The sequence below is a fragment of the Lycorma delicatula genome, chromosome 3, assembly GCF_047948215.1.
Source record: "Lycorma delicatula isolate Av1 chromosome 3, ASM4794821v1, whole genome shotgun sequence".
NCBI classification, from domain to species: domain Eukaryota; kingdom Metazoa; phylum Arthropoda; class Insecta; order Hemiptera; family Fulgoridae; genus Lycorma; species Lycorma delicatula.
Genome location: NC_134457.1, coordinates 213,613,801 through 213,757,979, shown reverse-complemented (window position 1 = coordinate 213,757,979; position 144,179 = coordinate 213,613,801). Strand labels below are relative to the sequence as shown.

Below are 144,179 nucleotides of genomic sequence, written 5' to 3'. Positions count from 1 at the left end.
TAAATAAGAAAAAAGTAGCAAGATGTTCTGTAAACAAAAGCATCATCAATGTTAATATTGAATATGTCACATTTATGAGTCATATTCAACTGGATCATGTGATTCGATAAGTCATGTCACTCGCTATTTATTTTCATGTTAAGTTTCAGTATATATAATTTTTTCAAAAGCAATTATCTTGGGGAAAAATTGAGTTTATTTAGCCTGTTGTTTTATCTATGCATGGTCTTTTAAAATTAATAAATTAATGTAATAAAAAAATACATCATTTCACAAGTAATTCCTGTTAACTTTTACATACTTATTTTTTTATTCATTTTAATTATTTAATATTACAATAGTTGATGTTAAAATTTTCAAAAATTAAAGATAATTGTTTTCCCTTAGAAGAGAATTTAAATTAGATTTTTATATTTTATTTTAGTATTTTCACATCAAATTATAAAAAAAATATTTTTATATAAAATTTAATTAATTGTGCAACAAAGAAATTCCTTCAGGTCATGGGACATAGCAATGGGGTAATATAATCTTAAAAAGGGCTCTTTTTAAGACTTCAAAAAGTTGAAATTTAATCAAAATAATTTTTTTTAAAAACAAAATAGGAAAAAAAGATTTTTTTCAGTGTTAACATTTAGTATGATGGACAAAACTCATCATCAAAATTGTACTCGTCAGACTGGATATTCATAAACTTTGAAAAAATCTCATTCTTTTTTTAAAATAAGCATTAATCACACTTCCAACACAAAGGTATACATTTTATAACCAGTTAATATTTATCCCTAGTTTTCAAAGCTCTAAATCGTGTAGAAATGTTTTTTAATACATTATCCATTGAATAACGAAAAAAATCCTTGGATTTTAATATCATATAATTGTAATAGTATATTTTTTCAACATTTTCCCAGAACCAATAATTAATTAGTGATTAATTTATATATTTATAAGTGCTTTTTTATTAAAATGAATTATTACAGTTCATACACTTTATACAATACACACAATGTATATATGATAATAATAATAAATATTATATCTTATAACAGTATTTATTAATATTCTAAGACGATTATACTTATTATTGTAAGTTGCATTTTTTTTTATTAACAATTGACACAACATGAAGTATTATTTTATAATTTATAACATTATTCGTCTTCATCAACATAATCAATTTATTTATTAGGCAATTAGCATAAATATTAATTTTAAACACAATATATTATGCATATTATAATTATATAAAGAGTACAAGGAAATAACAAAGGGAGGTACAGGGCATACAGGTAAGTAGAATATGGGATATGAAATGCAAACAGTAAACACTATTAAGTTTATCTTCTACTAAAATTATATTATACACACATAGATATATATTATCTGTGAATTTAAAAAAAAAATTATTTGAACATTTACACAATTGTTTTTAGAACGCTATATAACAATGGATATTGATATATATTTTATTATAAATATTGATATATATTAACAGCAAATCCTGGTAATATTGTCATCCTATGATTAATAAAGTGATCAACAAAACGGTGAGATTTTATTTTATTTTTAAAAAAAGTCAAAGTTTTGTGATTTGAAGATGTGCACAACACTTGAAGATCAGTTTATACTTTTTATCAAGTATTTTTTAAGATTTTCTTTCATTATGTGTAAGCAGTGCGACTATGAAGTGACTGAGCTAAATAAAACCACATATCAACAGTTAGCAAGACCGATTAATATACAGGTAAAAAATATGTCCCAGGACAGTGAATTTACTTCAATAGAATAATTTAAAAATAATTAAGAGTAAATCTACAGTTTACTCTAAGAGGCAGTAAGGGCAAATTGATGAATAGAAAAAGTAAAAAATTACAGATATGGTGATAGAAGACTGAAGAGTACAACTCAGATAAAAGGATAGCGATGGCAAAGGAAGCCTCCAGTAATCCAGAGGAAATTACTACGTAGTAAAAGTATGAACTTAAGAGTTCAGCAAGAGTTTAGCCAAATGCTATGTATGGAAGCGAAGCATGTTTTGCTTCCGAGAGAGAAACTGGATTAAGGCTATTTGAGATGTGGATATGGAGAAAGGAAGAAGAACAGATAAAGTAAGGAATGAGGAAATAATGAACAGGATTAAAGGGAACTTATGCAGGAAGTACACAAAAGAAAAGAAAACCGGTTAGGAAATGTGGTTAGAGGAAGTGGAATCTTGACAACTGTTCAGAAAGGTGCAAACAGGGATGAATGCAAACAGGGATGAATGAAGATAGCAGTGGTGTAAGAAACCAGTCACCAGGCAGGACATCATATGATAAAATCTATCATAAGTTTTTTGAATCTAGAAGAAACTTGGATAATCAACAAGTTTTGTATAGTACAAGTGATGGGGTACATTGTAGGCTTATTCTTCTTGCACTTCTTATATTTTTCACTGTAGGCTTATTTGGTGATATAAGCATAATTATCACCACCTAAAGGGCTCATATAAGGGGCCTGCAATTAATTAAAGTTCATTATTTTGGGTAATTGTACTTAAAAAAAAAGGAGATTTGACTATAAAATCTTAGGATGACTGCATTACACAGATTTTCTGAGAATACACACCTATACATATATAATATAAAAATTTCACATACATATAATTTTAAATTGTAATTTTATGTAATAAAACACCAGAAAATATTTTTATAAAAAATTATTTTTATCATTAAATTCATTTTATAAGCACACACATATAAATGTAAATATTTTATTTTAATTACATATTATATAAATTATTAATTATATTACAAAATATAAATGACACTAAATAATTATTTTATTACATTCAACAAAATAAAAAAAAGGCCAGTAAATATTTATTGCCAATATTTATTATAATAACTGGGTTTTAAAGTATTCTTTATTATAGCTATAAATAATTTATTTTCCCTTGTAAGTCTTTTCAGATTTACTTAGCATGTACTGTATTACGGTCATTCACGGCCATACTTATAATTTAAAAAATCCTAGGCTCAGAACTGAAGAGGAACAAATATAAAAAAAATTTATGAAATAATTCTCAGTTTATTAAAATTATTTTAAGAAAAAATCCTCTTACTGGGGATATAAATATAAACTTGACTTTGATTTGCAATATGAATTACAATAAAACTTTCTACTGTTCTTTACCTTTTCATTTACCAAAAATCTATACTTTCTTTTTTTTCTAAATTAAGGAATAAACTACCACATAAATTTTTCTGATCTGGTGACTTTTTCAGTATATAAAATTTAAAAATTAAATTTGGCAATTCACAAATGAAATTAATCTATAATAGATCTAAATAGAACCATTGCAAATTCTATGTTGTTTTTTGCTAAAGCTTTTAAGTTTAAATAGGAAAGAAAAGATATAATTGTCACTTTGGTGGATGACTTCAAATTCAACTAAATATTTTATTCAGATGCCATATTTTATATTCTTCTACTGTATACGTACTATCAGTTATTAGGCTTAAATCATATCTATATATAGATGAAGGATTCTTTCAAGGAAATGTATAATTTAATAAACAACTGTACAATTAATGCATTACTTGAATGCGGCCTACTAACAGCCTTCTTCTCTTTACGGCTTATGTATCCTTTCGTAAATATTCCATCCGCTTATTATGGTATTCAACCTTGCAGTCAGAATATAGATATTTGATTTTTTAGTTTTATCATTGTTCTGTAACTAATCTAAGCTGAACAGACCTTTAACCTTCATTAAAATTTCACATGTTTCCTGAATCTAGCTTTAATTTTAGAGCAACCATTATCTTATAAAATTAATTTTTGTGAATTTTTTTTAATATGTTACCAAGCATTCAACTAATAAAGCGATGCCATCCCAAGCGGTTGTAGTGAGATACTTGTTTCAGTATTAAGTTACTCCGATAGAATCTATGAATGCATACCATATTTAAATCTGCATAATGTAATTTTTTATATTCTGACAGAAATCCTGAAATTATAGTTTTTATAAAAATAATTTAAATCGTGCAGTCGTTTTTGACATTCAAATTTAATTTTTTTATAAAACTAAAACAGCATAACATATTATCATAATTTTCATACCTTACACTAATATTAGCACTAAAATTGCATTTTATTTATATTTTTATTCAATAGAAAAATAAAATCACTTTTTGTCTTAATTTGTTTTTTCATAAATTATCATATTTCAGAGTAAGTATTTTAAAAAGCATAAGAAAAATATAATACATAAAATTATTACAATACAATATTTAAATATAATATCAAAATATTTTTGTATAAAAACCTTGTTATAAAATAATATTAATAACAAATTAAAAAGAAAAAAAATGTATTACTATTATTTGTATTTATATTACATAACTCTCATTATTAACAATTAATCTTTAAAGTAATATCTTGAAATTTATTAAGTACCTTTAAAATTATAGACTAAATAAAACAATTTCATGACAAAAGTTGTTTATTTATTTAATTATTAATGTTTATTAAAATATAAAACTACAAAAAAGTAGATGTCTATTTAAAAAAAAAGATTAAATATTCACCAATTTGAAAATTAATAATACATTTTATTTCTCTCTCAGAATTAAGTAATTTTACTTTAAAATATTACATATTTACTATTAAGGTAGAAATATACAAAAGACAATTATTATCTTGGGATGGAGAAGGGCTGTATTTTTTAGGCCAATTTTCTAATTCATAATAGAAAATTCTAAGTTCATTAAGTTATCTGCTGAAATAAATAATGGAACAGAGATTAATGTGCAGAAACATACTGCACTTAATATACAGAAAAAGCTTCATTTCAAGTGAGAGCCCTGAAATAATACACTTTCTCTTTAAACTTTATTTCTCATACTTTTTTTATTATTTTAAATGGATGTTAAGTTTTCTCTTTTTTATATTAGTTATCTGATATTCATTAAATACCTTAGCGAATAGGAGCATTTAGGTGGTTAAATTAACTATTTATTTTCATTTCCATTTAAATATATATGCAAGACACCTTATTTTTTGACATAATGTATTTCTTTTATTATTTCAACTACTAATATCAATGAAAATATTATTTTTCATATGCGATATCAATAATGAACATTTTCACAGGCTATAATGCTTACTCACAAATAGAGAATTATATTTTTACTGTATGAACATTAAAATCCAATGAAATTAAATGTGCAAAGAGGTCTGTCTATTTACCACTACTAATAATAATAATAAAAAAAAAATATATAATGAATTCAAGCAATTTTAAATAACACAATTTAAAACAAAATAAAAAGTGAAATTAAAATTAAAAAATGGGAATATATTTATAACTTTGATACACTGAATTAAAATCATTAAAACTGTACAAGTGTATAAATTGCAGGATACTGGTAAATGCATGATATCAATTCAGTTTATTATTATTATAATTTACAATTATTTATTGTTCACCTAATATATATTATAAAACTAATAATAAATACCATTTTATTATATATATATATAATTCATTTACATGTATATGTTCAAAAACACTTATTTTACATTTATATGTCTTAACCACTGTTAATAAAAATTTTAACAAACATTTATTTAACAACTTACATTAAATTAATACAAAAAAAGGGAAATAAAAATAAATTATAAACAAGTAAAAGTATTATTACATTATTCTACTGTTACAGAAAAACTCAAGAAATTTTACATATTATTCATTAGTGCCAAATTTTGTGACAGTAAATTTTGTTCAAATATTAATATAGTATGACTGAAATTTACTATACAGAGACAAACATGCAAACAGCAAAGATAAACTATCAACTTAATGGATAATTACTCTTTGTATAATAATAATACTAATAATGATTTTGATATTTCTAAACATAAATAACAGATAAATATACAGTTACAAACTATTTAAATGTGGAAACATGTTTTAAATTTATCCTTGAATGAGCGATGACAAGCTTTAAAAGAATAACATGAACAGCATATGTCTGTACTGTGAGTTTTATAAATCGATGAGAATACTCCATTATTAATTTATTTGTTATCAAACCCGGTTTACAAATAAATAAAAGAAAATCAATAATTAATTATACTAATATTTTGTATAGTACTACTTGAATCTATCTGCAGTTTTTTTGTCAATGTTAAAAAATTAATTTTGTAGTGTATGAAAAATATTAAGAATGACTAATGCAACAGAATCTTCTAAATGAAATGTACTACTGCTCCACAGCAGAGGTTATATTATGTAGATTAGGTTGGAGATAGATAGATACTCTAAGTTTGAATAAACATTTAAATAGTTTTTTCTATTGTATTATGCGATTATTTGTCAAATTGTTACATATTACTATTATAGATGAATTACTAACTGTAATATTTGGTAATAAATCATCCATAATGTATACATCCCTTTATTAATGCCATAAAATGATTTAAAAAGGTTAACCATTTACTAATAATTTAACATGGATGACAAAAAAACAGATACAATGGACAATAAGGATATAATATCAGACAGGTGCTGGAATTAATGTATTAATGTACTAATTATACATTATATTACCTTCATTAACATGTCGGTTGCCAATTTTACGATCGCTTCGCTATGATTTTGAATGCTGGTCTGCTCTTTACGATGCATCTAGAGTAAAATTTGCCACTAAATGTGTTAATCTAGAAGTGAAAATGATTGTAATATTTTACTAAATGCATCAGGGCAGGTCTGGTAGACTTGCCCAAAGATTATTCATCAACACTCTCTGCTTTTGTGGCAGGACAAAACATACCACCACCTATACTTTATTCTTATTATAACTTTACCGACCCTTATTCTACCAATATACCCCTTTTTTTATAAGTACTTTCACATTAACTTTCTACTTTAGTTAAAATGGGTAAACAATAATCTAATTATATATAAAACAGTAAATTAAAGTCATATCAATCAATTTCCATCATAATATATAACAACCTTAAAAAATAAAATATTAACAAATCCATCCATTCCTTCTCATTAGAAAAAAAAATAATAAAAAAAAAACTAAGCATACCATGAAATTAACAACAGCTATTACCAACATCTATGGTTACTTTTAGTATAAGAAATTGACCGTAATTCAAAGCGTGGAACGGGTGAAAAGTAAGCATACCATGAAATTAACAACAGCTATTACCAACATCTATGGTTACTTTTAGTATAAGAAATTGACCGTAATTCAAAGCGTGGAACGGGTGAAAAAGTAGAGAATGAATAATTAATTGTATAAATAATTAATTCTACTCGATTATAATTTCAACTGTAAAGATTTTGAGTAATACCTCTGAATCTGTAAATAAATATTAATTGAATATTCTACATAAAGAAATAGAATAGGATCGTTGTAATTTAACAGATTGTCTGTAATCAGGTTATAGCAGAAATTTAATTTAAATGAGATGCATGTAATTTTTATTTTAAATCATAAGTGATATTTACATGAAACAGAAGATGATTAATTCATTTCATAATGCAAATAGTCAGTAAATCTACACCTAAGAGATGAATACATTCTTTTAAACCAGTAGCAATAAAAAGTAAAATCACATGTATTAAGAATATTAATTTCATAATTAATTAAAGGCATACGCAATTTTAAAAGCATTTAATTACTTCATGTTCTGCATTTTTTGGTTTTATTTAGTATACATAAGTAACAAAAATTAAAAAAAAAATTCTATGTTATAGAAGCAATCCTACAACGACCAAATTATTTATGTATTTTATAGGTAGGGGTTACTTAAATGCGGGTTACTATAATTTGATAACCGGTTCATATTACCTGATACATAAAACGGACATTCAGTAATCGGTTAAAAGGTCTGTAACATACTATGAATAAACAATATGGATAACGGGCAAATCTAACTACTGCAAGAATATGTATAAAAAAAAATTAAAATTAATAAAAACAAACAATAATCAATAATACATCTGTTAATAATTAATATGATTTAAAAAATATATATTATTTATGTAGCATTAATGCAGTACAATATAATTAATAATAATAACAAATGTAACCGATAACAACTTTGGAAATCATTATCTACATGTAAATTAAAAAATAAAATAAAACAACATTAACGATTATGTATATTACAACCTTATCAAATACACACGTTTGATTTTATTTTTATCTGCATGTATATTTTTTTCAGTTTAGTAATTAAATAAAATTTTTCAATCTTTTACTTTGTTTACGAGTAGAAATACATAATATAAAATTAAAATATAATGAAAAAATATATATTAATTCAAATTTTTGTTTGTTTTACTCATAATTACCTAAAATTTATTTTTTTATAATTAAAATTATGCTTATTTTCTTCGTTAACAATCCAGTCATAATAGAATCTACAGTAGTAAAGAAAAAATATATAATTTTCTTTTTGTAATAAATCTTTTATTGCGTGTTTTTCAGTTTCAATTTAAAACAATAGTTCTTTCTGCACCTTTTCATTTTCAGACAGCTTTAAAAGGGGTAATACAATTTAAAATTACTAGCAAAGTAATTTAAAAAAAAACTTTAATCGAGGAAAAATAGTGGTTAAAAGAAAAAAGGGTTCTTTCCATAGAAAATGATTGAATTTGGTCATTTTGTATTTGCAATTTCTATTTTTAGCTTATAACACGGTCATGAATTTCCTAAATTTGATGTATGTGAAGAACAAATCCTTACAAAAAGCAATTAAAAAAAAAAATTCATAATAAATCACTTTTGATAATCAACAGTCGAGCAGAATATATATGACGCTATAAACAGCCAGTAGACTGTGGAAAAGAACATTAAAAATATATTTTATGAAAAATTATTTCCTACACGTTCCGCTTATTACTTTTTGGGGTTTACTTAAAGAAAAAGTTATTACAAGAGTATCTATTTCTCATTTTTTTAATACTCTTCATTCCGTTTCAATATATCTGGGGAAAAAACTGAAATAAATTTTATCTATTTGATTTTTTCTGTTCACAAGAAAAATACTATTATAGAAGCTATAGTTAAAAGAAAATTTTCTCAGTAAAAAATGATACAGTTTTTACTTCTAACTTAAGAATTTATTATCATATTAAAAAAAAACAGGCACGCTTGGAACCATTCAACTAATACATATGTTGAGAAAGAAAATGAGCTGCCTTTAAAATTAATGAAAAATCATAGATGCCCGATTCTATGACATAGGATGAAAAAAGAAGCATATTTTAATTTTAAACTACTTCAATTGTTTTTATAATTTGTTCAGTAAATTTTATCATGAATAGAAAAGTGAATTAAAAAAAAAAAATGTGTAGAAAATAAAATGATTTTATTAATGATAAGAAACATTTGATATGAATTTAGCTAGTCTAAATTTTGTGACTGTTATGCACATTTACAAACACAAATATAATTATAAACAAACACATTTACATTGATTCTGTTTAACTGCTTTTAAAAAAAATAATATTTCAAATAAAGCATATATGAAAAAAAAAAAAAAAAAAAAATTCAACCTGGTTATGTATTATTTACTATTTAACAACATCCTACAAAAAAAAAAAAAAAAAAAAAAAAAAAACATCAATACTTACTTCGCTAATAATAATTTTATAAAAAGACAAAAATTAAAAAACAGTTTATATTTAAAAAACAGGCGTTATATCAATTATTATATTTGTTTTAAATATTGATAATGGATTCTTTTAAATACATAAAATAGTATGGTTTCCAAAGAGGGAACACATTTCTTGGGGAAGATACACGCTTCTTGAACAACTGTAAGTATGTTTTTTTTTTAGATATTAATGAAAAAAAATCATTTTTTTTTGTAAATTTTCTGGTATCAGAGAGTGAGAGCATTATATTACATTATTAATTGTCAAAATCTACTTATAAGATTTTATTAGTATTGTAAACCTACTAGCTTTTTAGCCGATAAGAATAACTGATAAAATATAACAAATTGCCAACAAAAGTAGACATTTTTCATTGCCTATTCCTCAAGCAGTTAAGGGAATGAATTAATAAACTTCAGAATAACAGTTTGATCATAATTCATTTGCTGCTTATGACTACTTAACATCTTCGATGCATTCTACAATTATATGCCTGTTTTAAATTATGGATGTGGTCCAATTCACATGCCACCTAATGATACTACTTTGTTTATGAACAAAAACAAAATTACCAATACTGTATAGGTGAGGGACATTATTTTTTGGTTTTTAAAGTTTATATTTATATTATTGTTAAAAAATATTTTTATCATATTCTGAGGACAAAAGATCAGTTTTAGACATTTTAAAATTAGTAACAGTTTATTTTACTACAATGTACAACAATTTGTGTGTCATATATAAAAACAGAACTTCACACTACAAACTACTACAAATATTTGAAACTAATTTTCATAGCGAGTTCAGCACATAATATTGAGCATACTTGGAATTCCAGTTTGATAAATATTCAAACTGGAAAAGATCACACTAATTAAATTTATATGAAGAATAATAATATCAAATAAAGGATATAAAAATTTTGTTTAAAATAAATGCACAGATAAAAAGGTTGGACCTTTCAATGTGAAAATGAAAATATATATTTTTTCATAACCAAAAAGAAAGGGCAAGGAATCATAACTGAATAAAATTTCAATGCAATTCGAGAACTAAATCTACAGTTCGCTAATGGTATATTAAATCTTTTATTTATATATATATATATATATATATATATATATATATATATATATATATATATATATATATATATATATAATATATAGTAATAAACATTACAGTACAATTTTATTTATTGGTACTGAATATGTCTATGCATTTGTATATATCAATTAAATATGAATAATTTATTTTGAATTTAAAAGCAAAAATTAAGATTAAGAAAAATTCACACGAACAAAAAGAAATACAGCATATTTACAAGAAATTAAGAGATCATGATATAACGTTTTATATCACTGATAATAAACTAGTCGTGAACTGCACTGAATGTTGTATTTTCTTCAGTAGATGTCTACATTGCACAGAGCAGAAGTGGAGATATCCTCGAGGAAATGTAAACCTAATTTATACTGTTTATTTCTAGAATAAAGTAATATGTTTGTTAGGCAGTTAACACAGCTAAAAAGTAACATACTGCACCCACCCTTTATATTTTGAAATACTTTTGATTTCTTTAAATGTCAATGGATATGATCAGATAGGTTCAATCCTGCTTTATAAAGCGTGTACTTCTGGAAGATAAGTGGCTTTTACCTTACAACTTTGTAGGTAAAAATCTTATTAAAATTTTCTATTATCTTATGACTAATTTACTTTTTCCTTGAAATATAGTGGGAATAAAACACTTGTGAACGTATCTAGGAAACAATGTTTTCTAAAGGTTGCTTTCTATGTAACTATAGATTTACACGTAATTAGTTACTCTACTTATGATACACGTTATGTATTAAAAAAAAAAAATAAGGCAGATAAGGTTTTGAACACAGAACGTCTAGGATAAAACAAAGATATTATAAAACTCCAGCAAGAACATGTAAATATACATCTCAATTCCCCCCCGAGGGAGAAGAACAACCGCCTTGTGACATGTTCGGTTGCTACACCACCTCCTCTGTTCCTAACCATTATTGGCTTTATCAGAGTATATAAATATACAGCAAAAACACTATGTAAATGGATTTATAAATTTTAATAGAATAGTTTTGTTTTGATCAGTGAATTGACCTTATAATATCAGCCAGGCGCTTCAGGATTCTCCTTTAATGCAAAATTTACTTGTCCTCCTTATATCATTGGATCTGTCCATGAACACTGTAATGTTTAAGAGTATGACAGCTGTTCACTCCATGAGATGAGGGAATATTACTCCGGACTCCTTGCTTACATAACCCCCCTCTCTCTCTCTAACACCACAGAGAAAAAAAAAGACTTTCATATAATTAATAATATTTAATATTAAAAGAAAAACATGATGCAGCATCAGTCTTCTACATAAGTACTACATATATAAATAAATTATAATAACAATAATATAATCTATAAACTAAACTGCTGTATAACTTACTACAAACAAAAAAATAGAATTACAAACAAATAAATAATATTAAAGAATCACCAAATAATTAACAATGCTTTATTTATAAAACTTAAAAGTATCCGCTTTATTAATATTTATTGATTTAAATGACAACAAAAAATAGAACAAACAAGATTAACATTTTTAATAATGGACTTGTCATTAATTACCTATACTCACCTCAAACTTAAAATCAACAAGGGCAATAAAGAAATATTCCACAATCAGTTTGTTACTGTATAGATGCAACTGTGTATGTTTGTGTAAGTGATTCTTTCGATAAAAATATCAATAAAAAATAATTAATGTACATAACTAAATTAACTATATATATATATATATATATAATATTAATAACAATAACGCACTAGTATATCGATAATAATAATAAAATAAGTAAGTCTTTTCCTTTATTTTAATTTATTATTTAAGATCATCTTCGACATCAGGTTCAACATGTTTAGACTTGTTACTGCGATGTACTCTGGCACCGCTTCCTGAATTATCATCGTCAGCGACAACCTCATAATCTTGTAGCTCAGCCTCTCCAATTCTTTCTCCCATTCTTCTTCTGGGGATCATAAGGGTGGTCGGGTCAGAAAAATAAATAAATAAATATTTTAAATAAAAAAATAAATAAAGAAAAAAATAACTGTTTTAATAATAATAATAAAGAGAAAAAAAGCAATAGGTAGCAGACCTGAAAATGGGTTTATAAAAAGGACTGTGGTATTTTAACATGCAATAAGAAAAATACGTGATGAATATTATAAAAAAAAAAAAAAACTGATTCTAACTAAAAATAAATTATACTACATAAATGACATTAATATAAAAAAACGAGCAAGATGTAAAATGAGATTTTAATAACTGTACTGCATAATTTCAACTCCATTTAATTAAATTAAATTTTTGAATTTATGTATCCTTGTTAATATGTATTCACATACACTCAATCATTCATATTTATGACAGTAAGGTACCAGTAAAAGAAAAAAACCATTTGGGTATAAAACCTAAAAAATTAGGTGTCAAAAACTTATATTTTTGACATACTCAAAAACATTCATTCAAACTCAATATAATTTCTTCCACAAACGTGAGATGATGATTATTTTCAGCTACTTAATGATGGATGACTTTTTTTTAATACATGAAAAATCCAAACATAAATGGAATTTAAATCCAGAAATTTGTGGAAGGAAAAGCCTCTCTATCTCTTAGGCTGCTTGTCCACTGGAAGGGACTACAAGCAGCTGTAAGGTCACACGAGTATATACACAGTAGTGCGTTTGATCACGATGCAAACATGCTATGGGACAGAGTCCATTGCAAGTGACTTTGAGCGGCAGGTTGTCACACTAGTTGGTTGTTTGCAATGGACTCTGTTCCGCAGCACTTTGGATCGGGATCAGATGTACTACAACATACGTACTTGTGTAACCTTGTAACTGCTTGCAGTCTCTCCCAGCAGGTGAGTGGGCTTATTCTGACATGAAGATGTAAAAAATTTTGCAAATTATAGCATTGTTTTTATAAGGTATTGAAAATTACACTATTAAAGCTCCAAAAATGAAAAAAAAATGTGCTGTCCTAAAAGTGTGAATAGAATAAACGTATAAGAGAAATAATTTTTTTTATCGCCTGTAACCAAGGAAATTATACTTTTTTAAAACAGAAAGAGAAAATAAAATTAAATCTAACTGCAACTATACAAACTTTTATAGCAAAGTCAAAACTAATTTTCATATAATGATGGTTGTTAAAACTATAGAATAAATCACAACTACAGTACATGCCGTTAAAGAAAAAGCAGACAAATCTAAAAAAAAAACTTTTCTATATAAAACTTATAACAATAACATTAGCAGATCATTCTTCATTAAAAATTAAAAGTCTTAAGTTTTTGAGCAAATTTATTAAAAAATTATGTTAAAATTATAACTGGTCAATTAAAAAAAAAAAAAATTAAAGTTATCTTTATAATCCATCTGCATAATCCTCTAAAATATCGAATAACTTTTAAAACTGTCAGGGAGTTTTATGGAAAGGAAATAATTTACAAATGGGCTGAAAGTTAACGAGGTGTAGGTAGTTATGTTAAGAAAATGGTTTAAAAAATCAGGCGACTGAGTTAAGAAGAGATAGTAGTAAACTAGTGTAATATAGTGAGTGAAATTCTTAGATATTAGTAAATGATAAACTTTTACAACGATTTCTTTATTCAATACTATTCTGGAGATCATTTAAGCACATTTAGGAAACAAAAATTCAGGTTAGAAATACAGTAGACAGGAAAATAAGAAACCACAGGCAATTTTTTATGTTTTCAATTTTATTGCTGAAGGTTCAGTACTTCATTATTTATTTTGAATTTATGAATAACTGTGAGTGGAAGCATAACATTATAATACAAGAAACAGAACAAGTTTCAGGAAGTTCACAGAATAACATTATTTGAATGTAAAACTATTTTACGTCAGACCAAAGTTTGTAGAAAAATTTCTTCAAGGTATAATAACACATGATAATACAGTTTTAGAAAAAGATCTAGAATATCTTTCAAAAATTGTCTACTTCCAAGAACAATTTTTGTCCATTTTCTGTAATATTTACAGATTCAGAGCAAATTTTGTCTCATCTGATGCTTAGGGCAGTCGCTGAAGAAAGGTAAATGAAAACTGTAAGCAGAGCAAGAAGGAAATAATGCAACTATATTGCTGTATACTGTTAAAATGTGCGCTTATAAAATTAATTATTAAAAAAAAAATTGTATTAGAAATTAAAAATTCTTTTTTTATCCCCAAATTTAAGACACTAAAAGTTTCAATTTGGTACTATATACAGTGCAATCACTTGAGCATATTGTTTATAGGACATCGCAAGAAAAGTAGAAACTACAAAGAAGTTAAAATTTGATTAATTTTTTCAAACATATTGAAAATAATAAGTAAGGATTATATTCATGACTAGCTGCAGAGTGTGCCTACGGCATGCCTCCACAGCTAGGCCCTCTGAGCAGGTTTTCCTGGCAGGTGGTGTCTTAGAATGGGATTATTAGGTGTCCAAAATTGAAACTTCACGCACGGTATATTTCCTATAGTGTATGTCCAAAATTGAATTTTTAAAATTGGTCATACTGTTCCGGAGATATAACTAAATTTTAGAAAAAGAGAATGACTGGATAACCGGACCATCGAGAGTACATCTTTTGTATGCAAACGTTAGCTCTTGTACTGCTAGCAAATACAGTATTATTATGACAACGTAATATATAATAATATAACAAGTGTACACCTGACCACCATGAGACTGGTACTAACAAATTGGGATTTTCCGCCAGTGATTGGTACATTCCGATGCTAAGCTAAGAGGGATTCACACACAGACAAGACACACATACAAATGCCCTTTAATAGGGTAGGATAAGGCCTACATCTTAATTTAGTTTTTTAATGGGGTAAATTACACATAATTTAACAAATTTTGAAAATTATTTTATTTATGAATACATAAACTGTTTAAAAATTAATTTACATAAGTTATCTATGCTTAACTGGATATAATTAATAAGAAATTGGAGTCAATGGAATATCTCTACATAATTAATTTGGGTGAACATTTTTTTATACAATGAAGAAAAAAACCAACTAAAAGGATTTTTGTTTTACTGATTAGTAATAGCAACACAAATTCTCTATTATTATTATTATCATTATCATCTTCCAGAGTCTATGTGGTTTTAAAGGTAATGAACCGTTATTCAATTTTCTGATAAGTAATTTAAAATGAATTTCCTGATGTTTTTACAACATGGAAAAAATGTGATCAGTTTATTTCATTCACAAAAAGCAAAATATGCAGATTATTTGCAGAGTTAACCTACAAAATTATGTTAATTGTTTGATTTGAAATACGATCTATTAGTGAGATGTATTAAAACTAGCAAGATTTCTGTCCATTATAGGCTATATACTTAATAGATAATTGATACTAAAAAAGTTGATCGAATAAATTTTGCTGATTGAGTCAGAATTAATTAAATTGTAAACAAATCGAACATAAGTGATGATTATGCATTTTAAACTGTTCATTAGAATTCAAATTTTCAAAAAGTCTATACCTTACTGGTTACATATGCATAAGAATACAATGATTTAAAACAAATGAATACGTATTCTTACTACTTGGATTTCTTTCTTGATAAAGATTGACAAGAAAGAAGAGTCCTCTTATAATAAATTAACTTAGTATCATGTTTATAGAGAGGTAAATGATGAATCATTACAATGACTGCATGCTAACTGTGTGAGGTTATGGGTGATAGGAAATCAATTCCATCGATCACCAAACTGAAAAGTAAAAATGTACCTTTACTTATTCTACTATTTTAATGCGATGTTAAGAAATAAAATAGGGATGTTTCATTCAAAAAAAAAAAGGAAATTATAATTTTTTACAGTAAAGTTTAATGAAAATATACCCCGTTTCACTTCCTGGCTAAAACAAAAAAAATTCCTTTTAATTAATGATGTTAATAAACTGTAATTTTTCATAATGATCTTGAAATTTATACGATAAACTACTTAGTAAAGTTATATGCGTAACATACAGAAAAAACTGAATAATTAATAAAACTGAAGCGATGGCTTAACTCTCAAATTATTACATTAAAAAAATTGTTTTATCTTCCTCAGAGCCCATTTAATTAAAATTAATTGGAGTCTGCTTCATTAAGTGACCACGACTACTAATGATAACTCATTAATAATACAAATGAGATGAAAGTAACATCACAATTTCATTTACCAGTGTAGTTGCTTAAGAGTTTAAAAATAAAAAAAATGAACAGATTTGATGTAATGAAATAAAAAGTAATTTTAATAAATCAAAGAAGATCCAAACAAAAAAAAAACAAGACTGTGAGAAAGAAAAACACACTCGCACATGACAGAAAAAATAATTGTTAAAAAACTGATTGTTATAAAAAAAAAAATTGATTAATTAAAAAGGATTTGGAATTAATTATAATGGATATACTTAACATTTATATAAATAAAATAAAATAAAATTATTAACATCAAAACAATAATAAAAAATTAAGCACGATCTCACATCAGTTTGAAGAACTGACAATTTTTAAGATCACAGTTCAATGACATCTTAACTCTTAACAAATTAGTTATTGCAATCGCACCTTGCTCTTAATAGAACTATCATTCATGATAGACCAAAAGTTTTGCAACGTACAGGGTTACAGATATCGATGGGAAAATAGTTTTTTATTCATGTTTATAGCAAATACTTTAAAAACCATATAAAAAAAGTATAGAAAAATTGAGTTCAATAACATTATGTTATTTGCTGTTAGTACATAGTACATGTTTCAAAGCTTGCAAGCTCTGGAAGAATGCAGAATATCTAGTTTATTTATTACTAATCAATTAATCACCAGCAAGCTACACAAAATTTTTTATCACACAGCTTCATAGCAACTCCTGTTTTATCCTACAGTTTCGTATATAATTATGGCTATATTCTTTTAAACCAAACCCTTCAGCAGTTTTCTCATTTTATAATTTCAATCGCTAATAAACTTTAATGGAACACATTACAAAGAAAAATAAAGTTTATGATTCAAAGTTTTGCTATTATTACTTAATGAATTCTGTAACTAAATATAAAGATATTTAAATGATTTGTGTACAGAACTGCATTTTTAATTTAGTTTAATTTTATCCATAAATATATATATATATATTAGTGATATATGCTAGTAATTTAACATTATCTTAGCAATTCAGTAACTAATGAATAATATCTATATTAATGTGATGTATTCGAACATAAAAACCTAATGTTTATATAAAATATTTACATCGTTATGATGGCAGATCATAGTTGGCAGGTAGTTTCTTTTTCTTTTAGAGTTGCTCTTATTAATTACTACTTTGTTTGGTTAAAAAAAATCAAATTCTTAAAATAATGATGTTTCAGCTCTGAGTAAAAATCAATCTGAATGTAATATACTTGTAATTTATAAAATTTAGAAATATAATGTATCAAATATCAATAGTTAAAAAAATAACCAAATAATGATAGAATTAAAAGTTTATTAAATAGGTTTTTACTTTCACTGAGAGTTTAAATGCGTTCAGATTGTATTGTAGGAGAGGTTTTCTTGTATTATACGATAACAATTATTTACGGCTTAAATAATTTTGTACGTTATCTATTTCATATATTTGTAAAGATATACGTTTATTTATTTATTAGATGTTAACACAAGTTAAGTGTAAAATACAAATTAAGTAGAGGATGTTGAAGAATTAATATAATTACCGATTAGACAACACAAAAATATAATTACAGTTTTATGCACCAGGAAGGGTTCACTCTGGTTGCATTATTGGTTTCTCATTGCCTGACTTTCAAAGCTCATCAGGCTTAGAACAGATGGTAATTCCGTAAGATATAGTTTAAACTTTCAATGTATATCAATAAATTTAATTATATTTTAATACCCAAAGTCTATTGACCGGCAATAGCCCATTTAAAACTGAAAAACTCATTTCCAATTATACTTAATTCGCAACAAATTAAAAAAAATTGTTTTAGCATGCGTTGCTCATAAGAATCATTTACTGTGTCAAAATGATTTTTGAAGTACACATATTTTGTTCAATACTTACTATTAAACTTATATATTAATGTTCTATTCTTTAGAAGGTTTAAATTCATAACATTTTATTTCTCAATAAAAGAAAAAAAGGATTTCATTTTTCTGAAGGTTTATCCCTACAGATATACTGCTTTCAATTTTATGTAGTTCATTAAATTTTTTTTTGTATATTTTTATCTAACAGGTAATGGTAATTTCTCATTATTAAACAGCATCGATTTCTAAACATGCATTAGTTACTAAAAAAAATTGCCAAGAGCACAGAGCACACTCAACATTCACAACTGCAGTGATCAAATGGGAATAGGTTCATTTAACATTATCTTTGGCCATTGAAATTTTACATACTCATCAATTTCAAAGATGCTACTCTCCAATCTGTTCTGATGGTTTTGAGATAGTGCATTATCCAAAGAGAAAAGGTTTTTTTTTTAGCATACCATATAAATTTAACAGGGATATTTGTTGTAAATCTTAAAATCTTTTCAATGGTGTTTGCTTTCAATATTATTTCATAAGACTTGATTGCTGATTTGTGATCTTGAAAATACTTCTTCAAAATAAAGCAAGATCATTATTTTATGTTAGTGTATATGTGATATCATTTTATTTTATTTACAAACTAATTGTTATATTTGTTTAACATAAATTGTTGTAACACAGTGTAAAACATTGTATTTCACACGGTAAAAAGATTAATAGTAATAATAATGATATACAAACATAGCCAAATAATGAAGAACACTAAATAAAATAGCATTTTATTAAACATTAAATATGGGGGGATAAAAAGTAAAAGTAAAAAAAATTTAAATAATCCACAGAGTACAACATTAAAAAAAACAACATGAAGGCAACAAGTGATATAAAATAAACTAAAAGGAACACTAAACAAAGCGATGAAGGGAGGTATTTACATAATGAAATTACATCCGATCGCTTAAGGATACTGCACAATAACGCAGGGAGTTAATGATAACAGGTAATTAACTATAAAATGACAATTGTGAGGTAATAATAATCACTATGAGGTAAATTAAGGGATGATAAAATTATCAGGGAAGAAGGAATATCAACATCATTCACAAAATTTCAGTTGTCCCAAAACTATTATCATTAAATATAAATATATAGTAATAAATAAATGCGTATAATTTCATTTACAATAATAATATTCTCTATGTATATAATATATTTCTTCATAATAAATATATTTATATGTATATATAAAATCAGCAATGCACTGCACAAAATGACAACATGCGTGTTAGTTCATTCGTTCCTTGATGTTCGTTAAGCTGTTAAAAAACAAAAAGCAAAAATAATAATAAATAAAATTTAATAGTGAAATAATAAAGAAATAAATTTTACATATTTATACCAATATTATAATCATTAAATCACTGAAATATTCAATGACAATTTTGTTTAAAATTCATTAAGAAAAATAAATGCCTGAAAAAGAGAAAATTCAGTTAAAATTACTCCCCCCCCATCTAAGCCTGTTTTAAATGACGTATTTCATAATCCAGTAAAACTGATAAAATTTCTGAGGTCAAGAACAGGCATTTTTCTAAACCAGAGTTTAAATGTTGTAACAGGTAATAAATGACTTACTATAACACCTCTAAAGTATCCAAAAAAATATATGTGTGGTTTTTACCTTCTAATTTATCCCAAAAGTGATAAAGCAACAATTTTTTTTTATATAAAAATAATTATATAGAATTTTATATAAAATAATTATATGCACTTATTTTTAAATAATTAAAAATAAGTGAAGAAATAGAACCGAAGCGAATGAATTAAAATCTTATAAATATTCTTTAATTACAGATCTAAGGCGTTCAATTTAATAAAAAAGCAGAGAAAGAATTTTTTAAATAGAGCATACTTTCCAACCTTAATGCAAACAGTAAGATTTTACTTAAAACTTATGTTAAGCAAAAAAGGCTTCTTCCAAAAATGAAAGCTTACTTAATTCCTTTTAATTTAAGATGATAAAACATTTTTTATACATTGAAAAATTATAATAAATTTTAATTAAATTGAACTAGACTCAAATTAATGGAAATTATGAGAAAAACAGTGCATTAGTGCTATTTGTTTATTTACCTATTTTTTGTTGTTGCCAAAATCATTAATTTTCAAGATAGTTGTAACAATCCATTTTTATTACCATATAAAATAAATAAGAGGAAAAAATCCAAAAATTTTGTTAAAATTTAATGTGATTAGTGGAATAATAAAATCGTAATTAAAACATCTGTCCTGTCTTTTAAGCTGTTACTGCTTTTACTGGACATTTCTACTGTTATCGATCAAATATGTTTTGATTTTCGATTAGTGCATTCTGTATTGTAATTATGTTATAATGTGCTGTTCCTTATTGTCTTGTGTGAAAGTTATGATCGCTACAATCGAAACTTACTTCATGTGTATATGTATCCTTTAAGAAAACCGAGAAATTTTGCTGATAATTTTCTAATTACATCATTCTACTACAGATGAACAGTCATTGAATTTTGTTACAAAATGGTCTAAGAAATGTAGCAAATGTAAAATCTTCTAAAACTGTTATAAATAATTAACAGATAATTTTTGTAAAGAATGAAAATGGCTGCACCAAGATTATAAGAGATTAAAGCATAGCGGTGTAAAATACAAATCAAACCGTAAAAGACACATTCCTTAAATCTGAACCAGTATTATGAAAAATCTGCAAAAAACTAAATTAGACAGGGCAGCTGTTTCAATTACTGTAACTGAATTCTGTAAAAATAAACTGTTAACAATAAGCTATTAGTCCTGGTTTAGTATTTGGAAAGTAATAAATCATTGTTTGATCTATCCGGCTATGCGACTCACAAAACACAAACAAAACCCTTATGACCAGGAGAATGAGAAACTACTTCACAATGAGAAAATCAGATATAACATGCTGATTCTTATAATTGTATTCTAGAACCAATATTTTCTGATATGATGTTAATGTAACAGTATATCTGACAATTTTCAAAGTATTCTAACCTGTATCTAAAGTATTCCAGCTGACTGTTAGTGATTGCAAGATCTACATTTTCCAGTAATATAGCAGTATGTTAAACACATGAAAAATATTTTGAAGTGCCACTGATTTTGTTTTATGTTAGATACATGTGCTCGATATGATTTCAAAAGATAAAAATCATGCCTTTGTACATCCAACATCTCGAAAATGAGGAGGTCACTTGCAGCATCTTTTGTAAAAGTTAATGTATTTCTTCTGTAAATATAAATTTTTTTTTAACTTCCCTCTTTTTGTTTCATCTTTAGAAGCCTACATATTACCAGAAGAATGCTGTGCTGTGGGATGGGCTTTTTGTAACAGGCTGGTTATAAGTTCCTTGCGCTATATTTTTCCACCAGATATTTTAAATGATTTCATACTCTTAAAATATTAACACATTTCACTGCCGACAAGACTTGTGTGCTCACATACATGACACTACATAATGTGCTGGGTGTGAAGTAATTACATTTTTGTAACATTTTAAGACCGTAAAACAGGATATGAATATAGAAAATGAGTAACTTTTGCACTAAATATCAGCAATTGAAACACTAGAAAGAACTAACTTTTCAAAAAATAACAAAGTTGGTGAAAATAACTTATAATTTATTAATATAAATATACTCATAACATGAAAATAACAAAACATTTCAAGTTATAATTGCATTTCAAACACTGACTGAACATCAAGAACAGATATGATCATTTACCATATCACAATTTTGAAAAAACTTGTCTATTTTCATGAGGAACACTGCCCGACTGTGCAAATAATTTGTGATACATGATTGGTCATTGGCAATTGGGATTTGTAATTAGGTTTCCTAGGTAATACTAGTGAACAATTTGAAAACTCCTGCCATAAAGTTTGTCCCACCTATAAAGGTGTGATACATCTGCTAATATATTCAAGAAATTGTTAAAGAATATCTAGCTATTTGTATCCAACGTTATTGAAAGATACTGGAAAATAAGCTTGCAGCTATAATCCAATAAATATACATTAAGACATGAGAATAAAAACAATATGTTCATCGTTTTAATTTCTAAAAATGAATTATGGGTTGTTGACTGAAAATTTATTCCTGTTTGTGAAGTTGTGAATTTTATTACAAATGGTTTGAGGTATCTTTCAAAGCGCATAAAGCACTCACAAATGAAATCTGCTTTTGCATATGACTTATTCATATTTTCCTGAAATGGTGACAGCTTTTGGCAAATATGTGCAGGCTTTCTTATAAGTTATATATTTATCAGCTTACTCAATCAGTAATTTTGAACCATAAATATAATTTAAGCAAAAAGCAATTCTATTATCTTACTATGGAAGAAATTCAGAACACAAATTGGTTTTGATGGGCTTTCAGAAAGTATTTCTAAAAGGAATTCAAGACAAAGTAGATGTAATTGTACATTTATCAAATTATCAACTGTCAAAAAAAAAAAAAAAAAAAAAAAACAAATTAAAATACAGTTAAACCTAAATTCTTTATGATTACATTTTCTTTAGCCAAAATTAATTATAGTTTGCTAACTAATCTTTTATAAAGATTATGTACAGTACAGACCAAGATACGTTGATTTTTACATAAGAAACTACTGTTTATATTATCACCAAGCAGCCAACTATAATAGCCACCAGATAAACAAACAGCACTATTCAAAATGTACTATAATTATCTTAAAATTTAAATTAACTAATTAAAAAAGTTAATTTATTTACTCAACAGTATTAAAATATAAATAACTAAATAAATTATTTTTTTTATTATGGAGTTAAAATATTAATTTTATTCCTAAACTGTATTGATATAAAGATTACTGATGTCACATAATAAACAGACAGCAGCTAGGCAAAGGGTAACTTTGCTGCAACTTGCATTCAGAACAGTCAATCGATGTAAGTAGTGTGTAGTCTATACTAGTGTGAATATTATTTATCTTATTCCAGCGGCAACTTTTCCAATCCTTTTTTTAATTCTCCTCTCAAGTACTCGTCTGGCAAGGGCAAAGTCCTCAGAAGCCAGAGTGCACAAAGTTTTTTTCTGATTGCAGGGAAAGTTACAGACTCAGTTGACTTTTTTTAAAAAAAACATTTTAATTATGAAATTTTTGTTTAAAACTGAATAGCTCAGAAATACATCGCAAAAAACAGATAAAATAACATTAAATAGTAGAATAATTATAGCAATAACTATGTTAATTGCTTTCAACTAATTAAATATTATTATATTGAATGACTTTTGAAATATTTAAAATAGATAATCACAATAAGGAAACATTTTTTATAACTATGTTTTTAATGATGACTGTGTGACAAATTAAAGAAAGATATTCATAATACTGGTGTAAACATAATCTTCACTGGAACTATTATCATTATAACTAATTAATCAATCAAGATATAAATACAATCAGTTGATATATATAACGTTTAATGAAGTAGATGTTAACTGGTTACTTAAAACTTTATTCAGTAAAAATACGTAGACTGTAATTATCATCAACATTATAAAAAATAAGATGAAATTTAAGATAAATTTGACATGGAATACGACATAAAGGTATAATCTGAATATTCTTTCATTACTCTGTGACATGATGATGTGAGGCATGTTAAACACATACACTCTGCTTCTTAATTTTATAGCTAATAGTAAGGAAAAAAAAATTATAGCTAATATTAGACCCGATAATGATTACTTGACTTCTTACTTGTTTACTTAACTACCAAACTGTGAATGAAAAAATGAGTCACCACCACTGCATAGTAAGCATTTCTTGTTTCATAGTAACGATTTCTTCTCTACCTTGAAAATTTTTAATTATATAGAATCTGAGCTGAACGATAAACAAGAATAATATTAAATAAAAATCAAACAGTCTTTATACTGCAATCTTTATTCCTCTTATAAAAGCACTGAACCAACAAGCTAAAACAACTGATAAAACAGATGTGGAAAAGATGGAATTTATATATATATATATATGTGTGTGTGTAGTATAAGAAATTATAATGTAGAAATGACTGTGTTTCAGAAACACAAGACCACTAGAGTCATTCAGAAACTTCTCGGCCTGACAAAGAGATAGCGCAAGTTTGACCAAATAGTATGATCCTTAAAAGATGATGATTATCCTCAAGTGTGATCCTTAAGGTGGAATGTAGCAAAGTTGCAGATGCATGTACATAGTTGCTTGTTTGTGGCGATTGAGTAAAACAAACAAGTTTTGACATTTACTGAAAAATGGATAAGTTGAAGTTTGAGCTGTTACGAAGTACTTTGTTTTAAAAGGTTCAACCTTGATGTGTACATAAAAAAATAAGATAATTTAATTTTAAAGGATTCTTCCCTTCTGTTTTTGATGGAAAAAAGGGGGCTTCTAAATCTAACCGTGTTTGTATATCTATTCAAGATGATCAATAGTTGGGACATCAAAAAAACAGCTACAACCAATGAAATCATAAAAACCCACAATGCCATATTAAATGATGGCTGACAGAAGTTATGCGGCTTACCGATGTAAACATCTCAATAGTGCACTACATTTTATATGATTTTTTTGGGTACGAAAAAGCTTTCTGCTCAATAGGTGGTGTGTTTGTCGACTGAAAACGAATGAGACTGAACACTTCTTAATTGTATTTAGATCTATTTAAATGCAATTCTGTTGAATCTCTTTTCAAATTTTACGACCAGTAGATGAAACATGGATTCATCCATATTACATGCCAGAGATCAAACAACAGTTCAAACAGCGGGTGGGAACAGATGGAAAAGCGCCGCTAAAGAAAGCGAAAATTGTTCAATCTGTAGGAAAAGTCACAGCTATGGTTTTATGAATTCCTTCAGTGTGAAGCTTATAGACTATCTGGAAAAACACAAGATCATGCCTTGTTGATGAATAGTCTACTAATGGACCAAGTGACGAGTGCTATTCAGGTTAAACGTCCACATCTGGCCAAAAAGAAAGTGTTCTTTCAAGACAATAATGTGTTGTTGCTGCAAAATTCTATTACCTACGCTTTGAAGTGCTTCCACATGCACTGCATTCGACTCATAGTAATCACTTCCTCTTCCTAAATCAGCAGATATGGTTTGTAGATGAAGATTCACTTCAAATGATGAGGTTAAACTGAGACAACTGCTTCTTTTGCAGTTACACAAATCGCATTATACTGAGAGTATTGAAAGTGTTGAAAAATAAAATAAATTTCTGAAACATATGGTGTTTTCTTTGTCAGGCCAAGAACTCTCTAATCAGCTCTTGTATAATGTTACCCAAATAGAGAGCATTGCTGTTATTCTGGATGGATGAACATGTACACTTGTAACGATGAGAAAATCAGAAAATAAAATTATAGTGTTGATTTTATACTTCCCTTTACATGAACTATTTTGCGCCTCTAGTAGAAAGTGTATAGTCTCCCTGAAGTAATTTAAATAATATTATGTAAGCTATTATGTAATATAAGATCTGTTTATTTTACATGTGGTGTAGACCATTTCTTTTTTTTTAGTTTCCTGAACAAAGCTTGAATTAAGTTATGATTCAGTCAATAAAAAAACTCAAGTAATCAACAATTTATATAAATAATGAAATATAAAGTTAAATTAATATAAAATTTATATTAAATGTTACTTCATTAAACAAAATTCAATAATTGAATTTAAAAAGTGACATACATGTAAATGCACACTGAATATAAGAGGAGAACAAAATGTTTCACAAAGCAACAGGTCCTACTAACACCCCAAAACTCGTTGACCAATGCTTTCTCATATTCTGTCAGTCGCCTTAGTTATGGACTCAAGTATGCCTGCTATTTAACAGCTAAAAAAGTGAACATCATGAGATTTGTTGTTTAAAAGCTGTTTATGGTTATGAAACTGTTGAATGAAGTATTGTGAGTAGGCGAGTAATAAAATTTGTCCATCAGAGGCTGGTAAGGGAATTTTGAGGATAAATCTCACACTGGTCGACCGGTTTCTATGATTAATGAGAAACATTTGATTTGGTGTACTGCACTTTTCACTTCTTTCTGTGCAATGAAAGAGTAATATTAAGGGTATTCATTTCACCAAAGATGATGAACTGAACAATGCAGTGAGGTCGTGGATCAAAAAAAAAAAAACTATCAGCATTCTTCACTGATGGAATGACTGAACTGGTTCACGGTCGGGAGAAATTGGCAGCTGTAAATGGTGACTAAAGGGAAAAATAAATATAAATTTTTTTAGCAAATAAAATGTAATTTTATGCCACATTTGTTTCATTTCACTATCCCTTTTCAGTTGAAAATTATGGGCAACTGCAATACATTTCAGCCAAGACATAACATTATGACATGTAGATAACAGAAAAAAACATTAGCCAAACCAGGATCATGAAAATAACAGGAAGCATTTATTTATATGTACACAAATACAAGATTCTGACATAAAATTTAACACATTCAGGTCAATACATTGAAAAACTATGAGTATTACACAATTATAAAAAATCAAAATTTATATTACATGGGAAATTTCAAATTATATTTTTCCTATTGTTAAATGTATTTTATCAGCAAACTCTGTCAATTTCATATATTTTTAAATATTTTCAAGCACTAAAAAACTTCATGAGATTAACATAAAGAGAATTTTATTTTAATTCTAATTTTAGTTATCATGATTATTACAGTAATGCAATTTTTGGGGGGAAGATTTTTATATTATTTTCTTGATTGTAGATTGTATATTATTAATTGTTAATCGTAACATAAATATATTTATTGGATTATTTTTTAAAATTTTTATTTTTTAAATCGTATTTAAAGAATGTAAGTTTAAAATCTTTTCTTCTCTTATAATTGGAAGAAGACCTAGAGAAAACCAAGAAAGAGATCTTAGATCTTAATTATTTAAGAAAATAACTAAAAAAGAGAACAGAGTTGAAGAAAGTTTTTGAAGAGTAATAGTGGGGAACAAAAACCTAAGTCCATGATCTGCTGCCTGACTCAATAATAATCGGATAAAGGATGACGATTTAAGATTTAAATTCCCTCTTGAAAAATGACAGTATGACACATCATACCGCATAACCTATCAGAGTTGCTTTATACCACCTATCCAATTTTTTATGTAGCTGTGACACTGTAATAAATCTTAAGTAAAAGCAGCACCAGTTGAATATTTTTTTCTCTGAGAGAATTACATTCACTACGCTGCTAGTCCGTGCGGTGAACAAATTGAGGGTGCCACTTACAGGACTGAATATCACTTGAATTTCAATAGGCTAACTAGTATATTGGCAAGCAACAGTATATACAGTTCCATGAAAAAGGCACCAGGAAACTTCTTAATCTTCATAATTCCAAGAACTCCATCAGGGATGCTTGTTATTTTTGAAAGTCACTATGGTACATTATGGTCAAAATCTCTTCTACTAATTAAATTAAAAGAGTACTAAGTACAAATTAAATTAAAAAACACACAATCTCATGAGAGTTTTTAAAGATGTACATTCTGAATACATTAAATAAATAAATAACAATCAATACAGTGTAAGTAATAAATACTTTAAATTATATAATTTGAAGCCAGCATGCATTTTTTGGTGGTAAAATATAGATGAAACGAAAGCAGTAATAATGAAGAACAATGATTTTAATGTGAATGGAATATTGTTACAGGAAAGTGTTAAAAACACGATGAATTCATAATGTTTTAAGAGACCATACTTTAAGATACACTGAAAAAGAGAACTCTGATGCAGATCGTGTAAAAAAGAATTGAGCTCAACCTGTCATATGTTAAGCGCTCAGATTTTATTAATTTTGATAATTTAATGAGATTTATAAGATGAAAATTAAAGGGAAAGATGGCTTTAAAGTATAAACAGATAAATCATGATTTAAAATAATAGAAATTCTGAGGTTAAACTGTCATCGTGAAAAAAAATTTTAAAGAAATCACTAACAATAAAAAACTAAAAGTATTATTAACTAATAAAAGAATAAGAAAATTATTATTATTAAAGAATGAATATCTTCTGCATGTACTACATTTATAGCATCCATAATTTTACAGAATAATACACATGAAACAAAATAATATATTTAAAATAAACAGATAAAAATCAATAAAAAAAAAACATAAGAGTAAACTTTTACAATTCTACAGAAAGAAATGTTCATTACAAATAACCACAACGAATAAAAACAGAATGTCTTAAAAAAAAGCATTTGATAATAAACAACACAATATATCAATAACAAACAAATTCTGTTTGTTAACTTAAAGTAAATAATCATTTTAATAAAGAATAAATGAGAGATACAAACGTATAACAAACAATAACATGCAACACAGCTAAATCTAATAAATTGTACAGATAATAACAAATTAATTAACATAAAGGAAGAATTAATTAATTTATAACACATAAAAAGTAACATAAGCTGTGCTATTTTTTTTTTTTTTTTTTTTTTTTTTTTTTAATATAAATATGTAGTTTTACTGCATCCTGCTGGCATTAAATAGTGTGTAAAAAAATCCCCAAACGATATGAAAGTGAAAAAGTATTGAAAAGATACTTGCAAACTGATTAAACATTTAAAATTTTATATGTAGTATGTTTAACTGAATGTAATAACATCAATGCCGTTGGAGTAACTGTAGAAAAGCAATTTCTAAAGTACGAAAAGTTTTACTGGTAAGTCAAACACAAATAAACTTTTAAAAATCAGAAATCTCTTCTCAGTAGAAATAACTAATTATGCAAAAAGAGAAGATTATCAATTTTTCCAATTTTTTTATGCTATGCAGTAAAGCAGATGACAGATTTTAAGCAAAACCTAAAATATTAATTTTTTTAGAAAAATACTTGAATTTTAGATGCCATAAGAAAAAAGACTGACCCGACACTAGGTACAAGTGACTCTTGAAACCGAGAATGAAGTATTCTGAACTGAACTTCCTAAGGAAAGTAAAACCGATGAAGCAGGTTCCTGTTGTCTTTTCACAAAACTGAACATACAATCTCATACTAGTATGTTAAGGTTATTGAAGTGCAAGATATGTTCAGCTCTACGAGTGACAATTCACTCTGTTCACAATAGGGTCTGGCTGTGAAGCGATGAAAATTACTACTATAATAAAATTCAACTTCGACTAGTGTTGCTTAGGTGGTCTTGATGCGCATAAAGTCATAAGAAAGCCGGGTGCAGGTAGCGACAAATTAATCTAACCCTTTTGTCAAGAAAGGATGCATTACATATATATAAAGAAAAGAAAAATAATAAATATACAGAAATGCAACACAATTGTAATATGATTCTAAGTTACACAACAGTAAAACAATATAGTATTCTTTTCTTAAAAAAACTTTAACTAACTGCTAACTAAATTAATAATAATAGTCATAATAGGTGTTATATACAGTACCTGATTGATGAGCTGAAAGGGTCTACTACAATACATATACTGTGATTTTTCTCAAAATTTATCTGTATTACAATATTTTGTACAATTACTTATTTTGATTAGAAAAAATTGCTAACAGAAGTCAAATATTAATAATCACCACAGGGTCATCCAGTACTTTCATACTCTACCAAAATGAAACATGTTGCATTATTTCTCTCTACTACAAGAAAGATGTCTGGTACGATTTAACTGAACATAATGTAATTATTTATACTCATAATAAAATATGCCAATTTTGGTAACACATTAAGGTGGTTAGTTATTTCACGTTTAAATAGACAATAGAAGTTCTTGAAATATATACTAATATACTACTCACATCACTTTAAAATAGCTATTTCAATACTCATACATTATATATATATATATATATATATATATTTTAAATATATAATATGAATACTGTACATGTGTAAGTATATCAACATTTGCATTTCCACACACACGCGCACGCACACAAAAGTGCAAAATAATAATAAACCATTCTGATAAGGGGAAAAAAATAATGGCAGTAAACTTTCAATCATATGAATTTCCTAATTACAATATACGAGGTCTGTTTGGAAGATAATTGAACACGCCAACAGAGATATTTAGTGATGATCAGTTAGCAGCATTGTGTTCTGCATAACCTTCTCTGTAACCACATGTTCTTGGATTGTTGATATTTTGTTTAGTTTTATTGTTATTGTTATTTGAGTGTGACATGTTTTAAAATGTTAGCAGCGAATTTTGTAATCTGCGATTTTCAAGAGTAACGATACAACATAAAATTTTGTGTGAAACTGGAGAAAACTTTCAAATTTTGAAATAAGCTTATGGAGATTATGCTCTGGATCATATGCAATGTTACGAATGGTTTTCATGATTTAAAAGTGGTTGTAAGTTGACTGAAGATGACCCTCAACCAAGAAGGCCTTTGACTTCAACCGATGACACCTGTATTCAGAAAATTAACAATCTGGTGTGTGCAAATCGTCGACTGACTGTCAGAGAACTTACAGAAGGGGTTAACATTTCAATCGGATCATGCCGTGACATTTTGACTGGAAAATTGAACATGCATCAAGTTGCAGCAAAGTTTGTTCCTCGCTTGATGACTGAACAACTGAAGGAATATCAAGTGGACGTTTATTGGCAACTTCTTCAACAAGCTGATGACGATGAAACATTCACGCAAAGGATCATACTGGGAGATGAAGGCCAGGTTTATGGCTACGACATCAAGACAAAAGTTCAATCATCAAAAAATCGCTACTAATACTTAAACACATTGTACTCAAACAACAATAACACTAAAACTAAACAAGATTTCAACAATCTAAGAACATGTGGTTACAGATAAAGTTATGCAGAACAGAATGCTGCCAACAAAATATCAATAAATATCTTCGTTGGCGTGTAATTAAAAATGTTTGGTTATTTTCTGAACAGACTTTATATATTATTTGCTGTAAACATGTAATTTGGTTTGATAATAAATCTTTTTAAGGATAATGTTTATATTTGCAGTTTTTACCTCCAATAGTAAATCCCATTGATCCCGCAAGCTTCTAATAGTATAATATCACAACAACTAATTATTTGTTTTTCCATCAGCAGAATATGTTTGAATATCAGCAGAATATGGCCTAGACATACTGGTTTAAAAAATGAAACCTGTCATTTGGTTTCAACTCTTAGCTGGTATTTTTCATTGTTTTTCTATTAACAATGTACTCTCTTTTGGTAAAAACTACATAGTGACAAAGCTATATTTATGTATGATAAATATAATATTAACTAATATTCCACTAGATGTTCCAGTAACATTCAGACTATCATAAAATTACCACTCATGGATTATCATTTACGATGAATGCAATCTTCATAGGACAACATATTTTTAGAAACAGGCTGTTAAATAATAAAAGAGAAAATTAAAACATGGTAATACCACTGATAAATACACTAACATAAGGTCACATCTGTGACAGTATGAAGAGATTTAGAGAAGCGAGGAGACTGAGCTGCATGAGAATGTGATCAGTTGAATTACAGCACTTGAATTATACAGTGGAAAATAACCTCAGAACATCGTTGCTAGAGATTATTAATAAATTATATGCAGTGACTACTAAAAACATAAATAATTTTGATAATATAAAGAGAAGAATTGACCATAATGTTATATATATATATTTATATATACATACCCACTAGAGCGTAAATTAATGCAACACATAAGTCATTTAATAAAAATTAACTTTATGAGAAAAAAAATCAAAACTACAATTTGTGAAGATCTAGTAATTAATATGTTCTTTATTCTTAATCACTTCACGTACACGATTTGGAATAGATTCAATAAGTGTACTGCACGTTTTTTTAATTTCTTTATCACGACACCATACTGATATTACTGCTTTAATGAGATCATATTTTGTGGTATAATTCATTTTTGAGAGTCGCTTTTTGACTATTGTCCAAAGATTTTCAACTAGATTTAAGTCTGGGGAGTTGCCTGGCCACAGGAGCACTTAATGTTTCGTTGTTTGAAAAATTTTTTGACATTTTTAGCAGTATGGCATGGCATCAAATCTTGTTTGATTGTTTGAAAACTCCACTGTCTTGTGGGAATTTGTTTTGAAGTTGTGTCACAACCCTTTCCTTCAGAATCTTGATATATCCATCACTTTATAATGTACGATCTACTTTTTTTTTTTTGTTTATTTAACCTCCGGGTCCGCAGTCAAGCAATTCTTTCCACAGAGGATGAGATGAGTGTTTTGTAGCATGTGTGAAAAATGCCATGCCTGACCTGGAGGTCAGGCATGGCAGAACCCAGGACCTCCGGATTAAAGGCCGAGACGCTACCAGTTATGATCTACTGGAAGTAATGAAGAAGGGCCAACAAATGTGAAACCCCAAAACATTTTTTCTTTGGGAATGTTGAACTGATTGTTGGATATGAGCGCAGTGATGTATTCTCATCTGATGCTTTTCTAACGTAAGAAACTGTTTGCCCCTAAACATAAAAATGTGACTCATCAGAAAACAAAATATTTTTCCAGTCTGCTTTGGCCCACTATAGCCTTTTTTAATACTACTGGTGTTAAATACTGCTTGTTAGTGAACCAACAAGTTTTCTGTCCTGTTGCAAGAATCTCATGACTAACAATTGTCATGCGTAATCTGTAACACTGGTTGTTAATTCTCGATTTAAGTCCACAGTAGATAATTTTGGACCAAGTTTACTTTTTCTTACTAATAATGGATCCTGTGGTAGTTTTTCTTTTACGGCCACATTTGCCTTTCCTTTGAGGTGAAACAAAACTAGTTCCTTTATACTGTTTTAAAATCATTCACTGCCCCTAGTCCAACACCACACTCAGAAGCTATTTTTTATTGTGTCAGACTGGTATGCTCAGAAAAAAAAACAATTTTCGAATGCTTTCTTGGAGTTACGTCCATTATTATATATTCAAGACGCAGAAAGAAAAAACAAAAATACAAAAAATAAATAGAAAGCACCTATGATGTACGCTAAAAACAGATAAAACCACATTAATAATCTAAATGAAAACAATAAAATTACCATCTACTATGACCAAATGGTGTAAATAGCTGAAATATACATTGTTAAAAAAAAAAAAATTTGAATATAAACGGACAGCCCTAAGAAATCGTAAAACATTTGATAACATTGTCTCATTGTTTCCTAACATATTTTGGAAGTAAGCCCCTGGTTTAAAATTTCGACATAATGACATATAACAGACAGTCCACAAGGATGTGGTGTGTTAGTTGGTAGTCGCAGCAAATACAAATGGGTGCATCAGTCTGAGTCATGAGATATTCATGAGTTAGCCTAGCGTGCCCTATATGCAAACAGCAAATAATAACATACTCTTTACGGTTATTCCTGAATGAGGAGCTCAACAGTGATACAGTATTCTTAACAGGATGAAGTTTATTGTTGAAGGTAGTACTCAATTCAGTTTGTCACTCATCACGGATCACCCTCTTCGGAAAACAGACAAGATTATCGGGAACAACATAATTAGTGAAAGGAGGATGGAAACAAGCCTCTTTTGCCGCACTATCAGTGTGCTCATTGCCTGAAATTCCAATATGGCTGGGGATCCAGCAGAAGCTCACAGTTGTTTAACCCAGAGTCATTTCAGAGATAACAGACTGTATGTCAAAAAAATTCCATGTCGATGTTCATGTACTCCTCGTCTGAAGTACACATCTCCAATTGCCTGTACAGCACTCATGGAATCTGAACAGACAAGTATGTGTCAGAATTTTGGACTAATTATCTCATAATATAACCAGATTTGTGTTCTTACGATACAGATAAAAGACTAAAGTAGTAATTAACAAGAGAAGGCTCCAACGGGGGCTCCAACGTGGGGTCTGTTGTTCCAACATGGAACAACAGACTGAGGTAATTGTATACTTAGTGGTACGAAAAGGTGCTGAGCTGAGGTGCCTAGCAAAGCAGTAGTCTCAGCTGTTTCTGGTAGCAATACAGGTTAGAGAACACCGCATCAAAGGTTGGATGATTTCATTGCACTTTAATATGAGATACGTAAGAGCAAATCAATCGGTTTCATCTATTCCAAAGGGATTTCCACCGGTAGACTTAACACAGGGCTTGAATTAAATGCTCCTATAGCATGATGGATTGCATCAAGTATTCTGAGAGCGGTGGATCGAGCACACAAATAAGCCATGCAGCTAGTCTAAGTGCGAACGGAGCAGAGCTTGGTAGAAGCACAACATGTATATTTGATCAGCTCCCCGATGATTGTTACATAAAGCTTTCAGCATGTTTAGCATTTTTTGGCATTTTACCTTCAGCTTTTTTACATGTGTTACTCACATCAGTCTATGGTCAAACCACAATCCTAAAAATCTAATCCGTGTGCACAGTTCAACCGGTTCATTATGTAAAAACAGCTGAGGTAAAACACGTTTATGTAAAAACATGTACCTTCAAGCGTGAAACGCAGATGCATTTTGTTTTCTCTGGAGAAAACGTGAATCCAATTGTTTTACACCAAAATTCTTAGCGGGTTATTATTTTGGAGCGGCCTCTCATTAGTAGCTAAAGTTCTAGATGCCATGTAAACTGAAAAATCATCTACAAATAAAGAACACATACCGGGTTTTCACACATAACTTGTTATACTATTTATGACAAATAAGGTAACACTTAGAATACTTCCTTGTGGAGAACAAAACACTGAGGAAATGGACAGTATGAACATTTATAACAACAGAAGAAAAAGAAAGAATGAAGAATAATACTGAACAAAATAATTCATGACTGGGAAAATAGAATTATCTAAGGACATAAAAATGAGAATATTCAAATATAAAAGTAACTCAAAAAGTAAACTATTTTAAAAAAAACTATTACTTTTATTTGTACATATATAAATGAAATACGCTTATATTTCAACTAATCTTCCATTATTTCTTTACCATTTAGCACATCTCTTAATAAGTCTTTGAAATCCTGCCTGAAAAAATATTTCAATCTGGTGCGTAGCCAATTTTATACTGCTTCTATGAGCTCTTCCTCAGAACAGAAATTATTCTGTCGTAGATCTTCTTTTAGTGGATCAAAAAAAATCAAAATTGCTTGAAGCCAAGTGAGATTTAACGGTAGGTGGTCTAACAACGTAAAGCAGAGAATATGAAGATAAAGGATTGTTTTGTTGTGATCAAGCACTATACTGAAGCCAAATTGCACCTTTTGGACTTTAATTTTATCTTCAATGATCACAGTATCTTATAGTAGCTTTCACTATTCACAGTTTCACCTTTAGCTGTGAAGCGAATAAAAACTGGATCTTCTATAAATCAGAATATTATCATAATCAACCTACCCGCGACATGTGAATTTTGAATTTTTGCTGTAGGAGATGAAGGGTGTTCAGAAACTAAACTTTGTTGCTTACTTTCAGGTCCGAGCTTTAAGCCCATATCTTACCAAAGGTTAATTCACATCAGTCTAACCATCTTCATAATATTTCAAAAGCTTCTGGGAAATTTTCAGATAATTGTTTTTGTAGAAGTCCTGTTAATTGACGTGGAAACCAAAGAAGGCAAACTTCTCAAAAGTTTAAAGAACAATGGATTAAAAATGCCAGGCCACAGCCTAACATTTAACTAGCTTACAACTTATCAACTTTACTCATTGTTAATTGTGAATCACTTGGATAATTGCATTGATATAGACACTATTCTTTGACCGCAAGCATAAATTTCTGTTGTTCATCGCAGAGAGAAATCCTACCTTCTTTAAAGTGATCTATCCTTATGTAGATTTTTATTCCACTCAAACTCTATAAATTGCTGTATAAATTCCACTCTATAAATTGCTGTAGCATTCTATAAATAACCTCAGCTAGTTTCACTCCCATATTGAGATAATATATCGCTGTCAGTATTTTTTCCTTAGTGATATTGGACAAGGGGAGCATTCATTTTAAATTGAAATTTATCACAACCACAAACAGCTCTATGAGGTAATGATTTACAATAGAAGTTGGTGTTGCAAGATAAGAGATTGGATTAGAAATATAAATCTCTTTACTTCTGACTTTCCCTTATGTTATACTGCTTAACATTACTATACAGTAATAAAACTGGATAATCGGTAAGAATATACCAATAAAGCAATGTAGCAAAAGAGATGAGATGACTAAAGATTCCAATTGTATGGGCAAAAGAGCTAGATCCAGAAATTAATGAATTAGATGTGCAGCAGGAAGATAAACATAATGAAAGAAATAGAAGAAAAATAACTCAAAATGATTTGTTTATGTACTAAAAAGAGAAAGAAAAAGAAAGAGAAAACCAAAAATATGACAGAAAAATGACATTTCAAGGTAGATTAAGAAAAGAACAGTGACCATGATGAAAATAAAGAAGTTACTCCAGAATGGAAAGAAAGTGAAGCCTTTGATACACCAATGCTGAACTGCGATGATATAATGATAAAAACAGACAGTAAAAAGTAAAAGATATCATAAAATAAAATAACCTATAAATACAAACAATAGCAATGTTTATTACAATGATAGTACTTCTTCAAAAAAAGAAATTACCTTCACTTAAATAAAAAAAATTTACATTACACTGAAAATTAAAATAAAATTAATCAAAATGAACAAACGATTATAAAGAGATAAACTGGAAGTTAGTTCACTTGATCTGGAAGCAGCCGCATTCAAATTTTCCTTATTCTGTACTGATGCTTGGGTCACTACATAACACATACACAAGACGTACATACATGAAAAATCAGTACCGAGCAAGCAGTGCATAAAATAAAAACACTAAAGAAAAAGTAACAAATAAAAGTAATAAATTAAAATATGAACCGATGAGAATAAATGATAAAATCTAATAAACAAATATAACCTAAAAAATGTACCAGGTCATGCAAAATTACAATACAAAATATATTAAATTTTCTAAATCTGATTACATACTATATGATGAAAGACTATAAATGTGGTATCTAAAATTTATAATGCATTAACAAAATTAGAGATAAGAACTAACATTTTGCTCCACCCATAAAACAACAGTTATGCTGAGTATTATGACACAAAAATAAGGAAGTTTTTTTGATGCTGCTTTTTATCTGAAGGTAATATTTCACTGAAAATGCCCACTTAAAATGTGGAATGTGTAACAAAAACGTGTATCTGGCTATTCATTTTTTTGCCTCTACATTTCAAAATGAACAAAAAAAGTTCTATAAAAAATGGTAATTTCCCCTTCGTTTTTCTTCTGCCATCCATTTTGTGTTTGCTAAAAAAAAATTTTATCTAAAGATTGGATTGAGGAATCATTTTAATATTTATCTAATTTTCAATCTTTATTTTCATCATGGCCACTATGCTCTTTTCTGACTCTACCTTGAAATGTCTCTTTTCCATTCCGACCTTGTTTTATTCTTTCTCTTTCTGTCTCTTTTTAGTCATAACCAAACCATTTGTATTATTTTTCTTCTATTTCTTTCATAATGGTCATCTTTCTGCTGTATCTAATTCATTAATTTCTGGATCTACCACTTTTTGTCCATCCCATCTCTTCTTTGGACAAAAATATATAAACATTTGTACAGGGTAGATATGTTTAAGCAACTTTCTCTAATTAATAAATAAAAAATTATCATCTATTTTGTAATCATATTTACTAATTCTAAAATGGTGGTGATGTCAATTTTTTAATCTTCAATATCTTGATAATCATAGCTTTATAAAAGTATGTTTTATTAGCAAACATGATAAGCCTTTCATTGTATTGAGAATAAAATCTGATCTTGATATAAGTATTTCTGTAGAAAAACACAAAATAGGGGACAGAAGGAAAACAAAAGGGAAATTGTCATTTTCGTTTTATTTGAACATGTAGTCAAAAATGAATATTTTTTTGTTTAGATACATACAAACTCTGTACATAGCTGGGTGTCATCTTCCTATTGATATCATTTCAAATGAGGGGTGAATTTCTTTATAAACTGCTGAGCCATCTAAGGATGTGATACCGTAATGATTACTTTGGCTGAACTGCAATATCTTATCTCAACTCTCAGGCTGGCAAAGGTACAAGAAGTAGGATGATACTTGTATTACTGTTTTCAGTTTGTTCAGAAATTATTTTTTGTTAAAAAAAAAAAAAAACACTAATTATACAAAAATTAAAAATCAATCTAAGATCAGTAATTATCATGAACTACATGATGAGATGTTTGTATCAAATATTATGAAACATACTTCTTCAATCTTTAAAAATAGCTTACATAAATGAAGTTGAAGTTAGATTTGAGAAAACTTATTTGAATTCAACCATCATATGGTGCTAGTCCCACAGAAGGAGAAATGAAATGGCAATCAGAACCTGTGGCACGTTTATGTACCCCAGCCAAGTACATGCTGTGTTGGATGTGTAGAAGAGTCTCCAAGGTCTCAAAATGAGACCATGCTGTAGAGGAGTAAACCCTGATAGAAAATCCCCCAAAAGACATCGAGAAACCAGTGGAGTATTGTCAACAGTCAACATGGCATGAGTTATTGTAAAATCATCAGCTGGAAGTAAAACAGCCCCCAATCGGATTTCCAGATGGGGCTGCACAGACTCCTTGACAAATGAAAGCTGCAGTAACAATAGGAACGTAAAATTAGCCACATGGAACATTCACAGTCTGTTCCAAGCTGGTAAACTGCATAACACTGATGTAGAGAGGAAGCAATTATATAACAGACATTCTTCGACTTAGTGAGGGCGTTGGCTGCGGAGGTGTGAAGCTGGACAAAGCAGTGATTTTCTATTCCGGTTTGAATGATCCTAGTCACAGAGTGGGTGCTCCTGTTTTGATGGTTGAACACATTGGCAATGGGGTTTTGGATTACGTTCTGTTTTTGGAAAGAATCAAGTTAACTAATTTGACTTCTGAATATTATTCAAGTTTATGCACTTACTGCAGACAAGGATGGCAAGGAAATCGAGTGGTTCTATGAACAGATTGCAACATTATTAAAACTCACTAAGAGGTGAAATCACCATAGTCTTGGGTGGGCGATTGGAATGCAAAATTCAGTAGAGGTCAGCATGAAGAAATATGTTAAATGTGAGCAGACATATCCTAGCGCTGATGTGAATTCTGATTACAACCTAGTTGTTATTATGTTAAAATCACATTTTCCACAGATGGGCAAATCACCGTCACCACAACTGATCAATGATCGCAAGCTGCTAGAATCAGATATTCATATGCATGCTACGAAAGAAATGAAAGATTTAATGGTGGAATTGCAGTCTGTAGCAGACCCAAATGTCATCTGGGAAAAGTAGAAGGAAGGGCAGTCTAGAATTCAGAATGAGGCACCTTGCCTTGCAGTGTAGTAGAAGGAATGCGTAGATGACCACTGAAATATTAGAATTTACGAGTGATAAAGAATGACGAAAGGTAATGGAAATGAGTGCATGAGACTGGGCAGAATTATTTGCAGAAAGATCCATAAGATGAATAGCTGAAGATGAAGTGTCAAAAAATCAAAGAGGTGTAGACTAAACACGATTTTTTCAATGTCCATAAGAAAATGAAAGTATTCACTGGTTTGTACTGTAAAGTGGTACTAAATAACTTGAAAGACAAACATGATAATATGATACTAGAGGAGAATGACAAAAATGCTAAATGGAAAAAAATACATCAAAGAATTATTTGGTGATGCAAGGCCTGCACAGCGTATGCTGGATAATGTCAATTCTGGTCAAGAAGTAAGTCTAGATGAAGATGAAATGAAAGAAGATATGATATAAGCAATTAAAAATATGAAAAATAGTAAAGCTGTCGGACCTGAAAAAATGCACGGCACACTATTAAAACTACTGAAGGACGATCAATTGTCTATTGTGTTTTGGCCAGTTTTTCAACTCATATTATGCTCAGGGGAAATTCCAACACATTGGCTGAAATCAATTCTTATTGCATTGCCAAAAAAGAACAATGCTGTGGAGTGTGGTGACTATAGAACCATTCATCACACCTTTTTATGAAAAAAAAGTGAACCATTATCTATAAGATGCAGAATACAAAAGACAACTTTTCACACAAAATTAATAGGGTTTGTATTTACCGTCAATCTTTATGTATTCAAAAAGTAACCTCCACTCAAATGCAAATATGTTCTATCCGTATAAGTATGTTAGTTGAGATTGAAAATAAAAACGAATGTGAAAAGTCATCTTCTATTGGTGTTTTAGAATTTCTAAAAATAATGGTTTGTTAAAATCAGGACTTCATGGTGGTCATGATAATGGAGCTGGTGACACTGGAATACCGCAGCCAATCCAACATCCTGGAACACGTGGACTGATTTAGCAACATGTGCAGGTATTCCATCCTGCTGCAACTGTACTTGTTCCATGAGATCCTTCTCTTGAAGTTGTGGTATTAATCGTGCCTTCAACATCTTAAGTTTGTGCATTCATTGGCCCATCAAAAAAATATGAACCAAGCAAATGACGAGTTGTCATTCCAGCTCATATCATGACATGCGGTGGATTTCTTCCCATCTCTGTTACATAATAGGATTTTCTTTCGCCCAAAATAACACATTTCTGGCATATGAACTGCAATAAATTGCAAATTTGTCTGTAAAAAGCACCTTTCCACGGTGCACTGCAGCAGGGAATTTTTCTAATAAAGCTCAACAGGATGCAGCACGACGTTCCATGTTTGCAGTCTGACAGTCCAGTGATGAATATTGGACGAAATGGCCTAACTTTCAAGTCCTTTTTCATATGATCTTGCGTTGTTGTCTGTGGTATATGAAGTTTAGCTGACCGTTTACAAGTTGATTTCATTAGGAATTGTTCAATGGAAACTGCAACAGCAATGCGTGTTTCCAACTGCATTAACTTTTATCCATTCTGTGGTCTATCTTTAACACTGCCTATTTCAAATGCACATTTACCCAAGCCAACATTGTTGTTTTGTGATGGCGGCTTATTACCGAAACATATCGCTAATTAGCTTCATTGTTTGATTCATATGTTGTTCATGAACCTCTTAAACTTATCATTAACTACTCCTCGATGCTGTAACTACTCATGTCAACCATTTTTGCACAACTGTCTTTTGCTCAGAGTGTGTGACGTAAAAAACTGTTGCCAACTGATCCCAATGAAAATACCATATGTTCTAAACAAATCTCCTAACTCATACTTTTCATTAACTTTAAGGGTACGGTGACTTCCTGACCACCTGTACATAGTTATAAATAAAGTTTTTTTTTAAATACCTCATACCATGAAAACTCTTATGTTACCATGGGATATAGGAAATTTTTACTAATGATTCTAAAATTTTAACTATTTTTTTTTTTAAATAACTATATTTTATTTATAATTGTGAATTTTACAAAAAATTGGTCTGCTGATGATTGAGTTAAAGCTCTGAAAGCACTATAGATAGATGAGTGTTCGTACCTTTCATTCAGTGACGGCTTGCATATAGGCACTTAGGAACTGCAGCACTCCTATTTCCACTAGATATTAATTCCTTTTTTCTTTAATTCTTTTTATGTACTTGTACAATATATAATCCCTGAGCTTAATGTTAGTAGCCATTTCACAACTTATGAAAAAGATACAAAAATCTTTGTATGAAACTGTGCTTTTCACAGTTCCAGCAGTGTGGTGTTTGGTTGTTCTGCATGTGCACACATAGGAAGTTACACACAAGGCTATAAGGGAGAGAGAGCACTGTCGCTCCCGCAGTGCTGACCCTTGCATGCTGGTGGAAGGTATTTTTTTTTCTGCATCTGTTGTGCTTAAAACCATGTACCTTATTCTTGAATGTGATATAGTGTAGAATTAAATTATTATCCTGCTTCTAGTTACTCTGATCGATTCTTTTTTTTATAGAAAACTTTAACATTTTATAGATGTTTGTTTCCTCTTAGAAAATTATGAAACAAAAGCTAAACATTTTCTGGAGCAACATCGCCACTAATTTTAGCTATGAGCTGCCACTGCTTTTATTGTACCTAGTGGATTTAAGTATTTATTTTTTAATAATTATTTGATAAGAGGTATGTAATGTTTGAAAAAGTAAAAATATAATACAATATTATTTTTATAGCCTCCGCAAAGTACAGAATTAGAGAACACTCCTACCTTTACTTTTTTATGTTCATCAAAATGTTTTCAAGCCAAAGCCCATCTTCGATGATATTTCTTATTTTAATAAATTCTTCTTTGTTTACATTTACGCATTAATTTTAGCTTTTTACATTTTATTTTGTAAAAATTGCTTGTTAATAAAATTTAAAACATTTAAAAAATTTCAAAACAATTGTTCTGAAATTTTTAAAATGTAAAAAGCTAAAATTAATGTCTAAATGAAAACAAAGAAGAATTTATTAAAATAAAAAATATCATCGAAGAAGGGCTTGGGCCTGAAAACGTTTTGATGAATTTAAAAAAGTAGTTCTGTAATTCTGTACTTTGTGGAGGTTGAAAAAATATTATATTATATATAGTTATGTACAGAGAAAAAGAAATGGACTATAAAATATTTAATGTAAATAAATTAATGTATATAAAAACATATTTGTCTATGTATATATATATATATATATATATATAGACAAATATGTTTAAGACAAGAATGTTTTAAATTATGTACCAACAGAGGTATTTAGTGACGTGTGGCTGGCAGCATTGTGTTCCGCATGACCTCCCCTGTAACTACATGTTCTTGGATTGTTGATATCGCATTTAGTTTTCATGTTATTGTTATTATTATTAGAGTGCAACATGTTTAAATGTTAGTAGTGATTTTTGTAATGTGCGTTTTTCAGGAGGAACTATACAACGTAAAATTTTGCGTGAAACTGGACAAAACTCACAGAAACCCTTTAAGTTTTGAAAGAAGCTTACAGAGATGATGCTCTGGGTCATATGCAATGCTACGAATGATTTTTGTAATTTAAAACTGGTTGTCAGTCAATTGAAGATAACCCTCGACCAAGAAGATCTTCAACTGATGACACATGTTCAAGAAATTAATGGTCTCTTGTGTACAAATTGCCGATTGACTGTCAGAGAACTTCAGAAAGGGTTAGCATCTCAATTGGATCATGCCATGACATTTTGACTGAAAAATTGAACATGCATAGAGTTACAAAAGTTTGTTCCTTGTTTGATGACCTAACAGCAGAAAGAACATTGAGTGAACAAATGCTGGCAACTCCTTGAATAAGCCGATGATGAAACATTCATGCAAAGGATCGTAATGGGAGACGAAAGCTGGGGTTACGGCTATGACATTGAGACAAAAGTTCAATCATCAATAAATTGCACGTTAGAAAAATCACTATTAACACTTAAACATATTGCACCCAAATAACAATAACATGAACACTAAACGAGATATCAACAATCCAAAAACAGGTGGTTACAGAGGAGATTATGTAGAAGACATTGCTGTCAACTAAATGTTACTAAATTAAATATCTTTGTTGGTGCGTAAATAAAAAAGATTGGTCTATTTTTAAACAAACCTCGTGTTTATATATATATATATATATCTATATACACACACACACACATACAAACACGCACAAAACTGTAAATTTTTATAAAAGATTTTATTTTACTTGTCAGGGTCTGGCTGGTCTTGGTGACATTCAACGTCCAGCTGAAAAATTGAGTGTTTCACAGTCATCTGCATTAGCTGCAACTGGTGTTGTATGGTCAAGATACTCTCTTGTCATTATACCAAAGAACTGGAGTTTGTTCAGTGTGAATGTTTTTGTTGCTATTACTAATTTTTATCAACTTACAAGAGCCGTAAGGTAATAATTACTAATTAAGACAAATTTTATGTAAAATTAATTTTAGATTTTAGTCCATATATTTTTGGAAAACAATTGTGGATGTTTTTTAGGTATGCAAGTATGAATCTTCTTTTATTGCTTTTAGTAGATATAAGTTGCAGTCGATTCCACCTTTTAATACATTTTCTCAAAACGTGCGACTATTAGGCTGTTCTTTTGAACAGAGTGAAGCAAATGGAACTATTTTAAGTGCTACTGTTTTCTCCTGTACATTATTTTGCTACATCTGTATAAACGTTCTTAAAAAAAATTCATAAAATAAAAATGTAGTTCTAAATTATTTTGGGAAAAATATTATCATCATGGTTTGTACAGTGTCAGTAAAATAATGGTGAAGTTGCAGCCAGTTACAGTTTTGGAACAAGCATGACTTGAATTGTATGCCAAAGTAAAGAGAAATGGCAAAGTTTTCGATTCGTAAACAAGTTCTATACCAGCACATATGTGCTTTGTTACAAGCTCAGTAGCTGTATGCAGCTTGTTAGTCACCATGATTACGATTCAGAATATTTGGTGTGTTTTGTGATTTGTTAAGTTTAAGTTAGCTACACTTAGATATAAACAATATTTGCATAGCCTGAAAAAAATCAGCGCATAAGTGTTCTGTAGAGTTGAGTGTTCCAAAAACAACTATTCACTTACATTTAAAAACAACTATGTTTAATTGATTATAAAATTCAGATGTTATGAAAGGTTATCCAAAGGACAAAAATTTAAACGATCTGAATTTTCTACTGACAGGATAGGTTTTATCATGATAGGGAATTTTTAAACGAGTTTTTATTTTCAGAAATTAAGCTACATTTCATGATGAGTACATCAACAAAACTTTATTTTGTTCTACATTATAAAACCCCCTCTCTGATCTCTGAATGTCTTTAGGTATAACTGTTAAACCTTCCCTTTTAGTCTAAGGTAGGCGTCTCCAAACTACAGCCTGTGAGCACCACCAATCCAGCCCATCGACATGCCCAATAACCGGCTACAGTTTATTTTGATTACATTGTAAAATTATTTAAAAAGTATGTAAATCATACAAAATAATCAGATGTTTTTATTTAACGACCGATTAAGAAATACAATAACTAACATACATAATGAAATTGAATATTTTAAGTAATTAATGATATGAAATTTATCTCCAAAACAACAGTAAGTGACGTACATAGGTAATTCCCATAATGAAATTAAACATTACAATTATGATTATTGAGATTTAAGTAGCTGTAACTTTCCACTGACAACTGTTTGCAGTTGTGGAGTTTATTCATGGAAATTGTCAATGGTGACTTCAAATGATAATCGGTTAATTTGGGTCTATAAATATTTTTTATATATTTCATTTTGGAGAATATTTTTTCACGTATATGAGTAGTGCCGAAAGCAGAAAAAAAGACACGAGCAAATTTATGCACCTGATCAAACTGTGTGAGTGGAAGACGCTTATAAAATTCCAGCAATGATGATTTAAATATTTTTCTTTAAAAATATCGCTGCACTGCAAATCAGTCATTTCCAATTTAAGTTCTGAAAAATCTTAGTACTGTTTAAATTAAGTTTTAATTTTTTTTTGACTCTTGGGTCACTTCAAATGGATTGACCAAGTTGCTGCTTTTGGTTCAGCATTTACTTTCTTAAACAACAATTACTGAGATTTCAACTTGCATTTCAAAGATTCATATTTTTCTAACCGTAGGCTTCCTGTAAATCTGGAGTAATTCTGAGAATGTTTAGTCTCATAATGACATTTTATATTGTATTCTTTGAGAACTGATATTGTTTTTTTGCAAATTATACACATTACCTTATTACTTGACTCGATCACAAATATTGATATCCCCATTGCTCTTTAAATGTTCTGCACTCACTCTCTATCGTTCGTTTCTTTTCCATATTTATGCAAATCCACACAAAAGAGACATAACTTCAAATCAAAATAATGCCAATTAATACTATTAAATTACACTTTTAATTAATTAATTAAATTAAACTCCCACAATTAAACACACTGTATTTTCACTGAAAAACCATAGTCACAAAACACACTAGTCGCACTACGTATAACTTTTCAGATCGCTGCACTACTGTAGTTTTTCGACATCCTGCACTTATTTCTCTACTCCACAAAATTTCACTACTATACATTTAGCATGGTCGTAAGTAGTCGTAACAATACGTAATGCACAGCACACTCATCGGCTACCTCTGCCGCAATGAAATGTCCTTGCTCATAAGTACCAATTGAAATTATGAACGGAGTGGAGTCCACCCTCGGTCCCTGTGCCATAGATATCTCACTCGCCAGCTAGTCCTGAAATGAAAATTTGCACGTATTTCTAAACTACGGTAGGATGGTATCATGAGCTAGTTAGCTCTAGGCTCTCAAGGTTCCAAGGTTGTGGACGAGTCAGTATGGCCCTTAGGCTAGAATATTTTGAGACCTCTGGTCTAAGGACTAGAATGACCACCTCTCTTGTACCTCTATACTATTCCTGAGATTGAACTGGCCTCAACTAATACACCTTCACATGATTTATAAGCACATTAAAGTGATTGTGTGATAGTTCTCACCTGTATTTGCTATTGCATTCTTATTAAAATCTATAAATTCCAGTTTTACTTCTTCATATACCAACAGGTAATTCAGATGTATTTCATCAATTCCTATGATATAATTCTTGCTTAATTTTTTAAAACTATTTTCATACTGTATATCATGATAGTATTTTTAAACGTATCCTGCAACAAAAATAATTACTTTAATGAGAGCTGAAATAGCATTAAGCAGATAGTTCTCATGTTGAAATTGATCATAGATTGTTTTATTATAATAATTTTTGTTTTTATTATAATAATTTTAATTCTGAAGTGTTACTTCTTGTATTAAAACCTTTAAAGAAAGTTATAGAACATTTCAATTATAATAATGAAGAAAAGCAAGGTTCCCTTTTGTATAATTTCTGTATTTTGTGGAGATTTTCTTCAGTAAATTTTAATACTTAATAACAATAACAGTAGGAACAACTTTCATTTCGGTATGAAATATATAGAATTCATAATGTTTTACAGATGTAACCTTCAGAGAAAAACATTTGCTTAGTGATTAATGTAATACTTATTAGTTATTAATAAATACAAAAAAATAAATAAAATTTGTGATGCAAAAAGTTTAAAAAAATAGTGATTTAAAAAAATTTTGTGGGCAAAAGTTATTTTGTTGAAAGGTGTAGTGCAGTAGTGTAATTAAAATAATTTAAGTCAACCACAGAATGCCGTATAACTTATTCATTTTATTACTATTTGTTTTATATTTTATGGTTAATGCATTATGTTATGAATGGATAGATACATTTTATCTAAAATATTGTAATATTAAATAAATATTTTTATCTATATAATTGTTTTTTTTCAATTCCATTTTATTAATTTGATTTAAATTTTGTCTAATGCTTAATAAAATAGTTTTTCCTCTCGCTCTCTGTCTGTCTGTCTGTCTCTCTCTCACTCTGTGTATGTGTGTGCACTCACACACACACACAGAGATATATATATATAATTTTTATAAAGTCAATACTTACAAGACCCATATTCCTCTGTACCAATATATTGTATTTTTTATAATCAAAAACCAATTTGAACAACCCAAGAGTACAAAATTACAAAGTAAACAAAATGACATTTACCTTATTTTTCTTTTCCTTATTCCAATAGCACTTTTGTGGGATCCTGCAACATCAGTTGTATTTATAAATTATATAAAATTACATATCAAAACATAACAATTTTTTTAGAAAAAATTAAAATTGAAATTACTATCATATATAGAAAACATGAAGTCAATAGAATAATTACGAGATTTATACCATGTAACCTGACCAGCCAATGTTACCTTATGTAGTCTTAGGTTACATGGTATGAATCTTATAATTATTTTATTTTTAAAGTTAATTTTAAATTTTTATTCTTAATTGATGTCATATTTAAATGTATGTAATATTTATTTTATTGACTTAATGTTTTCTGTATATGATAATAATTTTAATTTTGATTTTTTCTAAAAAAATTGTTGTTTTGATTATAATTTTATATAATTTATATACAACTGATATGCAGGATCCTGTGAAAGAGCTATTGAAATAAAGAAAAGAAAAATAAGGTAAGTGTCATTTAATTTACTTTGTAATTCTGTACTTGACTTGTTCAAGTTGGTTTTTGATTATAAAAAATACAATATATATATCCTTTTTTTATCTTCCAAGGCAGTTTTTGGTTATTATTTATGAGAAATTATTGTCAGTGGATTACATGCTTGTAGAAATAGGAACTTGTACTATACTACCACTATTTTGGCAGGTGGTAGATATTATATATATACGAGGGCTGTCCAGAAAGTAACTTATGTTTTGAAAAGCACAAGCTTTTCAATTCCTTCTCTGTAGAAATCTGCCGCCTTAGATTTTTGGCACCCACCTTGCACGTAACTTGTGATAACCAAGCTTCCCTGATACAATTTCATGCAAGTCTGGGGGAAATGCAGCAAGAGTTCTGTAACTGTAATGCGGCGATTTTCACAAATTTTATCGTTGATTTTCATCGTCAGTTCATGAGTCACAAGGCTAGGCCGACCACTGTAGTAGTATAAAATTGTTTACTGGTTTATGTTATTTATTATAACCTGCACACACTGACATAAACCTGATTAAATACTACTGACATTGTTTAACAAACCAATGAAATTACTGTTACTGTATTTTTTTGGCTCACATTTAATATATTAATGTTTGCGATTACTGATGGTAATATAATTTTATAAACCAAACATATAAGGTGAATACATTTTCCAAACTGTAAACTTAAGTATGCAAGTACAGGGATGAAAGGTTTTGTGTAAAAGATGTTAAAAAAATATTTTATTCAAATTCACAATTATACATTATATTAATCACTTCTGGAAAGGATAAGTATGCTAATTCATTGATAATAAAAATAACTATTCTAATTTACCTAGAATGATGGAGAAAAGTCATGGAAAAACCTTGATCAGAATATTATCACAAAATACAAAATTTTTTGTAAAAAGTGGGTAAAATTTTTATTAATCTGTAAAACTAATAAATGTATGAAATAATTTTTAAGTAAATATGTGAAGATAAAAAGTAAAAGCAGTACAAAATGAAATCTAGGAGGAATTAATTAGTTCAGTCTGTACTACTTGCAAGTTTTAAAATAAGGATACAGAAAATTCAGTTTTTTGTAGTATTATTTAAAACACACCAAAAAAATAAAGTTAATTTTGTAAAAGAAGATTCTTTAATTTAGTTTTAAATGATTCTGCGAAAGATCATTTTGATGGGTTAGTAATTTAATAAAGATTAAAAGTGAAGCACCTAACAGGTTGAAGCAATGTGCTGCATAAAAATAATTTTGTAATCTGGTTTGACACAAATGTTTTTGTGGCAAAGAAGCATTTTCATGAAATTTGTAATTACAATATAATTATGTGAGAAAATTAAAATTTCCTAAATTCAGTCTTCCTGATTCTTAGGTGCCTCAGAGTGATTAGAAATCCAGTATTTTGTATTCCAAAAACTGTCACATTTTTAACGAGTCCCAAGATATATTTTGGATGGGAATGTATGTAGATAATAAATATCTTATAATTATATCTTAGCACTTCATTTAAGATTTTGTTACAAATAAAAAGTCCTAGCAGAATTTATCATGTTAAAACATGCAACAAAATTTCATATTATTGTAAATGAAATAACTGCTATTATTATAAGTACGCCATAAATGCTGTATGTATATATATTATAACTGCCAGCTTAGAATTTTCTAATCTTTTCAGATATAGTTTCAGTATTATGATACATAAAGAATGATAAAATATTTTAAGAATAACCCTTCTAAAAAGGATATTTAGTCTGAAAAAGTGTTTCATAGAATTGTTATAGAGAAATGAAATTTCAACTGTTTGTTTACAAACTTTTAATGGTATACTAATTTCAACTGCTGTTAAGGTACGGTTAACCAGCTTCTCTAATACCATAGTAGTAGAAGTTATAAACACATTAAAATAGTATAAATTAAAAATTATATATAAAACAGCTGTTTTTTTGTTATTTAGAATTGTAAATTTTAGATCTTGTTAGAACTTTTAAGTTACAGTAGAAATTTTTATTTTATTTTTGTGTAATTAATCCTGGCTTCATTTGTATTTTACAGAAATTATGTGATATAGTGTGTGATTTGGTTCTAGAAGAACCAAACATTATGCCCGTATCAACACCTGTAACTGTATGTGGTGATATTCATGGACAAGTTTGCTTATTTATTTTTTTAATAAATTGCATTACTTCATTTTAAAAACCACTTTGATTGATGAAGCAATTAAACAGTTAGATGAATAAATATTCAATGATATCGATTACTGAAATGAGCTGGATCCAATTAAACATACAGCCTACAATTCAACAAATGATTATAATAACCAATGTAGATGTAAACAGGATTTTCAGAAAATATATATGAACAACCACATAAAACTGCCAAAAGTGAAAATTAAAGAAACATTCACAACAAAATATGGTGACACATTCTCGTCCATATCTTTTTATTTATGACGACATATATTTATCAGTATCATGAACCGACAAGCAAAAATGCAAATGCTTTTCAATTTATTACAGACTGGAGATTTGTAAGCTGAGGTTACATCACTAAATTATTTGATAAAACCAAAATTTAAAATATCTTTCATCCCCTGTAACATAAATTACAATGAAATGAGAAAAAAAAGTAAAATACCTGTTGCTGCTGGAGTTGTAAATAGAAGCTGTTGTGTAACAGGCATTACTCTTTTCAATGCAAGCAATTCTTGAGTTTCAATACTGCCAAGTACTAGGAACCAACCAGGTTCTACTGCTTTAGAAAATTTAGGTGCATGTCCTTTTCTCTCTCTAGAAATAATTTCAATAGATATACAAGTTTAGAAAAAATAAATAACTAGCTTTGTTTTAAATATGATATGCTTAATAAAATAAGCGCTGTAATAAATTATTATAAACCTGAATGTACATATAGTGAAAAACTGGCAAGTTTTGTGTTGAAAGATACATTTTTTATGCAGCAGACATTATCAGTTTACATATAATTAATCTACAAAATTAATGAATCTTTACCATGAATTGATTAACAATTAATTAGTAATTATTCATTCACATTTTTAAAGAAAGGTTTCTAATATAAATAATTATCACTACGGATAATTTTGTTTTCAACAGCAAGTTGCGTGTGGCTGAATAGAATATATCACACAGTAATTTTAATTACTGCAGCAATATTCTGTCATTACCAAAACAAACAACTTAATTAAAAAGGTATATGTACAGGACTAATCATCACAGTATACGATGATATTGGGGGATGATTGTATAATGTCATGATTTAACCTCAAACTTCTATTAATAAGATCATTTTATCTTATCTAGTGGTCATTGGTAACCAGATAATCATGAACTCGCTTCACAATAATGTTTAGATGGTTTCAATATTTTATGCACTTTGAATTTTTAAACTAACCAAAAACAGCAGCACTTTTTTCATACTACATATTCCTGCACAGTTAACAGAGATGGCACAGGGTTAGACTTGTCTCCTCAAGTATGAGGAAACAATACTAATAAAGGAAAAAAAAATTGCAACAATTGACATAACTGTAATAACAGTATGTATGTCAAAACTCTTAAAATCAACTTGTACTGCTTTAAGTTTTAGATATGGAAAAGTGTCTTTTCTGTATAGTTATAATTACAGACAACTGAATTAGGTAAACATTATTAATGTGGACTCTCTTAGTAACTCGCTAGTTTTATTAATTAGTATAGAGGTAAATCTTTAAATGCTTGTGGAAAATTTATTTTACCTAGTTTGATTTAACCTAATCATTTTAATGCAAAGTGTATATTCTTGATCAGCATGAAGAACAGTAGGAGGTCCTATATCATTTCTGCTAATTTTTCTGTCTTTATCTTCTTCTTCACCTTCCCAACAGCCACGAACAAAAAACTCTAATTTTAGATCAGGTAGTTCTCTTATCACTTTATATATCTAAAAACAAAACAAAAGAATTGATGTAATATATATAAGAGATATAGTAATAAATTAAAATGTAATGATGCATATAAAAAAATGTGTGATGTCTTACATTTTAGGCGAAAATCAAAAAAACGATTATAGAATTTCTTTAAGATAGAATATTTTCAATTGAATTAATTAAAAACATTGTACATAGAAATCCTAAATCTCAAATATTTTAAAAATATGTGGGCTTATTCAATTCAAATCAATAACGTTAGAAAAAAGTTTTTTCTTCGCTGAAATAGTTTAATATCTTTTTCTTAGATATTATAATAATGCAGTAAAAACTGAGAAAATACAGAAATTAAAAGTATAGGATGGTTTAAAAATAAAACAAAATTGGGTAGTTTACAAACAAATATATATTTTTCTTAAGTCAATACTTATGACCCATATTCCTCTACACCAATATATTGTATTTTTTATAATCAAAAATCAATTTGAACAACCCAAGTACAGAATTATAAATCAAATGAAGTGACTTTTTTTTTCTTTATTCCAATAGCACTTTCACACGATCCTGCATCAAACTAGATTTTTAGAACACATTAGAAATTATAAAAACGGTAAACTGGGTTTATGTAATGTTACCTTATTGATAAAAAATATTCTGTATCTGATATTCAGAAAATCAAGAAATTTAATTTAAATAATATAATTAATAAAATTATAATTAATAATAATATAATTGACTATATTATAATTTGAATAGAATATCTTTCTTAAATGAATAAATAATTACATACTGGAAAAAATTATTAAAAAAAAGCATCAAAAGTATAATTTTTACATAACCAGGAAGACTATAGAATTGTTGGCATTAGAGAGTTAACAATTATTTCATTATCTATCAACTGCATATTCTCTTATCACATTCAAGTAATAAAAAGTATAGTTGATGATTTTACATTTGGTTTGAATAATGTGTGGTAGGTATAGTCTTTTGTTTAACGCTCTCGTTTTTGTTTAATACAGAGCATTAAACAAAAACAAGATTATACTGAGAGTGCTCTAATTCTTACCACACTGTACACAGTCAACTTTTAATTTTTGTACAATTAGTGTTTTCTATAGAATTTTTTAATTTTTATACATTTGACCACATTTTTAGAATTACATGTGTACTGCCAATTATTTAGAAATTACAAGATTTTTCTAAGTATTTATCTTTCATCTGTGTGAAAAACACATGAGCAGATGTCAGTATGCCTTTGCCACAATTATAATTTGTTATTATACTTATATTACAGATCTAGTGATCCGTAGTTAACATGTACAACAAATCTATTTATCAAATTTACAAGAAATAGCAGTAACATTAAAAATACAATAGTATCTTATCAAAACTACATTTAACATAATTAGTTCTAATTATGTTTTTGTCACAAACATTAAAGAATAAAATAAGCAGAATCATTTAAGTGGCTCAGAAAATAAAATTAATATTATTTACCAGAACAACAGCAATTCCCTGATTATCAAACTGTGGTCGACCAGCATGGCCCATCATTTGCAATATATCAGTAATGGGCATGTCCACATATCTTTTGACTTTACCATCATAATATTCAGTCCCTTTAACAACGACAAGATGTGCTGGAAAATTAACACCCCAAGCTAATGTAGCAGTTGCAATTAATACCTGTGAAAAATTAGTTATGAGCATGTAAACTTTACATAGCAAGATGATGCTATACAGAACAATACATTATATAACTGTAACAAAAGTATAAATAAAATTAGCACTAGTTTATAAGTGCGGCATAACAGTAGACTTCAATTTAAAAGAAAATAAAGATGTAATTTCCTATGCCCAGACTAAAGTTATTATTGAAGTTTATACTATATTATCTATCATATTCATCAAAAAATTACAATTATTTCATTATCTATCAACTTCACAATCGCTTAACATACTCAGATAAAAAAAAAATTGCAGTTTCTATGATGATTTTACATTTCGTTCGAATAATGTAAGGTACGTAATGTCTAGTTTTTGTTTAATGCTCTAGATTCTTACTAAGGCTTCGTACCATACAGTACAACAATCAACTTTTAATTTTTGTATAATTAGTGTTTTCTACATAATTTTTTAATATTTATAGATTTGACCACATTCTGATTTGTATAAGTATTTGCCTTTCATCTGAATGAAAAAACTGAATGAACTTGAACTGAATGAAAACTTTCATCTGGATGAAGTTATGAGGAGAAATGGAATATTCCACAGAAGATAAGTAAAAGGAGCAGAGAAGAAAAGGAATATTCCGTGGAAGACAAGGAAAAAGAGTGGTACAGCAGGGATAGATGATGATAAGGATGATTCTTGTTTATAACGTAGACCCAAGAGCCTAGAGTTGATTGAATAAGTTATGTTCATATATAAATACATTAATGGACGAAATGATTCCGGAACCGATTTAAACTTTCTCCATACTTAAAATCTCAATTAAAAAAATCGGTTTGCGCCTCCACGTTGGTTTGTCTGGATAACCAGTTAGAAACGTGGAGATTTCTACTGGTGAACTAAATCGGAATCACCTCTCTGGATCACATCCAGAGTTGTAACTCGGGAATTTATTCCCACCCAAGGCTGACTTGCCTTTGAAAGTCAAATATGGAAGGTCTTTTAAGAAAAAATCCACCGTCTGGTAAATACCAGAGAAGGCTGCACTCGGATCCGGTGGGCAGCTGCTTAAAAGATAACAATGAATCGGAGCGTTTGGAAACACCCAAAAACAACACAACTTCAAAATTGAGGATAAGACACAAGCAAATAAACTACATTGCCACTCACAACATTAATTCTCTAACTCAACCCGGCAAACTAAAAACTCTAACAGACATAATGGACAAACAAAATATCCTAATCGCAGGACTTCAAGAAATGAGAAACACCGATCGAGAGCCGTTTGAATCTCAGGGTTACAGAATTTACAAAGGAATCCCCGGGAAACGTGTGATGAAGAATTGCCCACAGTTCGGAACAGGATTTGCAATCAATCTTAAAATAATTGACTCGGTCGTAGAATTTAAGTCTTACTCCCCCAGGATTTCAACCTTAACCCTAAAATCAGCCAATAAATTCTACACCATAATAAATGTCCATGCTCCCACCAATGACAAAAACAATCTTAAAAAAGATAGAGAAGAGATGGACAAATTCTGGGAACTTCTTGACCAAACTGCAAACAACATAAATAAGACCCACACGAAGATTTTAATAGGGGACTTTAATGCCCAACTTGGTAAAGAACGAAGATATCGTGATATTATCGGAAAATGGCCTGCCCAAAAGAAAACTAACAAGAACGGCCAAAGACTTGTCGAATTTTGCAGAAACCATAATATGATCTCAAAATCCACCTATTTTATGAGAAAACCAAACAAATTGAAGACTTGGAAACACCCAGATTGGAAAAAAGGAGAATGGCAACTGGATCATGTTTGCATGGACCGGAATTATCACAAGGAGATTTATAATGTAAAAGTCTTGAGAGGAACAGATACTGGATCGGACCATTACTTAATTAAAGTTAAAATAAAATTCACCCCGCATAAAAAGAAAAAATCCCAACCTAAAAACAAAAGAGCTTATGATCCACATAAATTAATAAACAATGCCATCTTTGAAGAAACAAAAAAAAAAATCAAATTAACTAATAATTTAAAAGAACTGACATCCCAACTGAAAGAAATAGCTGAAGAACTAGCCCCTATAAACCCAAGAAAAAAACACCAATGGTGGAATGAAGAATGTGACAAAGCAGTCAAAGACCGACACCGGGCTTGGATCAACCACCAAACCCAGAAAACTGAAGAATCTAACCATGAATTCACCAAACAAAGGAAAATAACTCAGAAAATTATAAGAGGAACCAAACGACAAGCCCAAAAAAACTTGATTCAGCAAATAGAAGAAAGTTCCAAGAAAACTAATTTCCGAGACTATTATAAAATTTTTGGTCAGGCTCTTCAAAGATATGAACCACCCACCCTTATGCTGAGAGGAAAAAAAGGAAATATGGCCCACACCAATAAAGAAAATGCTGAAATTTTGGCAGAAACCTTCAATAGACTCCTCAACTGTGACGACCCCCCAGAGCTTTTTGAGATTGACACTGAAACTCCAGTTAAAACTTCACCAGTAAATATCAACCCGCCAACAATTCAAGAAGTTCTCGCAGCCTTAAATGAAATAAAAAACTACAAAGCAAGCGGAGAAGACCAGCTTTTCGCAGAACTCTGGAAACACTCATCAGTTTATTCAGTCAAAACTTCCCTACATCTATGCCTCGTGAAAATATGGAACGAAGAAAAACTTCCAGAACAGTGGACCACAGCCCTCATCCATCCATTACATAAAAAAGGGGATAAAACTAATCCTGAAAACTACAGAGGCATATCTCTCCTGGATTGCACATACAAAATCCTGTCGAGAATCATATACAACCGATGCAAAGACCAACTTGAACTGGAACTTGGGGAATACCAAGGGGGATTTAGGCCATGGAGAGGTTGCCCGGAGCAAATAATATCCCTAAAACTTATGATGGATTTATATAAAAGATGGAAAAAACAACTAATAATCACCTTCGTCGACTTTAAAAGGGCCTATGATTGTATACACCGACCATCCATGCTGAATATTCTGAGAAACCTGGGCCTTCACCCTAAACTCGTAAACATGATAAAATTAACTTTAACCAATACCCAATCCAGAGTGAAATTCAGAGGTGAACTCTCTCAACCCTTCTACATAAAAACTGGATTGAGGCAAGGAGACGGCCTCTCACCACTCCTTTTTAACTGCGCCATTGAATTTGTCATGAGAAAATGGTATGAAATAAATCCCAAAAATATAAAAATGGGTACTAAGAAAAACTCCATCACACTAAATTGCCTAGGATTTGCAGATGACCTCGCTCTTTTAGCAAATAATATTCAAGAAGCCAAAACACAAATCATGAGCCTTCAAAACCTAGCACAAAAGATAGGGCTTCATATCTCTTTCGAAAAAACTGAACTAATGGCCATAGATCCTCTGGTAATAGAGCGCATTACGGTAAACAATCAGAAAATTAAAATAGTAAAACAATTTAAATATCTAGGGGAAATAATAACTTATAATTTAAATGAAAAAGTGACATGGCAAAACAGGACAAATAAAATGATTAAATCCCAAAAATTAACTTGGTCAACATATAACAAAAAATGCCTTTCTGCTAAAACAAAACTTATAAAACTGTAGTACAGCCAGAAGTCACCTACGGAAGCGAGACTCTTTTCAAAATCACTCAGAAAAACCGAATTGAAAAAATTCTGAAAATAGAGAGGAGAATTGTCAGAACGTGTATCAATAAAAAACACCAAAAAGAAGGCCAATGGTGGATTGTGCCAAATGAGGTGGTGTATCGAGAAATAGAGCCTGTTACTGATACTATGCGGAAAAAAAGAATCTCTTTCTTCGGTCATCTCATAAGGACACCGCAAACAAGACTGTCAAGAAATATCATTGAAAAGCTCTGGTTCCAAAAGCTAGAAGTAGGATGGATCAAAGAAATTAGAGAAGATATGAAAGAATTGGGAATTTCCCTTACTGACCTACAGAATAAAACTGGAAAAATTACAAAGCTAAAAGATAAAAGCATTAGATTTAAACAAAAGACAGACAAACGACAAAATACAACGAAGAGGGTGTTTACGGATGAAGAAAAGAAAGCAAGATCTGAACGGATGAAGAAATACTGGGCAGCTCGAAAGAGTAAAATAACACGCTTTTCTCAGAAAAGATCCAACTAAAATTGACTTAAGTGGTACCATGTTGGCCGTAAAAGCATAATAATAATAATAATAAATACATTAATCCTATATATAAATTTAAGTCTGTAAAATATAAAATTATACTTATACTAGAATAAACATACCTATAATGGATTTACTTAACCTAATGTTAACAGGTCTCACTATATAACATTACTAATATAAACAAAATATCATTTTCAAGTAAAATCAAAATGATTGATAGTGTTTGAGAAGAGGGCACTCCCTCAAGAGAAATTAAAGGTGAGGTATGGAGGATAGAAAGGAAGAGAGATGATATGAAGACCAAAATATTACCGCTAAAATCAGAACTTGCATTTACACTAAACTGGGCACATCATAAAAAGAGAAATTTCCAGAGATTAAAGATCTATGGAGAGGAAGAATCTCAGGATATTCAGAGCACAAAAGGACATAGCTGCAGAAGATGGTTAAAAGACAAATTGCCTAACAAGTCCAAGAAAAATCCTAGTGTGCTTAGTTTCTCTGCTACAGTAGTAAATAAATACAATTAATATCAACCAAAAATGGTCAATGTCAACCATAGTTAATAAACTGAATTAATTAATAACCTGAATCTTTTGATTAACAAATAATTCTTCAACAGTTCTTCTATCTCTTTCTTGTAACCCAGCGTGATGCATACCAATACCAAATGCTAATGTCAGTTTCAGATTTGGATCTTTAACAGATCCAACAATTTGTTCCATTTCCTGAAAATAAGAATAATAAGAATAATAATAATACAAAAAGATTTGCTATTACAAATTTAAGAAATGACAAACAAAGTATTATAATGATAGTACTGGTGACTTAAGAAAAATTATATCTGTAGAAAGATAATGTTCTTTAAAAGAAATTAAACTTGCATTTTAATAAGTTAAAATATTAAAAATTAACACAATTTAAGCTGATGTTACTGACGGCAGTATTTTTCCAGTAAGGCAGATAAGATATTTAGAATATAATTGAAAGATAAATTGGAATTCCACCTGTTCATTAGTAAATCAGTGTTTGAGTGCATTAAAATGTCGTATGTTTTCATGAACATATAATTTAAAACCAAAAATAAATACAAAAAATACCCCATCTTAGCACACTTAAACATTACATAACAAATAAATATACCAAATACAAAATCCCTACTGAAAATATTCATGTTATATCTTTTTATAATTTCTGTTTAATTTTCAATTAATATTTTTTTACATTACTATTTATTCTTTTTAGTGGATTTGAATCCAAGACTGTTAAGAGATGCCACCATTTAATCACAGATGTTGATCATTTTTCATTTCATTAAGACTGTCATTCATACAAAAAGTTCACATAAAAATTGAGTTTCATGGTCATTCATTCATTCATGAAATTGTTTTGCTATAATTAAATTAGGAAATAATACTTTAAAAATTAATGTAATTACATAAATGTATTCGCAATTTATTTCTTTATACTTCATTAAAATGTGCTTATATATTTTCCAGAGCCATGTTTTGAGTTTCATGTTTATGATACGTGATTACATGATTACAATTTTTTTGAAAAAATATATATCAGGGGTGAGTGAAATGTAAGGCACTGTCGCTCATAACTCACAAATGGAGAGACAGATAAATGAAACAAATATAGCATAAAAGTGCATTTTACTTGCTACAAAAACTTACATTTGTTTTTCCACTTAATCACAATTTACAGATATACATACCGACCTCCACAATGTATCAGTTTTCTTATTCAGTCAATAAAGAATGCTGGTGGTCCTTCCTTCATTCATGATCTCACTATGTCTTTCAGTTCATCATCCATGGCAAAATTAATACCTTTAATAGCCTCTTTAACCACAGAAAGAAGATCGCAGAGTGCCAAATCACATGGTATAGAGGGTGTAGAATAAATTCAAATTTCAACTTCACAATAACCTTGGTGGTTGCATGCAATATGTATGGCTGAGCATTATCATGTTCCAGAATTATCAGCACCATGGATTGTTGAACATGACACACACACACTTCTTCTAAGGTATTTTGACTCTATGAGTCACACAGAATTTAGTCTACCCAGTTTTCACAAGAAAATATTAATATTTTAACACAGATTAATAATTATTAAATTTTTAGGTATATTTGTGACAGTTGATGAGACTTGGGTTCATCATTACACTCCCAAGACAAAACAGCAGTAAAAAAAAATGGGTTAGAAAAGGTCAACCTGCTCCAAAAAAAGCGAAAATGACTTTTTTCATGAAAAAGTTATGGCAACTGTTTTTTTGGATTTTTTGGGAACTTTCATTGATTATCTAAAGATGAGTAAAACAATAAGTGGCGAATAATATTATGCAAACCAATTGCAGCATCTCAACGATGAAATATCCAGATCACACTTGTCATTATAATGGCAAGAATCAACGAATTATGGTTCAAATTCCTCCAACACCCTTTATATTCACCTGATCTGTCTTCCAGTGATTAACACCTGATTCCTAACTTTAAAAAATGGCTTAGAAGGAAGAGATTTTCAACTAATATGTAATATTTTTCCAAAATATCTAGATTTTTATTATTATTACTTTTTATATCTCCTTTCTTAATTTCCAATATTTCTAAATTAGTATTAATATCTGAAATAGAATGTTTATTATTAATGAGGTGATCAGCAACATTAGAGAAACCCAACTTTTTATTTTTATAATGCCTAAAATGTTTAAAAAAATCTGGCTTTAAAAGATCTATTGGTTTTACCTACGTAAATATTCTTGCAATCATTACACTTTATCTTATAAACCCCACATAAATTGTATAAATTATATGAATCAGTATTATTATTATTATTGCTTTTTAAGTAATTTATTATGTGGTTGTTTGTTTTATATGCAGGTTTAAATTTATTATTATGGTAAACCTTAGTTATATTTTCAACAACGCTATCTGTGTATGAATATTTTAAGTAAACATTTTCAACCTTCTGTGAGTTATTTATTGGTTTTTAAAGTTATTGTACTATTAAGTTTTGACATTTGTTTTTTTTATATATTATCAATTAACAAATCACTGTATCTATTAAGAATTGTAATATGTTTTGTTTTATAGTATTAATTTCCATGTTTAATTTATTTTTATTATTTTGTGTATAATGGATTGCTCTATTAATCATATTTGTATGTATGTTAATTTTGTGAGCCCAAGGCTGATCTGATCTTCTATGAACTGTGAATTTATCGGTTATAGGTTTCCTGTATACTGAAGTTACAGTTTAATTATTATTAATTTCAATACTAACATCTAGAAAATTTTAAATTGTTATATATGAATTAAGCTTATTTATAATTATGAAGTGTTCATTATATATAACCGTATTAAACACAAAACATCAACATGAAGAGTCCATAATAAAACATTACGTGTATGAATAATGCCATAAACTAATTTATTCTCAAAATCTTGTAAGTAAATTTCAGACATGATAGCTGACAAAGGAAATACCATAGGCAAGGTATTTTCCTGTGCAAAACACTTATCATTAAATCTGTCGGTAAGTAATTTTGTTGGCATATATTCCTTATAATAGCGATGATGTTATCAATAAATTTAAGTCTTCATGATTATTTATTAGTTTATTTTTTATTATATGAATTGTTTTTTCAATAGGTATGTTAGGATACTTAATTTGATCATAACTTACCATCCTAGTATTTTTTTCCCGAATGAGACCTTTGATTGATTTTACATCTGCTCCATCTTATATTATTTTCAAAATAATAGATAACATTCTTAGGATAAAAATGAATTTACATTATCATTATAATATAAAACATGGGTATGAACAGAAGGAAATTATAATTCAAGAGTTTTGTTTTAATTAGACTTCCAAATGTATTTTAAAATTAGTGGTAATTTTTTTAACAAATATATGATCAAAACGTTACAAATCATGCATATACATTGTGGGTAATGAAATTTCCTTTACTGGAAAAATAAATGATTTTATCATTTTCTGAAAAATAAAACTGGCACCTTTTGAAAGCTAGAAAGGAAGACCCCCCAAACAACTTTATATTTTTTTAAAGCATTTTACATATAAGTCATTCGTTCATTCATGCACATAATTAGAAAACTTCCATCTTTTCATTCACAGGACTTTAATTTATATAAAAGGAGTCCATATCTATTTTTAGTGCTTGAGCTACCTAATTTATCTTGTAACTTTAAAAACATTATATTTTTAAAATATAAGATAAGATAATTAATGGTATACAAAACTGTATGTTCTATTTCCCCTCACAAACATGTCATTTTTAATCAAAATTACCAAATAAAAAAAAGTTAAACTGTATTTAGAGATATAAAATTACCTGTTCATTTGTATGTAACCACTGTTTTGGTTCTTCACCAGCAAGGAATGCAATTAGATCTAGGACTGTTAATCGTGTTTGACGACGAGACGACACAAATATTAAAACTGGCTGTGCAGGAGAATGCTGCCGTATTGCCTGAAAAGTAGGTCTATTCATAGTTGCCATACGCGGACAATAATGTTTACCGGGAAATAAAGATATATGAACTTCAAGTGGTACTGGACGAACAGATGGTCTGAAGTTATATAATCCCATCTACAAACAAAATAAAACATACACACACAATCTTCATACTAACTAAATAAACATCAATGTACACTAAAATAGATTTTAGCTTTATGGTATTACATGTAATATTTTGAAATCCAAAACAGAAAACAAAAAAAGGAAAAGAAAAATTAAACTAGATGGAAAGTCTGGTGAAGTAGAGTTCTGGACTACAATAATTAGTTAATTTAAAAATTAAATAGCATCTACTGTTTGATTAAAAGATATAATGGCATATACGGAACAAAAAACATTTACTTAAAGTTAGTTTCTGCAATAAATGTTAAATTTAAAGGAGCTTTACAAAACAAAGAATAAAAGCTATTTAATAAAATAATTATAAAGTCTCATGTCTCCTGTGTGGAAAAATATTTACACCAGTTGTTATGTACAAAAAAGATTAAGGGAAGAAAATAGCCGTTACTCTTTAAAAATTCACAAATATTCACTTAAAACTTTAACAAAACATTTACTAGTAAAGATTAATAACTTTTTTTACTGCTTATCTACTTTTTTCTTTTTGCTCATGGGCAGTTACTTCAAATTAACATTCACTAACAAAATAAATAGTTTTCTTCAAAAAAAAAAAAGCACTTAAAAATAATAAAGTAATTTTTACTCGTTTTCTCTACTTTTCTAAAAAGTTTCTGAATTGAAACTTCAGACTGTTTGTACTTTGAATTCTTAGTTTTAAATATTCTCAATTTTAAAAGTGTAAATGTTTCAACATTTACATCAAGCTAAACACAATCCAAATACTATTTTTTTAAACCTTTTGTTTATAAAATTGTATTAGGTATACTTAATTAAGTCGTAAAAAATTTCAAGGAGCTACAAAACAAGCCAAATCACCAAAAATCAATTTAGTATTGTTGGCCCAGCTGTATGTTCCCCCTTTACTTCAACTGCAGATTACATTTATTATACATATAATGGTTTTTTTTCCTTTCTCACTTTTGTCATACATTCTGTCCACTTCAACTTTCTCTTCTTAATTCTATTATTTTAGGGTAGTCATAGAGCTTTTTTTAATTCCCTGTTCATTCACAATCTCTATAAGCTGGTAATATCTTCTTTTATTACAAGTTTATATGCTTTGAAAAGACTTGATTTTCATATATGATTATTCCCATCATCTCACTCATTCAATTCTCTCTTTCTCTCTCCCCCTTCAGACTCTTATTAGAATCGAACAGCCACATTGACCAACACTGAAAGTACTATATTCCTATGTATTGAGGTTTTTAGTTCTGCTGATAACTTTTTTCAAATACCCTTTTAGGGGGTACAATAAATCAACTTTGGTTATGCTTCTTTTGCACCCACACTTCTTTCATCCTTAAAAAGAGTTGTTCATTCTCTTCTTGTGTCCACTTCCTTCCACTGGTAGATTTTCCTGATAACCTGGTTTCTGAATTACCTCTCTAAAAAGAGTCCTGTCATTTATTGTGTCTGTTGATTCTAGTGTTTTTCTTGCCTTTTTCTATTTCCTGAAACCATTTGGGTTTGGATTTGTAACTTCTTAGCAAATCAAAACATCATTTAGTTATTTTGTTAACACCCATCCTACATATATGTCTATAGAATTGTAATCTTTTCCACATCTGTCAGTTTAATATATAGTTTAAAATATAGTTAAAATAAAATATAGTTCTCTATAAGGTCATAATTTGAATTCAAATTCCCTGTTACTTTTAGGTCCTAGTATTCTACTCAAAACTCTCCTTTAAATCTTTTCTAATTGTTCAAGATCTATAGTTCCAATTAGTTTAAGTGTTTCTACCGCATTAAGTATTTTGGGTCTAACCACTGTTTGACAATGTCTCAGTTTTATATTCCATGACAGAAATTTGTTATGTGTTTCTTGTAATGTAAATGCTCTTTCCATTTTTTGTGTTCTAGTTTCTATCGCTTTTTTGTGGCATTTGATATCCGTTCTCAAAGATATTTAATGCAATCCATTTTGTGTTTTATTATTTATCTTAACGTATTGAAGTGCATACCTGATGTTTGGAACGTATTGAAGTGCATACCTGATGTTTGTCATAAACTGTGTTTTTCAAATGATATTTGAACGACCTTGCCTGCTTGTTTTTTTAATTCTGTGATTTGTTCTTGTGCATTTTCAAGTGAGTCTGTAATTAATGCCATGTCATCTGCGAAAATTAGACAATCCACCTTGATCTTATTTAAAGTTGTTATTGTTTATAAACTTTCTACATTCTCTAACCCACAATTGAAAAGGAGGGGATAAACCATCTCCTTGAGTTACACCTTATGTTATTTCAAAATTTTCTGAGAGTTTCCCCATAAATTTAACTTTAGCATTATGTTTTGCAAGACAAACCACAAGGAAATAGTTGCCATTAATATCCCACTCATCACCACAGAAGAGCTCATGGTGGCCAGTTATAATATCAAGCGCAGTAAGAGCCCTGGCCTGGATGGCATGGTTTGGAGGTGGTCAAGCTTGTTGTAAAACTTGCTCTGTGGTGCAAGGTTGACACATTCAATTATGCCATCACCCAGGAATGGTTTCCAGACTCCTGGAAGTCTGCCCAGCATGTGATCCTCAGGAAGAAGGGGAGGCAAGCCAGCAAACCAGCATCCTTTAGATTGATCTGCTTGCTCAATTTACCTGAGTAAACTTTTTGAGGGTGCAGGTCGACTGTAGATGCCATACGTAGTCATGACCAACGGCCAGTAGGCCAGATTGAGCTCAAGACATACATGTTTGATTCCGGTGATGAACCTTTTTGATGTAACAGGTTACATCAACAGTTTATTCATGGGACACAATATTCCAGGCTATGAAGAGTTATGGCATTAGTCTATACCAAGAAGGGTAACCCAGTGCTACCTTTCAAAAAATTGGCGACGGGTAATTTCCACTGGGGGGGAGAGATATGGATCAGGATAAGTTGTAATGTTCCACAGGGTTCAGTGTTGAGCCCAACACTATGTAATATAACATATGACAAGGTCCTGTCCCTCGCACTTCCCATTGGGGCAGTCTTTACTGGGTTTGCCAATGACTTGACACTTGTGTTAACAGCAAAGTTGGAACGGGCAGTGATGGACACTGGAAACAAGGCAACAAACATTATTGTTTCATGCTTGCAGGAGATCAGCCTTCAGCTTTTGCCAGAGAAGACCCAAGTGGTTGTAGTCTTGGGTAGGCATAAGCTGACCCTAATTTTGTTAAGGGTCGGTACCATGATAGTCCACCCTACCCAGGCAATGAAATACCATGGGGTATGGATAAACAAAAATGCTACATTCCAGAGGCATATGTTGGTCAAAGCTGAAAAAACACCTGTTGTGTTCAGTTAGACAACAGCCAACATCAGGGCCCTCACACATCAAAGTGGAAGGTCTTGTCTCAGGTGATACTTTTGAAATTACTCAATGGAGCCCCAGTCTGGTCCATTGCTGCAGAGGGGGAGAGCCCATGCAATCTTAGTCAGATGTGCAATCTTTATCCCTTCCCTTTCAGGTATACTATGGGTAAACAGCATCTCAGGTGATGTCGCCAGCATAGTGAGAATTGCATCCCCGGATTTCCTCGTTTGGAAGAGAGGAGATGTACAGGGGAGTGAATAAGGTGGATGCAGAGGGCAGCAGAAATGGGATCAGTTGACAAAAGGCAGATGGACTCCAGTAAAGGCTGTACTCAAGTTAGTTTAACTCAAACTGGGGTATGAGTTGACAACCCACCGGGTTGGTCTAGTGGTGAATGCATATTCCCAAATCAGCTGATTTGGAAGTCAAGAGTTCCAGCGTTCAAGTCCTAATAAAGGCAGTTGCTTTTATACAGATTTGAATACTAGATCTTGGATGCCAGTGTTCTTTGGTGGTTGGGTTTCAATTAACCACACATCTGTGGAATGGTCAAACTAAGACTGTACAATACTACACTTCATTTACACTTATACATATCATCCTCTGAAATAATACCTGAATAGTAATTCCCAGAGGCTAGACAAGAACAGAAAGAAAGGGTACAAGTTGACACAGTTTCTTACTGGTCATGGATTTTGAGACCTTCTGTGGATTGCAATTACTGCTGGGAGAAGGAGATCGTGGAATACATGACGTTCAAGTGCAATAAGTTCCTGCAGCATAGGGAAGCACACAAAGGAAAATTTGGCATGCTTACCCCTAAGAACATCACTGGGAAAATCCTACAGACCAAACAATGCATGATGCTGGTTAAGATCATCCGAACCATGTTGATGGAAGATGTCCAGGGATGAATGTCCGAGTTTCCTTTGGTGCAGGCAGCCAACCCCAAGACCAAATTAAAAAAAAACCACAAGATCCTGACAAGTTTGAGACATGGGGCCAGTAATGGAGACAAACACACAGCGATGCTGTGATAGTACCATAAGTTGGGCCCAGCATCCCTTGCTGTATTGGGGGAGGGGATTTAATGAGTAGGCCTGCAAGGGAGAGTCCCACACTACACTACGGAGTATGAGACCACATGATGCTTATAAAAGGATTCCCCTCCTCTAGAAAAAAATGTGTTTGTTAAGGTTGCTTTAATTATTTCAGTCATTTTACTATCCAGTCCAATTCTTTTAGATTGATAATAAGCACATTTCTGTCAATTGAATTGTAAGCATTTTTAAAATCTACAAAAGTAACCACACATTTCAAACTCCTGATTTCCCCAATTTCTAAGATGTTTTTTTTTATTTTTAGGTTTGTGATTTGTTCTGCACAGGACCACCTACCTTTCCTAAACCCTCCTTAATACTGTCCTTTTTGCAGGTAGAGACCGTTTTAGCTCAGTTTAAGAGTTCTTTGGATAGGGTCTTACATATCAGTGGTAAGAGGAATATTCATGTGTAGTTACTTTGATCTGTTTTGTCTCCCTTCTTGTGCAGTGGATGTATTAACACAGATGCCCATCCATCCAAATGGTAGAGTTTTGTCTCACAGATTTCTTGGATTACTCCATCAACACTTTCATCTTTTCACTAGAACGTTTCCATAGCATTGTCTTATCCAGATGGTTTGTTAGTTTTAAGTTACTTTATCATTTCTTTAATTTCTTCAAAAGTTGGTGGGTTTGAATCTGCTCGACTTGGAATGATGTTTTCAAAATTAAAGTTTTCTTGTGGAGGTCAGTTGTGTAGTTTTTTGAGTATTCTGTAATATTCTGTGTTATTATATGCAGTTTTGAGAGTTTCTGGATCTTTAAAATGTAAAGTTGGTGGTGTGCAACTTGTTAAGTTAGTTTTGGATGTTTTATAAAAGTTCCTTGTATTATTCTTTTAAAAGTCAGATTCTATCAAAGTTACTTGGTACAAAATTAGTCCAAGCTTTCTGTACAAAATGCACATCTACGTTTATTTTTTGTTGGGTTAGAAGAACAAGTTCCCTAAGATACATCTCAAGGTTGGTAGCTCTTAGGAGAAATTCCCAGCTGTACCTCTGGTGAACAGACTGCGACCACTTTGCCACATGTTGCAAATCAGACACGAAGTGTATTTGAGGTACCACTTTGGTCTCTGGGTGGTATTTTATTTTCCATCTACCCTGCATATCTGCTGGGAATTGCCCTATCCACCACCTGAGAACACACCAAATGGGAGACGATAAACTCCTCGATAACTTTATTAATAAGAATTTATTGAGACCACATCTACTTCTGTATATTTATCCTTATAATAGATTTACAGATGTACTCTTTTACTGACAAAGAAAATTGTTTAAGAGATAACAGTTCTTTCTTTTTTTCCACCTAGCTTACATAATTTAATGCATGTTTACAATCTTCTCATATATTTTAAATCCTTTATGTTTGAATTATTTATTTTTATCAAACAAGCTTTCAAATAATTACTCTGACAATATAAAATAAATTGGTTTAAATGTAACTCTATTGATACATTTGAAATGTTGAGCTTTATCTTGATGATAAAGAAACTTTTTACATTTTTGTTTATAAGAAAGTAATTCTTGTCATTTATTTTATAAAACAAAATACTTTCTGACCAGAAAACTTTCTCACATTCTTATGTCTCTGACATGTGAACAAAATATTATTAACTACATAATAGTTAATAAGGTGTTCATATCAATTTGGAGAAAATTTAATTATTTATTACAATTATATAACTAACACATAATAATGAAAGAAATTTATTATTAACACTGATAAAATATATTTACTGGCTTTAATAATAAAACTAACCTGTCCAATACCCAACCAATTAGCAAGATCTCTAGCATTTGCTAATGCTGTAGAAAGACCAACAATCCGTAATGTTTTAGAAGTATGTGAAGAAATAAAATTTGTACGAGACACAATTACTTTGAGAATAGGACCGCGATCTTCACCTAATAAATGTATTTCATCAATAATAATAAGAGAGACTGCACGAACATAGCCACGTGTTTGCCAGCTACGTGATATACCATCCCATTTTTCTGGTGTTGTTACTATAACATTAGCGCTGGCAATTGCTTTTACATCAGGTGTTACATCACCTACAAACATATAAAATAATATAAATAGTTATATATACTTTACAATGAGAAATTATTCTTAATTTAAAAACAATAATTCTTGCTTGGTAATCAAGTAAACCAGGGATGTAGTAAACTACAAGTACACTCACTATATGAACAAGTGACACAGCTGCTTACAGGCCTCTGATTCAATCAATTAATATAAGCATAACTGATTTAACACAACACAACATTAATTAATGAATAATTAATTTGTAAAAAAAGGGAAAATATAATATCAAAGAGCAACCAAAGCATTTACATCTGGGCTTGCAAAATTTAACTGTAACCTCATTACAAGAACTGCAGTTTTTCAAGAGAACAGGATTTTTTTTAATAACTACAGAAATTAAAAAATTAATCTCTGAAAACATCAACATTTTCATCTCAGTAAACTGTGTCAGTTCCAGTAGAAAACTGCAAGACAAGCAATGTTTAATTTATCAATGTTCTTTAATTTAAAGAGAAAATTGTGAGTAAGTGTAGCATTTTCCTACCTAAAATTTCTTCTATGCTTCATTAATATCAATCTTCAGAATGAGGCATACAGCTGTGTGGTACATTCTAGCAACATAAATCTGGAGGAACCTATCCTAATTATGCAAATTGATCAAATACTATTCTTGTTGGAGACTTTAACAGCCCTTCTCCAAGATTGGATTACTCAAGACTAATGCCATTCAGAAAGTGCCTTGGAGAGATGATTGATAACCTTCTGGATGTTGTGGATACACCACCTACCTACCTCTCATATTCAGGTCGTGATAGTTATCACGACCTGATTTGGTTGTTATCCTCCCACACTTATCTGAAAAAACCAAGGCCCTCTTACTCAACGATGCTGGTGGATGTGGTCACAGAGCACTTATAGTTACGTTGGCCATGACAAAAGTGCCATACAATGAAAACTAACCCCTACGTTGGAACTTTAAAAAGGCAGACTTGAATATAAAAAGCTTACTGATTCCGACCATGAGTTGAAGAGTTTTCACAAGCCGGAGGCAGGCCTGACAGCTCTGCTCCATTGGTCCATGATGTTTTGGCGAAACTTGATGACTTGTTTTCCTATCTAGCAAATCCCAAGAGTACCAATGCACCTACCAAGGGGAGATTATTGCCCCGTCAAGAATTCTTTCGAGTGACTTTCACAGCTCTCATGGAGGGTTTTGAAAATCTTGCCTCAAAGCCTAAGGAGGTAACTGCAGTTCAGAAACTGGCCCCAGCGCAGCCGCGTAGGTATGCTGAGGTGATTAGGAGCAGACGTGAAACCCAGCCAGTCCAAGAAACCTGAAGATGCATTTGTCAGCAGAGCAGAGGGCTCGACTGTCCAGCAGTCAGCTGAAGAAAGACCTCCAGGTTGCACTTCGGGGTAACTGGAAGGATCTTAAAATCGGAAAAATCAAAGAGACCAACAAGGGATTAGTTGTAGTAGCAGATAACACAGAGACCATTCAGGCAATTAGAGATTTCACTGCGGTTAAGCGATTGAAGTAAAAATAGACCCAGAAAGAATGTATAGGCCCTGCATTATAGTCACAGCCTTACCGATGAGGATGTCTTGTCCCTCATTAGGGAACAGAACACTGATTTGGATGAAGCCGCCTTTCGGCGGGACTGCTGGCTGGTCTTTAAAACAGGTAGGCGTGATACACAGCAATATCACAAAGTTTTTGAAGTGGGTTCTGGTTTCTTTTAAAAATCTACCTCTGCAGGGGTAAACTAACTGTTTATCAATTTTGGGTCCTGCTGAGTAAAAGAGTACGTGGATGTCCAAAGATGTTTCAGGTGCTGCAGATACAGTCACAGAGCTAAATTTCATAAGTTTGCCTTGGTGTGGGTGCATTATGGTGAGGAGGACCACCAAAAATAAAAAAAAATGGCATACTGTCAAGTATTATGAAATATGTCACTAACATTTACTGTATTTATTTGCATAATGTCTACATGTTCTACTCCTACTTTTCAGCCCTAAATTGACAGTCTGGACACTGAGTAAATTTTTTCCTATCGAATACCAAAACTTACAACTGCATTTTGATACATACATCTGGTTCATGAAAATAAGTGTAAAGATTTATGGGTAGAACGAGTAAATGAATAAAATTCAAGGAGTCCCTTGAATATGGATAACCACATTAAGAGACCAAACTTATGTTCAAATGCAGTAGTATATTTTTCTACACCACACAGTGGATGGCAGGGTCGTACAGGTCCTCAGTTGGCCACAATTGTATTAAATCTACGTAAGAATCGTTACTTTTACTAGCAAGTGGTGATCAAACACCCACTCAGATATTAGCCCAATCGTGAATCTACAGTCAGATTCACAACAGAAGGCTTCCTCTTCTGTTCTTTCCTCTACTTGTAATTTTGAAGATGATTTTGAGTAAGTAATTCTCTACAGTCCCTGTCCGACCCTGTCTGAACACTTGTTTTTTAATGCATTTCTGAGAGATCCTTAGCGTGATCAACAGTGATAATTGTTCAATGTTTGTAAAAGTCAACAAGAATCAACAACTGTGCAAAATATTATATTTCATTGTTAAGATACTAAAATCATATGAACCAACATCACTGATGTGGATATTGTGCTAACATTTCACCTAATGATGCACTCATTACTTTTTAAATGTTCCTTACATTTACAACAAAATACTAAAACCTACTTATACATATAAAAACGAAAGAAAACAATTTAAAAAAGGTGATACTTTTCTATAAATTATTCAATTTTCCTTTTCAACTCAAAAAAGCCTTGATATTTTGAACTACAGTGCACGTTTTCTATTGAGGATAAGGCAACAGACTTCAGATCTAAAATATGTTACATCTTAAAACCCATAAAGGAACAGCACCTATACTGCTGTATTTCTAAAAAAATGATTAAAATGACGAGTAAAATTTTAAAAGGAATTTAGTACAGCAAGCAATTTAGACCAAGTAGTTTAATAAATAAGAAATTTCTAATTCTAAAAAGACACGAGTACTATGTGACAACCAATAAAACTGGCACTATATTCCTTTTTAATTAAAATATATTACATTTTACTGTTATCAAGCTTCAGAGATTTATTTTTTTACTGTACAATTAAATACACAACCATTATTTTTAATATTTTATAAAATAAAACAGATATACTAACAATAATTTTTTTAATATTAATTTTTCTACAACTATATACACTTCCTTTGTTTGATACTTCCTTTGAAATAATTTATACTTACTTAAAATAACTATTTCATGAAAAAAAAAATTATTTATTTATTAGTGCCATCAATTTTAAACCACTATTATTAATGAAACTGTAATGAAAATAACTTTACCAGCTAAACCAATAATTTAGTTGGTTTAGTAAATTTTTATCGCCTGAATAGATGTTTTATTTACCAATAACTAATAATAAAGACAGAAAAAAATTATAAATAAACAATAAATACCTCAGCATTTAAATTATCTGCAAGACAGGCAGTGAAATTACTTTCAATAGGAAACTGATTTGTCAACAACGATAAATAATGTGATAATTTATCATGACATGTTATAATAATACCATGACCTGACGTATCAAATTGAGGTCTGCCAGCACGACCAAATATTTGCAACACATCCAATATACCCAAATCAACAAATGATCCATGTTTTGAATCATACAACTCTGTTCCCTGTTACATAATAAACAAAATACAAATTATCTCAATTATCTTTTCACAAAAAATATATATACATTTTTTATTTTTTCATTTATTTTCTAAACCACTCACTCTCTAGTTCCACACTTACATTTATTTCTGAATATAGGCTGTTACAATATATATTGCATTACTTTTTAAATTCAATAAATAGGGTACTTAATTATTAAATGGAGATATATTTGATATATTTTTTTTCAATTGCTGCTTTAAAGTAAAAATTAGATTAGTAAGTGATAATGCAATAAGTATGAATCAATGAACACAAGGAGATCAACTGCAAAGCTGCCGTTGCAAGTAATAATGTAATACTCCACAATATAAATAAGATATGAAATGGGTGCAGTTTAGATCAATAGTGAAGAGCAGAATACTGCATAATATGGAAATTTGGGCATCTCATTAGTATAAGAAAACTGAATGCATTCATGTTGGTTTTATAAGATTGTTCCACTTTGGCCGCACCACACCCAAAAATTTTGTTAGAGCAAAGATGGGAATCTCATAGATCAAAGTTCAAGTGAATCACAGAGTGCAGAAATAATTATTGAAGGTGAAAACAAATAGCTGATAATTGACTGCCAAATATTTATTTGAAAATGTTGATAGTATTGAATGAAGATTGGAAAGGCAGTGTGGTTTTAAACTAGTTAACATATCTGAAAGAAACATGAAAGAAGGTGTTGGCTGAACACATTATATGAATAGAATATTTTAAATCTCAGAAAAGAAATATTAAGATTAAGAAGCCTATTTTACTCAGTCTGTAGGTGATGTCAATAGTATTAGGTAGATTTCATAAGAAAGCTACCTATTGTAAAGGTACCATGATTTGACTTGTGGAAAATTTTGACATATCTTTGCGTTTCACATCCCCCTGACCCCAAAACCACCGTCAGTTCAAAAGTTTATATATATATTTCACTTTCTTGTGGACACGATAACTGCCGTAATTTTGTGCCAATCACTTTCAAACTGTTTCTTAAAAATAACTCATCCCAAAATCTCTGTCAAGTTTGTTAATGGTCAAAATCAAACCATGGCGATGGAAATGGGGGGAGGGGCTTTTTCGAAAAAACAAAATATTGCTATAACTTTCTTAAAAAGTAAAATATCGAATTTGTTTAAAATTCCTACTATTCTTTAGATACGGGCCTAAAACTTATGTAAGTGAAGTTTTTTGGTATCACCAACCTTTGGCCCAGGAAGTGGAAAAAATGGTAGTTGAAGACAAACAAAATCATACCTCCCTTAATAGGCACAGTATTGAATTTGTAACAATTTTTGATATGACCAACCCTTACAACAATGGATGATCAAAATGTTGCTGTAATTGTAAGAAGATGGGGCTTGTCATATGCTAAACAAGTGAAAAGTTTTTCAAATGCAACCATTGTCGTATCGAGTAAATTTGAAGTTTTTCTTAAATTTAAGGTGGAAATCTTTTTTATCACCAGAAATCTACCTCCGCCTTCTGGCGTGCCGAAAGGGATTTTTGTGAATTCAAATTAAAACCCTGATTATCAGTTATGGAATGTTCTTGGAGTTGGGAAAAGTACATAAAATTAAGGGTGTCCAGTCTCAAAACAAAAAATCTGTTGGTTAACATAGGATGCCAAAAGCTTGTAGACCTCAAATTTATTTGAAAAGGCAGTTATATAATTTTGAGGGTGACAAAAACTGCTCTATCTGTAATATGCAAGAGCTTGAAGACACATTTTTGCTGGTAAGTTCAGTTTATTCTACGCTACAATCAAGATATACTTGAGCCTTTTGTTAATAAGAAAACCCAAAAGAAACTACACAGTTTTTGTTGTGAAACATAAAAGGCAGCTTGACTTGTGTATATGTATATTAGTGAGGCATTAAATCAGTGTAATTGTATTGTAATTGTTTGTTCTCCGTTTAGTACTGTTATATTTATTTTATTGTTGATTTATAATAATGGACAAAAAGGGAAGAATGAAAGAGGATTTATGAATTTAAGTTGATTGTTAAACAGTAAAAGGCTTTAAATGGAGATTATTAGAATGAGTAAATAAGTTACAATATAGTAAGTACATAAAATGATATAAGTTAAACATACTGCATACTCAGTTCCTTTTACAAATAAACTATTACTATCATATTATTATTATAATTATTGATATTATTATCACTTTTGCAGTTCCAATTTTTCTATATCAATTTTTTTTAAGTATAAAAATTAAATAATTGTGTAAATTTGTACAAAACTGCACATTTGTATCTATCTTTTTTTATAAGATCCCTCTTCTTTTTAGTCTATCATCAAATTAATTACCTATTTACTTGTTACAAGGAGTATAGTGTTTTAGGTAAAATGGTTTACTTTTTACTTTTTCACTAAATTGAATATACTAATGTGTATCAATGTGACAAAGCCCACTGAAATGATGCATATTCGGCCTACAAATGGTACCTTAATTCTCATAGAAAGCAACTTATACTGCTAATTTCTTAGTTTTTTTTTGTTTTTTTTTTTATATTCAAGAAGTAAGGAACCCAGCCTTTTATGCAACAAATATGCCAATATTCATTTTCAACCCAACTTATCAGTAAATTAAGATCCTGAATATCTGAATATGGATCAACCCACAGATTTGGAGAAGCCCTTAGAACATTGAAGAATTTAATATTTAAAATTGTGCAATAAGTTACCACAACTAATTACATTATTTTACATTAATCAACATTATTTCATAATAATGAATTGAATTTTAGTTTTTAAAAAACTGACCCGAATTATAACAGCGTGAGCAGGAAGGTTAACACCCCATGCTAATGTTGAAGTACAAACTAGAACTTTTATCAACCCTTCACCAAAATATTTCTCAACCATCGACCTGGAAAAAAAAATAATAAAAAAATGTATATATATACATATTATTTATAAAATATATTCACATAATATGTTTGAACAATTTTCATATAATCTTGCAATAAGCCAATCACTCTAAAGTTTTAAATGAAGAAATTTTAAAATTTAAGTAGCTTTTAATGATCTGGACTGAAAATTAATGATTTGGTTACTCATACAATACAGGAATAATAGTAAGATAGGAAAATTTATTTATAAAACTAAGTACATGTTTAAAAATTAAGGAAATTAAACAAAAGATATAAAATAAATCCTACTATTACACAATTTTGAAAAGAAGATATGAAGTATCACATCATTACAAATTAATCAAACTCTTAATTTAAGAAATTAACATATCCATTGTGGTAAATCCAACTGTTCATGTCAAAGCATATATGACAGGGTACCCAAAAATAACTATCATCATTAAAAAAAAAGTTCAATAATTTTAATTTTCTGAAAATTTAATCTCTTTCAAAGTGTTATCATGTAACTCAATTGCCCTTAACCTAATAGTTTTCCAAATACTGGAAACTCTTTTTTTTTAAATACTTGCCCAAAGGTTATAATAATTTATCTCTGACTTCCTCCATGGCACAAAAATGCTTTCCTTTGGACTCTTTCTTCATATACAGGAAAGGAAAAAATCAAATGAAGTACGATCTTGTGAGAAGGGAGGGTGAGGATCAATGGTCATCTTATTTTGTAACAAAAACTATTTGGAGTATAGAGCAGTATGGATAGAGCTGTTATCATGGTGTAGATACCAATAATTACTTTCCCATATCACCAGGCATTTTTGTCTCAAAAAATCTTATCAACATGTCCACGTAAAAATGCTGATTCACTGTCCAGCATGAGCAAATTCTATATGAACAATCCTGTTCAACAAAACAAAATTGTCTTCACATTTGATCAAACTAGCCATGCTTTTGTGTTATTGGTGAACTCTATGATTTCCACTTGCTTGATTGTTGTTTTGTTTCCAGATCATAACTGTAGCACCTGCTTTCATCACCTGCCACAACTTTAGAAAGAAAGTATGAGCCATTTTGAAGTTCATCCTTCAAATCATAACACACATTAACAAAACTGATTTTTTATGAGCAGCTGAGACACAAATATTACAACGTGTTCCAAATTCAAATCGCCTATTAAAATTTATTGGCAAGAACTCACAAACATACTCGTACAACTCAATTCAGAAATCTCTGTTTATCAGTCTGACAACAATCTTCATAATTCTATTACAAACTTTTTCAAGATTTTTGTCATTTCTAATTGTGAAAAGCTAGCCAGGTCTTGGTTGGTCTTCAAGTGGTTGTGTTTGAAACACACAAACCACTTGCAGACTATTGTTTTACTTAAAGCTTCCTCTTTAAAAATATTTTTAAATACTAGTAAAATGTTTCAGCAGCTGCTTTCCCAAAGAGGAAACAAAACTTAACACGGACTCTATGTTTTTCTAATAAGTATCAAGAAAAACCACCACGAAATGCCTTATAAAAAATACAGAACAAAGCCATTTGAAAGAACATCGCAGAACATTGTAAGCTTGCTACAGCCAGAGGTGGAATTCACAACTATGTTTAGATTACATGCAAAGTACAAATTCTAGTTATTTTTGTGTCCCCCTCATATACTCCTGCACCAAATAATCACATCAAAATAGCTAATTAACTATTCTTCTATTCTTACAGATCACCTTACTCTACCAGTAAAGTAACTACTGCCTTAATCGTAAAATAGATAACACAGTAAAACTTCTTTTAAGGATTAATATTTCACACAATTGATTTCCTTAATTCTTGACAACATTCACATAAGTTTTGTCCAACTGACTTATATCGGACTTCCTTGCTTATACAATGATTTTTACACCCCTGATAAAGTTAAAATATTTAAAATTTCCTTGAATCCTTTTATTTGTTTATTTAGGAATTGTTGTCTAAGTATAACAAATTCCAAAAAGGTTGTTCTAACACCTGGGCAATTGTAGTAACAATGAAGTGAGAGGATAATGACCCCACCATCAAGTAACTGACACAATCTTTTCAATTTTACTCGTGTGAAAATTAATGTTACCATTATACAATTTGCTCATAACAACTGCACACTATTTTTGTTTACACTGATTTATTCAATTATTCAGGTAGAGTAACCTATCCTACAGAAGACGTTTACTTTTATGAAATGCATACTTTTCCCTTCCATACAACATGCCTGTTCACAAAATAATGTGAGAAGCCATTATTATAACACTAACTGGTATACCAACTGACAACAACTGTGAAAGCACACAATAGTGAAAGAAACTTAGAAATTAGTTACATTTACTGTCCACAAGATAGATTAGAACATCCATAAAAGAAAAGGTACTTAATACATACAGATCTGAATGCAAATAAAAATGAAAGCTCAAATTGTTAAAAAATTGAGTATACTCTAAAAACAACTTTGTCAAAGGTAGGCAATATTTAAAAAATTTGGGTAGTCATCATTAATATATGTACAATTTTAATCACATATAAACAAGCCAGACAATGAGTAAACTAACTTAACTAGTTTGGACAAGCCAGATCTTCAGTAGTCATTTTTGTCCAATGTTCAAATGCTATGAAACACTAAGGAATCAAATGCTAAAAATTGCTTTCTGGCTCAATGGTCACAATTTTATGGTATCAAATACCTGGCTAAAAATTTAAGGAAATGCACGGCATAGTTTCACAATGTCCACATGGTAAAAGCACAACTGTATTGATATTACTGTTGAGTTCAAGGTTAATTGATTATTTTTCACATTTACTTAATTTTTAGAGATATTTTATTTATTAAGCTATTAAACTGTATTGTTTTTACTTCTAAACTAAAATTCTTTTTTACTATTAAGATTAGATATTTTATTCTATAAAAGGTTAACTTTTTCCAAATGTATACTCTATTGTGTTACAATTGACCATTAAATAGTTAATGGTCAATTGTAAAAAAATAAAATCACAACCTTCTAAATACTAGCAGGTGTTACAGTAAAAACTTAATTACAGTAATCATGATAATTCTAATACAGTTACATAACATGTGTTCAAAGATTGTAAGATCATGGCACTTACTTTTAATTAAATTTTAACACCTATATAAACAATACACTTTTGTTATTTGCATTTAACCTGTGATACTTTTCCAGGACTAGCCTGACAACAAGCAAGACCAACTGCCATGCTGTAAAGTTGATCAACAGCATAATATAATGAAATAAATTATCAAAATAAAAAATTTAATTGTATAAAAATCAAACAATTTTGTCACCTGTCACTACGTAATAATCCGGCATGATGAACTGAAAATCCAGCCTGAAACAATTCTGCAAGCTGTTTAGACCGAGCTCGTTGAAATGTTTTTCTTGCATTACCAGCAGAAGGTCCATCTTCTGGCTCAAACAACCTTAGCTGACCTTTTTGTGATGCCATTTCTTTTAAAATCATTGCCGTACGAATGGTGGCATTACGTGCATGAACAAAAACCATAACCTACAATAAAAAATTATTAAAAAGATAAGTAAAAAAATTTTAAAATACATTAAAAAAGAATAACAAAAAGAAATTCTAACTCAAAATGTGAACAAACTCATTACCATGTTCTCTCAAGTTATCACTTACTATTCATCTCCCTTTAATAGTTTTTTAACCAGTTATCTACAAGTGACAGAAGATGTAGTATTAAATGAAGATCATTTTGGTTACAGAAACAGGACTGGCACTAGGGAGGCTATTATAGCTCCTTTGTGAAAATAAATATTTAGTCCAATATTTCTTTACACTTCAACGTGTATAAAAAGAAGCATTAGTAATAGAGTAGGAGATGAAGAAATGCAAGCTCTGATTAAGAAAAGAGTAATGATAGGATTTAGCTTGCTCCCACTGCTACAAAAGTTGTATGCTGAAGCTGATAAACTATCAAAGGAAAAAAAGATTCACTGATGATAATGTTCTTTGAGTAGAAATCAAAAAAGTTAGAAAGGAAAAGGAAAAGTTAGAAAGGAAAATAATCAAAAATTAAAATAAGGGAATATACCAGAGCCGGCCTCCATGGCACAAGTGATAGCATCTCGGCCTTTCATTCGGAGGTCCCAGGTTCAAACCTGGTCAGGCATGGCATTTTCACACGCAACTTGTCATTCATCTCATCCCCTTAAACAATAGCTAACGGTGGTCCTGAGGGTTATAAAAAAAGAATAATACCATTTGTGAGGCAATTTTTTAATTTAGGTAGTAAAATTGCACGCATTGAACAAAGTAATGGGAGATATACAAAAGCAAACTGGCACAAGCAAGGAAATTTTCATGCAAAAAAAATAAATCTTAATACTTGAAATACAGGTCGATGAATTAAAAAGAAATTCTTAAAAATATTTGTGTGAAGATATAGTGTTTCTGGAAACGACTAACTTGAATGGCTGCAACAGACTATGCAACTAATACGAACTAATAAATTTGATTTTCGCCGTTAAAATTTGTTCATTTTTAAAAATATTTTTTTGTTAAGAATAATATTCTTGAAGATAGATAAGTAACATATTTCAATCGATTTGTTAGTGTTTAACATGATTAGCTAATTTATAATTCAACAGAAACCCGGTTGAAATCTATTTAAATAAGCAGTTACTTTCAGTTTGGTCTGAATGTTTGTGCTAGTAGCTGGCGTTAACTGCTATACACTTAGGCCAATTACATGGTAGTGCGGCAGTACAATCTAAAGATCAAACAAAATTATTTCAACTATTTAGTAAGTATTGAATTATTGACAAACATTTCTGCCATTAAATCTACTGATATTTGCTCTGACTTATTCCATTAAAATCTACACTCATGTTGCATAAATCAGGATTTGGCCTTTACACAATCCATGGTATGGTAATGGAGAATATAAGATTAAAAGTGCATGAGCTTGCTAAGTAATAGGTGTTTCAAATGGCTAAGTGCATCATATTTCACACAAATTTCTATACTAGTGAAAACTGCCTGAAGATGAGCCACAATTGATCACAAATTAACAAAATATGTGAACAATTAAATATTTCTAAGCATGGTTTGGGATTGTTTCAATTGAGAAGAATATTTTTGCAGTTTCATTTGAGAAACAGATCTGTAACAAAGTACAGTCAAAACATTCAGATTTACATAAAATATTTTACATAAAAGTAAAATACTTTTTATTTTTAATGTAAAAAGTTGTATAACTTGTTCCAAAGGTGAAAACCATTCCATTAGCAGTAAAGTCTTTTAATATGGTCATGGCATTCTCTTCATTGACTTTTTGGAGAAAGATAAAATGATAACCCGGCAAAATTATTCATCCTTACTGAGTTGTCTGAGTGAGGAAATAAAGAAAAAAGACTTCCACATTTGATGAAAAAATGTTTTTTTTTTTTTCAACCAGGGCAATGCACCACCTCACTCATCTACAGTAGCAAAACTGTTTAAATTATGTCACAAAATTCTTCTTCATTTCACCTATTTGCCGTGCATTATTATCAAACTATTATCTATTTGCAAATATGAAGATATGCTTGCTGGAAAGTGAGTGATAAAGAAATGGTTTGCATGAAATGATGAAGTTATTGCCTAAGCCTGCACCTATTTTGAAGATTTACATAAATCACATCACAAGGATAGTGTCAAGAAAACTGAGAATCATTGGACTAAATGTGTAGATTTGAAAGAATACATATGTTGAGAGAAACAAAAAGATTTTCCTGAGAAATTTTATTTTCTTTACTTCAGAGTAGACTTACCAAATACTCTGGGAAGTCAGCTTGGCTGTGTACAACCTTTGTAACTATAATTAATTGTATAATCCCCCCCCACTAATTCCTGATAATCATTATCATCAGAAGCTACAGTATAACAATTGTTATCGCTTTCTTCTCTGATCATGCTTGTAAATAAAGGATTGGAAAAATTCCTCTTCTGTGCTTAAACATAAACAAGCATCATCATAAGGGTCATTCAATAATTAAACAGACAAATAGCTATATAGCAAAAATAGTTTATTAAATAAATACAATTTTTTGTCTACATTTCCACATAATCCCCACCAACTTCTCTATATTTGTCCCATCTTTTTATGAGTCTTCTTATCCCCTGAGCAAAGAATTCTTTACCTTGATCTCAGAGCTAGTTTTGTACTTTTTTCTTTACCGCTTTGTTATCAAAGCGGTAAAGAAAAAAGTACAAAACCCTTGATGCCGCACAAAGCTTCACACATACAATTCCAAAGGGGGCAAATTCAGGGCTATAAGAAGGATCAGGTAGGAGCTCCCAACCCACTTTGCCAATAGTTTCCAGCATCAGTTGTGCCATATAAGATTGAGCATTGCCTTGGAAGAACAAGCATGCCTTTCCTTTGCCGTCCTAAACAATTTATCTTCAACGCGGGCTTGACTTATTATTTTTAACAGATGGTAAGTTTAAAAATGTTGGAGGCCCCTAGAAAATTTTTGTTTTCAATGTGGACAGTGAGTGTAAAATTTTGAGAATCAATGGTTTAAAAGAACATTATTATATGTAAAAGAAGAATCGTGAATATTTTCACTGTAGGCGGGCCAAGGGTTTGTTAAGCCCTTCATCATTTGGCCATTAGCATTTTACTTTACTTTATAATCTTCAATTTCCAGGATCTTACTCTGCACAATGTGGAATCATCAAACTGTAAGGAATTGTGGCAGGGTATCATCTTACCCAAGCCTTCCTCCCATTGCTGACTTAGTTATAATTTAATAATGGAAAGAATGATCTACTGTAAAAACTATGAGAAGATATAATGTTAAGAATTAAGATGTAATATTTATTAAACACATTGAGATCTTTGAATAAGTGTTAAAGTGACATAACTTGAGCTTATTTAGCTTACAATTAAAAATAAATCTTGAATTGTTTTGTAAAAGGGTAAAGTTAAAATTTGTTTTAAAACTATTAAAATAAAATCACTTCCCTTGGAGAAAAACTGATTCATTAACCTCTTCCATGTTTTTCTTACTTTAAAAATCTGAATTTTCTAGCTTTAATTCTCTAAATACCATTTTTTTCTTACATTTAATTTTAATTAATGAGTCTATATTAGGTTTAAAGTTTGACTACCGTTTTCAAATTAATGAAACTCTTTCTTCCAAAATGCCTTATGTAGCTAATTACTGCCTCATTACTATTTACTCCAGGAAGGTGCCAATTAGCTATAAATGGTTTGAAGGAAAAATTAAATTAATCTGAAACTCGATTATTAATAACTTTAGTTTTTTGTCAACCTGTTCAATGAATAAATGCACTATGGATTACACAATAGCATTATTACAAATTTGAGTTTCTAAACAAAACTTTTTGAGGCTTACATTTAAATCGTTTGTGTGAGGAAGTAAATCTTTAAGCACAAGTATTAAACAAATCATAAAATAAATAGCTAGGATGGGTAAATAATACCTGATACTTGTTATTCAGCAGGAATTACCAGTATCCCTTAATAATATTGAAAATAATTAACATGGAAATTAGAACTAACAACACGCATAAATAATTAAACTTAACTTTGTTCACGAACACAAAATATAATATTAAATAGTAAAAATTTCAGATAAAATAAACACCAAAAGTTTTCTAAATTAACTATAAAAATAACGTCTTAAAAGTTACTTATAGTTTTATATTACCTAGATAACACACTCAGTATGAAGTACAATTGTAAATAATTAACATAAAGCCGGTTCAGAAACACATTCACATAACATACAATTAAGAGAATAACTACAAGTCATTACTTTCTTTCGGTAGAGACCATGACGCAAAATAGTATTTCATTATTCGCAGAAACCAATCAGTAGACCTATCTAATTATTTCTAGTAGTAAGCATTCGACTAAGATTATTTGGACTAACAAATTAATCTACATAGTTATATCGAATAGCCGTTAACGGTACCGTTAGAAAGGACGCCACCATTATACACCGCCACGTGCGTTGATATATTTAACGCATTCTATAGTTGATTATGAGAAAACAATTTTATTCTGCCGCCATTTTGATACATTTTTTAAAATCTAAGCGGTAAAGAAATCAAGTGAATTTTATAATGCATTTATAAATTAATTTTTATTTATTTAATAATTTTTATGAGATACCTCATACAAGTAGCCTTTTGAAAACACTCTTACAGTTTATCAACGAAACTTGTTATATTTCTTTTTATCTTTAAACTGTTAACTCACCACAAATGTAACAAAAAGTATCTACAGAATTGTTGCAGCCTCTTGAAGCCATTATGAAAACAGAAATTTGCTTTATGACCTTTTTTTCTTTTTCAAGTTTAGCCTCCGGTAACTACCATTCAGATAATACTTCAGAGGATGATATGTATGAGTGTAAATGAAGTGTAGTCTTGTACATTCTCAGTTCGACGATTCCTGAGATGTGTGGTTAATTGAAACCCAAACACCAAAGAACACCGGTATCCACGATCTAGTATTCAAATCCGTGTAAAAATAACTGGCTTTACTAGGACTTGAACGCTGTAACTCTCGACTTTCAAATCAGCTGATTTGGGAAGACGCGTTCATCACTAGACCAACCCGGTGGGTTTCAATGAAAACCCAGATGCAGTATATAATTTATATAATTGCATACAATTGGAATTCATATATTTTATTGTAGTAAAATTTGAAATTTATGAACATAAATGCATTATTCTGTGATTTGGTTCACTAAAATTGATGATACATTATTAAACCTTCAAATAATTTCACTGTTAAATCTTTTTTTTAAATATGTAAAAAAAATTAGGGTTCAAATACAGAGATAGAAGAACAATTGCTAACATGTACAGCAACCAAACAGCAACAGTAACAATTGAAGAACATAAGAAAGGGAGTCAGACAAAAGGATGTTCCCTATCTCCGTTACTTTTTAATCTTTACATGGAACTAGCAGTTAATGATGTTAAAGAACAATTTAGATTCGGAGTAACAGTACAAGGTGAAAAGATAAAGATGCTACGATTTGCTGATGATATAGTAATTCTAGCTGAGAGTAAAAAGGATTTAGAAGAAACAATGAACGGCATAGATGAAGTCCTACGCAAGAACTATCACGTGAAAATAAACAAGAACAAAACAAAAGTAATGAAATGTAGTAGAAATAACAAATTGGACCACTGAATGTAAAATAGGAGGAGAAAAGATTATGGAGGTAGAAGAATTTTGTTATTTGGGAAGTAGAATTACTAAAGATGGACGAAGCAGGAGCGATATAAAATGCCGAATAGCACAAGCGAAACGAGCCTTCAGTAAGAAATATAATTTGTTTACATCAAAAATTAATTTAAATGTCAGGAAAAGATTTTTGAAAGTATATGTTTGGAGTGTCGCTTTATATGGAAGTGAAACTTGGACAATCGGAGTATCTGAGAAGAAAAGATTAGAAGCTTTTGAAATGCGGTGCTATAGGAGAATGTTAAAAGTCAGACGGGTGGATAAAGTGACAAATGAAGAGGTATTGTGGCAAATAGATGAAGAAAGAAGCGTTTGGAAAAATATAGTTAAAAGAAGAGACAGACTTATAGGCCACAAACTAAGGCATCCTGGTATAGTCGCTTTGATATTGGAAGGACAGGTAGAAGGGAAAAATTGTGTAGGCAGGCCACGTTTGGAATGCGTAAAACAAATTGTTAGGGATGTAGGATGTAGAGGGTATACTGAAATGAAACGACTAGCACTAGATAGGGAATCTTGGAGAGCTGCATCAAACCAGTCAAATGACTGAAGACAAAAAAAAATGTAAATGTTTAGTAATTGGTTTGATTGATTAGTCATAATTTATATTTGTTGTCTAGATGATATATTAAAAATCAGAATAAAACATATTTTATAAATTTGTTTACCTAATTTTAATTTGCATTTACTAAAAATTATTAATTCCTAATAATTTTTATTTAGTATTCTAATATAATAATATTGCATTAAAAAATGAAGAAAAAATAATTGATTACATTACATTACAATAATAATTACTAATTTATGGAGGGATATCGAATATAATAATAATTTAGAATATTATATAATCACTGTTATTAAGGGTGTTATATTTTACAATATTATGAGTCTCATTACATAAACTAGGACATACGTCATAATAAATGTTTTTTATAAAACTTACAAGACTAGGTAATATAATAATTATTGCAAATATCATAATTTAAAACTAATTATCATTAATTGATTACTTTCAATTACACCTTGTATCAAAATGGAAAATTCTATGTTTAAATATTCATTCATGTTTTCAAACTGTACTTGAATGAGAAAATGGTTTTTACTGCTCTATTTTCTATGTAACTGTTACCAGTAAGAATTAATAAATGAATTTTTTTTTTATTTAGTTGTTTTTTTTCTGTTAAGTATAATTTTAATTCTTCATAATTTCATTAAAAAATTAATATGTAAGATTAAAGAATAATTTTTTGCTCTAAACCACGTGTATTTAACTATAGTAACGTTATTCAATAATAATAATAATAATAATAATGTTATGGAAAGAGGTTTAAAAAATAAAAAAAGGAACTTTCATTAAAAACTTACAGGTAATCTCATCAATCTGAATGACAGAATTCAAGCAAAAAGCATCATACACAATTCAAAAAGGCATACAACAAAGTTGATTTCAAATTGAAAAATGAAATAGATGACCTTCCATTATAATGACTCCAGAGGCCATTGCTGATATTCAAAGAAGGATCTGCCTGTCCAAAAAATTTATATATTAAATAGCACAATAAAGCGAGTTAAATTACACATTTTGCCTTTAGATTCTTGCCGATTTAAATCTGAAACCGTACTATGTAACAACATATGAGAACTAGCCGTAACACCTTAATTAATGCAGATTGACTTCTCAAAAACATTGTCGATATCAGATACACCCGATCTACACTTTTTTGTCAGATGAGGGGCATGGTTTCATTTTCAAGACTAGCGAATGAATTTCCTGCTGTTTCTGGTGAACATATATGGGAGGAAACAATTTTTGTTCTGCATTCTATTACTGCCATTTCGTCTTGTACATATAATTGGATAATTACTACTATATCAAATTATTGATAATTTAAAACAATATATTTATGGGCTTCTTACATACTCTCTTACTTGCCTTAACAAATTCATTTATTGTTAACTTGCTTTCTTAAGCGTCGTCCTTATCATTTTAAGTGAAAAGTAAAGACAAATAAATATTGGTGTTGGCAATGCTAATAATACAATGGAGAGGATATTATACTGCACGGGATACCTTTGTAAGAAACCAGTTGCTGTTCTAGCAATCTGCATGTCAATTGAAGTTTCTAAACTTTGACATTTTTACAAGCTTAAACTGATACTGGATTCTGAGAGGTTTATATGTTTGCTACTTTTTTTTTTAGCCAAGAAAAGGGTCATTGGTGTGCCTATCTTAGGAAAGTTTGTAAGTCATAGACTTAGTTCATATTTTATAACTTCAGAATTGGCAGTAATTTTATTCAAGTGTGGTAAAGCGTTTAATAACTTGCATAAGTGAGCTTCATGTTTAATTATTTTTTAATAAACAATTATTCGCTTTACATTTCTCACTTAAGTTTGTAATAAATTGACAAAGTATTTATTACTGCTTTAATATATACTTTATAAATGAAATAAATGGTAACTCTATACTGTTTTTAATGTAAATTTCTTGTCATCACCGTTGTGATAGTGTAGACTTATTCATTTTAACCATTGCAATTCTTCTGAAGTTTAATTTAAAGTTAAAATTATAGAAGTTTATTTTTAAAAAATCCTTAAAAAGATAACATTCAGTATAGATATACAATACATGCGAGCAAATTTGTGTATGCTATTGTTGACCTAAGTATTTTAAGGGAAAATTGTTTGGAAGGATGATATCTCATTTTGAAGATGATAGGGATTTCTTCAGGTTTTAGGGACTTTGATGATGGACCATGGGAGCCGAACCCTTGGAGCAACGGAAGAGAAATGCGTGGATCCAGCCGTGGTAGCAGTATAATGAATAGTCGAGCAAGTAGCATATTTGGGAATATGAGCAACTCTGGAGGCTCTTGGAATGGTGGTGGTGCTCATCACAACATACATATGAGAGGCTTACCATTTAGAGCCAACCAGAGTGATATTGCAGATGTAAGTTCAGTATTTTGCCAATTATATATTTTTACAACATAATAGAATATTGAAAAAAATTAGAGATATTTTACTTGTTAAAATGTTAAATTAATTTTGCTCAACCAACAATATATTTTCTTCTTTTTTTTAAGACATCAGGTTACAAAGAAAGAGAAGAGAGGGCCTATTCAGAAAAGGCTTTTTTTAGTGGTGATTTCTTTCATATTCTAAAATGAGTGATGCCAGTTATCAACATCCTTTAAGTAAATTGTAATAACTGAATAAATTCTAGTAACAAAAAAAAAAATTCAATAAAGTTTGTGTCATTCTATTGGTATTAATGTAGTAGGCAATCTGCCTCTGTAGTGGGTTCGTAGATGGTGCCACTGAAACCCTATATTGAAATAAGAAAATCAAGAAAATTATAATCTAGATATACTAACCTATATGCTCGCTTCACTTGCTAGTCAAGGTTAGTGAGCATAGATTAAATTTAGTTAGATTATATTTATAATTTTATTCATTTTTTTGTTTCAGTGGCACCATCTAAGAACTGGCTATAGTGGTGGATCGCCTACTGCATTAATACCCTACTTATTTTATTCTCAATCACTCACAGAGACATACTTATCTACAGAAAAGTTTTTGCAGCATTCTTATACATTTTTGTCACTGTAGGATAAACAGATTATTTATCATTTTTTAGTTTCTCTTAAAATTGTATTTAAAATTATTTCTAGACGCAAAGTTATCTTTAAAAAAGGAGTGTTGTGTATTTTATGAATTTAGGCTTTAATCTCAATTTTTGTTACTGTATTGTCAGTACTAAAGTATTCTGTACAATTTTCAAGAATTCTTTACTCGATTAAGATTGTGGATAAAAACCGTTGTTTAAACATTATACTGAGTTGTTTAACGTGCAACACACTGTTTCTTTGTCTTGATGGAAGAAGTCAATGTGTTGCACATTAAACAACTTATTAGTATACATTCATACAACTTTTACAGTCAGCAGAGGACAATAGCCTCTGTTCACCAGATCTGAAGGATTAGTTGTAAATATTTTTTAATTTTACCTAATATAAATACACAATTAAAATTTATTTTATTTTCATTTCATTAATAAAATTTTATTTCACAACTATGTTTCATCTGTATCACGTCCATCCTGACTCTGTAGGAATAGACACCCTCCATGTGATGATTCTGGTCGCAATGTCATCCTCTCCATATTATCCCTATAAAAACCTATCAATGAGTCTTAAACAAGACTGACCGATTGAGCTGACAATAAAATAAACTACACCTAATAGGAAAGGTTGAGTTCAACACACACCAGCATGAATAAAATAAAACAAAAACATAAAACGGAACGTAGCAAAAAGTAAATAGGGAACAAGAGCAAGAACATAAAACATGAACACTAATACCATAACAGAACAACAAATGGAAAACCCAAGGGGGAACCTACTCTACACACCTTCAGCAATCCTTTCTTTTACAAGAGATCCCATATGTTCTTCAATGATGGTCCATTCAGCCTGGTTTTTCCAATTTTCATGACCTAATAACATCAAGCTAACAAATCACTTCTGTATGCTTCATATCATACTGAAACATTAATAGAAAACTTAAACGTAATTGTCCAGCGCACCACATTGCAGACATAACACGGAATCAACCAGGCCAAAGCAAGCCAATCTGCCCTAAACGTGCCATACCCTGAAAGAAATTGCATCACAAATTTTTTGATCATACCGAAGAGGCGCCCTGCAAACCAGCAACATCAGGAAACAGATCAAGCCCATCAACTGTTTCACCCCATCTAGCCTGCCATAAAGGATAGCCCTGTTGCCAAATAGTCCACACTTTTTCTGAAGTCAACAATCCTGACTTCTTAGCAACATATCACTGTTGCTCCTCTGACACAAGTAGATCAATTGGATTCACTCCAGCAATCACCAAGATTGACTCATGTCATCATATGGTAGCCTCCTGTCACCGTTAACAGCAAGACGTATTGCTATTGATACGTTTAGTTTACAAAAAAAAAAGTATGTGTTTGTATATGTTAGTTTTTGGTATAATAAAAAAACATGCACGAAGAATTCGGAAGTAGCCTATTATAAATTATTTGTTACATTGTATTTGTAACAAATACAATGTACAAATACAATAAATGAATTATACAATAATTCATTTATTGTATAATTATTATAAAACAAAATTAAATATTTCATAAATATTTTGAAATGACTGCCTTTTAATACAGTGCTGAATTAATTTACAATCAAGTAAATTAATCATTGTAACCTTTTTTTTATTTGAAGTAACTAAACAATTTAAACACCGACAATTATTTATTTCTTTGTGTTAATGTTACAAAAATATACATTATTTGTATATTTTTTATTTTAAACCACCTGTCTATAAAATCTATAATGTTTGTACACCTGCTATTTGACCGATCGTATCAGATGTTTTGTTACTGAATGCCAGTGTTCGTTTCTTTATCTCATTATAGTTCGCATACGGTAATGGCGGAGAAAAAGTGGTTGCGAAATATATTATACCAAATAGTATTTGAATTTCATTAAATATAATCATTAAAATGGGTGAAAACGGTTATAATAAAGTAGAAAACCCAGTTCTGCACGTGTTAGTGGTCGGTTTTCATCATAAAAAGGGATGTCAAGTAAGTTTCGTTGAAATACTGTGTGTTTATATTGGATAGATATTTTTTTGTTTACGTATTCTGATATTAAAGAATAATTATAAATTATAAGTTTTTTATTTTATTGAATTATAGTTATATTCAGTATTGCATTAAGGATTTATTTTAAATGAGATTAGTTAGCTATGGAATTATATATGTATTCGTGTTGATTAAAACTTGCAGCTTTTAAACAATATTTGTTTATTTTATTTCATCTAATCGCATTAATGCGTCTATTATAACGTAACATTAACTTTAATGAAGTTAAGGGTGCAATTGTACTTTGTGCAGTACTGTTATTAGAATAATAATTTGTTTAATATGTTATGGAATATTCTCTTCAGTGGTTAGGTTTACTTTTATTGCCCAGCTTTTTTATAACATTATCAGTATTTGATGCACAACCTTTTAAAAATAAGTAAATCTGTATTATTAATACTGCATAACATGTTTTACATTGTAATATTCTGTTGTGTAGCAGAATATTGATTAAAATATCATTTACCTTTAATTGACTCCACAGTTGATATAAACCGTGAAGACAACTTAATTTGAGTATCAAACTTTTCTATAGGTTATTCATAATATACTCTAATTAAAGTAATATAAGGTCTTATGGCCTCCAACGTCCCCAGAACATACATCTCCTGACTGCTTTTTGTGGGGCTATATTAGTCTGAGGCCTTCAAAAACAATCCTCACATTACTGAAGAACAGAAAGTCAATATTACAGACTTAATCACGAATATTTCTAATGCGACTCTTAAAAAGGCTTCTGCTAATATGCTGAAAAGAGTCCGTGCATGTATAACTGCAAGGGGTGGGCATTTTGAGCATATTCTTTAACAATTATGTAAGTAATAGCTTTTTATTAAATCTCTTTTGTAACAAATACATTTTCTTATTCCACCTAAATTTCTCTTTCTTAATAAATTACATTTAAAATTGGGTAACAGAACTAAAGAGTCATTTGACTGGTTTGATGCAGCTCTCCAAGATTCCCTATCTAGTGCTAGTCGTTTCATTTCAGTATACCCTCTACATCCTACATCCCCAACAATTTGTTTTACATACTCCAAACGTGGCCTGCCTACACAATTTTTCCCTTCTACCTGTCCTTCCAATATTAAAGCGACTATTCCAGGATGCCTTAGTATGTGGCCTATAAGTCTGTTTCTTCTTTTAACTATATTTTTCCAAATGCTACTTTCTTCATCTATTTGCCGCAATACCTCTTCATTTGTCACTTTATCCACCCATCTGATTTTTAACATTCTCCTATAGCACCACATTTCAAAAGCTTCTAATCTTTTCTTCTCAGATACTCCGATCGTCCAAGTTTCACTTCCATATAAAGCGACACTCCAAACATACACTTTCAAAAATCTTTCCCTGACATTTAAATTCATTTTTGATGTAAACAAATTATATTTCTTACTGAAGGCTCGTTTCGCTTGTGCTATTCGGCATTTTATATCGCTCCTGCTTCGTCCATCTTTAGTAATTTTACTTCCCAAATAACAAAATTCTTCTACCTCCATAATCTTTTCTCCTCCTATTTTCACATTCAGTGGTCCATCTTTGTTATTTCTACTAAATTTCATTACTTTTGTTTTGTTCTTGTTTATTTTCACGCGATAGTTTTTGCGTAGGACTTCATCTATGCCGTTCATTGTTTCTTCTAAATCCTTTTTACTCTCGGCTAGAATTACTATATCATCAGCAAATCGTAGCACCTTTATCTTTTCACCTTGTACTGTTACTCCGAATCTAAATTGTTCTTTAACATCATTAACTGCTAGTTCCATGTAAAGATTAAAAAGTAACGGCGATAGGGAACATCCTTGTCGGACTCCCTTTCTTATTAGGGCTTCTTTCTTATGTTCTTCAATTGTTATTGTTGCTGTTTGGTTCCTGTATATGTTAGCAATTGTTCTTCTATCTCTGTATTTGAACCCTAATTTTTTTAAAATGCTGAACATTTTATTCCAGTCTACGTTATCGAAAGCCTTTTCTAGGTCTATAAACGCTAAGTATGTTGGTTTGTTTTTCTTTAATCTTCCTTCTACTATTAATCTGAGGCCTAAAATTGCTTCCGTTGTCCCTATACTTTTCCTGAAACCAAATTGGTCTTCTCCTAACACTTCTTCCACTCTCCTCTCAATTCTTCTGTATAAAATTCTAGTTAAGATTTTTGATGCATGACTAGTTAAACTAATTGTTCTGTATTCTTCACATTTATCTGCCCCTGCTTTCTTTGGTATCATAACTATAACACTTTTTTGAAGTCTGATGGAAATTCCCCATTTTCATAAATATTACACACCAGTTTGTATAATCTATCAATCGCTTCCTCACCTGCACTGCGCAGTAATTCTACAGGTATTCCGTCTATTCCAGGAGCCTTTCTGCCATTTAAATCTTTTAATGCTCTCTTAAATTCAGATCTTAGTATTGTTTCTCCCATTTCATCCTCCTCAACTTCCTCTTCCTCCTCTATAACACCATTTTCTAATTCATTTCCTCCGTATAACTCTTCAATATATTCCACCCATCTATCGACTTTACCTTTCGTATTATATATTGGTGTACCATCTTTGTTTAACACATTATTACATTTTAATTTATGTACCCCAAAATTTTCCTTAACTTTCCTGTATGCTCCGTCTATTTTACCAATGTTCATTTCTCTTTCCACTTCTGAACACTTTTGTTTAATCCACTCTTCTTTCACCAGTTTGCACTTCCTGTTTATAGCATTTCTTAATTTCCGTTAGTTCCTTTTACTTTCTTCATCACTAGCATTCCTACGTTCATCCATCAGCTGCAATATATCGTCTGAAACCCAAGGTTTTCTACCGGTTCTCTTTATTCCACCTAAGTTTGCTTCTGCTGATTTAAGAATTTCCTTTTTAACATTCTCCCATTCTTCTTCTACATTTTCTACCTTATCTTTTTTACTCAGACCTCTTGCGATGTCCTCCTCAAAAATCTTCTTTACCTCCTCTTCCTCAAGCTTCTCTAAATTCCACCGATTCATCTGACACCTTTTCTTCAGGTTTTTAAACCCCAATCTACATTTCATTATCACCAAATTATGGTCGCTATCAATGTCTGCTCCAGGGTAAGTTTTGCAGTCAACGAGTTGATTTCTAAATCTTTGCTTAACCATGATATAATCTATCTGATACCTTGCAGTATCGCCTGGCTTTTTCCAAGTGTATATTCTTCTATTATGATTTTTAAATTGGGTGTTGGCAATTACTAAATTATACTTCGTGCAAAACTCTATAAGTCGGTCCCATCTTTCATTCCTTTTGCCCAGCCCGTATTCACCCACGATATTTCCTTCCTTGCCTTTTCCAATGCTTGCATTCCAATCTGCAACTATTATTAAATTTTCATCTCCTTTTACATGTTTAATTGCTTCATCAATCTCTTCGTATACACACTCTACCTCATCATCATCATGGGCGCTTGTAGGCATATAGACGTTAACAATCATTGTCGGTTTAGGTTTTGATTTTATCCTTATTACAATGATTCTATCGCTATGCGTTTTGAAATACTCCACTCTCCTCCCTATCTTCTTGTTCATCACGAAACCTACTCAAAACTCAAAACGAAAACTACTGCCCATTATTTGACGCTGAGTTAATTACTCTAAAATCACCTGACCAAAAGTCGCCTTCCTCTTCCCACCGAACCTCACTAATTCCTACTATATCCACATTCACCCTATCCATTTCCCTTTTTAAGTTTTCTAGCCTACCAACCTTTTTTAAGCTTCTAACATTCCACGCTCCGACTCGTAGAATGTTATTTTTTAATTTTCTGGTGACCCCTTCCTTAGTAGTCCCCACCTTAGTAAGTTATCACGCTTAATAAAAAATATTTTAAAAAATCAAAATAAATTTTTGTTGCAAAAAAAATTAATAATAAATATGACCACCTAACATAAAAACCGACCGTTTTGATCTGCAAAACACATCAATGTAAGTTTAAAAAAAGCGAGAAAATATTTTTAAAGTATTTCATGTAACAATAAAGGCCATTTTACCTTTTTAAAATATATAGCTAATTTATTAATCATCAAATGCAGACACAGATAAAAGATTTTGTTATTAACAGAAATCTAATTTTTTTTTAAAAACAAAAAACAGAATTTAAATAAAATATTGACACCCGAAATAATTAATAAGTAGCAATTATTAGAGGACATTTAAATAGAAATTAAATACAAAAAATTTAGTCTACAAAAGAATCGAAAACTCTCTTTTAGTGTGTACTAAAAGAGAAATTGAAAGCAAATTATTTTTATTATGTATAAAGTAATCTATATATAAATTTTATAAGAACTTACCTGGTTTACATGTTGAATTCTTTTCTGAACGGTCGTTTAGATTCGTTTAAAATATTCCTAAATATTAATAATGTTCGTCAAATACAAATAATCAAGTAAACAAAATGTGATACGGCTTTGATAACGACGCTACAAATCGTAAAGAAATATTATTTGGTGTATTTGACAACTTTAATCGTTAATAACAGTAATACTAATTTAACAAATTATCAGAAAGAAAGAAAAGATTAGATTATATATATATATATATATATAAGTTTGGTTTATTTTTTCTTCATTGCTTTATGTAATGGAACCGGTAATAATATTATAAACAAATATAATTTTTCATCAACGTAACACATTTTGACACACGCAGTTCTTTTTTGTTGACGAATTATGGCGCGAACCAGATTGAAGGACGAGAATCGGAACATTCTAGAAATTTTGCTATCTGGTCCCATTCACGTGCACACTCCCTCACAATCATCACTACGTACAAAGTTATAACAGGAAGTAAATTTTGTTCAGAGCCATCTTTTTATTTTACTAATATTAGTTTTTTATTTATTATTACTTCCTTATATTAATAATACAGATTACTGAATTCATTAGTTTTAATTTTCGAGTTAATAGTTTTTAATTCCTTGTACGAAGTAAAGAAAGTATATTATGATCGTGAAAAATTTTCAGATTTCAATGGAAATATCCGTTTTGACCATCCCTGAATCCATTTTTACTAGTTTTGGCGTGACGTCTGTTTGTATGTATCTCGCATAACTCAAAAACGATTAGCTTTAGATGATTGTAATTTTTTATTTAGGACTGTTGTAACATCTAGTTGTACACTATCCCTTTTGATTGCAATCGACTGAACAAAAAGTGCCGAAAATCAAAAAAATTGGGAGTAATAAGCCCTCACTGAGAGCTTTTCAACGATATATCATAAGTATGTATATATTTCACTTATTTTATATTATGGACGATAACTGCCGTAATTTTGCGCCAATCACTTTCAAATTGATACATAAAATATAACTGCCCAAAATCTCGATCGAGTTCGTTAATGGGAAAAACCGGACTATGGGAGTGGAAATGGGGTGGGTTTTTCGAAAAAAAAACAAAACATCGCTATAACGTTCTTATTAAGTAAAATATTGAACTTCTGTTCAAGTTCATATAAGGGCCTAAAATATATGTAAGTAAAGTTTTTTGATATCACTAACGATTGGCCCATGGGGTGGAAAAAATGGGGTTTTGAAGACAAAAAAAAAATCATACCTCCCTTAATAGGCACAATTATCGAATCGGTTTAAAGTGATCGTTATTCCTCTAAACATTACCTAAAACTTTTGTCCGAAACAATTTTTGATATGACCAACCCTTACTTACGGCAAGGGACGACCAAAATATTGCCGGAATTGTAAGATGGGCTAAAATTGTCGTACGCTAAACATGTGAAACTTTTTTTCACGTGCAAATTATTTTTGTATCGAGTAAATATGAAGTTTTTCTTAACATTAAGGTGGAAATCTTTTTTATCCCCTATTTAGCACCGGTGAAATCTACATTCGCCTTCTGGCTTGCCGAAAGGTTTTTTTATATTATAACACTTTTAAACTACTTTCAATATAATTTATTATAAACGTATTTTTTAATTGTAATCAATAATTTAAAAAAAAAAATTGCTTTAAACTTTAATTTATTTTAGAATTACATTATTTTAAATGAATTTTTTTTGTGGTTTTCCGAGAAAAATAAATGACGATTATAAAAAAAGTAATCAAGTATACTAAGTATAATCGGCCTCCGTGACGCGAATGGTAGCGTCTCGGCCTTTCATCCGGAGATCCCGGGTTCGAATCCCGGTCAGGCATGCCATTTTCACACACGCTACAAATCATTCATCCTATTCTCTGAAAGTAATACCTAACGGTGATCCCGGAGGTTAAAAAAAAAAGTAATAATAACTATGTTTCTTTCCAAACCGTTAACTGCCATCCTTATTTCATTATTAAAGAGAAAATATAACTGGATATTAATATTGTCAATTGACATTAATAAATTATTTAAAATAAAATAGATTATGAATATTTGTTTTTATAATACGTGATGAAGATAAAAGTTCCTTGCCGCCCTGTCTCATCAACGTTTTGTTGCTGTACACAGTTATGTAGCCGTTCGTCACTCCAGTCACGTACGTTCAAGTTTAACAGAGTCTTATCGCTTTTATATATCCCTTTACCCAGTGGCAGGAAATAAAGTCAAAAATATAAAATAAAACAACTTAAAGCAACTTTAAGCTTTGTGTTCACTTTCACCGTCTGATGACGGTTTTTATTTATTTGTTTTTGAATTTCTTGTCGGGTTAAGAATTATTTTTATGTGCAAATTAAGATGAATATTAAAAAAAAAAACAAAAAAACGTTAATTCAAAGAGCCGAACCCAGTACCTTCAGTTTTTTTTTAATCCGGTTAATCTTTTTCTTTTTTTCTGACTCATTTCTGAGGTCCTATTTCCTAGATGTAACCGGGTATCGAATCTGGAACTTTTAGTCTAGCAAGTAAAGTAGCTACCTCTTTAATAGCACGGAGGTCAGTTACATCTAAAAAAGATTAATACTGTTTTTTTTTAAATTCCTGATTTGATATTTAAAAAATATAGTAATACTTAATAACAAAATTGTATTGTAGATTGTAAATTATATTGAACTTGATTACGTATATAAAATGATTATTACATGTAATTAAATAATAAGTAAGAATCTCGTTATAACCCCTTTGTGTACGGTTGGCTGTTCTCCATTTATAGTTTTAAGTGAAAATTTATTCTCTTTAATATTTTATCTAATTATAAGTTCGGCAACATTGATAGTAAATTTTAAAAACAATTTAATATTAGACGACGTGTAATGATGGATGATCTCTGTTAAAAAAATTTGATGATGAATGAAACAGTTTGCGAACCAAATTTTAGATTGAATAATTTTGTCGTTTAAAATAGTCTATCGATGACGTCATTCCGGAGTGGGGAGACGATGAGAAGCATTATGTGTTGTGTAACTAAAGAAATTCACCGAGATGTTTTGTCTTGTAGTTAGTTATTGGCGGGAATTATCGGTAGATAGGCGACTGAATACGCAGTGAAATTGTCTTCATATAACAGTATTGTTTAGTTTAACCTGATCCACATGTAACGTTATCCAAATTTCATCTTTTTATTGAGATATTCCTTATTACTGATTTAAGGTGAGTTTTATTTATTTTGTTAATATTATTACAATTTTTTAAACCATAATTGGCAGTTTTATTCTGTGTATGTATTACCCAAATTATTTATTAGATTAAAAATGTTAGATTCCAGTTAACGCCGATTGATTTTTACAAAATAAATTTAATAATAATAAATAAATAAAGAGAGACAAGTTATATGGTTGTATTTTAGGTTATTTGGCCATTAACGGTGTATATATTTAACTAAACTGATATAAGCAAAGGGTATTTCGTGAGTGATATATTAGATATATTAAGTTTTAAGTCTGGTAACGAGAATGAATCGTGCTAAGCGAGAAAATAATTCGATTTAGTCGAGCTCCTGGGTTCGACACCCAAAATAGCTTACCGTTTCTTCACCGATCTCGGTTAATGTCGTTAAATATTCATAAATGAATGTATAGGGAATAACATAAAAATTTGAAAAAAATAATTTTTGATAGGAAAGAAAGCTACAAATAATCATTTTAATAAATTCGTAAAAATATTTTTAGAAATCTATAGTATTTTTTATTTAACATATATATTTAACAATAATTAATCGTAAGAAAAGAAAAAACATCGGTAGCGAGTTTGTAGAAGGCGACCGATATTTATAATTTATGTGAGGTTCTGAGTTCGACCCCGGGTAATTGTCATATATCTTAATAATTATGCGTACATAGTATTTAAAGCAGAAATTATTCGTAAAAAGTGTACGACATATATACAACAAACAGTCATTACAAATTTTTATATTTAACATTTCCCGTGTTTACTTTATATTTTTTAAGCTAAAAATTTACGAAGTAACATAATTTAACGATGTACTCGTATTTTCGAAATAAAATTCTATACGCGTAATTTTTTATTACTACAAACGACGTTGTAACTTTTCTTCTCGTCGGGAAAAATCTTTGGATCAGAGGTTAAATTTTACGTAAATTTTTCATTTACAGTTACCGTTTTTTTGTTATAATTCCAACGAGAAATTTTTTAAAGCTTTTTCACGAACGGAAAGGCATTAATAAATTTAAAAAGTGTCGAAAACCTTAACGGTCAATTTTTTTTATTACAAAGTTTTTGTAAAAATGCACTTTGAGTGAGAAAATTGAAAAAATACAAACATGTTTAAGTAGCCCACCGCATACAGCGAGAGAGATTGACGGAGGGGTCGAGTGAGAGACAGAGCGGGTAGTGTGAGAGAGCGAGGGTGATGGAGAGAAATTGAGAGAGGGTTTGGTAGGGGGATCAATGATGGAGAGGAAGCGAGACAGATGGTCTCTCTCTCTCTCTCTTACTTCTCTTCTCTTCTAATACTATTCTTAATACGGAGTGGTATATAATCGCAGCTCTAACATTGTGACTACAACAGGTGCCATGTTGCCAATTAACCTGAGTTTTCCTTCCCCCCTGCCCCTTTGGCAGCCAAGATCGGCATTAGGTAATTCACTGCGTTGCGTTTGAGTTATTCAACACTTTTACATAGAATACATTTTCCAAGCTAACCAGTAAGGAAGATGAATGAAAAAAATAATTTTTAATATTTTTGTAAAATTTTTATTATTTATTTTTTTTTTTAAATTTAATAATGAATCATATTATTATTTTACTATTATTTATATTTATATATTAAAAAAAAAAAAAAAAAAAAATCGTGTTAAATTCTTTGTTTGACAATAAGGTCAATGAACTTTGATATTTATCGTTTATGTATTAGTGTTAAAAACTTAAAAATCATACTTGATAACTTTTTTGTTTATTTTAATTTTTTTTTATGTTGTTATAATACAATTAGTAAAATAATCACTGATTTTATACATCCGACTCTCGTTTAACCGGACTTACATATTTTATTTATCCGTAAAATTTACATAAACTATTGCTTGTTTAAGTACTCGGAATTATCAGAGATTTTCTTGTTACAAAATTGTGATTCAAATTAAATATAATCTGAGATTAATGTTTATTAAAACGTCGATTATTCGGACCTCCATATCTCAAACATTTTTCGACTAATTGCGGGGCCTTTTATCCGGAGGTCCCGGGTTCGAATTCCGATGAGGCATGGCATTTTCACACGCTACAAAATTGCCATCTCATCTCATCCTGTGATGCAATACATAACGGTTGGCGCTGTGGAAATGAAAAAAATTGTAGATACTGTGTATGTTGTCAATACGAGTAAAATAAATTAATAAAAAAAAGCTGGTTATTTAGTGTAACATAACTTATATAAATCATACTGCATCATCTGCGGAACTGCTCGGCGACGGCTGTCTACAATCCCGTTGCTACGAGTGGTACCCCCACCCTTCACAACAGCTGTGTTGAAGGTTAAACTGCATAAAGCAATTTTAACAGTATAATAATTAACGAATTTATAATACTGACTAAAATAGAGTCTTTCGGTTCATTTTTTTTTCTCACACCACCCGGCATTTTTATTTTTTTTTATCATTTTTATTTATTTATTTTGTATTTTAAATACACGTATAAGCAGCACGGATGTAAGTCAATAATATCGAAACTTAGTTCTTCAATATCCTTTTTTGTTTTTTTAATTAGCTCTAAATAAATAAATTTAACTGTATGGAGACTAAATTGATTCTAGGCGAAATATTTTATAAATATTATAAATGCGATTATGTTTTGAAAAGGATTATGTTGTGAGTGTCGAACCCAGGATCTTCAACTTTGATTTTTTTTAATATTGATACTCGGATATACATTACGAATTGAACTACTTACTATCCAAACCGGGAATGGAATCCGAGACCATTCAGCATATCTCTCGATTTTTTAAATATAGTTTTTTATCGTTAATAAACAGTATTTTTGAATGAAACGGTGTTAAATAAAGTAAAACTCTGTTTTGGGGGAAGATCAAGTCTATTCTTTAACGTTATGTAATATTTATTTTAACGTTAAGTATGTGATTTTGTGCGGAAACGAAGAATCGAAATCGCGACTTTCAATTTGTCAGTCTTTTTTTTTTTTAAACTGAGAATCGAACCTCCAGATTTTCATTATTTAAATCCTTTTTCTTTCGTTTTTAATCTTTTTACGAACTTATTTTTAAAAAAACTTACATCAGAAAAATTGAACTCTGTGGTAATCAAATTGAGTTAAAATTTTTTTTTTAATAACGATTATGCGTGCAATTGATAACAACTCTATAATCGAATCTTCAATTTAATTTTTTTTTTTTAACGCATAAAACTCCCTACAAGTATTACATATATGGAGGAGTGATTCCCGAGCTGTAACCGTACCCTAAAAATTAAATATAAATTTAATACAAAAATTTAATCTTCTTTAAAAAAATTCCAAATTTTTTTTGAATAAAGGACGTTTAAGAAATTATAACGAAACGAACTGGAAATTATATGAGGCTTTAACTCGACGAGTACAAAAACCTGACTTTTTCTGCTCGCGGGAACGATAATACTATTTTAATTCAATAATTTATTGTTATTAAATATTCACCATAATATTAGGTTGGTGGTTGTGTGTAGAAGTACGGTATTTCAATTCTAAAGCGAATTAAAATTTAAAGCCTGACAGGGATATGAACTCGGGACCTTTCGGATAAAAAGGGAAGACATTACTACTCCACCTCGGCGACTGGCGAGGTGATTAATTGATACGTGCTGAAGTATTAATTACCTGTGACTTTCAGTATAGTCAGTTTCACTATTGCGTTACCGAGGTGACAAATCGATTACAAAAATGCAGTGAGACGCGAAAAATTATAAGTTACTTTGTAATATCTAAGTATAATTTTTGAGATAAATCCATACTAAATGTGTGTTTGCACGTTTGTGTTCGCGCGCTTTTTTGTATTATAGACGGGCTGGGCTCTACTGTGAAATACGGTAGTCGGCTTGCTGAGATAAATTTAGAAATAATCCTTTTATATCATAACCCCCTTATGTACTAATTAATATTTCTTATCTATATTAAAATAAATGATCCTGTTTTTTTTGTTTTTTTTTTCTCTGTGACTAAAGACTATATGGTCTAAGTTATTGTAAAATTGTGTTCAGATCCTGACAGGGAATCGAACCCGACACCATTGGTGTAGCAGGCAAGCATGCTACTTTGTGACACTAAAGTGGTGACGTAACATTTTTATTTTTATTTACGCTATTACGTTTTTTTATAAAGTTTTTTATATTAAAAGAAAATAGCAATATTTAGTAAAAAAGATGAACGGGCGCTCTCTAGTTTTTTTTTTTTAAATTAAAATAAAATATGCGTGAGTGTAAATTATATCCGTAAATTGAATATTAGGTAAAACGAAATAACTGAAAACCTTAACATTACAGTTTAACGTTGGTTACGTTGGTTACTTTGTATACATAGGTTTAAGTTTAAGCAACTCTACCTTTCTTCCAGAATATACTTGGTTTTTTCTTCCTAATCAAATGTAGCATTTTCATGTGCTACTGAATTCATTTTTTTTTTGTCTTCAGTCATTTGACTGGTTTGATGCAGCTCTCCAAGATTCCCTATCTAGTGCTAATCGTTTCATTTCAGTATAACCTCTACATCCTACATCCCTAACAATTTGTTTTACATTTTCCAAACGTGGCCTGCCTACACAATTTTTTCCTTCTACCTGTCCTTCTAATATTAAAGCGACTATTCCAGGATGCCTTAGTATGTGGCCTATAAGTCTGTCTCTTCTTTTAACTATATTTTTCCAAATGCTTCTTTCTTCATCTATTTGCCGCAATACCTCTTCATTTGTCACTTTATCCACCCATCTGATGTTTAACATTCTCCTACAGCACCACATTTCAAAAGCTTCTAATCTTTTCTTCTCAGATACTCCGATTGTCCAAGTTTCACTTCCATATAAAGTGACACTCCAAACATATACTTTCAAAAATCTTTTCCTGACATTTAAATTAATTTATGATGTAAACAAATTATATTTCTTACTGAAGGCTCGTTTTGCTTGTGCTATTCGGCATTTTATATCGCTCCTGCTTCGTCCATCTTTAGTAATTCTACTTCCCAAATAACAAAATTCGTCTACCTCCATAATCTTTTCTCCTCCTATTTTCACATTCAGTGGTCCATCTGTGTTATTTCTACTACATTTCATGTACGAAATGAACGATATACGCGTCCGGTTGATTTATTGGGATTTTAATCTCCTTTTCGATTTTATTCGCTAAGGATGATTGTGAATTGATTATATGTTAGGGACTCATCTGAACGGCGCTATCTTATTAACTGTTAAATAATTCATCTCTATAGAAAAAGTTTAATTTTTTATTTCAATAACGTAATGGTACTTTTAAGTTTCCCTTCGACGATTTCAAAACTTAAAGATTTTAATTTTTTAACCCTTTCTTCGGTCAATTTGGATTTGCGAATCACATTTACCGGTACAAAACAAAGTTCTGATAGCCCATTTTAGTTACTTTTTCAAGTAATAACAAAACATAGTATTATATTTTAGACAAGGTATACGTAAACGTAATAAATGATAACGATGATACAAGATTAGCATTTTATTAAAACACTTGAAAGCAACACAGTGTGATTTGACTCGCTTGTAAATGAAATCGGTTTAGTCGTCTCGTGAAAATTTGCTACGTAATTAGACGGTCCAAACGTTTTACATAATGTACAACAGAAAATGTTACTATTAAAGGGAATAATATTTATGTAATTAGCAATGTTATTTCTTACTGAGAAGCGGATCGCACAAACTTTAACCATATTTAAAGCTAAAGTTAGGATTTGCACGGGGGGTCGGTAACTTTATGTAAGAATTCAATTACCACGATGAGGTTTACAAAGTTTTATTCTGTTTTGCTCGATCTATCTGAAGATCGTCCGGAGTGCGAGGTGGAAGAGACCACCCAACATGTATTGTATTTTGCCCGCGATTCGCCATAGAGCGTAGAGAGATGCTCGGCAACTTGAGACGTGAGCACATGTTCCGCCCTGGGTGGAGGTTTGGTCGGTAGTGCGCAGGAATACATACACCCTTGGTTATAACTGGCGGAACCTGTTAGCGAGCCTGACACTGCTTAGGCGCCCGTAAACGGGGTTCCTCCACGACTAATCATTAATTGGTCGTGGAGTTAGTGCGTAGGATAAGTCGGTTAATTTGTATCTATAATTATAAGCGGCAAACGTTTTTGTTATTATTATCACCCGATATTACCGTTTACATTTATTTATTTATTATACAAATATACTTATAATTTAACCAATCTTAACCTACGCTCGCTAACCTTGACTAATTAACAGAGTAATGTTTTGACTATTTAAACAAAAATTAGACTATAGGTTATTGGTTTTTAATATCTGACTAGATTTTAAATACATTCAAATGTTAAAATAGGTCTAGATTCTAATCTAGGTATAGATTTGAAAATTTTTCAAACTGCGGTACCACCGAAAGTGTGCAAGTGCCAATTTACTTTTGTAATTTTTTAAGTTACAATTAAATACTTACTTTTAGTAACACTTTACAATGTTACTGATCATATTAAACACCGTTTTATTTTTTCTCTTACAGATTTATGCAAGAGGACTGCCACGATTTCCTACATGTAATCGCAGCACGATTTTTGGTGAAGATCATGTTCGGAAATTTCACGATTTATCCTATTTTTCTAAATTCTATTCTTCCAATAAAAAGGCGAAGGCTTAAGAATTAACAGTACCAAGGTAAGCAGTTTACAGTTAAAATCTCATTCAGACAGCTAAAAAGTTAATGATACGTCAACAAAGATTTGTAAATGCGGTTACGAATTACTAAATTTTTGTAAATAACTTTTTAAAAACGCGAAGAAATCTTAGAAAACAAAGGCGGAGATAGAAAAATTTGAAACACCAGTAAAAGAAGTATTATTCATTTTTAGGTACTTTTTCGTTTATCCCCTTCCCAAAAAAAGGTTTCCAAGTTTTTCACCTGGAAATAACTCAAAATAACAGGAAAAATATTAACAACCAGGTTGGAGAAATAACACAATATAACCATTTATATGTATTTATTTTATAAATATAATCTAAGCAAAGTTAACCTAGGCAAACTTCACTTGTTAACCTTGACTGATTAACAGTAATGTTTTGAGTATTTAAATAATAAATTCAGTAAATATTGCAATTATTTATAATAATCAAAACATTACTGTTAATCAGTCAAGGTTAGCGTGCGAAGCGAGCGTTCGTTAAGTTTGTAGTATGTTAAGTTGAAATATCGGTCCTTTTTCGGTAAGGGGGTACCACATTTTCCCTTTTTTTACTTCCTTGTACGAAGTAAAGGTAGTATTGTGATCGCGAAAAATTTCGGTTTTCAGATTTCAACGGAAATATGTATTTTGATCATCTCTGAATCCATTTTGACTAGTTACTTCGTGAAGTCTATACGTATGTATGTATCTCGCATAACTCAAAAACGATTAGCCGTAGGATGTTGAAATTTTGGATTTAGGACTGATGTAATATCTAGTTGTGCAACTTCACTTTTGATTGCAATCGACTGAACCAGTAATAAGCCCTCATTTAGAGCCTTTCAACGATATATCATAAGCGGTACTTATTTGTATTGGTTCCGTAGTTATAGTCAAATAATTTTTTTATTAATTACGTATTTGGATCTTACAAGGGGAAGGCACATGGGACGAATCCCACTTCATACATATATATATATTTTAACTTTTTTTTTAATTTAAATATTTTGATTTATAATAATTATTAACCTCTGATTGTAAAAAAAATTACGATAAATAATAATTCAATAATAGTAATAAAAAAAAAAAAATATATCAGCAGTTATGAATGAAATAAAAATTTATGTACTTTTCATTTTTAAAAAAATGTGTATATGTAATTTAGTAAGCGTACGAGGAAGTCATGTGGTGCTCAGATCAGATTTTTTGTAAGATATTTGGTATATCGCATAACTTGCGAAATACTTGGTATAGCAAACTTGCGAAATATTTGGTATTTCGCATAACTCGAAAACGATTAACCGTTGGATGTTGAAATTTTGGTGTGGATTTAGGACTGCTGTACCATCTAGTTGTGCACCTCCCATTTTTATATCAATCGACCGGACCAAAAGTAGCCAAAAAATTCAATTTTTTTTGGATTTTGGGCTTTTCTTAACTGCAGTAATAAGCTTTCATTGAAATATTTTCAACTAATATATATTAGGGTGTGGCTGCCGACAAATTAAATACATTATGCAAATTTTAGAGGATAATCACCAACGGAATACAAAAATGCAAAAAACTCTGTCGCAGTAAGTGCGTCAGAAGGGCGGATTTCCGGTTTTAGTTAAGAATTAATTGTAAAGGATGTTCCGCTGGTGTAATGATTTTTGAAAATAATATTGCTTTCAGTGTTTTGTCCTAGTAAAAGCTAGTTACTTTTATACGGATTATAATCCTAGACAGTGGATACCGGTGAACATATGTGATTGGGATTCAATTGACTCTGAGATTCCGGGTTTGAATCCCGGTCAGGCATGGCATTTTAACACACGCTACAAATCATTCATCTCATCCTCTGAAGCAATACTTAACTGTGGAGCTGGAGATTAAACAAAAAACAAAAATTCAATTGACCACAAATCTCAGGAATGGTCGGCCTGAGTATTCAATATGACATCTCATTTACATGTCATAGATAATACTGCGAGATACTAAGTATTGTTCCAATAAATATATTATACTTGTATATTTATGTTTCGGTTCTTCCTCAATTTTACATAATTGTTGAGTTTGACGGCATCAATTGCTTAATACTGCTACTTGCCATCAACCTGTTTTGATACTATTACGTATAATTTACGTGGTTTTGGAGCTATGTTCACAAAAAATAAAAATATAAAATTATCTCAAAACGATTAAAATTTCAAAACTGATTTTTTTTTTGTTGACACACCCCTTTCTTCATACCAGATCAAATTTTGGATTATTGTGAAATTAAAATATTATAGCGACAGTGCTTGGAAAAATTTGATTTTGGCTTCAAACATTTTTTTTTTGTCTTCAGTCATTTGACTGGTTTGATGTAGCTCTCCAAGATTCCCTATCTAGTGTTAGTCGTTTCATTTCGTTATACCCTCTACATCCTACATTCCGAACAATTTGTTTTACATATTCTAAATGTGACCTGCCTAGACAATTTTTTCCTTCTACCTGTCCCTCCAATATTAAAGCGACTATTCCAGGATGCCTTAATATGTGGCCTATATTCAGTCTCTTCTTTTAGCTATATTTTTCCAAATGCTTCTTTCTTCATCAATTTGCCGCAACACCTCATCATTTGTCACTTTATCCATCCATTTGATTTTTAACATTCTCCTAAGCACCGCATTTCAAAAGTTTCTAATAATATCTTCTCAGATACTCCGATCGTCCAAGTTTCACTTCCATGTAAAGCTACGCTTCAAACATATACTTTCAAAAATCTTTTCCTGATGTTTAAATTAATTTTTGATGTAAACGTATTATATTTCTGACTGAAGGCTCGTTTCGCCTGTGATGTACTGCATTTTATATCACTCCTTCTTCGTCCGTTTTTAGTAATTCTACTTCCCAAATAACAAAATTCTTCTACCTCCATAATCTTTTCTCCTCCTATTTTAACATACAGTGGTCTATCTTCGTTACATTTTTTTTTCTTCGTATTTCTTCGTTATTTTTTCATCTTCGTTACATTTTGTTACTTTTGTTTTGTTCTTGTTTATTTTCATGCGGTAGTTCTTGCGTAGGACTTCATCTATGCCGTTCATTGTTTCTTCTAAATCCTTTTTCCTCTCGGCTAGAATTACTATATCATCAGCAAATCATATCATCTTTATCTTTTCACCTTGTACTGTTACTCCAAATCTAAATTGCCCTTTCATTAACAGCTAGTTCCATGTAAAGATTAAAAAGTAACTAAGATTAAAAAGGGAGTCCGACAAGGATTGTCGGACTCCCTTTTTTATTACGGCTTCTTTCTTATGTTCTTCAATTATTACTGTTGCTGTTTGGTTCCTGTAAATGTTAGCAATCGGTCTTCTATCTCTGTATTTGAACCCTAATTTTTTTAAAAATGATGAACATTTTATTCCAGTCTACATTATCGAAAGCCTTTTCTAGGTCTATAAATGCCAAGTATGTTGGTTTGTTTTTCTTTAAACAAACAGTTTTTGGTTCAAATATATATTTTAAATATGAATCGTACAAAATTATTTCGCGCTACGTATTGCTCACAGAAATCTAATTCTGGCTTTCTATATAACAAGTTACCTTTCAAATTACTACGTGAAAACCTTGAAAATCTTTGAAAACGTATCCAAAAACCAATTTTGTTTCCTCTAACTTCGGTTTCTGATAACAGATTCATTTGAAATTCATTAGGGATGTATTTTCAACAGGTTTACATCTCCCCCATCAATTTTCTTCAAAATCGGTTAAAATTTGCGTCCGGTAGAGCGGGTGAAAAAATCTTTTAAATGTATATAAACGTTGCAAAATCGTTTTCAAGAGACACCAAATCGTACAGAAAAGTTTGTTTCCCTCCTTCTCCCAGCGACATGCTCTTAGAAAATCTGACCAGTAGCAATAGCGATTTCTATAAATTCTTGGTAAATCCGCTACTTTCAAGTTCTCCATATTAGGGTTTGTAATAGTAGATGCGGGATACGTTTTTCCATTATTATACAATCGTTAGTGATAAAGCAAAAATTAATAAATGTACTAATTAGTATAAAAACACATAACCGAAAACATTAAATTGTAATTAAAAAAAAAAAAAAATTAATTCCAAGATACTTTTTTGATATGTGCAGATTAATGCACGTATTAAATTAACAATATATTCAAGGATACGTATACACGCTACAATTTGTTTCCAGGAGAACAGTTTTTTTTTATAAAAATACGGTAGCATTTTTATAAAAATCAATTTTTACAACCATTAGTCGCTGCTGTGTTTCCTTCAAAGCAAAGTCTTTTGATCTGTTGCTCTCTCTCTCTCTCTCTCTGTGTGTGTGTGTATGTGTATGTGTTTGTATCTGAGAGGGATAAAAACAAAAAAAGAAAGGCAGCTGCAGTATAGTTGTTAATTTTACTTTTATAAGTACAGAAAAAAACATGTCTTATCCCCTATGGTCAAGAGTATAGAATAAAATCTGTGTTGTTTTGATGGTAATATTTAAAACAAAAAATGCCGTTTAGTTAATGTTCAAGGACAAAAATGAGTACGTGCTATAACAAATAAAATACATACCACTATAGCTTACAATAAAAAACATATAGAAAGAGTGGAGAGGGTAAAATGAGAAACGAATAAGTGGTAGATAGACAGACGTGACTCAATAGACAGACACGCGTTTTATCTTTTTAACTGTTTTACAGTAGCAAATGTTCAGCTTTGTAAGGAAGAAATAAATCAATCTCGTTTTATATTATTTTAAAAGTTAGCGTACACGAGTACATGCATTATTAAATAAATTCAAAACTGTACCATTACAATAAAAAAAAGGTTATCAGTAAATCAAATAAATATTTACGCACGGATTTAACTATCTTTCAACAGCCGACTGCTAAAACCATACTAAGCGAATTTGAATTTTTCGAATTTCTTCAACACAAATGTTTTAATAAAATGTATTTTATGAATAACATATTCTAAGGTATTCAATTAAAATAAAAAAAAAAATATGTCTAGAAAATAATTTATAACCAAATACATTTTATATTTACCAATTTTAATTGATCAAATAATACCGTTTTCAGTCTTAGAGAACATAAAATATTCTCTTTATTAAATTTTCTTTCTTACTTTTCCTAATTGAAAATATAATTATTGGTGTATAAAACGAAAGTTCAGTTCTGTAAATTACTATTCAAAAAACAAATTGTTAATTTTCAACTAGATTAGCAATTCTGATAACGAATGTTTTTATTAAATAATATTTTAATGCAGGTAAAAAGTAAATAAAATCATATTGAAATTAGATTCTAATTTTTATTTTAAAGTATATATTTAAAATTCAGATTTATATTTTAAACAGGGGGTTTAGTCACGATGGGGTTGTTAGTGCGAGTAAACAATTGTAACACTCACTCAGAAACACTGAAAAGTAATTAAGTTCTTTTTGAATTCGTTTAAACTCGTACCAAATCCCTCAAACGAGTCGCTGAGCGAATAAACTCCTCTAATATCACCGACCGATCAGAAACACAGAAAAATCTTATAACTAAATGTAAATCTTATAACGTCGTGCCGATTAAGAGAAATCTCAAAGTCTCGTCAAATCGCTTACCTTTATGCGTGTCGTTTGTATAACTGAAGAATTTTCTAGAAAGGAAAAACCACACAGTCTAGGACATTATTTTAAAGTGAGGAACATTTGATTTATTTTATTGTATACAACATAGTTTTTTTTTTTAATATATCAGTTTAAAGTTAAATATTTATTTTTTCATTTATTGCTTGATGAAAACTAAATTAAAATTTCAACATGGTTTTTAATAGCTCATTGCTAGAATTTATACGATCCACTTTTTTAAATGAAATCTCGTTTTTAAATTTAAAATCTATTCTATTTAAATAATAAACTTCCAATTTACAAAATTTGTTCTATTAAAAAAAAAGGGTGATTTGATTTTTTTTTTTTTTTATGTGATACATCAATATGGAGAAATTTTTGTATAAAAATAATTGATCAATTTTATGTATGAACTAAAATGAATTTTATAAAGGAAAGGAATATAAAATGTTTTTCATGTTTTCTATAATTTTATAGGAATTGCCTAATTTTTATATTACATCTAAGATACATTAGTTGTATAAATAGTAAATATAATTTATGTATATTGAACAGATCTGTTTTTTCTTTTGGCTACCATTAATGGCCTACTGAAAATAAGTACAAATATCTTTATATAATGAATATCTTACAGGAACTATCTTAATTTTACTGTTTTATGGATTGAATACTTTTATTATTCCTGAAATAGGAAATATTTTTTTAAAAACTGTATTAAAAGAGAAAAATGTATTTTAATTCGTTTTGAATTAGGAAAACAACAGTAATGTGCAGTTCTATATCGTATTTAAAGTACACTCATTCTTTTTTAGTTAGTATACTTTATTTACATTTTATTTTACACAGTAAAAAAAAGGTAAATAAGTTTAGAAATGCTAGTAACTGATCATGAACATCAGATCCAGTGGAATGTTGCCTAATGTAGCCCTTGAGAACGTGGGTGTCTTGATTCATTTGGTTAATGAATTATTTGGAATTATTGCTACATAAAATTAATCACAGTTGAAGTTTTAATATCACATAATTTGTTATTTTATCTTTCTTTTCAGATGATAATAATTGTGTTTCCCCGCTAGAAAAATCAGAATCTTTTTTTAAACAATATTGTTAAACCAAATCTTACTGATGAACCACACATTGTCAGGTCTACATCATTCAATTTCTTTCTCCTGTGATTCTCTAGAAAATTCTAGAAATAAAAGCCGATTATCACTTGTACTAATATTTTTCATTATTGTAGATATATTCATTTATTTCCCAAGATTTTATAACTCTAAGAAATTATCTTGGTTGTCATGGGTTATATGACCACCGCTATAAATATATGTCCATGTTCGGTTATGAAATAACCAAATAAATATACATATATATTTATTATAAGATCCACCAAACTTAGCCTACACTTGTTTTGCTCGCTAACCTTGACTAGCAAGTGAAGCGAGTGTAGGTTAAGTTAGGTTAGATTATATTTCTACTTAACCCAGGAGACCTATTATCTTTTATTTTAATTAATTTTAATAAATTTATTAATTAATTTTAATTAAAGATAATTTCAAATTTATTTTTGTTCCTTATGTTACTAGTTTTTCCTGTATGTCAGTTAACCGTATTCATTTCTGGATCTCTCAATTGTAATCTGATATGAAATCTTTTGTAAAGGTGTTTTATTGCGTAATTAATATATATATATATGTGTAAATGATCCTGTGTTAAATATTTTGCATAAATTTATTTTATTTTTTTCAGTTCGCTAATAAATATCACCAGAATATAATACACAATTATATTGAAATCTAAATCAAACTTGTTCTAATCCATTTTTGATATTTTGGTTTGATCCATTGCCATCTTTAGTGAATTATCCACCTGCACACAAATTTTGGAATACTGTATCAAAAAAGTTTAATTATATTTTTTAATTATTTTCAAGCAAGTGCACATTTTATATTTATTTGTGATTTTATAGGTGATTAGGTTGAAAGAAGAGATAAGCACATATTTTTTTTAATTACTAATTTTTCATTTTTCAAGTGTTTTTTTCCCTAAATGAATTTTAGTTTACGTTATAATATATTTTTTAGGTAATTATTAACTTTGATAGATAAGGTTTTTAGTGGTTAAAGTACTGATGTTCTTCTATAACCTCCCTTGTCATTAGATGCATATCATATAGCTAGCTAATTATTTTAAATAAAATTGTCATTGAAATCATTTATAATTTTTCACTCTACTTTTCTTTTCCATTATTTTATTGAATTTATTTCATTATGTAGCCAATTGTGAAAATCTCTTTAAAATTCATAGAGGAAGAGACATACAACTCCAGTTTATACTCATTGCTTTAAGCAAGTAGTCAAAATGAACATGTATTGTCATTAAATTTTTTATTGTCAACAACATGAATACATTCTACATACTTTAAAATAAGTTCTGTTTCTAATGACATTATAAAATAGTGTGATAAAATATGAAAATTCTTCAAAATTATTCAGAATTAAAAAACTGGCTTTGAAAATATTGAAACGTTTTCATTCAAAGGATGTTTCATAATACTACAAGTGTACTACACTTGGGAAACACTTAAATTTTGTTCTTTATATGAATTCTCAGTTTTTTTAATGCATTGTAGATAATAGGATTTAAAAAAATATTAAGTACTATTTTCCTAATCTTTTAATTAAATATTTAACTCTAACCTCTTTGGAAAGACATAAATGTTTTTACTTGATATTTCATATACATATTATATTTACGTGCTTTTGTTTGCTCATATGTAGTCATTTTAATATTATTCATACAATAATTTTTGTATACATACAATTGCATATACTTTTTATGTAGCTTAGAAATATATTGACTGCTTTATCATAAAAAAATTGTTTTACTAATATTAAATTAGTTAACCTATAATAGTTCGTTCATTCATCAAATTGATGGGCATTTTATGTATATCATTCATTCTGCTCTTTTAAAATATTTATGTTTAAGTGTAGTATAAATTTTTGAGTGTACTTTGGTGGATAAGTTATGTCTTGTGGCCATCATATCATGTCTTCTTGATTGCGGTACGCTTGTGTTGGCTTGATTGTATGAATGTATAAATGTGTGTGGTACGTCTTAGTACCTGCTAGGTGTTCTATTTTTTCTGAATGTTTTTCTCTTTAGGTATTTGTGGTGATCAGCAGTGTGTGTGGATGATGTTTGCTTATGGAGATCGAATGTGTGTGTAGGTGCTTACCCCCCTTCAGAAGTAATGCTTTATTAGTGGTTTCCCAGGAGGTGGGATAGCCAGGGGTGGAGATACAGTCGGTAATGCGCAGGAATACATATGCATTTTCTTTAACAGCTTGCGGAATCTGTTAGAGAGTCTGACACTGCTTCGGCGCCTGTAAATGGTGTTCTTCACCTCAAAAAGTGAATTTAAATGGATTATCAAGTGTTAACTTAGAAATGCATCTTCAAAGAGGTTAAATTAAAATATAATTGATTTTAAGGAAAAGGACAATAATTATTTATTATTAAATGTTTTAACTACTTAACAGGCTGTTTAAATTAAATCCAAGATTATCTACTTATAAACAAATTTAAGGATACAACATTTCATCAAATTCTTTTAGCTTCCATTTAAAAAGAGCTTCTTTCTTACCGTAAATATTTTAAAAATACATGGCATTAAAGAAATTATTTTTATTAAATCAAATATAATTCTAAATAAACAGTATTTGTAAGTATACTGTTCTCCTGCATAGAAACATCAAAGAACTATACTGTATATTGGTGTGGAATCATTTTTTAGTTTTATCTCTTAAGGCGCTTTACTATTATTACTGATAAATTTTACAGGAATATTAAAACTAAAAATATGTTACATTAAATCTTTTGTATGTACAAACTGCAGATAAAACCCCAATCCTGTTTTAGTCTTCTAGGGCACACTAGTCTTGTCTGTTGGTGCCTAATCATTTTCCCAATTCATGTAAAATTAAAATCGAGTTCCTTCTCTTTTATTATGCGAGATTAAAATTTTTCATTTAATCATTCTTCCTTTTTCCTGTTTAGCCTCTGGGAATCACTGTCACGCATTACTTCAGAGGATGATATGTATGAGTGTTAAGTGAAGTGCAGTCTTGTACAGTCTCAGGTCGACCGATCTTGAGATGTGTGGTTAATTGAAACCCAACCGCTAAAGACCACCGGTATCCACAATCTAGTATTCAAATCCGTATAAAAGTAACTGCCTTTACTAGGATTCAAACGCTGGAACTCTCGACTTCAAAATCAGCTGATTTGTGAAGTCGCGTTCATCACTAGACCATCCGGTGGGTTAAATTAATCATTCTGCACCTACCTCATTCTACACCTACCACTGACCACACATACAATTTCTTTGTAATTATATTTCATATCTTTGTTGAAACAGTACCTTTTCATGTATAACTAAATAAAAATAAGACTTAATTCTTTTTTATAATTCTGCAAATAAAGGTAATATCAATATTATATTTAGTATTTGTATTATTTAATACCGCATTTTAATTTGGATTTTCATCAATCACCAGTCGATTCTATTTGCTGTTCATCATCAGTATCTTGTCTTATTTGTAACTTAAAATGTTCCAGTTAAGATTTAAAATCATTTTCATCAAAGATGTTTTTCTTTCTTTGTTTCAGTAATATAATTTATAAATCTCTTTTTTTTAATTCTTGACTGGACTGGCCATATTATGGTGTGAAAATGCATTCTTTCTTAAGAGAATCACAAATGGGGTAAACTAAAAAGGCTTGAATAGTAATGCATACCGCTGCACAAGTACAAAAGGGAAAAATTAAACGTGGAAAATAGAAGTAAATTCATTATGATAAATCTTTCTTGAATATTTATTCCGTTGAAAAATCTTTTTATTTTAATATTCTTCAATACCGGAATAATAGAAAAATCTTTTGGAAGTTATATCTCTTAAAATTCCTTAACATTTTTCTGTTGACATTTTAAAATAATAAAATCTTCCGAATTAATAAATACATTCCGGTGGATCAATGTTCTAATTAGGTTTAATTTTTAAGATAATACTTTTATATATTGTAAAAACAACACAGCTTAAGGTGCTACACATAGCAAATTTGATATGCTCAGATGCAGTTCAAGGTGTATTTTTCAGATTCTTGCTTAACAGGTAATACATTTGATTTGCTCTGACATATTTCAGTGTGTATCGCTTAGAATCTTGCTTAAGAGATAGCAAATTTGATAAGCTCTGACACAGTTAAGTACATTATTTTAGATTCTTAGTTAACAGGTAGAATATTTGATATGCTCTTGCAAATTTCAGGTTCTGTTATTTAGATTCTTGATTAACAGGTAGAAAATTTAATAAGCGCTGACCTAGTTCAAAGTGTATTCAGAATCTCGCTTTATATGTTGTAAATTCTAACAGGTACCAAATTTTATATGCTGGAGTACAGTTCTGGGTATTTTATTCATATATTTACTTACCAGGTACCAAATGTACAAATTACACAATTTGTAATTTGATGATATTTTAAATGTCCATATTATTTAGACAACTTAGAAATGTATTTTTTAGTTTAAATTGTTTTTATAAAATTTTATTTAAAATATTAATGATTGGGTTTTTAAAGTTACCTCTGTCTAAATTATTTAAATTTTATTTATTTCATTAAAGTTTTTTTTTGTTTTCAGTCATTTGACTGGTTTGATGCAGCTCTCCAAGATTCCCTATCTAGTGGTAGTCGTTTTATTTCGGTATACCGCCTACCACCTACATCCCTAACAATTTGTTTTACATATATCAAACGTAGCCTGCCTGCACAATTTTTTCCTTCTGCCTGTCCCTCCAATATTAAAGCGACTATTCCAGGATGCCTTAATGTATGGTCTATAAGCCTGTCTCTTCTTTTAAGTATATTTTTCCAAATGCTTCTTTCTTCATCAATTTGCCACAACACCTCTTCATTTGTCACTTTATCCACCCATATGATTTTTAACATTCTCCTATAGCATTGCATTTCAAAAGCTTCTAATCTTTTCTTCTCAAAGACTCCGACCGTCCAAGTTTTACTTCTATATGCTCAATGGATTAGCCATGGTGGTGATAACTTAAAGTTGCGCAGCCACATCATAAAATTAAGGTACTACTAATGCTTTACTATATTTTATATATGTATATGTAAAACTATAATACTAGTATTCATTAAAAGACTTCATCCATTTATGCAATATCTCATGATTTGTTTTAACAGTTTAATGCTCATTAACATGCCCCCACAACATTCTTTTTATACGTTCACTCAACTTCATCAAGAACTGATATTTTTGAGAGTAGATCTATTCTGGGGCTCATAATGGACCTTAGGGACAGCCAGCTCTACCGTGGTACAAATACTAGTCATCAACCAACTCTTAGTAAAAGTTTAACTTCAGTTAGAGCAACCAAGTAATGTAGCTACTCACTGTGGCTTCAACCAGCCATTATCACTTACCCTCCCTCTGACCATAGACCCAGGTTTGTACCAGGATCTAGGGTCGGGAAGAGGTATGATACTTTTTGTCTTCAAAACCCAATTTTTTCCACCCTCTGGGCCGATGTTTGGTGATATCAAAAAACTTTGTGATGACAGTCGCCTCCACCAATTTATGTTACGAAGTACCCATCGGGTTTCTGTTATGCAACTGGAAAACAAATTTTGCTCGTAGAGCAACATACAAAAATTTGACTTCTCTCTCTGGTAATACCAGGGGGTGGCATAAATGCTTGCTTCTTCTTCGCAGAGGTTTGTGCACTAATTGTGCATTCTCCTGGGATCGGGTCCTTTCCTCTTATTACTGCTTCCTAATACTTCGGGTACCTGAAAATTGAAATGTAAAAGTTTTGGGAGTCAATTTTAAGGGGGTTTATAACCTATACTCAAATCGGGCGTCTGAAATTGATGGTGGGGTTAAGTGGTTGTCTACTATCCGGTGAATGGTGATAACCCATTCTTACTTATAATTGGTCGAACCGGTTGGGTGAAGAGGTTTAGCTGAAGAGGCAAGTCATTTCCATTATTTTTTACTTTTCACGTGAAACATGATGTTAGTCAAAAGGTTGTTGAAAACTTTACATGTTAAAATGTAAGGGAATACTTCCTCAGCCAGAGAAGGATGAAAACTCTGAAAAGTAAGCAGAAATGACAATTAAATAAAATAATGATTATTAATAACAGGAAATGAATTTAAAAAAAATTTAAAAAATGAGAAAAACCTTCCTCTTTTATTATCATTGTTTATGGCTTTAATAAAATTATATATTTTAAAATAGAATGACAAGAATTTTTCTATTAAAATTTTTATTAAGAAAACAAGGTTTTTTCCAATTATTATTCCAAAATATGACCCAAAACATTAAGATTGTGGTAGACCTTGTCACGCTACAGGTCCTATATCTCAAACTTTTATTGAGGGTGTAGAAATCTTTTCATATTAATTAATATCCACCTTATAGCTAACATATTTTCTGGTGTTATTCAAACCCCTAGAAAGAGAGGGGGATAAAAAAATCCTTTTTTCAGTTTCTCAGGGGGGAAGGAAGAATATCCAGTCTACATAACACTTTTCTGTCAGGAAATGTTAATAGCTGAAATTACTTAATCTTACGTATTTATTTATCATTCTAACATTTATCTGGGACATTTCAGATTATATTTAGCCAGTAAGGTTATACACATTGTATATTCATTAACCGCTCGTCAAATAATTACATTATTGCAGTTGTATTCTGCATAGTTACGTATTCTTCTCAAATTGTGTTTGGTAGTTCAATCGGTCAACATGAATTTTATATGCCTTGTTGAACAAATTACAGATAAAAATAATTCTGTTGCATTGTTACAGAATTATGGCATTCTCTGTAATCCGCATAGATGTTAACGCGGTCATGACATGATTTTACTAATGGGTTCATAGGATCGGTGCATGTACTCAAGGGATGGCTACAGGGAGTTCAAACAGTTGCAACTAGAAACATTTATCATTAGTTCAAAATTTCCTTTCTACAAAATGGTTTTTTTCATTTATTGTTGGGCTTTGGTTAAATTTTGAGAGGAAGAATTAAAAATAAATCAATACAGTAGTCAACTGGTGCAAATACACATGAGAGGTGTGCGCTTGTTACTTAATGAACAATCATCAAATATCAGATAGAAAATACAAACCAGCAAGCCTGGCATAACTGTTGAAATTGACAAAAGCATATTTTCAAAATGAAGAATTATATCGGCTGGATACTACCTCAGCATTGGTTATTTGGAGAGTTTTGTAGAGAAACAAAGGAGTGCTTCATGTTCGTGATACCAGGTAGAAGTGCTGATTCATTGCTATCATTGGTAACTAATTACATAAGAGCAGACTCTTATGCGTTACTATTATTTCAGGCGAATAGGATTCATAATCTGCTGGGAAATTACATTTCATATAATTGTGAATCGCTCAGAAAATATTTTTGATCTTCAAAAATATTACAAACGTATACACACACCCCCAAACATTTGAATCCATGGGGAAATTGGAGAAGAATTGAATTAAGAAGCAGTTCAACACCCAAAGGCAAAAGATCGATTTGTACCTGACAACGTCAGTTCATGTGGCGTCAGCGTAATACTGAGCATGATTTATTTAAGAATTTTGCCGACCACTTTATTCCAAAAGTTTTCATTCAATGTTATCAGAGCTATATAATAAAATTTTTTTTAATTTATTCGATATAGACTGGAGTGGATGTACATGTTTAACTGAATCGTTTAAATTATTTAATTTTTTCTGAACAGTAAGTATGTAGAGGGTAAAAAGAAACTGTTTGCAAAATAAACATCTAATGAGCCCTTATTGAGAGCTTTTCAACGATATATCATAAGCGGTATTTATTTTCATCGGTTTCAGAGTTATAGCCAAATGAAATTTTAGTTAATGAAATATTTGGATGTTACAAGGGGAAGGCACATCGGTTCAAATCTGACTTCCATTCTTTTTTAAGTTTTTGAAAATTTTTTTTTAATTTTGATATATTGATTTGTTATAATAAATTAACCTATGATTGTAAAAAGATGTTACTAAAAAATGTAAACGTATCCATATATTGAATACTAAAAAGGCTACCTATATGATAAACTGAAGTCAGTGCACTGGTTTTCAATCAAATTTCCAGTGAAATTTGAATGAAAACCATTGATAAAACCATGAATAATGCTTTACCCTTCTTTATCATTATTATTATTTTGTTGGAATAAGGAAACAGGAAATGTAAGAAGACTACATAATGTAAATTGGAGCATAAAATTGGTAAATAAGTACAAACATTCACATAAACAAACATTAAATAAAAACAGTTTTATTTTTATGTGACTGTCCTTGAACTGATATTTTCAACAAAACAATTAAATCTTAAGTTTTTCATTTTACAAATAACAAATTATGATGATAATATCAATTTTTGAAAACATAAAATACTGCTTGTCTGTGTTTAAAACAAGTTATCGCATGAATATACATTCCGTTTAAAATTTTTGAGCCGACTCAGCTTCACACCCACCTGAAAGCTGAACACTTTAAACTGGAGCTTACTGCTTCTCTTATCGAAGAAGATTTCTAAAGAGATAATCAGGATATCTCATATAACAAGAAAAATAAACAAAGCATACAAACATAGTTCTAGCTATCTGAAATTAACACATTGTTGTTTTTTGGATCGGGTAATTAGAATTAAGTTTTAATTGCGTCATTTCTCTCATCTCACTGAGAAGTTTAAAATATGTTAAATATCAATTGGTCCCATTTGGAATTAAAATATATAAGTGAATTGATGTCTTCAGTCATTTGACTGGTTTGATGCAGCTCTACAAGATTCCCCATCCAGTGCCAGTTGTTTCATTTCGGTATACCCCCCACATCCAACATCCTGAACAATTTGTTTTACGTATTCCAAACGTTTCCTGCCTGTACAAAAATTTTTTCCTTCTACATCCAATATTAAAGTGACTATTCCAGAATAAGTGGCCTATAAGTCTGTTTCTTCTTTTATCTATATTTTTCCAAATGCTTCTTTCTTCATCGATTTGGTGCAACCCCTCTTCATTTGTCACTTTATCCACCCATCTGATTTTTAACTTTGTCCTGTAGCACCGCATTTCAAAAGCTTCTAATCTTTTCTTCTCAAAGACTCCGATCGTCCAAGTTTTACTTCTATATAAAGCAAAATAGTACAGTAATAGTATAGCTTACTTATCTCCTTCTGTTCTTGTTTATTAATTGCATCACGGGTTCCTCCATTCTATGTTTTCCACCATTGATAACTCAGAAAAAAGGAGCAAGGCAAAAATTATATTATTCGTAATTTTATAAAACATTTACTTCAATTAGCAATACTATTCCCATAACAAAATAAGTTTTTTCTTATGAGAAGAAAGCAAATTATTACAAAATTATCTTTACATTATATTTATTCATAAGTTAAAGAAAAAATAAGTATACTTACAAGCCTCAAAAAATTATTTATTGTACAAGATGACACCAGGTAATTCCAGTAACTAAGAAATACTATCTGTGAGTTACAGTAAAGTAAAAAAAATAATTAAATAAACTTCATTCATCAACTGTTAGTGTAGATAGCAAAGATATTTGCAAGTGAACACTATACTATTGTTTGTTAATACAAGACTAGTGGTTAAAAAGGGTTAAGACTAGTGGTTTCTTTTGTTAATGGGTCTAGTGTTTTATTTGCCAACCTGGAATAAATTCCGAACGATTATTTATTTTGTTTACGTAAAGCTTCGTAGATTCAGAAGGATACAGCAGACCCACCGGGTTGGTGTAGTGGTGAACGCGTCTTCCCAAATCAGCTGATTTGGAAGTCGAGAGTTCCAGCGTTCAAGTCCTAGTAAAGCCATCTATTTTTACATGGACTTGATTACTAGATCGTGGATACCGGTGTTCTTTGGTGGTTGGGTTTTCAATTAACCACACATCTCAGAAATGGTCGAACTCAGAATGTATAAGACCTAAACTTCATTCACACTCATACATATCATCCTCATTCATCCTCTGAAGTATTATCTAAATGGTAGTTACCGGAGGCTAAACAGGAAAAAGAAAAAAAAAAGGATACAGCAGACACATCCATACTATTCTCCTATTTTACTAAGTCCAAAAGTGTATTTATATGATCAAAATTTAACAGAAAAATATGGTTTTTACCTAATAATAATGAATGTTAAATTTTTTAAAAACTGTTACATTTAGAAAATCATACAGTAAGTAAGTACCAATTTTATAACAAAAAATTAGCCGATGAAAATGACTAAATTTTTTTAATTTTAATTTTGTTTACCGCAGGCCATCTTTCTACATATCACCCTGAAAATTTTGCCATTTATAATACGTAAAAAGTTTTTTATATTCCTTCATTATACTTATTTGGTGCCGCTCCGTTCAGAAATGCAATTACTATCAGCTCTTTATCACTTGTGAATTGCAGCTCCGCTTAATGAGTCTTTCAGTTTCATGAAAAAGGTGAAAATTTCTAAGACCCATGCCCAAGGTACAGGGAGGATGGTCAAAAACTTTGAATCTAAAAAATTTAATAAGTCGTGTTATTTGGTCAGCAGTATGCGGCTGGGTGTTTGTGTTCATTTTTAAGATCATGATAGCAGAAAAAGACCCTGCCTATTATTTTTAATTCCACACTGTAGTTGCAAAGTTTTTAATTTAATATTTTGAAAATTTATTGATAAATCAAAAATTTCTGTCTTTTCACAATTGTTTCAATAATTTCTCCCTTTTTTGTTTTGTTTTGTTTTCTCCACAGATAGGCCTTCAAGGACCACACAAATATCATTTCATGTAGTTTCTTTCTTTTTCTTCCAGAAGTTCATTATTTTGGACCGATTGTTTACTTCTTCTTTCTTCAGTTTATTCTCCTCTGTTGAGTTTTTTCTCGTCACGTATAGGAACTTTAATTCAAAAAATTTCTTTTTTTTGTTCTGTTGATAAACAAAAAATATCTGAAGTTCTTATTCATATAAGTTTGATCTTAATCAGATAACTGATTTCCCAAGTTTGTTAAAAGTAGTTTTAACCAAAACCATAATCATTTCTTTTCTTTTCGAAAAATAAATTAAAAGTAAGGCGATTATTTTATTTAAAAAATCAATAAGTTTTATCTATTCAAAAAATTTCTTCAGTATATTGTTTGTTAAAAGTTTTTGGCTGTGTAGGTAAACAGAAAGAAATTAGGTATATGGTTTTTTTTATGATACATTTTGTTGGCATTTCATTTTGTTTTTGCAAAGCACAAAGTTGAACAACTATGTATGTAGTCTGTCTTGAATTGAAATAAGATTTTTGTTCAAGTCAGTGATTTAATAATATTTATGTTATAGAATTACAACAGTTATTGTTAAATGTAACAGTTCCATTACTTTTTGTTTATTTAAGTACGGGTATAAGATAAATTTTATAACTGAAAAACAATCTTTCTATACCAAAAGGTTTATTCAATATAACAGTTCTAAAAATAGGTCTATTGAAGGTTGATAAATACGGTACATTCATTTGTAACTTATATAAATAATATAAGAAAAATCTGTGCAGCATTTCTGAATAAAAAAGAGAAGTGAATTCTATTCCAGCTATCTTCTCAAAAAAAAACAAAAACATGCTTTTACATAATTGCATGACCAGAAAGATTGTTCATTTATATTATAGCAAAACGTGAAAAATGTTAATACAGGATAACAAATAAATTATAAAATGCATTGACTTGCGATCGCTGCAAATATGATTCGAGTCAGTAGGCACATATTATTAGGAGAAGCTGCTTAAAAAGGTCAATGGTATTTTTTCAAATACTTATGCCTTTTGTTTCATCGCTATTGTAGTTCTATAATTTTGTATCAGCATTTTTATATATTGGCACATTATCTCTAATTCCTCTTTCTTAAATTGTTCCTTGTCAAAGTAATTATTTATAATAGCCATTTTATTACAGAGAGACCTAAAATTGGAATAATTTTTGTTAATAACTCTTCTCAGATCTGTTGATTTTCTTCTTTCCATACTTTTTGTTGCTCTTTCTACATCATTCTATCTTTTCTTGTGTAACTTGTACAGTTCAGAGTTTCCTTCAATCCTTCTCCTGCATAAGTTAAGTAGGTTGTAAAATACCTTTTCTGTAGTGGATTTAATTTATGTTTGCCCTTGGCTGTTTTTTAGTACTTAGGATTCATTACGTTTGTGTATTCCTCAGTCTTTTTTAATTCTTAAAAATCTTTTAGCTAGTGTTAACATTAATATCTTTTGTCAAGGTCTCCAAGACTTATTCTTTATTTTCATTTATATTTTCTTACATTCTTTCTTTTAACCGGTTATATTTCTTCCTCTATTTTTTTTTACCTCCTCCACTTTTTTCTTCTAAGCTTTAATGTTCTTTTTATTATTTTGATTGTAGACTTTCTCACCGGCTTGACTCTTTTCCTTTCTTTTCTATAACACTAATCTAAATTTTTTTTGTTACACTTACTAATCTTCTCCTTTAGTCATTTCATTCTTCATTTGACATAGTTATTTAATTTTTTTAGTGTGCTTTGTACCATCAGTTTCGTATATTCTTCTGGGCTTTTTTTTACCTTGTAATATCCAGTAATTTATTTTTTTTAATTTAAATCATCCCTATATCTATTTTGAAATCTTCAACAAACAGTCCAAGCTGGAATAAAACAGAAATTATTTTATAAAACTTTTTGCAGTTTAAGTAAAGATAAATAATTTTTTTACTAAATTCTATTATATAATTCTGGTTAATTTATGAGTCTGATATTTAATGAAGTATAGAGTAGTCAAAACTACTTCTTACTAGTTTATATTGATGAATTATATGAGTTATATATTGTATAACTCTCATAGCTGGAAAAAAAATTTCAGCATTCTTTATTTTCTATTATTAACAGAAATATTTGTATATATATACTAGTTAAAAAAATTTGTAACAAACATTTTTGTTTCTGTTACCGTGCCAGAATATACTGTAGATTGTTTTCTTATAAAGTTTGACCGTTTATGCAATACCAGTAGTATCACAGAGTACTTATGTACGTTATATTTTGTTTAAGCTTGGGTATCTTTCAGCTTTGGCCAAAATTTGAGTAATAGCATCATTCAACATGTTCTTTCATCATATAAAAAATGGTAACTCATTAAAAGTATTTGTACAATTGTACACAAAATCTACAAGGCAGTGACGGTCTTAACAAGGGTAGAATAAAATTTGTGTGAACAGTAAGGTTATTTATAACACTAATCTAAGTCATACATTTTGATTCCCAGCTGTTTCTCAAGAAAATTTATGTAAATTTAATACATCTTGAACAAACTTATTAGAATTAAACAAATTTAAATACATGTGACTAAAATTATTGTTATTTCTGCATTGTTTTCATTCAGCATAAATAGCTCTGATTAATTGTGGTGCTATTCATTATTCAATAAATGATGTTTAGAGTTACTTATTTTATGTCTTTTGGTATATTAAGATACATTAAAAAATAATATTTAGATAGTAAAATAGAGGTTATTACTTTTGTATGAAGTTAGACGTAAATGTGTTTTGTTACCTGCCCTTTTTTTTGTCTAAACATTAAGCTTTATCATTGCAGCCTATGTTGCCAGTTACTGCTGCTTGTGCAGTGTGTGGTCTTGATGGCTGGGGACAAGCCCTTATTATCCCGATTCAGAAGAACAATAAAGATGTACCCAGCTCTCTTATGGAATGTAGTGTGTGCTATGAAATAATACATCCAGATTGTCTACGTAAACAGGTAATTATTCATTTTATAAAGTGGGTTGTTGGATTATGGCAAGAGTTATAATATGTAAAAATTCTGTATCTTTTGTTAATATTGAGTGTATATATTGTCTATAGAAAACTGAATTTTTATTTAATTACTTGGATTAATTACTTTTATGTTATTATATTTTTAATTATTGAATTATTGTCTAATTATTATGCTACTGCAAACATGATTAGTTAAATTAAGTAATTAAAAAAAAATCTTAATTTATAAAAAAAAAAATATTATAGAGTATAATTTTTCTACAAAACTACAAAAGAATCTACAAAACTTAAAAAAGAATTAAAATCATTTTAGGCTGTTAATGACTTTAATACGCTTCTGTTATTTTGAATAAATTACCTAACCATCTTTAAGATTTTTTAACCAGTTTATTTAAAGTTAAACAATTTCATTTTACAGCAACACTTATACTGTGTTGATAACATTTTAGATTATTTACTAAATTTTAAGGCAGAGCTTTTACTGTTACAATGTCCAGCATCTTATCAGCTGGAATACTCTATTAATCATTGATTCTTAAACTTTTATTAACTGGAAAATCAAAGAAACTATTTTCAGCAGCTGTCAGCAGCTTGTCATGCTGTCTCCAATAAGAAAGCAGTGTTGTTTACAGAAAGTAAAAATCCTAGTTTTGAACACCATTCTAATTGTGTAACAAGAGAATTTGTCTGTATATCCTCTGTATTTTTCAAGCTCTAATATTATGCCAGATGAAGCGATAAGATCTTTGTGGTTTTCCTTCAATGATCTCATCATAAACATCATTGTTTTTTTGCTTTTCATGAACTGTAATTGATTTAATGTATAGCCCCATTATGGATAGTCCCTTATTGATTCTGCCATTTTTACTTTCAGAACGGTGCAGTCTTCACCGTTCTGAACTTATTTATATTTACAGGAGGGGATAGATAAGCATTTTATATGCTACATATCAGTTTTATATATTATATGTTAGCTATTGTGGTAGAGATAATAATTTTAGTAGTTTATGTATTTTTTTTAATAAACATAATATAATTACTACTATCGAATACTACGTATCAATTGCTATTGAATGGGCCTAAATGCTATTGACGCCTATTGAATGGGCTGAAAAATGTAAAAAGGATAAGAAAAAGCTTTTCTTGAGATTATTTCTTTGTTATATATTACTGGTGGTGGTGTAAAAATATGCAAATTTATTGAAGATGAAAAGAAATTTGCTTCGCTTTTATTCACTTGTGTAGTAGATACTTGAGGGTACATACCCTCAAAAGCATTATCTTACTATTTTTTATTTTTAGTTAAAAATATCTAACTTAATTTTTATTTATGTCCTGGGTTGGACCCAAAAAAATATGATAAGCCTATGTATACTTTATAATCTCATATATTGTCATATGACACTTAAAATACTCTCATATTACAGTATATGAGATTCTTCTCTTGTTGCTATAGAAAGACACAGATTTTGTCCAGTACTACTGTACCAGTATGAGAAATTCTGCAGTATTTTAAAGCATAATCCTTTCAAAGTTCATAGATTGATAGCAATCGTACATATCATCTCCCTATGCTACTTCATCCTTTGGTGGTACCCCTTCCAATATATATTAATAATATGATTAATATATATTTTGAGAAAACCATTTATACACTACACTTGCTATCCATTAAATTTTGTGATTAGATTCTTTATGATCAGACATTCTGTTTTCATTCTTGGTTTTTCAACCAAGATGAAAACATTGTAACACCTTCAACTGTCTGATTTCACGGGGAAAAATAAAATATCGTAGCATTCAAGAAATGATCTATTTTCAGAAGAAATCAAAAATCATAATAGGTCTAATATATTTGTGTCCCCTTGCTCCTCCATTGGACTCTTGCAGGCGTCCCTAATCCTTTTAATTAAAACTCCCTAGTGCTCTTAAATAACAAGAATTAAAATATTTGATGTTTGAATCATTCTCTTTGAGAATAACTGTCAAAAAATATTTTAAAAAAGCCACGAAAAATTCACATATCACAGGTTAACACTTCACAGGATATTTAAATATTTACAGTACTACTGTGAAAAAAGTCAAAATGCTCATTAAAAAAAATTGATTTACTTGATCAACTGATGATTTTACCTTAAAAATTATGCAGTGTTAAATGTAAAAAAAATCAAAATTTTTTGTAAAAAATTTCCATCCCAGTAAAATAAATTATTTTTATTTTAGAGTATAATTGCCAAAAAAACATTTGGGTCCATTTGAGCCCCATCAGTCAACATCTACTTCATAAAATATTTTGAATAATAGCCTACAATTTGAAAAACAGATGTAGTATCAAAAATTATAAAAAATTAAAGAAATTTTTAAATTGTTAAGTTGGGGATCCAACTTGAGTTTTCTTTAAATTTGCATATCGTCTACATTTAATACAAATATAGTTTGATTTTCAGTCATGAAAATTACAATTTAAAAAAGTTAAAGTTTATTTTCTGGAGTTAATATTCACTTAATAAGTTGGCCCAGTTCAGTGCAATGTTACTTAATAAAGGTAAAAAAAAATTACAGTTAACTAAAAGAAATTATAGGTACATAAAGCCCTCTTGTCTAACGGGGTTGTAGATCAAGCTAGAAATGGGTTTATTAACAGCAAAATATCTGTGCCAAATTTCAACTTTTTGGGCAATAGGTTTTGAAGGTAGGAGCCAAAAGCTGTTTAGAAATAATATTGAGTAACTCACACCACTAAATTCGATTAACTTGAAACTTTGGAATTTTAAATAATTCTAGTATTTTTGAAGGAACCTTCAATGTACTAAAGATCAACTTTCCATGACCACCATACAAGAAGTCAAGAATTAAAAATGTGAAAGCTATCCCTGTCCGTTTTTAATTTTGTTCAAAATTTAATTCCATTAATGTTCCATGTATAGAAATTGTTTGAACATTTTCACAATGTATATTAACCCAGATTGGAGATATCAAAATACAGATCAACTTTCTCTTGGTTATGTTTTTAAAACTGCAATAAATAGTGCTCTAGCTGAAAAAGTAAAAACATTAAGATGTTAAATACATTAGGTCATATTATTACTCTAGGAGCTCTAGCTCTTTGCCACATTCAACTCACAAAAGTTCAAATAATGCAGTTTATTTAAATGGATTTTGTTAAAAAGTATTGCCAATCAAAAAAATTTCAAATCCACAATGCCCCATGTTCAGTCAATCTTGTTCCCTGAAGCTACATACCCTAGCCGCTTAGGAAATACTGGTATTGAGAGTATTCTTCAAATTCATTTTATTTGAAGAAAAGATTAAAAGAATAATTATGGCTGGGAAGATTAGATTACCTCAGCTCTCAAGGGTCTCTAGCCCCAGATTCCCCTAAAATAATAAAAATTAAAATATTACAATTTTTTAAGCATTCTTTTCCGGTGTTTCTACTAAAGAAAAAATTAAAATAATTACATCCAAGATGGAAATATCCCTTTGCTCATAAAGAGTTCTAGTCCCTTATCTCCTTTCAAAAAAATTAAAATTATTTTGTATAGTTTTTTTGTCAAAATATGTTTAACCATATGAAAAAATTAACATTCATAATGATATTCATGAGGCTTCCTTTAATCCCAAAAGAACCCTTCCCTTAATCCCAAAAGAACCCTTCCCTTCTAATTTACAAAGATTAAATTATTATAGTGCTCGAGCTCTTTTTCAATATGTGTTCTGTCTTCAGAAAAAGTAAAATAATATAGTATTGTTCTAAAGGTTCAGACCCCTTGCTTTCAAGAAATTCAATATTCCTATCGCACTAAATTAAAAAACAAAGTTGAAATATTGCTAGATCTTGAACCCCTTTATTTCAAAACCGTTCTAAATATTTAAATTGAAAAACAGATGTACCAAAAGTGCCCCCCCCCTCCAAGTGGTCATAGCCCTTTAACCCCTCATAATTCACAAAGATAGGAATAATAGAATAAGTGAGCTTTTGACAAAGTGTGTTTAACCATCTGGAAAAATTGAAATAGACAATGTTATCCAGAAAGCGCATGCCTCCTTCCTAAAGCCTTTAGCCCCCTTTAAGTAAATTTATAATATTGAGATGTTTAATTTTGCCTTTTAGAAATAGTTACAATTCTTTACGCCAGTAAAATTTGTAAGTATGTTGAACCCTATTGCCCATTTATGTTCTCTATATTGCTTAGTCCTCTTCAAAATATACTCTTAAATTAAATTATGTAATATTCAAAGTTTATTTTTCAGATCACACTATTTTTCAAGAATTCGAATAATTCTAAATGATGTCAAAGAAACTACGGATTGCTTCTGTCACTATCTTTTGATGAATTGAAAGTTAAATAAATTGTTTCTTTGCTTCTAAATTACTAATTGTGAGTTTTCTCATTATTTGCAATCTTTACATGTATATGTGTAAAAAATAAAAAACCAATGCAAACAAGCTCGCTGTGTATCAGTTAATATTTTACTCATTAATTACAACAGAATGCCACTATTATTACAGGATAATAATATTAAACAGTGCCTGATTGTAAAACTCAGTAAATGAGTACTTTAATAATAATAATGAATGTTGCTAGTTTTCACATCAGAAGCCAGCATTCCTCTTATTATTATTATTATTATTATTTAAATTATTTGAATTCTCTCTATTTTGATTCCCATTACAGCTAGTATATGTTATATTATGAATTTATTTATTGAATGCATATTGGATCAATAAACAAGATCAAGAGAAGAGAGGGTACTTAAAACATTGGTTTGAAATGAATTTTCTTTTGTTTACTGTTAAAATTTAACAGGGTTAATAATTTAAATTATTTCATCCATTCTTATTTTGAGGTTTGATTTTAGTTATATTCTGCTAGCTGAACATATTTGGTTTCACACTTGGTCCCCTACAACTGTACAATTTACTCAGGAATGGCTACCCAATTTTAATAAAATGATTATCAAACAATCCATCTCAGTTATGTTTTTGACATTAGACTGTTATTATATTTTAACACGCATTTCATATATTTTTATTTACAAAAATATAAATCGCAATAATATTAGAAAGTAACATGGGATCAAAAAATAAATCGATCACTGGATGACTTTTATGAATTTAGGAGTATGATTAATATGATAATATTGGGAGGTTGGAATTGAGAATTTGGACTTAGTCAGGGTAGTAGGATGGAGACTTTCAGAAATCTGTACAAATTGAATTAATGATTATGAATGCCCATTTTTCTAAAAAATGATTCACTAGGATTTTTTATTTATTTACCGGTTTATTATTTTTTTATAATTTTTTCATTGTAAGAGTATTTTGAATTTTAAAAAATTTTTATATCGAAAGAAAAATATGTGCAGTAACCTGGATCAACAAAAGTATTTTTGAGGTTTTATTGTTAGGTCTGTCGACCTTCACTTTCCAATAAAACCATTTCCAATAGAACTTTTTAGGAGTTTGATAAAAATTCAGTTAGAACAAGAGTTAGATGAAACACTGGAAGAAAATGAAATATTGTTCTTCTTTAAAATAGTCATTCGCTAGTATAGTGTGATGATAATGCATAAAACGTAACCGTGTTTATTAATGTGTGAACATTTTCCTTAGAAAGAATCATACTTCCTATAGTTTTTTAAAACTTGAATATTTATTTATTTATCTAATGATCAGTGCAGAGCTGCCTAGAATGAAATTTATAAATCCTTAAGTTGAAAAAAATATACAGAAAAGAACAACCGTGACTGAAATCATTCATATTATTTCACACATATACAAATGCACGCACGTACGCAAGCATGCGTGCTAAAAGCCCTTTTAAAGCTATTATGAAACCATTTTTAAGTGAGTATTATTAACAATAGTGGCACTGGTAACAAATTAAGAAACAGCTGCATGGTTAGTTCTTAAAGATGCTCTGGAAGCCAATTTTCTTTTAATTTTGAAAATTAGTAACAAAATTTTAACGTATTTCACAAGAGATATTACATTTGAATATATTAACAAATGATATAGTAAATCGAAGAATTGTTGATCTTTCATGTAACATGAAAATACTGCCAAAGTACTTATAAAAAAAGCTTTTTTTGTTGCAAATTGATGAAAGTACAGATATTTCTGGAAAAGCTCAATTTGTTTTGTCAACATTTGTTTGGTTTGTTCGTGATAATACAATAATAATAAATTAGTTTTCTGTTGTTGAGAATTATCTGATTATACCATAGGAAAAAATATTTTTTTGCAATAAATTCATATTTTGAACAAATAGATATTTCATGGAATTTTTGTGTTGAAATTTGCACAGACGGCATTCTGTGTACGACTAGTTTGATAAAAGGATTTGTAACAATTGTATAAGAGCAGAATCCAAATATTTTACTTCCCATTGTTTTTTACATTGAGAAGCAATTATCAATGTGTTTATATAAATGTGCCATCTCTGCTAAAAAGAATAGTCAGATTCATAAATAATAACAATATTTACCTCTATCAAATCACGAACAAAATGTTTTCATGTAATACAGAACAATACTTGGGCTTACAAGAAATAATGGTTACACTGCCATTTTTAGTAAATTACTGGACCATTTAAAAACATTTCCCATCCATTTATTTAAAATATAATTAAAAAATTTTCTTTTACAGAAACAGTATTACTCTTGTTGATGGATTTTTAAATAATAATTAATGAAAAGTTCAACATATACATAAATGTAGGCTCATATAATTTTCATCACCTTTTGAATTGTGTTTATATGTAAATATTATTTCATGTGTTTATAATTTTAAAAATACTGGCAAAGTATAACATGACTTTCCTGGCTGTTAATAATAAAAATTAAAATAGTTAGAGCCTAAAAAAAAACATTATATATCTTTTAGAGTTGGGAATAAAATTTAAGAAATGGTTTTCTAAAATTATTCATATATAGGTTAAGCTTAACAAAATTTACTTAAATAAAGTTTTCTCTAACACCTTTTACTAAATCCTATAATAAGAAAAACATTTTTTCAAAAAGACTTTTCTGCATTTTAGATCCAGGGTCTAATTTATAAAAAAAATTATAGACATTTCTGGATGACCCTGTGTATGATATATAAGTTTTTAAAATTTTTTGAAAAACTGAAGGAAGTTGGAGCAAAAGAACAAAAACTTTCAATTTTAATTTACACAAAATCTCAATTTTAAGAGGTGGTGGTTGATTTTTAAAAAAAGATCTTTTGGATTACTCATATATGCATTGTAGGTAATAAATTTACTTTAATACATTTTTCTCTAAAATGTCTTTGAAAAAAATCAAAATTGTTTTTATTGCAACCCCTTTAATGAAATTAAAAAAAAAAATATATCAGTATATATAGAAGAAATATTTGACCTGATTTGAAGATCCATTTGATCAGTCCTGAGAAGTAAGGTCAAAAGCGCATAAGTAGATTTTTTTGGTTTAGATCAACTAGTTGGATCCTAAAATGTAAAAATTCACAAAAACCTGATGCTCCATTTTCGACATGATCACCATACTTTCTCTTTTAATAAAGTAATATAAACTTTATGATTTCTTTATTTTTATTTTTAACTTAATTAAATTAGTTTTAATTAAAAAGACTTTAATCGCATTTTTTTATTTTATAATTAATTGTTAATTTTTTAATACTCCTCTGTTTAAGGCTTTATCATGGATTCCCTTGATCCATTCAGGCAAGTGCTGGGGCTATTTATTTTTTTTTTCTCTGTAGAATAGCTTATCTACCCATTGACACTCCAATCTGTCTGTAACTAAAATTCAAATGAATTGCTTCCTGAAATCTGTGATAGTACTTTGGTCCCGTTGTTGCAGTTACATTTCGCAGATATAAAGTGAATAAGAATATTGTTGGGTATGATATTCTCCTACAGAAAATTGCAGTTAATTCAGTTTTTCATAACTAATGACAGATAACTATCTTTCATTTATATGGCTTATGTTAGGATATTGAATTAGTAAATTATTACAGTACTCATTCGGAATCAAAATGAAAGTAATTTTACCATTACTTGGACTTGAATGCTGCCCATAATATTGTGTAACAGCTGATCAGCAACAACACTGATGAAAAATGAAAAAACCTGAATTTTCTGCATCTCTGTTCAACATATACATAAATGTAGGCACATATAATTTTCATCACCTTGGCAAAGTATAACATGACTTTCCTGGCTGTTAATAATAAAAATTAAAACAGTTAGAGCCAAAAAAAAAAAAAAAAAAACATTATATATCTTGTATCCGCATTAGTTAATCCTGTATCAGCAAGACAAAACTGTTTTGTTTGATAACAATTGGAAGTCTTGGGGTTTTTGATACCAGTACAGTTGTCATTTATAAATTTTTTTTCAGAATGTAATAAAAAAAATCTATAATCATAATACAACTCTGTGCTCTTCAATAGGAATATCATTAAAGTTAATTTCTGTTTTATATTTATTCTTGCATGGAAGGTGTGTGTACATAACTCTCTGTCTGCCGGTCTTTCTGAGTGTGATTTTAGTGCAAAGGAACAAGCAGTAAGAATGGCTAAACCGTTTTTAACTGCTTGCTTGTACTATGTTAGTCTCTAAATTAAATCGGCTAGACTTAATTAATTTTTTTGAGTTCTAAAGCAGATTTTTTTTAATGTGCCGCATGTATATAACTTAATCTATTATTAATTGGCCTCAGAATAGTAATCTTTCCCTGCCTAATTTAATTGAGAATGTAGAATCAGGTTAGATAATGGAAAAGGCCTGATGTGAACTTGTAAAAAAATATTACTGTTAAGCGATAGATAAAACTTCTTATTTGAGAAGTAATAATGGTTATCTTTTCTTTATTATAATGTATAAAATTTTAATTTAAGTTGGATTTACATAAAGAAAACTTGTATGTGCATGTCTGTGTATTTTTTTAATATTTCTGTTCTATTACGTACATGTATTTTCAGGATGTGTAATTAATAAGTGTAGTGGTGAGTGTACACACATATGATTAAGTTGCATATTATTTTTTAGTTACACTTAAATAGTACTTAAGCAGTTATTTGTATAGTTTTTAGATATGGTACATATTAATTGAATAGCTAGTTAAATAAATCAACATCACTATAAAATTTAAATAAGATATTTTTTGAGTTATCAGTTTACATTTAATTATCATTTTTAAACAGGCCATCTATTCGTTGACTAAGCCATACTTATTTTTGATTTCATAAATGTAAAATTTGTAATTATTTCAGCTGTTTATGCTCATGAGATGTTTCTAAAACTTTCAAGTTATTTTGGAAATTTACATTTGATGATTTATTTTTAATGAAATATTTTATAACATTTTCAATTTTTTCTGTTTATTTTTAAATTTATTCATTTATCAAAAAATCTTCCCTTCACATGGCCTTATGCATCTAATCGCAATAAATAGTACTTGTTCCAAGTTAAAATATTTCCTTCATCATTTAAAGTAGAGATTACCTTGTTCAAGTTGAGCCCTCTGTTAATATTAAACAGTGAAAATATATTTTTTATTTTAAGACTAGTAAAAGGTTTTGAGAGTATAATGTTTACACGTGCCTGCTTCTTAAGTTCTTTTATTCTAATAATATGTATTGTAGTATTACTAAAAGTGATTCGTAATTTTTAAAAATAGAAAAGTTAAGACAAAAGATTACATGATCGTATAGCAAGTGTTATTTTAAAGGAATGTTGAAGTGGACTGCCATTTTGTGTAGCAGATGTATATTATAATAATATTACTATTACGATAATTAAAGTATTACTAGTAAAGTATGTAATGTTCAGATATGTTTGAACAATAAGAAGTTTAACTAATTGCTAAGTAAACTTAATAATTAAATACTTTATTTACTTATGTAGTTAAAGTTCTGAATGACTTCCGACATGAAATTTTTATAATAATTAATTAGCAGCGATGCTAACAACTTGTCTATTTCATGGATTAGGTTATAACTAATTAGTGATGTTGCAGGATGCACATTCAAATTCAGTTTGTATCCAGTTTAATGTATCATTACTTTTCTATATTAATGTTACCAGTGTTCTTGAACTGTCACAATTCAATTAATTGCTTTACATAACAAATGTCAAATTTAAAAAAATAAAATTGTAGTTATATGAGCTAAGTAATTTATATTTCTTTAATATTAATATAGTATAAGGATTCATTTATTTAGCTCATATTATGTGAAATAATTACTATTGATTATAGTCATATGGCATATAGTTACAGTAGATCTATCTATTGCACAGATACTGGAAATGATTCACACCATCGCTTTTGGTGATGGAAATAATATATTGCTTTCAATCTTAATGTAAATTAGTAATAAATCAAAGATTTACAGGCTGGAAATTGTTTTATTTATAAAGCAATATTAAAAACAAGGGTTAAATCTTTATTATTGTAATATTCTAGAATTACATTTATCATATAGTAGTAAGTAATGTGAAGATACCGAGCATTCTCATTCATATCAACCATTCCTATCCTATCCGGCTTCAAATTCAGAAAAAGCTTTTTAAGACCTTCACAGGTTTCAGAAACCTCCATCCCTGCATCTGAATAGAGGCAGTATTGACCTCAGTTTGTTTCCTAGAAACAAATTAGGAATTTCCTGCTCTCCAGAAAATAAATGATTTAATGTATGTAATTCTGCAGTATTTGCAGTTCAATACTCCCAAGTAAGATGTTGTCAGAGAATATGAGTTATTTTACACTTGGTGACATTCATGTAACAAACCGCTGCATTGTCCTCAACTGAATACACTGTGGATACTGAAAGATTCATATTTCCTTATGTATTAATAACGCAAGTGTACTTTAACACTTAAGAGTGCTGGAGGGTATCAAAATGTGCTTGTTTGTAGAATGCTAGCCATTTTTGCTTATATTTGTAACTCCGTAAATTTAGAAATAAAAATAATATAAAATTGGTACTTAAAACAACATATAAAACCTCAACTCTTCTAGTTTCAAATGATATATAATATATACTTCTACCATTTATGAATAAAAAGATATAGCAGATTTTTGAAAGCCTGTTTTTAAATCAAAAAAAATTTTGTTTTACATTCGGTTCACACTTAAACTATCACGAACACTAATATTTATTAAAATTACAGTAGGCCTACACCAAAATAGTTTTACTTTTAAAAAAAATTAATTTTCAGGTTATTTTTTTTGAATGAAAAGTTTTAAAACAAGGATCTTTACATAAAGCGATTTTGCATTCACAACATCGAAATGATGTATCCTTTCTTGTCACTTTCCCATTTTCATTCAATCTTCATCATCACTTTGTAAATCAAAAATAACATCGACTGCATGCATCATTATACGAATTGTTAGATGCCATTATAACTGTAAAAAACGCGAACGTAAACAAACATGCAATTTCAACGATTGTAACTGCACGATACCAAATCGATTTTATAATAATCGATATTACCAAAAGCGCACTCCTTGCCTTATTTAGGTACTAAAATGTATACGAAAAGTAGTGGAGTTGAATAAATCCAATCTTTTTTTCTTTTCTTTTTTGAAACAAAAAATCCTTTGACGGGACTTGGTAGCGATAACGAGATGGGTGCATGTTGTATGGAAACTTGTCTTTCTAAAATCATTTTAAATTCAGTCAAATTGAATGCTAATTAACTTACTTATAAATAAAGTATTATTTTAATAAATAAAATCTTCCAATATATATTTATTAGCTATAATTTTATTATAACATTTAACGTATATTAAAGTATTACGGGCCGTATACTCGTCCATTTGACTGTGATGAGATTCGGCGTCCAGGTTCATCGCTCGGCTCTACCCTGCGTATTTGTTTTTACATTAGACTGTTGTTATTGTGGGTGAGTACGTTACGTAAATTGTTTTAATAATTTTATTTAATTTACTTAATATTGTTTACTTTTATAACACATAATTGCTTTAATTAGTTATTAAATAAGTGATTTTATTGCATGATTAAATAAATTTTAAGATATCTTAAAATCTTTTTTCTCTCTTTTTTAAATATAAGTTTATGTATATTTTATTGTGTTTAAATTATATATTTATTCACTTACCGACTTAAAAATTATTTGCTTGACTTTTTTTGTGGTGTGGTTGGTATAAATTTAATCGTTACTATTTATCTTCTTGATTTAAGTTAACGTTACATTAGATTTTCTATTTTGTATGTATATATCAGGTGAACTTCTAATGTCATTACAATTAGAATCACTTTTACAGTTTGTCTGATGCCACGCCTTTTATGAATGTAATAACTTATAAAATTGTAAGCATTTTCCATAATAATTAACCGTTTGTCCAAACTAGAAAGTGCTGGCTTTTGGAGTTCTCTACGTGTTGAAGAAAGATAGTTTCATAAAACTATTGTAATTATTGCTTTTTCTTAATGTATATGATTGTTTTGACTACTGATGGTATTAAATTGCATAACTAAAATTATTTAAATTCAAGAAATTTTTGTTGTAAAATATGGTAATTCTGAGCGATTGATCAACTTCAGTTTTTTTCATTTTACCGTAGAAGATGTTTAGGATCTAAATGTCTGAAAGCATGTTTGGATAGCGGGTGACCCGTAAGTCCACACCATGCTAGTAATAGTCGATTAGTAATCAGTTTTTGGAGTTATTGAGATTTGTTCAGTTTACTGATCTGTTCTGTGTTGGGAGATTAGGGTTAAGGTTAGGAATGAACCGTAAACTAACCTTAATGGTCATTAGAGTCGAATCGAACTGTGATTCTGGTGTTGAAGATGACTGATAGTGTTTTTTGTAAGGTGACATCCATCATTCAAATGACTTATAGCATAGAAAATGTAGTATAGTCTCTTTATAGTGACCATATTTCCATTTAAAAATAAATTCAGCCGAGCGTTATATGAATGCATTTAAGTATTGTCATACCATGGTAATTTATCTCCAAACTCTCTTCAAAAAAGTGTAACCTTAACTCAACCTCTTGAGAGAATGGATTAGCATCTGAGCATGTATCGATGATTCACAGAACCGGTTGCTGATCGGTTAGACTACTGTGATAAAACGCTGCTGAACTTAAAATTGCACAAGTCACCTGCTTTCCAACATTTAGATTTTTTCTCCTGATACTAAGCATATTTCCTATGATATATTAAAGTATAAAAAGAATTAAATTGATCTAGTTATTGCGCAAAATTACTTAAAATAAACTTTCCATTCTAAATGCTAATGCATGTTGAATCATTAAAAATATAAATTTTCATTTAATAATAGTAGATGATTTTTAAAACAAAAGTATGTTTATAAAGTTTCTGCATTCAAAATAGAATAAATCAAAATATGTGTGTTTCTTAAAAATAAAAATAAATATCGTGTTATAAGATAGATTAAAAATTTGTAAATAATAAATTACAGACTTTGTGTATAAAAATTCATAATTTCTCACTAGACAATTTCTCTTTATCGAATCGGCATTCTCTTTATCGAATGATTATTTTATCTGCATTTAAAATAAAACAGATCTTCTGATTGTAAATGCTTTAGGATCTGTTTAGTGTGAGCAAAAAAGCCCGTGTTATATCTTGGGAAAAATTTCTATTCCGTTGAATATACTACTGTAATTTTACTAATATTATAACAAAGTAGCCGAGTAAATATATTTTTTATAATACTGAAGAATTGTGATATATTATGATGATTTTTGAAAGTATATGTTTGGATTGTCGCTTTATATGGAAGTGGAACTTGGACGATCGGAGTATCCGAGAAGAAAAGATTAAAAGCTTTTGAAATGCGGTGCTATAGGAGAATGTTAAAAATCAGACGGGTGGATAAAGCGACAAATGAATAGGTGTTGCGGCAAATAGATGAAGAAAGAAGCGTTTTGAAAAATATAGCTAAAAGAAGAGACAGACTTATAGGCCACATACTAAGGCATCCTGGAATAGTCGCTTTAATATTGGAAGGACAGGTAGAAGGGAAAAATTGTGTAGGCAGGCAACGTTTGGAATATGTAAAACAAATTGTTAGGGATGTAGGATGTAGGGGGTATATCGAAATGAAACGACTGGCATTAGATAGGGAATCTTGGAGAGCTGCATCAAACCAGTCAAATGACTGGACAAAAAAAAAATGATATGTAGGCACAATTACTGAATAAAAAGTAAGATTATTAAATATTAAAATAAGATATGGTCATATATCAGAAGTTGAATTAGACGGGATTTATATTCTAAATTTTAGAACAAGGTTAGGTTTACCAGACAGATACCTTAGACCGGTTTTGTTTGCAACCTTCTATAAAAGAAACTAAGAGTCCCTAGACACTGTCATAGAGAATTTAAGAGCAGTTTAGGAAAGAGGGAATGGTAAAACAAGTTAACTTATAATAATACTTTATTATAAGTCGATCGGGAATAGAACATATTCTGTCTGCTGATTTAGAGCATATTTATGTTACAATAATGCTAACTTAATGTTATTAAATAAGTATTTCAGTCTACTTATAAATATATATCCAGGAATCTGTGAATGACTTATATATGACTTATCTGTGAATGTATATATAAGATAGCTATATAAAAATAGTAAATTAACGCTACTAAATATTACAATAAATGTTTATTGAGAAATAATCAGACAAAAGAATAACAGATACCTATCTAATCTGTACAACCTAATTTGATGCAAATAAAATAAATGTCAATGTGTTTTTTTTCTATAATATATTCAATAATAAATTTCAGACCGACAATACAAACTAAGAGACATAATTTGATCGGTCTACCGATTGGCTTCTGCGAATAATGAAATGATGCTATTTTGCACCACGGTCCTCTACTAAAAGTAACTAATGACGTACAATTAATTTTCTTAATTGTACAAAATATTAATGCGAGTTTTTGAACCTGTTTTACATTAATTATTTACAGTTGCACTGTTTGTAAATAACGACAGAATATTCCAAGGTAATAATAACAGCGATAGACAAAAAAGATTGTTTTAATGTTTCTCTAAGTGCGATACCACTTCTTGAATTGCTTTTTTGTGTATATTACAGATCTGTAAATACAATTTTTTTTTTAAATAATTAATGCTTCGATAGAATTAAGGGAAAATATTGTTAAAATGTATAATTTTGCACGGCATACCTGCGTTAGAATAATTTTGCTGATGCTTTTCTTGTATAAATAGCATCAGGCACATCCTGAATTAATGTCTAACAGTAATCGGCTAGCATGTTAGTATTCCATTTCCCTTTATAATGACTTTCCATCACGTAATTGTTTTGGTGAAAATGTTCACTGTGTTCATCACTTACATCTCCATGGTTATCCAGCAAAAAATCCAGATGTGAATGGAGGAAATGTATCTTCAAAGATGTATTACATCCCATATCTCTTAATAATTAAGACCTATGGAACAGTCAATAATAATTCTCTTTATCTTAAAGTAAAAGAAAGTAAATCCCTCTTAAAGTAAAATTATTATGGAATATTCTTTTGTTTTAAGTAAAAAACAGAAGTTAACTATTAAGAAGGAAATTTACTATTATAATGAAGCAATGATGTGAAGTAAGAAGTTAATTAACAACATTGTGGTAATTGTTGAATTTTTGTTTGCCGAAAACATTTTTGTAAATGTCTTTAAATGAAGCCCAAGCTGCACTTTCTACATTATTTAACATCGAGTTAAATACATCATCTTTCACCGATCTCTTATTTGAGGACCAACAAATATTCCATGATGAAAGTAACAAGGTGTCGCACACCCAGCGTTGCGCAGTGGCTCGTCCCAAAATCCTTTTCCCGCCATGATATTTAAATTCGTTTATGCGGTTGGCCCACAAACAGAAGCAAGACATCAATGTGATTAAAGGCAGAATTATAAAAAAAAAAAAAACTTTTGAAACATAAAAGAATAAAATTTATTGACGTATATGAAAATTGGCGTCGAATTGTGGATTTTTACTCTAATATTTATAAATAGGAAGTGCCATACTCACGTGTGCATGTACACGCACTTCCAAATAAATATGGAGTGTAGGTTTTTTGTTTATTTTATATAAAATTTAATTAACTGTATGTGGAGTCGAGAATTATGATCTGAATGATTAATTTCGTTTATTTCTTAACGATATAATAATTTCTAATAATTTTTCTTAATAAACAATTTACCTTGAATTAATTATTAATGTACTATTAGATACAGAGCGGTTCAGAAAATAATTAACTTTAATTATTTTAATTCAAAATGAAAATATAATGGAAACGTTTTATATGAAATAGAAAATAAATAAGTTTTCATTAACATAAAAACCAAAACCGACCCTTTTGCAATTGTTCTCTTTATTGCACGTGGTTTAAAATGGTTTACCTAGAAAATCCCTTGCATTTCATTTGACTCGTTAGAAAAATATGTTATCGAATATAAAATTATTTTTCACTAAACAACAACTTTTTATTTTATTTTTATTTCAGTATTATAAAGTAATATTCATTTTGGTACCCGTAAAAAAATAAGTAATATCTCATTTTCCCGTGTAAATTAGATTATTAAAAGCAATTTCTTTCAAAAATTGTTTTGCGATAATATTTTTAATTAAACTAAAAAATGATCAATTCCAAAGATCGACCAAAATAAATAATATCAGATCTTTAGTTATAAAATTTTGAAATAAGTTATCTCCCATTTAGTTGATTTTCCATTTTAACAGCATTAAATAGTTTCTTATAATAAATGGAAAATAATATTAGTAAAAAAAAATCGATGATTCGATACCAAACCCCAGGAATAGCAAAAGGAGTCGTTACCATAGAGCCACTCTCTACACAAAGACTTTGTGTCAGTTGCACTTCATAAGATGTGTCCCCTGTTTGTTTGTTTAAGTTTTCATTCATTATTTTGAATTTTATCTTAATTAACAATCGATTTCAATACTCTTAAGAATCAATAGACTTGTATAAAATATTTATTTTTATTAAGGATTATTAAAAAAACTTTTTGTTATTTTTAATAAATATTACGACTTTATCAGTGCCAAATAATACTAATTCATATTGAAAGTAAATAATCATTCATAAATATTCTATTGTTAGCTCGTTTAATCATTATCATGTATTTAAAATTTTGTAAAATTTTTGTACGACTGAATACTTTTGTCCCAAAATCCCTTACTTATATGTTCAAATAACCCGGTAGAAAATGAGATTTTGGGACGAGCGTATACGCATGCGCGCCGAATACTGTGTGCAATGCTACACCTTGTTACTTTCATCATGGTGTGAACGTTTGTCTAAGACCGTTGTGAGGGAGCGGTTTATATTATAATATAAGTATTATTTATTTGGTGGTGTTCACTTTTGTTTATCTGACTTAAGTAAGTAATTTTATACCATTCCAACATAAATTAATAGAATTTAAGTTGATTTTTTTTTTATGATGAATTTGTCATTACTAATGCTGTAAGGTTAATTGCTCTACAATGTAAAACATTTCTTAAAACATTACTGTATTAATTAGTCTAAGTTAGTGAGCGTAGGTTAATTCGTTAAATTATATTTATAATATAATGGTTATATCGGGCGATATTGACAATAATCCAAAGGTTTGCTGTCTATAGTTATAGATATAAATTAACCTAAGCTCGCTAACCTCGACCAATTAACATAAATGTTTTGATTATTTAAATAATATAATTGCAATAATTACTGAATTTATAATTTAAATACTCAAAAACATTTAACAGTAATTACGTATACGATAAAAAACATTAGGTTGGATAACATTGCATAAGTTCAACGATTATCTTTCTATTTATTGAAAATAATAATACTTATTTTCATATTCTACGATACTAATAAATAAGAACAGTGGATAGTTGACAGTTTTGCAGTAGACTGTTGAAGTTTTCAATTAGGTTAGAATTACAATAGGACCCCGATTGTTAGTTACCCGTTAATTCATCCCGTTCAATAATTCGTCATCCCTCTGGAAAAATTTGTGATTTTTATTTTAGAGGCA

The 144,179-nt window shown here is 29.6% G+C and overlaps 2 protein-coding genes across 2 annotated transcripts; one reads left to right on the top strand and one right to left on the bottom strand.

The window, feature by feature from the left end:
• Positions 1-45,812: 45,812 nt before the first annotated feature.
• Positions 45,813-84,425, bottom strand: LOC142321306 (activating signal cointegrator 1 complex subunit 3-like). The gene is made up of 12 exons (XM_075359301.1): positions 84,147-84,425; positions 79,754-79,974; positions 76,325-76,430; positions 73,315-73,539; positions 69,987-70,020; positions 69,560-69,855; positions 63,085-63,342; positions 59,309-59,449; positions 54,367-54,555; positions 52,699-52,883; positions 51,582-51,733; positions 45,813-47,513 (listed from the first exon to the last, which is right to left on the bottom strand). Exons 2-12 carry the CDS (start codon positions 79,969-79,971, stop codon positions 47,503-47,505), a joined length of 1,815 nt encoding a protein of 604 aa, XP_075215416.1. The 5' UTR covers positions 79,972-79,974; positions 84,147-84,425; the 3' UTR covers positions 45,813-47,502.
• Positions 84,426-91,106: 6,681 nt separating this feature from the next.
• Positions 91,107-130,576, top strand: LOC142322419 (jmjC domain-containing histone demethylation protein 1-like). The gene is made up of 3 exons (XM_075361480.1): positions 91,107-91,328; positions 125,948-126,109; positions 130,381-130,576. Exons 1-3 carry the CDS (start codon positions 91,245-91,247, stop codon positions 130,417-130,419), a joined length of 285 nt encoding a protein of 94 aa, XP_075217595.1. The 5' UTR covers positions 91,107-91,244; the 3' UTR covers positions 130,420-130,576.
• Positions 130,577-144,179: the final 13,603 nt, after the last annotated feature.

Bases quoted from the DNA above. Each gene is read 5' to 3' on its own strand.
- LOC142321306 (XM_075359301.1), bottom strand. From the start codon at position 79,971: ATGGTTTTTGTTCATGCACGTAATGCCACCATTCGTACGGCAATGATT. The intron at 54,556-59,308 runs GTTATTAATTAA...AATTTTTCACAG, and splicing joins TTGTTAATCAAAAGATTCAG to GTATTAATTGCAACTGCTAC. The intron at 52,884-54,366 runs GTAAATAATATT...TTTTGTTTTTAG, and splicing joins AGGGAATTGCTGTTGTTCTG to ATATATAAAGTGATAAGAGA.
- LOC142322419 (XM_075361480.1), top strand. From the start codon at position 91,245: ATGGGTGAAAACGGTTATAATAAAGTAGAAAACCCAGTTCTGCACGTG. The intron at 91,329-125,947 runs GTAAGTTTCGTT...TTATCATTGCAG, and splicing joins ATCATAAAAAGGGATGTCAA to CCTATGTTGCCAGTTACTGC. The intron at 126,110-130,380 runs GTAATTATTCAT...TTTATTTTTCAG, and splicing joins CAGATTGTCTACGTAAACAG to ATCACACTATTTTTCAAGAA.